This window comes from Indicator indicator, chromosome 28, assembly GCF_027791375.1.
Source record: "Indicator indicator isolate 239-I01 chromosome 28, UM_Iind_1.1, whole genome shotgun sequence".
NCBI classification, from domain to species: Eukaryota; Metazoa; Chordata; class Aves; order Piciformes; family Indicatoridae; genus Indicator; species Indicator indicator.
The window spans coordinates 407,538-515,000 of NC_072037.1; the positions used below are offsets into that span (position 1 = coordinate 407,538).

Below are 107,463 nucleotides of genomic sequence, written 5' to 3' on the forward strand. Positions count from 1 at the left end.
CTGGTGCCAAGGATGGCTGTGAGCAGGTCTGGGGACAGCTGTCCAGCAGAAGGAAGGCAGAGAAGGGACACAAGCCCTGGCCACAGAGGGTAGGGAGCAGCATTTAAACCACGGCACTGGCAAAGCAAACCTTGGCCAGGAATAAACCTGGATGAGAACCATGAGCCAGCTCCTGTGCCCCAGGGCAGGCTGGTGGGCAGCTGAGCTGGCTGCAAGGGCTGCTCAGTCTGTCCTTGTGGTGCTCTTCTACCTGTGTTCTGACAAGGGGGTGGAGGAAGCCACAGGCTGGGTATGGAGAGATGCGGTCCGTTTGGCAAGGGCTGTGCCATGCAGGGCTGGGGTGCCCAGCTCAGCAGCAGTGCTGAGCAGCTTGATGCTCTTGCAGGGCTGAGTTTTGTGACAGCCACTAACAGAGCAACACAAGCAAGAGCTTTAGCCAGCAGAGATGGGCACCTGTGCCAAGGAGAGCTGGGCCAGCAGGAGGAAATGCTGTGCCCATGCTGCCTTTGCACAGGTCTTGGGGAGAGGATGCACAAGCAGACAAGCAGAGGTGATCTGGGAGGTCTCCCCAAAACTGGCTCCCAGTTGGGAAAGCAGAGGGATGCCAGCACAGGAGGGATGCCAGCACAGGCGGCAGGCTGTGAAGCTGCTGGGATCAGGATGTCTGCGTGCTCTCAGAGTATGGCTTCAGCCCTGTCTTGTTGCAGCAACTGGATCAAGAAGCCGCCAGGAGGGACAGGAGCTGCTAACTGCCAGGCTGGATCAGCCCCCTTGGGGCACAGCTCAGCACTCCCCAAATGCTCCCATGGTGTCCTGGGTCAGCAGCACAGCCCTGGCTGTGCCAGCTCAGCACTGCACATGCCATGCACAGCTTCCTGCAGCCTGCCCTCCCCTGCTGCTGCAGGGCTGCCAAGGAATAGAGGCTGCTCCTTGGTGTAGTGGCTGGGAGGACACAGCAGTGGGAGCAGGGGACCTCGGAGCCACCTCTCATGGCTGCTGATGGCTGCTCTGGCCTCAGGCTGGCACGGTGGGAGCCAAGACGCAGTCACATTGTGGCCGAGGGCCCCGTGGCTGCCAGCCAGGCAGCAGTGCAGTGGCAGGGCAGAGGTACTGCAGCTCTCAGCCCCCAAGGATGGGGCTCCCCGGCTGTTTGGGAACTGGGCCCAGAGGGGAGGTGACAAACCAGGGATAAATCAATGCCTCTCCCCCCTGCTGCTTCCCCTCTGCACTGCTTCACAGACAATGCTGGACAGAGCTGCAGCATGCAGCTCCAGCCTGCACTACCTGTGAGGAATTGCAGCTCCTCACTTCAGGCTCTTGCTTTTCTCTTGGATGCCTGCTAAACCTGAAACCACTCTGCTGGTACCTCCAGAGATGCTCACAGGAACTATTTATACCGATGAGAGCCTGCAGTAGCCATGGCAGGCACGTACACACAGGTTATATTTAGCTTGTTTGACAGGCTGGGCACAGGAGAGCCCAGCTCAGACCAGGTTTATTTCCTTCGCCCCTCACACACTGCTGGCACTGGATCAGACCTCGTGCTGTAGTCCTAAACCAGTTCAGCAATCCCTGAACCAGGGAGAAGTCCAAGTGTACAAAGCACCTGGACTGTTACCTTTTCCTGCTCTTCCCTTCCACACTCAGGCATCTCTGTGGCCTTGCTGCCAGAGCCAAACCATGGCACACAGCCTCCTGGGGTGCTGGGGTAAGCAAAGAGAGCTCCTGCAGCTGCTTTTCCCTTCCAGAGGAGCCTTGTGGCCACAGTGACTCAGCTCTGCTTGGGTTTTTCTCAGCTCCTTGTGCTGGCAAGGGTCAGGAGCTGCAGGGAGTGCAAGGGCTCCTGTGGTGGCCACATCTAGCCCAGGTGAAAGCCAACCCAATGCCAACATCAGTGCCTCAGATTCATGGAATGGGTTGTAAGGGACCTTATAGATCACCCAGTTCCAACCCCCTGCCATGGGCAGGGACACCTCCCACCAGCCCAGATTGCTCAAGGCCTCATCCAGCCTGGCCTTCAACACCTCCAGGCAGGAGACAGCCACAGCCTCCCTGGGCAACCTGTGCCAGTGTCTCCCCAGCCTCACTCTCAAGATCTTCTTCCTCATCTCCACTCTCAATCTCCCCTCTCCCAGCTCAAAGCCATTGTCCCTCATCCTGGCACTCCCAGCCCTTGTCACAAGTCCCTCCCCAGCTCTCCTGGAGTCCCTTCAGGTACTGCAAGGCTGCTCTGAGGTCTCCCTGGAGACCCTCTTCTCCAAGCTGAACAGCCCCAACTTTCCCAGCCTGTCCCCATAGGGGAGGTTCTGCAGCCCTCTGATCATCTTGGTGGCCTCCTCTGGACCCTCTCCAGCAGCTCCAGGTCCTTCTTGTGCTGGGGGCCCCAGAGCTGGAGGCAGTGCTGCAGGTGGGGTCTGAGCAGAGCAGAGCAGAGCAGAGCAGAGCAGAGCAGAGCAGAGGAGCAGAATCCCTTCCCTGTGCTGCTGCTGCTCTCCCTGCTCTGGATGCAGCTCAGCACACAGTGAGATGCCCTTCTGCCAGCCACTCCTGGCAGGACACCTGAGAGTTCTGGCAGTCCCTTGTGTGATGAAGAAGACAACCCAGAGGCAGTTGTACAACAGCTTTATAGTCAGAATGGATTGTACCAGGGTTTGTTTTTTTTTTTTCGATGCAAAAATGGAACATAACCCAAAACCTCCACAGAGCAGAAGTAGGCAAAGAGGGAGACACAGGCAAAGGGTGAAGGGCTGGCCTGCAGTGCCTGCCCAATGGCAGCTATGCCATGGGGCAGGCACTGCAGGCCAGCCCTTCACAGGGCACCAACCCAGGGGGCATCACTTCAAAGCAAAAAACTGGGCTGGGAGGAGGCCTCTGCCTCAGCAGAGTGGTCGTCCCTCTCCCTGCAGAGAGGTTGTAAGGATGCCTGAGCCATGCCAACACTTTCCCTGCAGACGCTGCTGAAGCTCTGGGAATCTCCAATTCCACGTGAGAGTCAGGTCCCTGAGAGGTACCAAAGGGAAGGGAGGGTTCTGCTAGATGCAAATCCAAAGGTGGGAACTGCAGAGCAGCACTGATTTTCTCTCTCTCTCTCTCTCTGTGTCTCTCTTTTTCAGGTCAGCTTTGCACTTTGCATTGTTTTCCCCCAACTGCATAGCAGCTTACCTGTAGTGTCTGGGACACTGGGGCTGTGGCAATCCACTGGGGCTTCATGGATTCCAGCAGCAGCACCACTGAGTGCCAGCTAAGCTGCTGTGCAGAAAGGACTCCAAAGTCTCACACACACACACACACACACACACACACACACACACACACACAGAGACTCTGGCCCCCTGTGGCTGCTGCTAGAGAGAGCTGCAGCACCACAGCATGATTCTGCTCAACTCCAAGCCCATCAGCTGCTGGCTGCAGCCCTGGCCAATGCCACCTTTCTCGGTACAAAAATAGGAAGGATAAAAAGTTGAAGACTTGAGACAGGCGAGCACGATGCGGGCATGCGGCGTAGGCTGCTGCACTCCCCTGCGCCAGACAGGGACTGCAGGAGTGGGACAGCACAGGGGGGAGCAGGAAACAGGTCCCCTTCCCCTCCCACACTCTGCCAGCTGCCCCAAAGGACAGCTCTGGAAGGAGAAAAAACAACAGCCTGGAAGTGGGCCCAGGAACCCTGCCCTGAGCCTTCCCCTTACTCAAGCGTGTCCCAGCTGGAGCTTCTCTGTGTGCCGAGCACACCAGAACAGCACAAGCAGATGCAAAGCTTTTGTGTTGCCAGCTCTGTTCTGAGAGGATATGCAGCAAACAGCCAAAGCTTTGCACATCTGCACCTGTCCTGGTGTGACTCTAGGGAAGGATGGAGACAGCCATGACTGAAGTCCGCTGTGGCCGGCGCTGCCTACAGCTCCTCGTAGTCGCCTCCCCCTGGCTTGCCCACGCTGGCTCCCCCTCCTCCCAGGAAAGCCTCCAGTTCATCTATCTCACTGCTCTTCTCCTTGCTCCTCTTTTTCTTTTTCTTCCTCTCCTTTTCCTCTTTGTTCTCCTCCTTCTCTTTGCTCTTCTTGTGCTTGCTCTTCTTTTTCACAGACTTCTCCTCCTCCTGCAGAAGGAGAATGTTGGTGTTCGTAAGCCCCTGAGCCCCCAGGACACCAGAACCCTGCCTTGAAGCTTGGCTCTGAGGGGACCTGACCTAGGCTGGAGCATCTACCAGCAAGGCTGATTGGGAGTGAATTCCAGAAGACCCTTCTGTGAGTTTGGACAGAAGAGAGGGAGGACCATCTGCTTCATGTGCAGCAGTGGCCTGTCAGGCAGTTCGTGCCTGACACCACCGTGCTGGACAGGCAGAAATGTCACAAAGCCTCCTGCAGACTCTGCTCAGTGCCTCAGGTCTGCCAGGGGCACCTCTGTGCTTGGACAAAGCCACAGCCTCAGCCTGGCAGTACTACACTGCCCTGTTTGAGCCTCTACTTTACAAACTCAGGCACTGCCTTTTCAAAATTCAGCTGTGCTAAACCCTTGTGTTGAAGCTTAAACAGTCTGCAGAGCCCTGGAGGTACAGCCTGGCCTGCAGGATGGGAGAGTGGAAGGGGTCCACCAGGTGCAGAGGGTACAGTGCAGGACCCACCCCTCTCCTGGGCTGGCAGAGAATATGGCACAGCAGCAACTGAACAGTACCTCTTTGCTTTTCTTTTTCTTCTTCTTTTTCTCCTTAGCAGATTGTTTATCTGGAAAAAAACAAACACAACACTGTTTTTAGTTCATGTGACCCTGAGAGGTGCAGCTCTGCCCTGTCTGTGTTCCTGAGAGCATTTCTCACCCTGGATCCAAGAGCAAAGGCAAATCCTGACAGCTGTGGACAAGCTGCAGCCCTTCAGTGGCCAGCTCAGGCCCCAGCCATCCCATTCACTTCACCACAGCTCTCTGGTTTGAGGATGAGCTTTCTGCTCTGGCAGGGGGCTTGGACTGGGTGATGTCTGGAGGTCCCTTCCAGCCCCTGCCATGCTGTGATTCTTCAGGGGTGGCTGTCACCAATGATTCCCAGAGCCTATCACTGCCAACACCTTTGTCCCAGGTTACTGGGGCTCTTGGCTGCTGCCCACTGCCTCTGCAAGCAGTTCCTTGAGCAGCAGAGCATCTCTGTGGCTGTCACACAGGAGGCTCTGTGCCTGCACCACGTGTCACATGTGGTATCCAGCTGTCAGTCTGAGCTGCACTCTTGTTGCTCAGCTGATCTGTGAATACAAGGCAGCCATGGAGATGTCTAATTGCTGGTCCAGCTCCAGCTGACTGCCTCTCAAGATATGTTTTTATATTTAGCCCAGGAAGAGCAGCTAGGAGGAACCTATGTTGAATTATTAAAGCTGCTAAACTGAAGTTAAATTATTGACCTGGGCCTCTGCAGATGCACTTTGAGCTATTTCAAGCTGTGCTGTTCAGCAGCTCTAGGTGACAAGGCAAGGAAGCCATGGAGCCTGTGACACCTTGCTTACACTTTGGGAGCAGCTATTCAAAGAGATTCTCCTCTGGGGCTGCTTACAGCTTTTTCCCACCTTAGATCTTAGCTTCCTATCTTTCCTGGTGACAGCAGGGGCAGATCTATAGGAAGCTGCTCTGCAGTAATGCCAAGGCAGCAGAAACTGTGTGAGATTTGTTGCCCTGGGCGATTGAGTTGGGGGTGGGCAGGGGTGGGGGTGGCCTGAGGAACGCTGAGGTGATGAGAAGCCCAACCCACCTCTCCCAGAAACAGCAGCTCAAGGTGGCAGGGCATGGCAGAGCATTCTGCTCAGGCTGAGCAAGATTCTGGAGGGGGAGGACACTGCAGTGCCACAGCACTTCCTTGGCAGGCGAATCAGAGCAGGAAGCTTTATCCAGAAGCAGCTTGTGACAGATGTGCTCCTGCTTCCAGCTGGGACTAAAATAACAGAAGGCTTGTGCCATGGATGAGCCAAATTCCCCCTTCCCACGGGAAAAGAAAGTGAAGATTCCATGGGGAAAAGGTGCTGTGTTGAAGCACCTCAAGGCCTGAGCCAGGGCACTGCTGGGGTGCACAGGGTGGTGGTTTGGTGCCAGTTGGGTCACTGACACCCTGGAACCACACCGGGAGATGCAGACGCCTGACAAACAGAACCATCAGCAGGGGAAATGAGGTGTGACCCTTACCTTCCTCACTGCTCTCCTTGGGAGCAGGTTCCTCCAAACCCAAGCCAAAGAGGTCTGAGTCATTCTTCAGCTTGAAGGAGGGGACTGCTGCCCTCCCAGGCTGGGGAGGCTTCGCCAGCGAGGTGTCAGCATCCTCATCCGACAGCTCAGAGACATCTTCCCTCACTGGGAACTCCTCCTGCAGACAGGACAAGGCAGACAACACCCACAGAGCTTTCACCAGCAACCTCTGAGCATTTTGTAGACAAAGATGGTGGATGTCTGCAGGTGGGGGGGAGGGAAGGAGCTGAACCAAGCTGTTATTGCCTGGAAATCAAAGCCCTTGGTCCCACAAGCTCTGCTCCTTGCCTTGGTAGCTCTGGTACTGAAAGTGTGTTCTGCAACTTTACATTGTTCACAGAGTCACAGAATGGTTGGGTTGGAAGGGACCTTAATGATCATCCAGTTCCAACCCTTGCCATGGGAAGGGACACCTCCACCAGCCTAGGATGCTCAAGGCCTCATCCAGCCTGGCCTCGAACACTTCTAGGGAGGAGAAATCCACAGCCTCCCTGGGCAGCCTGTTCCAGTGTCTCCCCAGCCTCATTGTGCAGAACTTCCTCCTGATGTCCAACCCAAATCTGCCCTGCTGCAGTTTCAAACCATTGTCCCTCATCCTGGCACTCCCAGCCCATGTCCAAAGTCCCTCTCCAGCTCTCCTGGAGCCCCTTCAGGTACTGGAAGGCTGCTCTAAGGTCTCCCTGAAGCCTTTTCTTCTCCAGGCTGAACAGCCCCAACTCTCCCAGCCTGTCCCCACAGGGGAGGTTCTGCAGCCCTCTGATCATCCTGGTGGCCTCCTCTGGATCCTCTCCAGCAGCTCTAGGTCCCTCTTATTAGTGCTGTCAAAGTCACACTGCTGATGTAAAGGGATTAAACAAGACCTTCATGCCTGACTTAACAGCATCAACCTCTAGGTGCCCTGGAGAGGCAGCTCTGGTTTGGCTGAAAATTCACCTGCAGACCTGACAGACAAAACCCTTCTGCTGGGCAGCTCTGTGGGGTCTCATGCAGCAGAGGCAGCAGGGCTGGGGAAGGGGTTTGTATCTGCACAGTCACTCCCTCCATCGAGCCACCAGGGAGTGTGCTCCCAGGGCAAATTTGCTCCTTCAGTGTGGGCTAAAACCCAGGATCTGCAGACTGAATATCACCCAACCCCCTCTGTCACTGCATGATGAGATTGGAAATGAAGTTTAACCATCCTCTGACACCTGCCAGCTCCTCAGAGCTCACTAAGCTCTGTTTATGTCCTCCACACTGACCAGACCCCACCCTGCTGCTGCCCTAGGCAATGCCCCTGCTCCCTGCTCATGGGGAGTCCCTGCTGCTTTGCCTGACCAGTAAATCCTGAGGGTAAAAAACAGGCCCAAGCTGTGCAGTCCCTGCACTGCTGCAATGCTCTCAGTGTCCTCACAAACCCTGCTCCTGACCACCACAAGCTAACAGAAGTAAACTTGCTCCAAATACTTCTGCTTTCATATCAAAGTGCCAAGGGAAGCAGGTGCTGAGAATGCCACAGGAATGGAAAATTACTTAATAAATAGTGTGACAAATAGGCAAGGTGAAGGGAAGTGGGACACCCCCTGCTCTGCAGGCCGCTGGAGTGCTGCAAACACATAAAGCATTCCCAGACACCAGCTGGCCCAGGCACCAGGAGCAGCCCTGAGGAGCAAGTGTCCATCCCAAGCAGGGCCAGCAGCTTCTGGAGACTGCTCTGCTGGCTGTGAGCACAGGTCACTGACACCAGGCATGTCTGGAGCCACAGCAGCACAGTCCTGCCAGCCCAGAGGAGCTGCTGGTGCTTCCTCCATCCCCACTGTGGGGACAGGCTGGGAGAGTTGGGGCTCTTCAGCCTGGAGAAGAGAAGGCTCCAGGGAGACCTCAGAGCAACCTTCCAGTACCTGGAGGGGCTCCAGGAGAGCTTAAGAGGGACTCGTGACAAGGGCTGGGAGTGCCAGGATGAGGGACAATGGCTTTGAGCTGGGAGAGGAGAGATTGAGAGTGGAGATGAGGAAGAAATTGTTGAGAGTGAGGCTGGGGAGACACTGACACAGGTTGCCCAGGGAGGCTGTGGCTGTCCCCTCCCTGGAGGTGTTCAAGGCCAGGCTGGATGAGACCTTGAGCAAGCTGGGCTGGGAGGAGGTGTCCCTGCCCATGGCAGGGGGTTGGAACTGGGTGATTTTCAAGGTCCCTTCCTACCCAACCCATTCTCTGGTTGTATGACTAAGCAACTGGGGCAGAGGGGACTCTAGCTGCACTGTGTCCCAGCAGAGCCCTGCAGGCAGCAGTATGAGGGACGTGACAGCCAACCTGGGCACGCTGGAAAGTCCTTCCCAGGCAGTCTCCTGCTTCGCTAGGAAGCTTTGCCAAGCACACTCTGTGATGGGCTGGGCTGTCTGCAGGGAGCTGACTCTCTCTGCCATGCACACAGTTGTGCACCTTGAACCTGGGGTGCAAATCCCTCCCCTGTGTGTTTAATCCCTTCCACTGCTGGGCCACACTCTGGGCTCACTGAGAATCAACAACCACACCGAAAGCCATAGGCACAACCCTTGCTGCTGTGTGGCTTCCACACTCAGAGCATTTCTGGGTTTGTGTTTGGATCTCTTCAGGTTGCTTAGCAGCTGAGTTGCTGTGCTGCTGCTAGGTGGGGAGCAGAGGAGCTCTGCCCAGGGAGCTGCTCAGCTCTGCAGGCCCAGCCGGGCGGCGCAGGGCATTTACCACTTTCTTCTTGGGGCTGTCAGAGTCCTCACTCTCGAAGTCAGGGTCATCCATCACAAATGAGAGCATCTGAGTAGCTATTGGTCCCTCCTGGTCGCTGTCAGACTCCTCAGGCTTCTCCTCTTTGATCCTTTTCTGCTTCAGAGGGTATCCTTTGCTTTGGGAAGTGCTCCCTGGGGCCGGGGCTGCTGCTGGGGCAGCAGCAGAAGCAGCAGCTGACAGGTTGCTGTTGGCCTTGCTACTGCTGTTTCTTTCAGACCCAGAACGTGGAGGTAAACTGTCAGGAGGCTTCAGGTCAGTTGCTTTGGTCAAAATTGCTTCACTCTGTGGTTTCAGAGAACTTCTGGAAGACCTGAGAAGAAAGAAACATGTCAGAGGCTGTCTGCCCCTGTCCTGGGAAGCAGAGCACAATGAACAGCTGACCCTGACCCAAGGGCTGCAGTATGCATCTCAGCAGGGCAGAGTTCACCCCAGGGGGTGTGTGGTCAAGCACACAGCACTGAAGAGGGCTGGAGACAATCCTTGTGTCCCTGTGGGTGCTGGCCAGCAGCCCCTGCACGACTGTCACCCACAGGATGTGGGCTGTGGAGAACATGATCCACAGGCTCTGCTGGAGACCTCCACTCCTCCAACACAGGACACCTCTGTCCTCCTCACACCACCTCAGGGGCTCAGTGCAAGGCTCTTGTTCAAGCTTGAGGACAAGGCTTGGCCATTCCCAAGCAGGAACCTACCAAGGACCACAGAAGCACAGTGCTGAGGGAAACAGCCCAGGTGTGGTGCAGGAAACACTGCCCAGGCAGAGCCACCTCAAAATACAGCCCCAGCCTGGGAGAGCCATCAGGATTTGCCAGGAGCCATGCAGAAACCACAGAATGGTTTGGGATGGAAGGGATCTGTAAATGTCATCGAGTCCAAACCATCTGCAACCAGATCAGGTAGCTCAGAACCCCAGACAACCTGACCTGGGATGGTTTCAGCCATGGGGCAGCTCTCACCTCTCTGCGCAGCCTGGGCCAGGCTCTCACCACACTCAGTGCCAAACATTTCTCCTTCTCTCCAGTCTGAATCTCCCTCTTTCAGTTCAAACCATCACCCCTTGTCCTGTCACCACAGGCTCTGCTCAAAAGTCTGTCCCCAACTTTCTGCTCAGCCCTTGAAGCTCTGCAAGGCCACCAGAAGGTCTCCCTGGAGCCTTCTCTTCTCCAGGCTGCACAACCCCAACTCTCTCAGACTGGCCTCAAGCAGAGAGCTTCCAGCCCTGCCAGCATTGCTGTGGCCTCCTCTGGCCCTGCTCCACCAGGTCCCTGTCTGTGCTGAGGACCCCAGAGCTGCCCCAGCACTGCAGGGGCGTCTCAGCAGAGCACTGCAGAGGGGAGGACTGAGAAGAGACTCAAGTTTGCCAGCACAATCCCCGTGCTCTGGGGTACCTTTTTTTGTCCTGCTCCATCTCAGTGGCTTTGTCAGCTATGAGTGTGACCTTAGAGTCCTTCAACTCTTCTTCCTCCTCCTCCTCCTCACTGGAAAGGGTGATGTTCTTGCTGGGCACTCTTTCTGCTGCCAGCATGGACATGCTGGGGATTTTGTCATCCAGATCCAGGTCATCTTGGAAACCTGCCACCATGGGGTTCCCCCCAGGTGCTTCTCCATCACTGCAGAACAGAGAAAAGGATCAGACAGAGCCCCCCAGGATCTGCCAGGGTGGGGGGGCAGAGTGAGGCAGAAAGGAGAGAGACAGCCTGTCCCTTGCACAGATTGTGCCACACAAAGGAGAAGAAAACTGGTGCCCAAAGCAGCCTTTGGGCTGCTTTGGGCACCAGTTTTCTTCTCCTTTGTGTGATTTGTGAGGTCTGTGGAGCACTGGCAGCTTCCCCTTGACTCCCCAGCAGTGAAGGCAGCATCCCTGTGGCACACAGACCTCCCCAAGTGGATCACAGCTCTCCTTGTCTGCATCCATAACCTCCTCACACACATCCCCGAGTGACAGCTTCAGAGCGAAGCAGTGGAGTGGACAGGGAGGATGAGTGCTGTGGGACCAGCAAGGGCTGACAGGGCAAAAGCAGGATCAGGCTGTGGGTGCTGGGCTTCCACTGGAAGGAATTCAGAGCACACAGCACTACTGCCCAACCCCCGAGGTGCTGCCAAGCCTGTGTGGAGCCAAGGTATTTGCAGGGCAGGTGTCCACTAGGAGTGCCTGTGCCCACTGAGGGTTGTGCCCCAGCTGCTGAGCAAAGAGCACTCCAGGGTGTCCTCAGCAAGCCCCCCATGGCTGCTGGGGGGGAAGAAATCCTGAGCAGGCTGGCACAGCCTCAACCCTGGGCAGACCACATCCCACCAGCAGAGCCAGTCCTGCAGGCAGCCAGCAGAACCCTCTGGCCACAGCAGCTTCTAGGGCTAGAGGAAGGGAACCCCAAACTCTGCTAAAGCAGGAGAGCTGAGGGCAGCCTGCATGGCTCTGTCCTGGGATGAGGTCTTCCACTGTGAACCATGCAGTGGCCTCACTTGCTCTGGTGCAGCTGGGTCCCACCACAGGCACAAGAGATGCCATGAAAGCAAAGAGCCAGTTCCAAACCCTGCAGATGTGAGGAGAAGGAAATCTGAGCAGTGTTGAAGGTCACAGAGACTTCAGTCAGTTCAGTATCTGCTGGAGGGACAAGGCAGCAAGACAGAAGCAATGCAGGAGGTGACAACTTCCTCCTCCAAGGGACAGAGCAGCCAGCAAGGGAAGCTGCTCTGCTCACCCCAGACCCACAAAATGAGGGCTGGCTGGGGAGCTGAGGGTCAAAGGCAGCCTTGGTGGAGTTCAGGACCCTGAGAGCAGGGAGGGGGTAAAAGGCAAAGTGGGCTCCAGCAGAGCAGACTTTGGCCTCCTCCCTTTGCCTGCAAGGTGACACCAAGTGGGAGCAGTGACTGATGCACCAGAGGTCATGCTGGACCCAGAGGGTCCTCCATAGGCTGGCAGGGGCTGAGTGGGGCTGATGGGAACCTCCTGAAGCTCAGCAAGAGGAACAGCTCCATGCAGCAGGACATGCTGGGGGACACCCAGCTGAAAGCAGCTTGGCAGAAGAGGGCCTGGGGGTCCTGGTGGACACCAAGTGGAACAGAAGTCAGCAAGGTGCCCCTGCTGCAAAGGCCAATGGTGCCCTGGGCTGCATCAGGCAAAGTACTGGCAGCAGGGTGAGGGAAGTTCTCCTGCCCCTCTGTCAGCACTGCTGTGTGCTCTCCAGCACAAGACATGGACACGCTGGAGAGAGTCCATGAAGGGCCACAAATATGCCTGTGACCAGAACAGAGGAGGCTTGAAGGGCCCTGTCCTGAAGGAGAGCACAAGGTGGAGCCAGGCTCTTTTCAGTGCTACCCAACAGTAGGATGAGAAGCAAGGGGACCAAGCTGGAACACAGGAGGCTCCCTATGACCATGAGGACACAGTGAGGGTGACCAAACACTGGCAGAAGTTATGGATTCTCCATCCATGGAGGAAAATAAAGCCATCTGGACATGGTCCTGAGCAACTGTCTCTGGGTGGCCCTGGCTGAGCAGGGTGGTTGGACCCTCAAGAACTGCCTTCCAACCTCAGCCATTCAGTGCCCCTGTGATGCCACCTTCCCAGCTTCACACCTGGATGGGCACCGTGCACAGGACCTTCTCCCCCAGGCTCCCTGCAGGAGTCCTGCTCCTCTGCCTTGCCCACCAGAAGTCACTTCACAAATTCTCCACACAGGGCCCACTCCTGTGCCACAGCTCCCAGGTGGCAGAGCCTGGCATACCCAGAGGGAACACTGGCAGGTTGCCTAAGCTTGGCACTCAGACAGCTGCTTAGGGACCATCAGGAGAGCCAAGGGCATCTCTAGGATGTTCTCAGGCTCTGTTCCTCACGCAGATGCAAGAGGAGAACAGCTCCCAGTGTCTCCTTCTCCACACACAACAAATTCTCCACGAGGTCCAAGTGGTTTCCCAGCAGAACTGTTGTGTTCTTTAGGTCAGAGCACAATTTCTGCAGCAGCAGATTTGATTACAACTGCAACAACCTCCTGACTGCAGCAGCAGCTGATTGCTAGGGGTGGTGCTTACAGAGCTCTGATGTTGCTCCTGGGGACAGTGGAGCTGTAAGTGACATCCTGGAGGCAATCAGCTGTTGCAGGTGGTGCTCCACATCTCCACCTCTGGAGCTCAGCACATCTGGTTTGTTGTGCTGGGCAGGAAAACTGACACTGAGAAAAGTGCTCGAACTACCTGAAACACCAGAGCAGAGCAGCCAGCAAATCTCTGCTGGCTCAGGTAGCTCAAGCAGTGCTCTCAGGGAAACAAGCAGCACTGAATATGCTGCAAGGCCTTCCCCTAGGAGAAGAGGAGCTGCCCTGACTGCAGCTGGTTAGCAGCAGCATCAGAGGGCAGAGCTGTGAAGAAGGCTCTGCTCTGTGCAAGCCAAAGGTGCCTCTTTTTCTGCCCCCCACAGCTCACACACCCTGGAAGGCTGGGGACAGAGTGCAGAGGGCCTCACAGCAGCCAAGAACATGGCAACTGTGCAGCCAAGGAGCAGAGCTGAGGTGTTTGGCTTTCTGCATGGCTGAGCAGCCTCCAGTGCCTGACCTTCGAGAGAACAAAGCCCTTGGGACTGATCCAGCCTCCTGACAGCCAGAACTGCAGCCAGCAAGCTCCAAGGGCATGCCAGGAAGCTCAGCCCTGACATGTCCTTGTTAGACACAGCAAAGTCCTCCAGCAGAGCCACATCTGCAAGCAGGACACTTTGCAGGGCAGGGTCCTTCTAGCAACCAGGGCTTTGTCTCTCTCCCCCCACTCCCCATCCATGTGCTCCACCAGCACAAGGGCTGATGACTCAGGCTGACCTGCACCAGGCAGGCACTGAGCCTCACACAGCATTGATTTCAAGTTGTTGTGCTTGAACTAGAGAAGGCTGAATCATGACAAGGATGTCATAAGACACAGAACCCTCCACATTCAGAGATGAGCTGCAGCAGGCTTTGATTATCCTCCTGCTTCATCCAGAGCCAATGGCAAGAGGCAGCAGGCAAGGAGTGTTCCAGGCAGAGGGTGCAGGCCTGTGAGCATGCTTAGGGCAGCTGCAGGCTGCTCTCAGTCTGAGCAGCTCAGGACACACAATCACTTTGCCCCTTTTTTTTTGGTTAAAACCTATCAAAGCTAGGAGAGGAAAAAGGAAATCCAGCCTACAGCATAAGCACATTGGAGGAGACACAGAGTCGTTTGGGTTGGAAAGGACCTTTAAAGATCATTGAGTCCAAACCTCTGCAGTCAGCAGGGACAGATGCAACTAGGGCAGGCTGTTCACAGCCCCAGACAACCTCACCTGGGATGGTTCCAGCCATGGGGCAGCTCCCACCTCTCTGGGCAGCCTGGCCAGGCTCTTACCACCCTCAGTGTCTTCCACCTCATCTGCATCTCCTTCTTTCAGTTAAACCATCCCCCCTTGCCCATTCACAACAGGCCCTGCTCAAAAAACCCTCCCCAGCTTTCTGATCAGCCCTTGAAGCCCTGGAGCCTTCTCTTCTCCAGGCTGAACAACCCCAACTCTCTCAGCCTGGCCTCACAGCAGAGGGCTCTGCCAGCATTGTTGTGGCTTCCTCTGGCCCTGTTCCAACACTGTCTGTGCTGAGGACACCAGAGCTGCCCCAGAGCACAGCAGAGGGGCAGAATCCCCTCCCTGCCCCTGCTGCCCACACTCCTGGACAGGCTGGGGCTGGCTGGCAGTGCTTGGTGCTGGCTCCTGTCCAGCTCTGCACCCCCAGCACCCCCAAATCCTTCTCCCCAGGGCTGCTCTCCAGCCCTTCATCCCCAGCCTGGATTGGTGCTGGGGATTGCCCTGACCCAGGTGCAGGACCTTGACCTGGGCCTTGTTGACCCTCAGGAGGTTCTACAGGCACACTTCTCAAGTTTGTCCTCTGGATGGATCAAGTCTCATAGGTGTGGCAACCACAGGACTCAACTTGGTGTCATCTGCAAAGCTGCTGGAAGTGCACTGGACCCCACTGGCTGTGTCACATTGATGAGGATACTAAGCAGCACTGGTTCCACTGTGGACCCCTGAGGGACACCACATGTCACTGACCTCATCCAGACACTGAGCCATTGACCACTACCCTCTGGATGTGACCCCCCAGCCAACTCTTCACCTACCAAAGAGTCCATCCCCAGATCCCTATTTCTCCAATTTGGAGAGAAAACGCTGGGAAGGAACATTAGAAATGGGCAGTGAGCAGGAAAGGCATCCCCACAGGCTTGGCTGGAATTCTGCAGGTGAGCAAGCAGTGACAATCCCAGGGGAGCACAACCCTCTCCATCCTTCCTTCCAGAATCCCACTGAGCCATGGAGTGCCCCAAAGTGCCAGGCCACAAAGGAGCCTGTCTGTGCTCTGGGCCTCTGCAGCAGGGAAATGCTGCTCAGCAGAACATGACAGCCCTGCAACCTGCACTGTGCTCCTGAGGGAAAACACCTCCAATGGCTCAGCACCTTTGGCCAGCAGGCAAATCCCTTCCTGAGCCAGGGCTACCCAGGGGGCTCACACCAAGCATGAGAGCAAGAGAGCAAAGGCAGGAAGGTGGCCAGGAGCTCGCAGTGCTGCTCCTCCTTCCCAGGGAGCTGTGTGGCACTCAGGAGAGTGACTGCTGCCACCACGGCCAGGAAGGCTCAGGGCAGCCAACTGCTCCTCATTCACCTTCTGAGCAGCTGCAGCAGGGGAGCCCTCAGGCTGCACCCCCAGGTGCAGCCCCCCCCAGCCTCCCCTCCTCACCTCTCGCTGTCGCCGTGGTGCTTGGCCTGCAGCCTGCCCCTGTCCTTCTGGGGGGTTGGCTCTTCCAGAAAGCTGTGGTCCAGGCTGTCCTCAGGGACAAAGTCCTCCACGCTTGCATGCACTTTTGCAGGGGCTGCAGGGTGGGGAGGAGCAGCAGTAGCATCTGGTTGGGAAGCACAGGGGTCACCAGGAGCACCAGAGGCATTGGCTTTTTACACAGCTCTGCTGCCCAGGGCCTCCCCAACACACACACCAGCCAGCAAGAGCAGGGCAAGAGGAAGGTTGTGAACAGGATCCTCAGACTAGTGCAGGATCTTGCATGGAGGCACTGACAGCCCAGACATGGCTGCTGTGGTGTAAGATGCAGCATGCAGAGCACAGCACAGGCAGGATCACAGCTGTGCTGTGTGCTCCTCTGGGGTGTTCCTGCATTCTTCTGCCTTGTCCTGTTCAGCTCACTCCTCCTCTTGATTTTCCAACTGTCAGAGGCAGAGCTGCTCACACTGTGCTTTTTGGCTTCCTGTGTAACCAAAAGCTCAGCAGCTACTGCAGCTGGAGGCAGCTTAGCTGTAGAGAAGGCTTCACCTATCTTCAAGGTTTTGGGATGCAAACTCACAGTGCTGAAAGCCCCCAGTGAGTCACCTTTCCAGAATGTGCAATGCTCAACCTCCTTCCTTCTGCCTGGCCTGCACTGCACAGCCAGGCTCTTCCCCTTTGGCTGAACAAGATTTGTATGGTCTTGTTCCTAGATGTTGCTCTACCAGTGCAGCTTCCATCCCTTCTCCACACAAGGGACACTATGACTAAGGCCATGGAATAGTGGTGGTGTAAGAAAAAAAACACAGCCAAAAGGATGACTGCTGCAAGATTTCAAGGGGAAGCTCAAATAGCAACTCCCATAAATCATGGAATCACAGAATGGCTCAGGTTGGAAGGGAGTTCAGAGCTCATCTACTCCAACCTCTTGCCATGGGCAGGGACACCTCCCACCAGCCCAGCTTGCTCAAGGCCTCATCCAGCCTGGCCTTCAACACCTCCAAGCAGGAGGCAGCCACAGCCTCCCTGGGCAACCTGTTCCAGAGTCTCACCTCCCTCCTACTGAAGAACTTCTCCCTCAGCTCCAGTCTAACTCTGCTCTGCCTCAGCTTCAAACCATTCCCCCTTGGTCTGTCTCTAGACAGCCTGAGGAAAAGTCTCTCTGCAGCCTTCCTGCAGGATCCCTTCAGGTTCTGGCAGGCTGCTCTAAGGTCCCCCTGGAGTCTTCTCTTCTCCAGGCTGAACACCCCCAGCTCCCTCAGCCTGTGCTCACAGCAGAGCTGCTCCAGCCCTTGGATCATCTTTGTGGCCTCCTCTGGACTCACTCTACAGCTCTGTGTCCTTCTGCTGGGGACACCAGAACTGGAGGCAGGATTGAGGACTTCTGCTGGAGTCTCAGCAGAGACCTCTCCTGCCCTGCTGCCCACACTCCTCTGGCTGCAGCCCAGCACACAGCTGCCTGATGGGCTGCATGAGGGCACTGCTGGCTCAGCAACCAGCACTCCCAGGGCTTTTTGACAGAGCTGCACTCAGCCTGGATTTGTGCCTGGGGTTGGCCTGACCCATAGCAGTTTTAGGCCTGTGACCTGCAGTCCTGGGATCCCAGGGGTGCTTTTTAGGAGGGCTGCAAAAGGCAAGCAGGAAAAGCTAACCTGTCAGGGTCACCAGGTTTATGTAGCCTGCCAGAGCTGCACCTCTCCTGGAGCACACTGAGGGACTAGGGAACTGGAGAGCAGCTCACAAATCACTGTCAAAAAGTAAAACAAAAAAGGGATGTCCCCTCCCTGGAGGTATTCAAGGCCAGGTTGGAGAAGGCCTTGAGCAACCAGTTGAGAGGTGTCCCTGCCCATGGCTGAGAGGTTGGAGCAGATGATCTCTGAGGGCCCTTCCAGCCTGAGCCATTCTGTGATTCTCAAGCTAAGTGACAGATTTAAAACAAAGAAGAGAAAACCAAAGCCACTCCCAAAGCCTGTGACACTGGCTGGTACTGACCACCTGTCCTGTTCTACACCTCAAGGTGACAAAGGCTTACTGCTGACAAGGGACTGCTAACTCCTGCCCCTCTTGTTGGTTGTTTCTGGGTAGGAAGAGCCATAAACAAACTGCCAAGGGTGTGCTGTGATGCACAATGTTGTGTGCAGATCTGAAGCTGCAAAGCCTGTTCCCAGCACCTCCTCCTTTCTTTCTGTGGGTGTCTGGAGCGTGCTGTGAGATGGGGGGGATTGACAGTTTGAGAGGGAAGGTATTTCCAAAGGCTGATTCCAACCACCTCATGCTAATGATTCTCAGCCAGTGCCAGCTCTGCAGCTCCAGTTAGCTTCACAAAGTGAATGTGACAGGCAAATGAAGGCCCAGAGTAAGTAAAGGAACAGGCAAGAGAGCCCTTGCTGCCTCTGCCCTGCCACTTGGCCTGGCAGAGCCCTGGACTGAAGGCTGCTCTGCAGCACTGAGGAAGCAGTTGGGGGGGCTGCAGCCCTCAGACCACCTTGGAGGGAGCCTTTTTCCCTGGAGGGGAATCCACTGCAGAGCCTGGACTTAGGAGATCATTTCTGGCTGAATAACCTTTAAAACCAGCACTCTGCTGTTCTCTGTAATGCAGAGAAGCCCCTTTGAGGCACCAGACCTTTGTGAAGACAGAGCTTCAGCTTCTCTAGCAAATGTCTTGCTAGCCAAGAGCCATATGTGCTCCTGGGAGGAAGCTGACGCTGGTTTTATTAGTGTCCACTGCATATTCAGTACCCTAAGCCACCACCCTACAGCCACCACCCAGCTGGCTGGACACAGTCCCCACCCAAACTCAGCATGGAGACAAACCAAAATGCTCAACAGGAGACAGAGAGTGACAGGGCAGCTCTGCTTCAGATCCCTGTTTGCTCAGCCTCCCATAAGGGGAAAATGAAACCAGAAAGGCCCATGGGGGACAGCCTGCACTCCAGCACCTACCTGGCTGGGGAGGAGAAGGGTCTGAAGCAGGAGAGGTCCCAAAGAGCCGTGCAATGATGCTGCGCTTCGGCGGTGCGGCCGGCGGGGCCGGGGGGGCTGCAGCTGGCAGGGGTGTGTGTGGCTGCTGGGCTTCAGGGGCAGGCACTGGTGAAAAGGATGGGGGGGGTTCAGGAGAGATGGTGGAGGGAGGCTGGGGTGGCTGTGGGGTGCCAGGGCTGGAGCTGCCTGTGGAGGTGGAGCTGGGAGGTACCACAGGTGACTGGGAGCCAGAGGAGGGGCTCTGCCCGTTGGCTGCGAGCGGCGACGCGTGGCCTCGGCTCCTGGCTTCCATCATCTCAAGGAAGCTGCAGGGAGAAGAAATTGCAAAGGTAAGGAATGGAGGAAAGAAGCTCAGCAGTGCCCTGAGCATGAGGCTGGGCTGCTCTGGCTCCGTGCTGAGCTGCTGTGGCAGGGGGGCTGCTGCCGGTGACGCTGTGGCTCCCTGGGCCACCACAAACCTGGCTCAGCACCACCAGCTACACTCAGCCCTTCTGCAGGGAGCTGGGGAGAACCCCAACCTGCTTCCTGCTGTAGCATGAAGCCTGCTTTGCAGGGCTGCTGGGATCTCCCTGGATAGACAGACTGTAATGAGGTGCCAGGGCTGCAAAAACAACCTTCAGGCAATTCTTGGACAGATGTCCCTAGGGGATAATTCTAGATTCAGAGCATCCAAGAAAACTCCAATGCCATAAAAACCTCCCACAAGGAGCCAAGAGTGGATGTGGGAGGAGAATCCTTGAATGCCAAAGGAAAGGACCTATGCAGAGGGCTCCAAGAGGACTGACCGCAATTCTCCTGGCAGTGTGCAGACACGCAGACAGCCTCTCTCCCCGCACACACTCCTCAGTGTGGGAGCAGCAGAAACTCTGCACCAAGTTGTGATCCTGGCTGGATTCCTGACTGAAGGAATGGTGAGATGCTATGTGCTTTACAAAAAGGAAACCAGGCCTAGTCATGCTGCAGCCTCCTGTTGCAGCACCTCTGCTTGGCAACCTTCTCACCAGCTGGATGCAAAGAAACCCAGCCAGAAAGCCAGGCTCCTCCTGAGACATGGCCTCAAAATGGGATTGGCTCCATGCTGCACATCTGAGACAGAAAGAGAGCACCCAGAGAGCACCAAAGAGGGCACCCAGAGTGAAGAAGCAGCACACAAAATCCAGCACAGCCACGGTCTGACCTTCACTTCACTAAGCCTAAGGGACTCTGCACAGTGGCTGTGGGTTCAAGTGCTTCTGCAGGACAGACAGACTGACTGGGCTGTGCTCCAGGCAAGGTGAGGTCAGACAGACTCCTCTCCCATACAGAGCATGACCTTGTCCTTCGAGGAGCAGAGCCAGGCAGACACCTTATCATAGAACGGGCTGGGTTGGAAGGGACCTCCAGAGCTCATCCAGTCCAACCCCCTGCAGGCAGCAGGGACATCCTCCACTAGATCAGGCTGCCCTGAGCCCTGTCCAGCCTCACCTTGAATATCTCCAGGGATGGAGCCTCAACCACCTCCTTGGGCATCTGTTGCAGTGTTCCAGCAGCCTCCTGGTGCAGAACTTGTTCCTCACATCCAATCTCAATCTGCTCTGTTCTCATTTCAAACCATTGCTCCTCATCCTGGCATTCCCAGCCCTTGTCCAAAGTCCCTCCCCAGCTCTCCTGGAGCCCCTTCAGGTACTGGAAGGCTGCAATAAGGTCTCCCTGGAGCCTTCTTTTCTGCAGGCTGAACACCCCCAGCTCCCTCAGCCTGTCCTCACAACAGAGCTGCTCCAGCCCCCTGATCATTTTTGTAGGAACTAGCAGTCTTGAGGTATTGTAGGAACTAGCCCCTTGAGGTATTTCCTGTGTAAGGAGCAACCTGAGACACTGTTATGGAACTCCTACACTTTGTGAGCAGCAGTGTCTGGAGCCCTCAAGAACAACATCCCCAGGAATCACTGGAAAAACAGAACTGCTTCCTAAGGAGCTGACTTAGGGCAGAGATGCAGGAAGGGCACTGGACAGCAGGACTGGCTAGGGTGAAGCCCTGGAGAGCTATTTCAGCACTGTAGCGAAGCAGCACAGGGAGCAGGGAGATGCTCAGGAGGTTTCAAGTTGGGAGGCAGCATGAAGAGAGAGCAGGACTGGGATAAGATAGAGGAAGAGCTGGATCTAGCTGGATGGTCCTGAATAACAGACATGGAAAGGAATTCAGCAGCACAAAGCAAGCAGTCACCTGCTCAAGGGCTGGGAAATGAGTGCTGCTGCTCCCAAGCTCTCACATGACAGTGGCTAGCAATGGTTTGCCTCACTCCAAGCAGCCTGGACTAAAGGCTGCAATCCCAGCACTGCCTGAGGGGAGCAGAGAAGGAGCCTGGCTGTCACATGGATGTCCATTACCTATGCCCCAGCACCAACGTCAAGCCACCTAAATCAGTGCCACTGCTGCTTCCACTGGGATTTGGGGCAAGGCTTATGTGCTTACTCCAGCCAGCAGACTGGCTTCAGCAACCAGCTCCAGGCAGAGCTGAGATCAGAGCATTCACAGAGCATCCATCCCAGCATCCTCCCTGCCAAGGGGCTGGGAGCTGGGGTGAGCTGTGACACAACAAATGCCACTGCAAGCAATGGACCATTTGTCATGCACCAAAGAGAAAACATAAAGAAGCTTAACTCTTGCACTGAGCTCCATGGAGACTGCCTCAGGTTTGTCTGGAAGGTGCACACAGCATCCCCCACACCACCAGAGCACAACGAGGCCTTCTCAGTGCATGTCCCACTGTGCTGCAGGGCTCCTCTCTTGAGGAAGGGTCAGCACACATAGCATCCCTCAAAGCAGACTGCACAGGATGGCTGCTGGGGGGCAGAGACAAGCCAAGAGCACCTGCACTCAGCCCCTGGCCACCAAAAATGCTCTGAATCCACAAAGCCACCCTGAGCCCTGCCCGTGCAGGAGCCTCTCTGCAGAGCCAGCCAGGAGCAGGGAGCTGAGTTCCATCGTCCCTTCCAGCTTGCAGTCAGGGCTCCCAGACAGGCAAAGCAGGATGGCTCAACAGCAATGCTTTGTGGTGCTCAGCTCCCTCCTCCGAAGTCCTACTCCTACCTCCCAACTGTGAGGAGAGATTAATGCTGCTGCTCTGCACCCCCTGTGCTGTTTATAGCAACAGCAGTGCTGGGAGCCTGCAGCAGCCAGGACATTGCTGGCTGAGCTGAGCTCTGCCTGGGTCAGCACCAAACCACCACTGCTGCACAGAGTCACAACCACACAGCTGCTGAGGCTCTGACACCACACTGGGTCACACCATCAAGGCAACTGGGTGGACTCAAGTAGGGCAAGAAGATTGTACACTGAAGGCTATGGAAAAAGGGAGCTGTGCGAAGCACACCCAGGGCATGAAGGTGGTCATTATAGGATACAGCACAACACAGGAGGGACAGGGACCTGCTGGGGAGGGTCCAGAGGAGGCCACAAAGATGACCAGAGGGCTGGAGAACCTCTGCTGTGGGGACAGGCTGGGAGAGTTGGGGCTGTTCAGCCTGGAGAAGAGAAGGCTCCAGGGAAACCTTAGAGCTGCATTTCAGTATCTGAAGAGGGCCTGCAGGCAGGCTGGGGAGGGACTGTTCAGAAGGGGCTGTGGGGATAGGATGAGGGACAATGGTTTGTCTGGACAATGGAGACTGGAGCAGGGCAGATTTGGGTTGGACATCAGGAGGAAGTTCTGCACTGTGAGGATGGGGAGACACTGGAACAGGTTGCCCAGGGAGGTGGTTGAGGCCCTGTCCCTGGAGACATTCAAGATCAGACTGGATGTGTCCCTGGGCAGCCTGCTCTAGCTGAAGGTGTCCCTGCTACCTGCAGGGGGTTGGGCAAGATGAGCTTTGAGGCTCCCTTCCAACCAGATGCAATCTGTGTACTTCCAGCTGGACCCAGCAGAGCCCAGGACACTCTTTACACCCTCAGGGTGTTTGAAGCTCTCCTGTGCTTTGTAATACCAAAGCTACCCCTTTTGGAAACAACCTGCTTTGTGGTGGGCAAGCAGCCAGCTCCAGAGGGAAGGAGGCCTGTGACTACCACCTGTTCCTCCTGCAGAAACACACAGATCCCAAGAGCTGGAAGAGAAAAATGCTCCCTGACTGAAGCACAAAGGGAGTCATCCTTCCCCCCAGCACAGCTTGTCTGCAGCCACAGACAGGCTTCTGCCTGTCCTCCCGTGCCTTGCTCACCTACATTCTGTGAAGGGCAGAGGAAGAAGAGGCAGCAGAGCTATTTTTAGTGGAAGGATACAATGGTTATGTGGGGACAGCACTGCACAGGCTCTCAGCCCAGCAGGGCACCAAACAGAGCTGTGGCACATGTGCTCCAGGTCACCTTCCCCAGCCCCCACCAGCCACGTGGGCACAGCTCTGTGCTGTGTGCTGGGACCCCAGGGGATCTGGGATGGGCTGCTGCTGGTTTGGTTGGGTTGCACACACAGCTCTGCTGCGCTCCCCTGCTCCCATCCTTCCTGTGAAAGGCGTGGGTGGGAAGGCAGCACAGGAAAAGCTGCCAGCAAGCTTGAAGTGCTTTCCAGGGCGGAGGTGTCAAAGCAGCCTCCACACGCTGCAAATACTACAGCATGGAGGCTGCTTCCCTGCTCTACTCACACTCCTCAGAGGCACAGGCAGGGCTCTGTTGGGAGCACACCAAACCCAGCCTGACACCTGCTCTGCCTCATATTCCCTGCAGTCTACCCACTGAGTTCATAGAGTCACAGAACGGTTGGGTTGGAAAGAAGCTCCAACATCATCCAGTTCCAACCCCCTGCCATGGGCAGGGACACCTCCCATCAGCACAGCTTGCTCAAGGCCTCATCCAGCCTGGCCTTCAACACCTCCAGGGAGGGGACAGCCACAGCCTCCTTGGCCAACCTGTGCCAGGGTCTCCCAGCCTCACTCTCAAGAATCTCTTCCTCATCTCCACTCTCAATCTCCCCTCTCCCAAATCAAAGCCATTGTCCCTGGTCCTGGCACTCCCAGCCCTTGTCCAAAGTCCCTCCCCAGCTCTCCTGGAGCCCCTTCAGGTACTGCAAGGCTGTGCTGAGGTCTCCCTGGAGCCTTCTCTTCTCCAGGCTGAACAGCCCCAACTCTCCCAGCCTGTCCCCACAGGGGAGGTTTTCCAGCCCTCTGATCATCTTGGCCATGTTCTTTGCTCTTCTGTTTCTGTCTGTCCTTTGCAAAATGACTCTCCAGTGAAACCAGCAGCTCCAGGGCCACACCAGCAGCCGCAGCCCAGGCCCTGTTAAGCACAAGGTCAAGTGAGGCTGTGAGCTGAGCACACTTTGGCTGGGATACACAGAGTGCAGATGGGCTGCCCATCCACATGGGCTCCTTTTTGGCCCTTCAACCCTCCCATTTCAAACCCAGTAACCAGTCCCCATCCTCAAAACTGTCAGCTGGACCTGCTCACAAGAGGAGACTGCTATAGAGTCACAGAATTGTCTGGGTTGGAAGGGACCTCCAAAGCTCATTCAGTCCAACCCCCTGCACTCAGCAGTGACATCCTCTACCAGATCAGGTTGCCCAGAGCACTGTCCAGCCTCACCTTGAATATCTCCAGGGATGGAGCCTCAACCACCTCCCTGGGAACCCATTCAGTGCTCAACCATCCTCTTGGTGCAGAACTTGTCCTCACATCCAATCTCAGTCTGCTCTGCTCTAATTTCAAACCACTGCCCCTGGTCCTGTCCCTGCAGGCCTTTGGCAACAATCCCTCTGCAGCCTGCTTGGAGCCCCTCCAGGTACTGGAAGGCTGCTCTAAGGTCTCCCTGGAGCCTTCTGGATAATTTTAGAGATAAATATGCTCTGAGGGCACCAAAATTCATCAGAGCCTGAGGTCACTGCTCCTGCCAGAGCAGATGAAAAACCCACACAAGAACTTTACCTCCTGGCTCCCCACATTCATTTAGTGTGGGAGATGGCAACAGCCTGGAAGCTTTTTGGCTCCTGGTTCTAAGGAGCTGTGATCCATTCTTCAAGCATTGCAAAGAAGGCTTGGGGTCAATTCCCTGTGAAAATGAAGAGCTGTGTGTCCTCAGTGTGACTGGGCTTAGACACACACCTTTGATTTGGGCTCATGAAAGCACTGAACCTGATTGCCTCCTATGCCCAGGTCCATGAGTGTGAAATCCACTGCCAAGCAGGGTCACAGCATCACAGAACACATCTGGTTGGAAGAGACCTCCAAGCTCATCCAGTCCAACCCTTGACCCAGCGCTGCAGGGTCAGCACTAAAACCAAGTCTGTAAGTGCCAGCTCCATACACTGCTTGAACACCCCCAGGGATGGTGACTCCAGCACTGCCCTGGGCAGCCTCTTCCAATGTCTGACAACCCTTCCAGGGCAGAAATATTTCCTCAGATCCAGCCTGAGCCTCCCCTGGTGCAGCCTGCACCTGCCTCTTGACACCAAGGAGCAGAGGCTGCCCCCTCCTCACTTCAACCTCCCTTCAGGGAGCTGTAGAGAGCAATGAGGTCTCCCCTCAGCCTCCTCTTCTCCAGCCTGAACACCCCCAGCTCCCTCAGCCCCTCCTCCAGCCCACGTACTCCAGGCCCTTCTCCAGCCTTGTTGCCCTTCTCTGGACAGGCTCCAGCCCCTCAATGTCCTTCCTGCAGTGAGGGACCCAGAGATGAACACCACACTCAAGGTGTGGCCTCCCCAGTGCTGAGCTCAGGGGGATGGTCACCTCCTGTCCTTGCTGCCCTCCCTGTTTCTGAGCTAAGCCAGGATGCCATTGGCTTTCTTGGCCACCTGGGCACTGCTGACTCATGGTCAGTGACTGCCAACCAACACCCCCAGGTCCCTCTCCAAGCTGCAGCTTTCCAACCACACATCCCCAAGTCTGTAGCTCCCCATGGGGTTGTTATGACCCAGGTGCAGGACCTGGCCCTTGGCCTTGTTGAACTTCATCCAATCAGCCTTGGCCCATGGGTCTGACCTGCCCAGACGCTGCTGTAAAGCTTCCATACCCTCTAGGAGATGGACACAGCCACCCAGCTTGCTGTCATCTGCAAACTGACTGAGTTCCATCCTGCTGCCCAGGCTCTGCAGAGCACAGCCTCTGCCCTACAACTCCTTGGATTTTGCACTGACACAGAATGGCTGCTACAGGATAACCTCTCCACAGCACATGGGACATGCTCCACCTTCTCCACTTCCTCAGCAAGATCAATGATGACAGGCATGACCCAAACCCTTCTGTCAATCTATGAATTCCCCAAAGAAACATTTCTCAGCTCTTAGTGAGGGAATGAGATCAGCATCAGCAAGTTTTCCTGGTGGTAGAACATCAACTGGGTGCAATTAAAGATGGAGAATGGAGCTAATTAAGTACAAATTCAGACCAGAGCAAAAAAGGCACTGCTGTTTGTTTAGTAAGAATTCAAGATCTCAAACAGGACTGAAATGTGTTTGTAGCATCATTCAGAGATTCACAGAATGGTTTGGGTTGGAAGGGACCTTAAAGATCATCCAGTTCCAACCCCCTGCCATGGGCAGGGACACCTCCCACCAGCACAGCTTGCTCAAGGCCTCATCCAGCCTGGCCTTGAACACCTCCAGGGAGGGGACAGCCACAGCCTCTCTGGCCAACCTGTGCCAGTGTCTCCCCAGCCTCACTCTCAACAATTTCTGCCTCATCTCCAGTCTCAATCTCCTCTCTCCCAGCTCAAAGCTATTGTGCCTCATCCTGGCACTCCCAGACCTTGTCCAAAGTCCCTCCCCAGCTCTCCTGGAGTCCCTTCAGGTACTGCAAGGCATCTGGAAGGTCTCCCTGGAGCCTTCTCTTCTCCAGGCTGAACAGCCCCAACTCTCCCAGCCTGTCCCCACAGGGGAGGTTCTCAGCCCTCAGATCATCTCTGTGGCCTCCTCTGGACCCTCTCCAGCAGCTCCAGGTCCTTCTTGTGCTGGGGGCCCCAGAGCTGGAGGCAGTGCTGCAGGTGGGGTGTGAGCAGAGCAGAGCAGAGGGGCAGAATCCCCTCCCTGTGCTGCTGCTCTCCCAGTGCCCAATGCCAGCATTGAGAATGTTCAGTCTGAGAAGCCCAGGGGAAGCAGCAGAGTGAGAGTGTGGCAGGCAGAGAGGAGATCAAGCAGAGGGAAGGAGCTAGAAGCATCCAAACATGTCTCAGACAGCAGAGCCCAGCCAGCGGCTGCCAAGGGCTGCTTACATAAGGCACTGAGGCAGTGCTGTGTGCCACCTTGTGTCTTCTCTGGCATCCACACTGGGGAGCAAGGATGCTTTGTCCTCAAGTGCCCAGCTGCAGCAGGGAGAGTTCTTGTTCTCTTCCCACTGATCTAAACTTAGCACTGGTCATTGTGCCAGAGCAGCCACCAGATGGGCACAGGAGTAGAGCACACCAGAGGTGTCCCAGCATTGTCACCTCCCCTTGCCCCATGGCCTGATTGTGTGACAGGAGAGCAGGAAGCGCCTCGGAGGAGCTGCTGCAGCCCCGGTGTCTGCAGACACCTCCCTGGCTGTGCAACTCGTGCAGGCAGGCAGCAGGACTCCAAGGGCTGCCTAAACTGAAGCAGCCAACACAAGCCCTGCACATCTGCCAAGGGGCAGCAATGCACAGTGCAGCTGCTGCAGATGACAACACCTGCAGGAGGATGGCACCAAGCTGTGTGGTGCTGTTGGCACTCTGAAGGGAAGGGATCCATCCAGAGGGTCCTGGACAGGCTGCAGAGCTGGGCCCAAGCCAACCTCATGGAGTTCAACAAGGACAAGGCCAAGGTCCTGCAGCTGGGGCAGGGCAATCCCAAGCACACATCCAGGCTGGGTGAGGAGTGGCTGGAGAGCAACCTGGAGGAGAAGGCCTTGGGGGTGTCAGTTGGTGACAAACTGCCCAGGAGCCAGCAATGGTCCCTGGCAGCCCAGCAGGCAGCTGTGTGCTGAGCTGCATCCAGAGCAGGGAGAGCAGCAGCACAGGGAGGGGATTCTGCCCCTCTGCTCTGCTCTGCTCACACCCCACCTGCAGCACTGCCTCCAGCTCTGGGGCCCCCAGCACAAGAAGGACCTGGAGCTGCTGGAGAGGGTCCAGAGGAGGCTGCAGAGATGATCAGAGGGCTGCAGAGCCTCCCTGTGGGGACAGGCTGGGAGAGTTGGGGCTGTTGAGCCTGGAGAAGAGAAGGCTCCAGGGAGACCTCAGAGCAGCCTTGCAGTACCTGAAGGGCTCCAGGAGAGCTGGGGAGGGACTTTGGACAAGGGCTGGGAGTGCCAGGATGAGGGACAATGGCTTTGAGCTGGGAGAGAGGAGATTGAGAGTGGAGATGAGGAAGAAATTGTTAAGAGTGAGGCTGGGGAGACACTGGAACAGGTTGCCCAGGGAGGCTGTGGCTGTCTCCTCCCTGGAGGTGTTGAAGGCCAGGCTGGATGAGGCCTTGAGCAAGCTGGGCTGGTGGGAGGTGTCCCTGCCCATGGCAGGGGGTTGGCACTGGATGACCTATAAGGTCCTTTCCAACCCAACCATTCTGTGACTCTGTGTATGTGTCAGAGGACACTGCACTGGCTGCTCACTGTGCCATGCACTGCAGCAGTTTGTTGAATATCAGAGTCCCCACAAGATGGACACCTGCCAAGCATGGCTGCAGGAATCTTCTCAAGCACTGCAGATCTACCTCAGAACTGCAAGCTCTGCCTCCCACCACTCTCACAGGACTCACTGTGTCCTGTCCTGGCTCTGTCTGGGACAGAGGTCACTTCCTCCCTGGCAGCTGGCTGTGGTTTGTGCTGGTGTAAGGACACTGGTGAGAGCAGGCTGGGCTCCAGCTGGTGCTCTGCAGCACTCAGCATAAGGATCCTCAGTCTCCTGTGCCCTGCCAGTCAAGAGGTGACAAGGAGCTGGGAGGGAACCCAGCCAGGACACTGACCGAAAGTGGCCAAAGGGACATTCCAAACCATGTCCATAGAAACTGGGACCTGCTGGCTGGAGGGACCAGCTCTGCTGGGGCACCACTGGGCACCACTTGCCTCTTCTGGGCCTTTAATTCACTCTCACAGAATGGTTTGGGTTGAAAGGGACCTCCAAAGCTCATCCAGTCCAACCCCCTGCACTCAGCAGGGACATCCTCCACTAGATCAGGCTGCCCAGAGCCCTGTCCAGCCTCACCTTGAATATCTCCAGGGATGGAGCCTCAACCATCTCCCTGGGCAACCTCTTGCAGCGTTCCAGCAGCCTCCTGGTGCAGAACTTGTTCCTCACATCCAATCTCAGTCTGCTCTGCTCTCATTTCAAACCATTGCTCCTGGTCCTGTCCCTGCAGGCCTTTTGGAGCAGTCCCTCTGCAGCCTTCTTGTAGCCCCTTCAGGTACTGGAAGGCTGCTCTGAGGTCTCCCTGGAGCCTTCTCATCTCCAGGCTGAACACCCCCAGCTCTCTCAGCCTGTCCTCATGCTCTCTTCCTCTCCATTACATTATTAGTATCATTAACACAATCATTACATTGCATTTCCATTTCAATTATAAATTGTTCTTATTTCAGCCCACGAGTTTTACTGAGGGGAGGAGTGAGCAAGTGAGTGGCTGCATGGTGCTGAGCTGCTGGCTGGGGTTAAACCTTGCCATGGCCACAGACCCTCTGTCCACCAGCCTCAGCTGTTTGCTAAGAATGAGAACTTCACCCAGACTCAAAGTTCCCTGCCCTGTGTGCTCTTTAAATAGGGACTCAAGCCTGAAGAGCTCCTGCAGGGATGAAAATGAACGTGGGAAGAGCACAATTTGCAGCTCTGGGGCTGAAGTAACTCCCCTGCAGCTCCTCTCTTCCAGAGGTGCCACTGCACCAACCAGACTTTGTTTCTACCTGGGGTGCAGAGAAACACATCAAAAATCTCCAGACCAGCAGCTGCTTTCTGGTCAGTGTGATCAAAGGGCTGACAGGAGCCTGGTGCTTTGCTTTTAGGCTAAGGAAGAGCAGAGGGCTCTCTAAAGCCCTGTCTGTAGGAGGTGTTCCCTGGTGAAAGCAAAGCCCACAGCTCCCAGCACACAGCCACACAGCTGCAGTGGCTGCAGGCAGGGCAGAGGGTGGCCAAAGTGTCAAGTTTGTTTGCTAAGCCACAGCCCTGGAGAAGTTTGGCTTTTAATGTCTTAGCAACTCTGCTGGCAGGTACCACGGCAAAGGCACTTCCAGTGCCATGTGAAGCCAGTGCCACCCAGCAGAGCCTTCAGCCACCTGCACTGCCAGCCCACCCCAGCAGCTGCACAGTGCAGGAGCCCTACCATGCGGTGGGCATCTCCAGGGGCATGCACCTGTTCCTGTTCTGTGCCCACAGCCTGGTTTGGAACACAGCAGGAACTGCCACATGGGCCAAATGGGCATCTGGCCCATGTGGACTCTGGAGGTCCCTTCCAACCCCTGCCATGCTGTGACTCTGGGGTTTTTGCTGAGGTGATGATGCCAGCCCCCACTGACTGCCCCAAAAGCTCCTCTGATCATGGTGAAGGCAGGACCAGGCCTCTGGACTTGTTAGTGCACAGTGCCTAGAGCAAGGTGACCTGCATGGCCCCAGAGGGCTCCCTGCTGGCAGCAGCACAGCAGCACTACCACATGTGGCATGCTGCATGCTGCTCTGCCCGCACTGCATGGCAGCATCCAGGCTAATTGCCACTGCTGCAACTGGAACAGGCTGCCCAGGGAGGCTGTGGCTGTTCCCTCCCTGGAGGTGTTCAAGGCCAGGCTGGATGAGGCCTTGAGCAACCTGGGCTGGTGGGAGGAGTCCCTGCCCATGGCAGGGGGTTGGGACTGGATGAGCTTTGAGGTCTCTTCCAATCTGAACCACTGCATGAATCTGTGACTGGACCTCAAGTTCCAGTGTTAAACAGATGCTTCTCAGAGTCAGCCCAGCTGAGCTGAGCCCAGAAGGAACATGGCAGCAGACAGGTTCTGCTGGCCTTGTGTGCTGAGGGTCCAGAAAATGCTGAAGCTGGTGGCAAGGTAAGAGGTGACTGAGCAGCAGGAGCTTCTGGTGTAAGCTTGGAGCAGCTCTGTGAGCTCTGGGTTCTCTGAAGCACCTTCTCACTACTGATGCAGCAAAAACACTGGAAACAATCTGAGAGCACAGCCCTCACAGCCCAGCCTGGAGAAGGGACATGAAGGGAAGGAGGTGAACACTCTGGGAACACTCTGCTGTGCCCTACTTGGGATTTTTCAGTGCTCCCAGAGGAGAACACACTGAGCAAGGTTATAGAACTCGAGCCCTGGCCTGAAAACTGCTTGGCAAAGTGCATGAATATTTCATAACCATCAATTCCAGCTTCCAAACAAAGCTGCCTGTAAAGAACCTTCCCCCAGTTCCCTCTAGGGCTGACTTTTGTCATGCACAGCTCTGCAAGGATCAAGAAGGACCTGGCAGAGGGAATTCACAGACCTGTTTGTCACTAACAGCCAGAGCTGAAGAGATTGCTCTCCCCTGTGCTACAGCTGCCTGGCTTTGCAGGGCTGCCTCTGGCAAGGGCTCATTGCAGGCAGCAAGCAAGCAGACAGCTCTGAGCAAACACAGGGCAGCAGGAACAGCCTCTGTGACAAACCAGAAATGCACTGAGGGGGCTAGGAGCAATCCAAGGCAACAGAAGACAATGCTGCTGCTGCCTATCCTAAGGCAGCAACACAGATGGATGCAGTAGCCAGAGGAGGAACCAGCAACAGGGAGCTGGGAAGTGTCCTCTTTCAGCACCAGAGGCGGCAACCTGCTTATCTACAACCCCTCCAGCCTGGGCTGCTTCCACCTGTGCTGCCCAGCTCCACCTCCACTGCCCTCCCATAGATCAAATGCCCACAGGCACAGGGATCTCCTAGTGCTCTACTGCAGGTGGTGCCACCTGAAAGTGGCATTTTACAAGACACAAAGAAACCCAAACTGCTGCTCTCTGGACCCCTTTGGTGGCCAGGTGCTGCAGCTGGGGCTGCCAAGCATTCAGGTGAGACCTAGACTGCAACAAAACAGGCAGAAAAGATGGCTCAGGGACATACAGTTCGTAGTTCTGATCTTCTGTCTCCTGCTGCACTGACAGCTCCTCCAAAGTGGCATCAATGTCCAGCTGGTTGGTCTCCAGCTGCCGGAGTAAGGTCTCCCGCTGAAGGAAGGAAGCAAAACAAGGCAGGTCTGAGCAGGAAGGGGCATGGTAAGAGATCTTTGTGTGCTCCCAGGGTGCAGATCCTGTGTCACCACTGCCAGAGCAATGCATTAAACAGCAGCTCTGGTCCCTCTCGTGGCCTTCACTTGGAAGGAAGAAGCACAGAGGGAAGCTGAAGCAGCAGCAGAGGTGAACCAGGATGAAGTCTGTAAGAAAGGAATTTGTCCTGCAGGCTGAGCTCAGCCAGCAATGTCTACAGACACCTGTGGGGAGGCAGTGACAGGACAGGGGGCAATGGACCTCAACCCAATCAGGGGAAATTCCACTTCAACATGAGAAAAAAATTCCTTGGTGTGAGAGTGCTGGAGGCCTGGAGCAGGCTGCCCAGAGAGGTTGTGGAGTCTCCTTCTCTGGAGACTTTCAAAACCCTCCTGGATGTAGAATCACATGGTAGAATGGTGTGGGTTGGAAGGGACCTCCAAAGCTCATCCAGTCCAACCCCCTGCACTCAGCAGGGACATCCTCCACCAGATCAGGTTGCCCAGAGCCCTGTCCAGCCTCACCTTGAATATCTCCAGGGCTGGAGCCTCAACCACCTCCTTGGGCAACCTGTCCCAGTGTTCCACCACTCTTATATTAAAGAATTTGTTCCTCACATCCATCTAAATCTGCTCCTCTCTAGTTTGAAGCCACTGCCCCTGGTCCTGTCCTTGCAGGCCTTTGGGAACAATCTCTCTACAGCCTTCTTGTAGCCCCTTCAGGTACTGGAAGGCTGCTCTGAGGTCTCACTGGAGCCTTCTCTTCTCCAGGCTGAACACTCCCAGCTCCCTCGGCCTGTCCTCATAGAAGAGCTGCTCTAACCCCCTGATCATTTTCATGGCCTCTGCACCTTCTCCATCAGCTCCATAGCTTTCCTGTGTTGAGGACTCTAGAGCTGGACACAGCCCTGCAGGAGAGGTCTCCCCAGAGCAGAGCAGAGGGGCAGGATCCTCTCTCTCCAGCTCTGCCCACACTGCTTTGGATGCAGCTCAGGCTGTCCTTGGCCTTCTGTGCTGCCAGTGCCCATTGCTGGCTGCTGTACAACTTCTCCCCCGCCAGCACCCACAAGTCCTTTTCCTCAGGGCTGCTTTCTATCACCTCCTCCCCCAGCCTGGATTGACAGTGGGGATTGTCCTGACCCAGGTGCAGAACCCTGCACTTGCCCTTGTTGAACCTCATGAGGTTCACCTGGGCCCAGCTCTGCAGCTTGTCCAGGTCCCTCTGGATGCCATCTTGTCTCTCTGGTGTATTTACAGCATCACTCAGCTTGGTGTCATCTGCACACTGCTGTTGGTGCCTGGATTCCACTCTCTATAGCACTGATAAACACATTAAAGAGCACAGGTCCCAGCACAGACCCTTGAGGGACACCATTGTCCCTGCTCTCTATGGGGACTTCAAGCCCTTGAACACCACCCTCTGGATATGACCATCCAGCCAATTCCTTACCCACTGAACATCCACCCAGCAAATCCGTATCTCTCCCACTTGGCCAGCAGGATGTTGTGGGGACAGTGTGAAAGGCATTGCAGCAGTCCAGATAGATGACATCCAGAGGTTGTCCCTTACCTACTGACAGAACCACTCTGGCATATAAAGCCACTGAGTTGGTCAGGCAGGACCTGCCTGTGTTCCTGTGACCTCCCCTGGGTGATGCTGTTCAGGCAGGGGGGGTGGACTGGATGATCTCTGGAGGTCCCTTCCAGGCCCTACCATTCCATGATGCTGTGATTCATAGAATCAGAGAAACAACCAGGTTGGAAGAGACCTCCAAGATCACCCAGTCCAACCTATCACCCAGCCCTAAGCAATCAACCAGACCATGGCACTAAGTGCCTCATCCAGTCTCCTCTTGAACGTCTCCAGTGACGGCGACTCCACCACCTCCCTGGGCAGCACATCCCAATGGGCAGTCACCCTCTCTGTGAAGAATTTCCTCCTAACATCCAGCCTATACCTCCCCTGTACAGCTTGAGACTGTGTCCTCTTGTTCTGCTGCTGCTTGCCTGGGAGAAGAGACCAAACCCCACCTGCCTACAACCTCCCTTCAGGCAGTTGTAGACAGCAATGAGGTCTGCCCTGAGCCTCCTCTTCTCCAGGCTGAACACCCCCAGCTCCCTCAGCCTCTCCTCACAGGGCTGTGCTCCAGACCCCTCCCCAGCTTCGTTGCCCTTCTCTGGACACCTTCCAGTACCTCAACATCTCTCTTGAATTGAGGAGCCCAGAACTGGACACAGGACTCAAGGTGTGGCCTGACCAGAGCTGAGTACAGGGCAGAATAACCTCCCTTGACCTGCTGGCCACACTATTCCTGATCCAGGCCAGGATGCCATTGGCTCTCCTGGCCACCTGGGCACACTGCTGGCTCATGTTCAGCAGCATCAACCAGCACCCCCAGGTCCCTCTCTGCCTGGCTGCTCTCAGCCACTCTGCCCCCAGCCTGTAGCACTGCTTGGGGTTGTTGTGGCCAAAGTGTAGAACCCTGCACTTAGCCTTGTTCAATCTCATCCCATTGGCCTCTGCCCACCGATCCAGCCTGGCCAGGTCCCTCTGCAGGGCCCTTCTACCCTCCAACAGATGAACTCCTGGTCCTAACTTGGTGTCATCTGCAAACTTACTGATGATGGACTCAATTCCTTCATCTACATCAGCAATAAAGATATTGAATAGGATGGGGCCCAGCACTGAACCCTGGGGGACACCACTAGTGACTGGTCCCCAACTGGATGTGGCACCATTCACCACCACTCTCTGGGCCCAGCCCTCCAGCCAGTTCTTGAGCCATTTCAGAGTGAATCTGTCCAAACCACGAGCTGCCAGCTTTGCCAGGAGCTTCTTGTGGCAGACAGTGTCAAAGGCTTTGCTGAAGTCCAGGCAGACTACATCCACAGCCTGCCCTGCGTTCACCAGACAGTAACCTGATCATAAAAGCAGATCAGGTTGGTTAGGCAGGACCTGCCCCTCCTGAATCCATGCTGGCTGGGCCTGATCCCCTGACCATCTTGCAGGTTCTGTGTGATTGTACTCAGGATGACCTGTTCCATAACCTTGCCTGGCACCGAGGTCAGGCTGACAGGTCTGGAATTTCCTGGTTCCTCTTTCAGGCCCTTTTTGTGGATGGGCATCACCTTGGCCAGGCTCCAGTCATCAGGGACCTCACCTGTGAGCCAGGACTGCTGATAAATGATGGAGAGTGGCTTGGCCAGCTCATCTGCCAGCTCTCTCAGCACCCTAGGATGGATCCCATCAGGTCCCATGGACTTGTGAGGATCCAAGTGGGTCAGCAGGTCCCTGACTGCTTCCTCCTGGATTACAGGGGGACTATACTGGTCCCTGACTCCATCTGCCAGTTCAGAAGGCCAGTTGTCCTGCAGACAGCCTGTCCCACTATTGAAGACTGAGGCAAAGAAGGTGTTAAGTACCTCTGCCTTATCCTCATCTTTTGTTACTATATTCCCTTCCACATCCAATAAGGAGTGGAGGTTGTCCTTGCCTCTTCTTTTGCCATTAATATATTTGTAGAAATATTTTTTTATTCTCCTTTACGGCCATGGCCAGTCTAAGTTCTAAATGGGCTTTTGCCTCTCTAGTTTTTTTCCTACAAGACTTAGCAATGTCCTTAAACTCATCCTGGGATACCTCCCCTTTTTTCCAAAGGTGATACACCCTCTTTTTTCCCCTTAATTCCTTTAGAAGCTCCTTGCTCATCCAGTCTGGTTGTCTCCCTCATCGGCTCCTCTTCCAGCACATGGGCACAGCCTGTTCCTGTGCCCTCAGGAGTTCTTCCTTGAAGTCAGTCCAGCCGTCCTGGACCCCTTGGTTTTTAAGGGCTGTTTCCCAAGGAACTTTCCGAGTTAGTTCCTTGAACAAGCCAAAGTCTGCCCTTCGGCAGTCCATGGTGGAGGTTTTGGTGCTGCCCCTCCTGGTTTCACCATATATTGAAAACTCAATTATTTCGTGGTCACTGCACCCCAGGCAGCCTCCCACCACCACATCTCCCTCCAGCCCTGATTCTATGGTCAGTCAGTAATGTGTGACCCTCAGACACAGCAGCACACCCTACAGAGAGCTGGGCAGCCTACTCCTGCTTTCTGTTCTTCCCCTCTGCTAAAGAAGCACCTCCCATGAGACGGACCCAGCTGGTGCCAAACCTCCTCAATGTTTTCTTCTTCCTCTCAGGGCTGGTGATCTCCACGCTGCAGAGGGTTTTGCTGTCACTGCACCCACCTGAGCTACCTCCTGTAAGAGGCATTTCTGCAGGTTAGCATCAATCACCACAGGATTTTTAATCCCATGTTTGACAGCAGCCAGGCTCAGTGCAGAAAGATTCCCTTGGAATCCCAGAGTGCCAGCTTGGAAAGCACCCCAAGGATCATCTGGTGCCAACCTTCCTTTGTCACAGCAAAGCTGAAATGAGCTGGCTCAGCACCCTGGCAAGATGAGTCCTAAACTGCCCAGTGCAGGGGACTCTACTGCTTCCCTTGGGAGATGATTCCAATCTCTGAACTGTTCTCATGGGAAACATTTTCTTCTGGAATCCAATGGGAATCTCCCCAGCAGAAACTTGTCCCCATCAGCCCTTGTCTGCTCCATGGCACTCCTTGGGAAAAAGGAGTCTCCATCCTCCTGGTGGCCACCCTTTATGTACTGGTCCATGGTGAGAAGGTCTCCCCTAAGTCTTCTCCAGGCTGAACCAACCCAGCTGTCAGCCTTCCCTTGGAGTCAACAGCAAAGAAGGAAAGCTACTGCAGAATGCACAGGGCAGAATCCCTGTGGGATATAGTCATCTGGACACAGCAGTGGGATTCACTCCCCATGTGCATATTCTAATGATAAAAGAGACTTGCAGACAACTTTTGAGCTGTCAGGAAAGTGCCCAGATCTGCAGAGCAAGGAACTCATCTTTACAGAACAGAGACAGCAAAACAGCTCAGGCCAGGGAAGGCAGGGCACAGCCTGGGCCCTCTGCAGGGCAGGCTGATTTCTGTCAGCTTCTAGCGTGACTTAAACCAGCAAGCAAGGCTCAAGGGGTTTGCATTTTGCACTGAGAGAGCAGGTGATTGATGGTGGTTGATACCAGCTTAAAGGAGGGGACAGGCTTCACAGTGAAGAGCTTCTATGAGAATTTCAGTGTCTGCAGGGGACCTGCAGGCAGGCTGGGGAGGGACTGTTCAGAAGGGGCTGTGGGGATAGGATGAGGGACAATGGCTTGAAACTGGAGCAGGGCAGAGTTAGGTTGGACATCAGGAGGAAGTTCTACACAGTCAGGGTGGGGAGAGACTGGAACAGGTTGCCCAGGGAGGTGATTGAGGCCCTGTCCCTGGAGGCATTCAAGGTGAGACTGGATGTGTCCCCCTGTGTAGCCTGCTCTAGCTGGAGACGCCCCTGCTGCCTGCAGAGGGTTGGACAAGATGAGCTTTGAGGCTCCTTTCTAACTTGATGCAATCTCTGACTCTGTGAATTTCAGCTAAATTATTGGTTCCCAGACATTTTGATTCTTCATTTTTACCTTTGTCTCTGTGTTAAGAGCTTGGACTGATCCATGTTTCCTTTGCTAGGCAATTCACACTCAGCATATTCCTCAGGTCCATGCAGATGGAAATGTGACTTGTGTACAAAGAACTCATGAAAGAAGGACTGGTGTATACAAAGAAGTCATTAATTAACTCAAGCCCTCTTGGTTGTGCTGCACAGAGAAGAAAGTTTCAGCACAACACTGAATATATTCACTGAACAGAACCGATCAGGATTTTAATCATATGAAGATCACATCATCATTGTGGTTGGAACAGACCTTTAAGATCATGGAGTCCAACCAACAACACAGCAACAAAACATCCACACCACCACATCCACACCCCCAGCACAAGAAGGACCTGGAGATGCTGGAGAGGGTCCAGAGGAGGCCACCAAGATGATCAGAGGGCTGCAGAACCTCCCCTGTGGAGACAGGCTGGGAGAGTTGGGGCTGTTCAGCCTGGAGAAGAGAAAGCTCCAGGCAGACCTCAGAGCAGCCTTGCAGTACCTGAAGGAGCTCCAGGAGAGTTGGGGAGGGACTTTGGACAAGGTCTGGGAGTGCCAGGATGAGGGACAATGGCTTTGAGCTGGGAGAGGGAAGATTGAGACTGGAGATAAGGCAGAAATTGTTGAGAGTGAGGCTGGGGAGACACTGGCATAGGTTGGCCAGGGAGGCTGTGGCTGTCCCCTCCCTGGAGGTGTTGAAGGCCAGGCTGGATGAGGCCTTGAGCAAGCTGGGCTGGTGGGAGGTGTCCCTGCCCATGGCAGGGGGTTGGGACTGGATGATGTTGGAGGTTCCTTCCAACCCAAACCTTTCTGTGATCTATGAATCCCCCACACCGTGTCCCCAAGTGCTGTGTCTGTTTCTCTAACTCCTCCAGGGAAGGGCTCTCCACTACCTCTCTGGGAAGCCTGCTCTAATGCTTGACTACTCCAACATCAGTGCACTCAGAAGGGACATCCTCAGCCAGATCAGGTGGTTAAGAGCCCTGTCCAACCTGGCCTTGATGAACCCAAACCTTGTGCAAATCATCCCAGCTCCTGGCCAGCTGCTGGGAATGATTATCTTCAAATCTCTGCTTTCCAGTGAGGGTGCCACAATCTTAACCTGTCTTCATAGGTTATTGAACTCCTCTGCATCTCCAGCTAAGAGAACAGCTTTGTTGTGTGCCAGACTCACAGAAGGTGAGGGTTGGAAGGGACCTCCAGAGATCATCCAGTCCAAGCCCCCTGCCAGAGCAGGGTCACCCAGGGCAGCTCACACAGGAACACAGCCAGGCAGGTTCTGAATGTCTCCAGAGAAGGAGACTCCACAAACCCTCTGGGCAGCCTGCTCCAGGGCTCCAGCACCCTCACCATTTCCTGGCTTTGATGAGGAGCGGAGAGATCCAAGGAGAGATTTTAGAACTCTAATTGCAGCTTTGAGAATTCAAGGTTCAAGAAATTCAAGACTTTAGAAGTATCAGAGCTCATCCTTTGATGTTATTCATGCAGCAAAGACAGGGAAGAGAGCAAGTTTGCTGCTGCTTTGTCTCCTGTTTGCTAAGGAGAGTGAAATAACTGCTGAGCAAATGAGCTGGTGAAGAGAGGCAGGAGCAGCCCTGCTCTGCACTGCTCACCTCAGGCACTTGGGCTTTGCCTTTCCCCACAGCTGGGGCACTCTGGGCCAGAGTTTTATTGTTTCAGTTTTCACAGATGACAGCAGATTAAGAACTTGGATGGAACTGAGAGAGAGATGCATTTCCTTGTGTAAGAGTCCATCAGCAATGCTGCATTTACAAACACCTCCAGAAGCAAAGCTGCTTCCCCATACTGCTCTTCAAATATTAGCAGAGCAGATCATATTTAGTGAGGACCCAGAGGAAGGGAACCAATCCTGTGCTGCAGGCCAGTGCCTGGGCTGCATTTCAAGGGCTTCCTGGGCAAAAGCCCCCTTCAGCTGCCTGCAGAATTGTCTCCTTGCAGCACAGCCCCCCCCAGGCCAGCTGATCTGATCACATTGCACAGTGTGGAGGACACCAGAGCTAAACCACATCCTCAGGTCTGGCAGCCTTCCCCTGGCAAAGAGCTGATCAATAATGGAGGAGCCTGGGCTGCTCTCCACTAGGGTATGGATTTCAGCCACTGCTCTTTTCATGAAAGATGCATGGAGGGAAGCTGAACACAAACCTGCAACTTAAACCCCATGCCCTGAACACCAACCCTGCTGAAGGAGAGCCTGGATCACACACAGCTGAACAACTCCTTCCCTTGAGAGCTGCAGGAGGCTGAGCTGAAGAATGCAGAGAATGCTCAGAGGTGACTGCTTCTATCACCTGTGCTTTCCATACCTGCTGGGAGCTTGCTCTGCTCTACAGAGTCACAGATTGCATGGGGTGGGAAGGGACCCTCAGAGCTCCTCTTGCCCAACCCCCCTGCAGACAGCAAGGTCACCTTCAGCGAGATCAATCACCCTGAACCGTGAGAGCTGAGAGCTGCACCCTTCTGTGCCCATCCAGCCTTTGCTTGGCCGGACTCAGTCCACCCAAGGATTAAGGAAATAAGACCTGGACCTCTGTGCTGGGGATTCAAGCAGGGCAGTAACCAGGGCAAAGATCTCCAGCAAATGGTTGACCTTGACCTGTTCAGCTCATGACCAAATCTCCTCTCATCAGAGTCTCACCTGAACAGAGCTGCACATGCAGCTTCTTTGGCTTGGGCACTACACCACTGGATGCAATTTTCTTCCCAGTGTTACCCTTGAGCCTCTCTTCAGAGGTGTTTGTGCAGGCAGCAGAGGAGCCCCCTCACAAGCAGACTTGTTCAAGTCCCAGGCACCTCTGCACTGACATCATTTAATTAACAGCTCTTAGGAAACCCAAACCCCACTCAGGGTCCTTTAACAACAAAAGAACCCTCAGAGAGCAAATTCCCAACACAGGGACAGGACAAATGGCTTCTGTCCCACCCAGCCAGCACAGCAAGGGACCTCTGCCTTACCTGCAGCTGTAGGAAGGGGATGTTGAAGAACTTGTGCAGGTACTTGAGGCCAAAGCTGTTCTTCATGGAAGACTCAGCATAGCGGAAGTAGGAGGAGCCGGGAGGCCTGTGCCAGACAGGGAGAGAGAACGGAGCTGGATCCAGGGCAGGGACTGGCACCAAACTGGGGGCCAACTGACACAGCCCCAAGGAGGCAAACTTCCTAAGGTGACAGTCCCTGTCCGAAGTGTCTGTGCCCTTGTGGGCAAGGAGGCCAAGGGTATCCTGGGGTTGATTAGAAGGGAAGTGGTGAGTAGGTCAGAGAGGTTCTGCTCTCCTTCTACCCTGCCCTAATGAGGCCACATCTGGAATACTGTGCCCAGGTCTGTCCAGTCCCTCAGTTCAAGAAGGACCTGAGAGAACTGCTTGAGAGATTGCAGCACAGAGCCACAAAGCTGCTGCAGGCAGTGGAACATCTTCATGTGAGCACAGGCTGAGGGTGCACACCCCCAGCAGAGGCACTTGCTGAGCTGCATACCATGAACCATCCTCACTTGCAAGCTGACTCCTCAGCCCTCAGTGGGGGCCTGAAGGTCCTTCAGACAGAACCCCCCCTGTGCTCCTGCTGAAGGGTGGCAGAGTGTGGCTGTCACTGTGCCATAGGGCTGCCAGTCCAAAAAATGCTGTGCCAGGACACTGGGCCACTAAAGCAGGGGGCTCAGAGCTGTGCCAGCTCTTCACTGCTCAGTGAAGGTTTTGGTTTAGAACCACAGTTGTCAGGTCCTAAACAACAGCAGTGGGCACGAGACTCAGTTAAGTCCCAGAGATGAACTTGTACAGAAATTATTAAAATATGGCTTCAAGCCTTAAAGCCTGTGCCCTGTCATGGAATGATAGAATGGTTTGGGTTGGAAAGGACCTCCAGAGCTCATCCAGTCCAACCCCCTGCACTCAGCAGGGACATCCTCCACTAGATCAGGTTGCCCAGAGCCCTCACCTTGAGTATCTCCAGGGATGGAGCCTCAACCACCTCCCAGGGCACCTGTTCAGTGCTCAACCACCCTCCCGGTGCAGAACTTGTTCCTCACATCCAATCTCAATCTGCTCTGCTCTCATTTCAAACCATTGCCCCTGGTCCTGCCCCTGCAGGCCTTTGGGAGCAGTCCCTCTGCAGGCTTCTTGTAACCCCTTCAAGTACTTGAAGGCTGCTCTAAGGTCTCCCTGGAGCCTTCTCTTCTGCAGGCTGAACACCCCCAGCTCCCTCAGCCTGTCCTCGTAGCAGAGGTGCTCCAAGCCCCTGATCATCTCTGTGGCCACCTCTGGGTATCAGCATCAGTTAGATGTTGTTTCAAATGCTGCTATGGGGGCCCCCAGAGCTGGACACAGCCCTGCAGGTGAGGTCTCCCCAGAGCAGAACAGAGGGGCAGGATCCTCTCTCTCCAGCTCTGCCCACACTGCTTTGGATGCAGCTCAGGCTGTCCTTGGCCTTCTGTGCTGCCAGTGCCCACTGCTGGCTCCTGTACAGCATCTCCCCCACCAGCACCCACAAATCCTTTTCCTCAGGGCTGCTTTCTATCACCTCCTCCCCCAGCCTGGATTGACAGTGAGGATTGTTCTGACCCAGGTGCAGGACTCTGCACTTGCTGTTGTTGAACCTCACGAGGTTCACCTGGGCCCAGCTCTGCAGCTTGTCCAGGTCCCTCTGGATGCCATCTTGTCCCTTTCTGTGTGCCTGACACAGGCACAAACAAGGAAGTAACTGGGAAAATAGAAAAGTGGCTTAAAAACATAAAACTACACTAAAAGGTTCAATCTCTTGAATCCTGAGCAACAAGCAGTGCTTTCTGCTGAACAACAGAGCCACAAGGCATCTGCAGAGTGGGAATTCTTGCCTGGCTGATGGGGGTGGTGAAGGGACCTGGACATCTCTCCTATGAAGAAAGGCTGAGAGCCCTGGGGCTGTTGGGTCTGGAGAGGAGAAGGCTGAGAGGAGATCTGATCAATGTCTACAAATACCCAAGGGGTGGGTGTCAGGATGAAGGGGCCAGGCTCTGTTTGGTGATGCCCAGGGATAAGAAAAGGACCGACAGGTACAAGCTGAATCCCAGGAGGTGCCACCACAACATGAGGAGAAACTTCTTTGATGTGAGGGTGCTGGAGGCCTGAAGCAAGCTGCCCAGAGAGGTTGCGGAGTCTCCTTCTCTGGAGACATTCAGAACCCACCTGGCTGTGTTCCTGTGTGACCTGCCCTGGGTGACTCTGCTCTGGCAGGGGGCTTGGACTGGATGATCTCTGGAGGTCCCTTCCAGCCCTGGATGTTCTGTGACTCTAAGACTTGGCCATGCTCAGTGCCTGCCATGCAGGGGTGCCCTTGCAGGAAGGCAGCTGCCCCAGCTGGCTCACTTGGGGCAGGATTCTTTGGAGCAGAGAACAGCTGTGCTGCAGGAAGAGGGCTGCTCCACAAGAGAAATGCTACTCAGAAAGAAGACTTCTTAGGCAGCCTTCTGAAGGCCATGCTGGCAGCGCTCCCTGGCCCCAGGCACACAGCTGCCCAGGCCAGACTCCAGGCCAATGCCAAGAGCCCCTCCTGTGAGCTGCTGGTGAGACACCTGGTGCTGGCAGAGCCCGGGAGCCAGGCAGGGGGGCTGCGGGTGGATGGGATGGGAGCATGGCCTGAGGGCAGGGAGCAGAGGGGTGGTGCCCCGGGGCCCTCACCGGTGCAGGCTGTCGATGAGGTCGCGCACGTCGCCGGGCAGGATGACTCTGTGCTCCCCCATGTCCCGGTAGTTCCCCAGCACACACACCGGGACGTGGGTCGGCACCTTGGGCAGTTCCCTCAGGATGTAGTTGAATGTCCTTCAGCAGAGGAGAGACACAGGCAGGTGAGTGGGAGACATCATTCTGTGAGCAGCTCCATGCACAAATCAGAGCGGGGAAAGCATCAAAAAACCCCCCATTTTGGTCCAAAATCCTCCTGGAAGCTGCTTTGGCCTCTCAGAGAAAGGTCTGACAGAGCCATGGAATGGTTTGGGTTGGAAGGAACCTCAAAGCTCATCCAGTTCCAACCCCCTGCCATGGGCAGGGACACCTCCCACCAGCACAGCTTGCTCAAGGCCTCATCCAGCCTGGCCTTCAACACCTCCAGGGAGGGGACAGCCACAGCCTCCCTGGCCAACCTATGCCAGTGTCTCCTCAGCCTCACTCTCAACAATTTCTTCCTCATCTCCACTCTCAATCTCCCCTCTCCCAGCTCAAAGCCATTGTCCCTCATCCTGGCACTCACAGCCCTTGTCCAAAGTCCCTCCCCAGCTCTCCTGGAGCTCCTTCAGGTACTGCAAGGCTGCTCTGAGGTCTCCCTGGAGCTTTCTCTTCTCCAGGCTGATCAGCCCCAACTCTCCCAGCCTGTCGCCACAGGGGAGGTTCTCCAGCCCTCTGATCATCTTGGTGGCCTCCTCTGGATCCTCTCCAGCAGCTCCAGGTCCTTCTTGTGCTCAGGGCACCAGAACTGTAGGTGGGTTTGTATCCCTCCCTACTCAAAGCCAAGCAGACAAGTTCAACAATCCACTGCCACCAGCACCTCCCATCTCCTGCAGCTTTGAGCTGCAGGATGCAGCAAGATGAGCTTTGAGGCTCCCTTCCAACCCCGTGCAATGTGTGAATGTGTCCTCCAGAGCTGTGTGGGACAGCAGAAGATGCCCTTCCTGCGGCTGCCCTTGGGCTTACCGCCCCACACCCAGCAGCAGCTCCATCTGAACACAGGAGCAATTTCCACCCCCTTCACCCTGGCTTCTGGATGTTTCTCACCTCCTCAGCAGATGTGCCAAGAGAGCAGTTCATCATTTCTGTGCATCCATGCAGCCCAGGGCCTCGAAATCACCCTCACTGATACCAGACTCTGGGAATGTCTCCCTGGCACTGCCCTGTGCTGCAGAGCAGGGCTGGTAACATGCTCTGTACTTGGCACCTGTAGTGGCACTGCTGCAGGGCCTCAGGAGCTACAGTGCCCAAGGAGCTGCAGCCCACCAGAAGCTGCAGGGCTCCAGGAGCTGCAGTGCACCAGCACACAGGGAGCTGCCTGTTGCAAAGCAGCCCAGGAGTGTATTCAAAGCCACAGCAGAAGATAGAGCCAGACAAAGTAGCTTCAAGTCTTGATCAGCTCCAGAGCCCATCTGGAACAGCCCCAGAAGCCCTCAGTTTCCAGCCCAGAGGTGAGGAGCAGGTGGTGCCTTACCACTGCTTGGTGATGTCAAACATCATCACTACGCCGTTGCAGTTTTTATAGACATCCAGGAACTCTGCATCCAGAGCCATTTCTGACTCTGCCTGAGGAAACAAAGGCAAAAGCAGCAGTCAATAATCTGATTCAATTTCAGGCTTGTCCAGAACACAACTGACACACCCTCAAGGAGGCAAACTTCCTAAGGTGACAGTCCCTGTCCGAAGTGTCTGTGCCCTTGTGGGCAAGGAGGCCAAGGGTATCCTGGGGTGGATTAGAAGGGAAGTGGTGAGTAGGTCAGAGAGGTTCTGCTCTCCTTCTACCCTGCCCTGATGAGGCCACATCTGCAATATTGTGTCCAGTTCTGTCCAGTCCCTCAGCTCAAGAAGGACCTCAGGATCCTGGCCTGAGAGAGTCCAGCACAGAGCCCCAGAGCTGCTGCAGGCAGTGGAACATCTCCCTGTGAGCACAGGCTGAGGGAGCTCTGGGGCTTGGAGCTTGGAGCAGAGGAGCCTGAGGGCTGCCCTCATTGCTGGGGATAAAGATGTGCAGGGCTGGAGCCAGGCTCTGCTCAGGGATGTCCAAGGACAGTACAAGGGGCAATGGGGGCAAGCTGGAGCAGAGGAGGTGCCATGGGAACAGAAGGGGAAACTCTGTCCCTGTGAGGGTGCTGAGCCCTGGAGCAGGCTGCCCAAAGAGGTTGCGGAGTCTCCTTCTCTGGAGACATTCAGAACCCACCTGGATGTGTTCCTGTGTGATCTGCCCTGGGTGACTCTGCTCTGGCAAGGAGGCTTGGACTGGATGATCTCTGGAGGTCCCTTCCAGCCCCTAACTTTCTGTGATTCTGTGGACTTCACATAACCATCACCTAAGCAAGACACTTGGTGCTTTGCAGCTTCTATTGCCCACCTGATGCCAGTCTCTGATAATATCATGTCTCACAGCAAGGGACAAAACCCAGCCCTGCCTCTTTCCCCTGTGTGGCAAGACAATTCCATTTGAGCTCTGGGACAGAGGAGAGAGGACACAGCTCCCATTCCCCCTCTTTGCCAGCCCAAGCTGTACTTCTAATGCTTCTGCTGTATCAAGCCCAGGTGCAGCTTCTGCAAAGCTTCTCCTTCCAGGGCTCAGATCATTTATTAGTCCCTGATTTGCTTTCCATCACCTGGGTTGCAAAGTGCAGACTGGCCTCCAAGACTCCTGCTGCCCTTCAGTGCACATGGACCAATTCCCACCCACTTCCCAGGAGCCCAGGGCTGTGAGGGCAGCAGCAGCTGTGGTACCTGTGCTCACTGAGACTTTTTTTGGAAGGAAACCACAGTGTCAGGTTCTCCCCATCTGCCCACACAGATGGAGCAGGATGGGCAGCCTGCCTCAGAGGTGCCCTTCACTGGCCTGACTCAGCCCAGGAGCAAGTGCTCAGCTCTCTGCCCTCCCTCAGTCTTAACAAAGCAACCATGGAGCAGGTACCAGGACAGTGTCTGAGCTCTGAGCCCCAGGGGTACTCCCATGAGCAAGAAAGCTCTTCAAGAGCTGCAGCAGAGATCATAGGATCAGGGGCCTTGGAGAGGAATTTTCCTGTCCAGTTTTTCCAAGAGATGGCAGGGAAGTGAAGCAGCCCAAAGGGGGCTGGGGGACAGGGGCCTGTGGTCTGCCTATGCTCTGCCACAGTGTTCTGCACCAGCAGATCCAATACTTGGTGCAAGGGCCTGGAGGAAGCCTCTCTGTTTACTTTGAGGCACTACTTTGAGTAGCACTTCCATTAGCAGTTCCTCCTCTCCATTTCAAAGGGTATTGAAAGGCAATCACTGGCCCAGTTTTAAGGAGCAGCCAGAGGAAGGCACCAAGTGACTTCAAGTCTCACAAGGTATCCATTACAGAAGGACTTCCTGTGCCTGCCCAGCTGCAGACAGGTACAAAGCTCCTAAGTAAGCACCTGGGGCACCGTCAGCCCCAAAAGACAGAATGGAAAGCAGCAGGAAAGTTGTGTTGAAGGCAGGAACAGGAATAAAATGCACAAAGGAGTGAAGAGCATCAGGGATCACTCTTCCCTCCCCTCCCACCAGGCTGGCCCTGAGCTAAACAAATATAGAACTGCATGTCTATGGACCAAAGGTGCACTAGAGGCCTCCTGCTGAGAGGCTGCCATCTGTGACTCACCTCCTGAGGGTCATTCTCCAGCTTCAAACCATCTCCTCGTTTTTTGCATTTTCCTTAAAGAGAATTGTAAAAAAAAAAAACAACAAATTATGTTGGGCAGAGGACTTCAGGATGGGTCTGGACAGGAGCACAGCACTGTGAACACAACCTGGAAGCAGATCCAACCTCTACTGTAAGCATGGGGGGTGAGGAGAGGTGGGACAGGCATGGCCTGCTGAGCAGCCCCAGGAGCCCTGTTGAGGAACAGCAGCTAGCCTGGGTCAGAGAGACACAGGAGGAAGGTCTGGGCCCATGCCCTTCACAGCCTAAAGTCATGCCTGAAGGACACAGGGACTGGTGCCCCCCTGAGCACAAAGGGAAGCTGGTTTGCTGCCTTTTGTGTTTCATTAGAGTTGAAGCAAGAAGGTCATGGGGCTGCTGTGACTGCAGCCTCCCTGAGCAATGTGAGCACCTGAAGCAAGGAACTGTGACCCCAGAGCCCTCTGGGTGCTTTGGGCTGACTTGTGGCCAAGTCAAAAGAAATCAAAAAGGGGTGGCAGCAGACTGAGGATTTACAGACAAAAGAGAACTTACACAAGGAAAAATGGAAGCAAAATCAAAGCAACTGTGGCAAAGGGAGCTGTAGAGAAGCAGGTGAGACACAGCCTGCAGGTGCATGAAAGACCACAGCCAGAGGATCAGCTCTGGTGCCTCCAGCAGGAAGGAAACCGTGCAGAGACACCATCCAAAGCCACATGGGCCAGAGACAAACAAAGAAAAGTGAGCTAGAGGAGAGGTGAAGCTGATTGAACTCACAGGGAAGTGCAGGAGGCAATAGGTTAAGACACCTGGAGAAGGCCCTAGAGAGTCACTTCAGAGATGTGTCCTGCAGTCCCGCTGGGTCTGTGCAGCTTCCTCCCCAACCCATCTGCTGCCTCTGAGGCACATGGAACACAGCCCTTGTGCCTGGAGAGCAGATGCCAGGAGACATCTTCTCCGACAGCTTCAATCAGCACTTCAGTAAGGTCACAACAAAGTACTGCTAGCATTTAACTCAGCACCCCCACAAAAAAGAGTGGAGGGGTATAAACCTTAGGCTCCCGCAAAATTTTGCATTCCACCAGTTGGGCTGAAATCAACGTCTGCAAACCTGCAGATGGAGGAGAAGACAGCAGGTACCTGTCCCCACAGCTAGCAGAGTGGCAAGTGTGCAAGGTCCTGCAGCTGGGGCAGGGCAATCTCAAGCACAGATCCAGGCTGGGTGGAAGTGGCTGCAGAGCAGCCTGGAGTCGAGAAAGCCTTGGGGGTGACAAACTGCCCAGGAGCCAGCAATGGTCCCTGGCAGCCCAGCAGGCAGCTGTGTGCTGAGCTGCATCCAGAGCAGGGAGAGCAGCAGCACAGGGAGGGGATTCTGCCCCTCTGCTCTGCTCTGCTCACACCCCACCTGCAGCACTGCCTCCAGCTCTCGGCCCCCTGCACAAGAAGGACCTGGAGCTGCTGGAGAGGGTTCAGAGGAGGCCACCAACATGATTAGAGGCTGGAGAACCTCCCCTGTGGCGACAGGCTGGGAGCGTTCAGCCTGGAGAAGAGAAGGCTCCAGGCAGACCTCAAAGCAGCCTTCCAGTACCTGAAGGGGCTCCAGGAGAGTTGGGGAGGGACTTTGGACAAGGGCTGTAAGTGCCAGGATGAGGGACAATGGCTTTGAGCTGGAAGAGGGGAGATTGAGACTGGAGATGAGGAAGAAATTCTTTCCAGTGAGGCTGGGGAGACACTGGAACAGGTTGCCCAGGGAGGCTGTGGCTGTCCCCTGCCTGGAGGTGTTGAAGGCCAGGCTGGATGAGGCCTTGAGCAAGCTGTGCTGGTGGGAGGTGTCCCTGCCCATGGCAGGGGGTTGGAACTGGATGATCTTGAAGGTCCCTTCCAACCCAACCCATTCTGTGATTCTATGAACCAGGTACTGTGATTTCCTGGTGTAGACACCCAGGACATCTTTCACCTTCTGCCCCAGAAGCTTAGTGTGGAACATTCTGTGCAAAAAATCCTCACCCCCCAGGCCTGTTTGGAGCCTGTCTGTTCACAGCAGCTTTACCAAACACTAAGCACTGCACAGGGACTCACCCTGCAGGAGCTCTCTTTGAGGCACTGAACACCTCCCAGCTGCTACTGACAGCAGTTAAGATCTCTGCTTCTGACTGAACCTGGCCTGTGTTTTCCTAGCCTAAATAACAGTGAAAGAACTAAATTACCAAGGCAGAGTCTTGGAATTCCTTCTTCCTAGAGATTCCTCATGTCAATGCCAGCAGAACCTGTTGGCAGCTTGGGTGCACCTGCAAAAAACCCTCCATTGACTCTTTAGAAGACTCTGCCACACTGGGATCAAAATAGCTGCTGCCAACTGTTCCACTGCTGATTCCCAGGGAGCAATTGCTGTCAAATTCATGGTCCTGCCAGGTGCTGTTGTGGAACAAAGTGTCTGGTTCCTTCTGCAGACAGGTGAAGCAGTGAAAAGTCACAAAGCACTCAGGCACTCAGCAGCTTAAATGCTGTGGGGTAAGGCAGCAGATTCCCCCCTACCCCCCTGCAGTCAGCATGGCTGCTGGGCTGCCTCTGTGCAGAATGTCTGCTCCCCTTGTGCCACCTTACTGCTGACATCTGAAAGGGGCAAACCCTGAATCCTGATCCTGCCCCATCCCTGCAATGTGCTTCCCAGGGGGATCCAAGTTTAGACTCTGACTCCTGCCAGGTATGGGAGGCCGGGACACAAAGGCCTTTTCCCACTTCCAGGCTTTTCAGGTCAGTGGCATTCCTGTGGCTTCCCTGAACATCAAAACTGCAATTTCTGGAGTTCCGGCTAAATTCTTCCTAGCAGGACCTGAATTTTCAGGGATTAAACCAGAGGGCAAACAGCCACAAATACTCTTCACAGTTCCTCCTGTGCCAAGCAATTGACGTTCTTTCTAAGCTGTACACATCTACAACCAGTGCTCTGAGCCTGACCATGGCCTCACAGGCCTGTCCCTGCTTTGGGCTTGATGCATGTCTCAAGAAGGAGGAGGAAAGTCCTCACATGCTGCTCATCACAGCTCCAAAGGAGGTCATCTCCCAAGGAGCGGCAGTTGAAGGTGCATGTTTGGACACAGTCACGCACAGCTCTACTTTTGGAACCAAAACTGCAGGAAGAGCCAGATCAGATGCTTCTTATGAGGAAAGGCTGAGGGAGCTGAGAGCAGCCCTGCAGAGAAGGACTTGGGGGTGCTGGTGGGGGAGAAGCTGGACAGAAGCCAGCAATGGGCACTGGCAGAACAGAAGGCCAAAGGGAGCCTGGGCTGTATCCAAAGCAGTGTGGCCAGAGATGGAGAGAGGGAATCCTGCCCCTCTGCTCTGCTCTGGGGAGACCTACACTGCAGTGCTGCGTGCAGCTCTGGAGCCCTCAGCACAGGAAGGGCTGCTGGAGCAGATCCAGAGGAGGTCACAAAGATGATCAGGGAGCAGGAGCACCTCTGCTATGGGGACAGGCTGAGAGAGTTGGGGTTGTTCCTGTACTCAGCTCTGGTCAGGCCACACCTTGAGTCCTGTGTCCAGGTCTGGGCTCCTCAATTCAAGAGAGATGTTGAGGTACTGGAAGGTGTCCAGAGAAGGGCAACGAAGCTGGGGAGGGGTCTGGAACACAAACCCTGTGAGGAGAGGCTGAGGGAGCTGGGGGTGTTCAGCCTGGAGAAGAGGAGGCTCAGGGCAGACCTCATTGCTCTCTACAACTACCTGAAGGGAGGTTGTAGGCAGGTGGGGGTTGGTCTCTTCTCCCAGGCAAGCAGCAGCAGAACAAGAGGACACAGTCTCAAGCTGTGCAGGGGAGGTATAGGCTGGATGTTAGGAGGAAATTCTTCACAGAGAGGGTGACTGCCCATTGGGATGTGCTGCCCAGGGAGGTGGTGGAGTCGCCGTCACTGGAGACGTTCAAGAGGAGACTGGATGAGGCACTTAGTGCCATGGTCTGGTTGATTGCTTAGGGCTGGGTGATAGGTTGGACTGGGTGATCTTGGAGGTCTCTTCCAACCTGGTTGATTCTATGATTCAGCCTGGAGAAGAGAAGGCTCCAGGGAGACCTTAGAGCACCCTGAAATTGCTACAAGGCGGCTACAGAGGGATTGTTCCCAAAGGCCTGCAGGGACAGGACCAGGGACAATGGCAGAGCAGATTTAGAGTGGATGTGAGGAACAAGTTCTGCACCAGGAGGCTGCTCGAACACTGCAAGAGACTGCCAGGGAGGTGGTTGAGGCTCCATCCCCGGAGATATTCAAGGTGAGGCAGGACAAGGCTCTGAGCAACCTGGAGAATGTCCCTGCTTGGACTGGATGAGCTTTGGAGGTCCCTTCCAATCCAAACCATTCCATTATTCTATGGATGGGTTCCTCTGTGACCTACTCTAGGTGATCCTGCTCTGGCAGGGGGGTTGGACTCGATCTTCTGAGGTCTCTTCCATTGTGTGTGTGATAAAGACATCAGTGAAGAGATGCAATCCATGCTGTCAAGGGCATAGTGAAGGTTGTGATGTATGAATAGGGTCCTGTGTTTAAGGTTGCACAGAGGTGTAATTTAGGAGCCTCAGTCATGTTGCAGTTTCTGAGCTTCTCTCCCCAGAGCAATGGCTGCTCCTTGTCCACAGGCACAACAGCAAGAAACCAGATCACCTTGCAGCAGTACCCTGAGCTCTACAGCTCTTACTGCACAGCAGGAGGCTGGGCTTGTGGCCAGCACCTGAGAGCCTCTGCAGCTCCACATCCCATGGGTTTGTTGCAGGATAGCAAGGATTCAGCACTGTCCCCAGTGCAAGGGAGAGGCTTCTGGTCTCCATTCTAATACAGATGTCTACAGTATCTGTATGCCCTGGCTTCTCTAACTGGTGACATCTGAAGGTAGCAGAAATAGGAACTCTGAGCTTTCCTCCTTCTTGCAGCACAGGTCTGGGAGGGTGAGGGCCTGATGTAGTTTGAGGCTGGCACCTTAGCCTAGTGTCTTAAGTTATAAACAAGGACAGGAACTTTCTGGACATCTTTGGGTAAAAGGTAAATCAGATACAGAAGAATAAAATAGATATATCTCTATCATTCCATTTGCTAGCTGACCAGGGTTGTCCGTTTGTTTGCTGGACAAACTTTTCTGGCTCCTTTTCAGTTCTCTCTGTGGCTTTGCATGGCTTGCTCCCTTCTCTCTCTCCTGACCTTCCGCTGGCTCATACTGTCTGTGAGGTACTGGGAAGGGGGGTGAAGGAGGCTGCAAGCAGCCCTCTGGGCTGTCCAGGGTGGGTGTAGTTCTGTACAAGGAGATCCTTCCATTTTTTTCTGAATTGTACATATATGTAAATATATTTTGTACACACTAATTGCATTTTATACTTCTAGGTTTTAGCTTACCTTTTGTAAATACAACTTCCATTTTGCTTCTGAGTTTGGCTTTTTCTGGGTTAGCTGAGGGCAATCTCAGCCCACTACAGGGCTGAGGGAGCAGGGAGGAGAAGGAGGGCTAAGGGAGAGGGAAGGAAATCTCCAGGATGAGGAAAGTGTTTATGCTATTCAGTCAAAAAAAAAACCAAACCCACAATTTGTATGGGAAAAGATGCTGGAGGCAGCCAAGACCAGAGCTGCTCTTGCATTCAGGATCTGCTGCAGCTTTATGGCCTGCAGTAGTTACACAACTTGCTGCAAAGCCAGGAAGATGAGTCAGACCTGAGAGTTCTGCTGAGAGAGATCTTTGCTATGTTCTCTCAGCTCCAAGGGCAGCAAAGGAGTTGGCATTTACTACACACAGCTCAGTACAGCCCACAGCTGGGAGCCAGCTGAGCTGGTTGGGACTTTAACAAAGGAGCCCTGCTCCCTGTGCAGGCCCAAAGAGCAGACAGCAGGCTGCAGGGACCTGCTCCAGGGAGCATGCACTTGAGAACCAGAAATCCCAAAGTGTGAAGGGCAAGAGGAGCAAGAGAGCAGAGCAGGACCATTCCCACTGCTTCAGTGCACACAGTGACCTCACGGGCTGGAAGCTCTCACAGCACAGCTCCAAATGAAAACCTGTCTGAACAAAGGACACCAAGGCACCAGCCAGGCAGGGCCAAGAATCTGCCTCCTACACACTCTGAAAGGACAACCAGAGCACACTGCTGAGCTACAGAGGCAGGCAGGCACACTGCTGGTCGTGCCAGGAGGAAGCTCAGAGTAAAGCCACCAGAGACAAGGAGGCACACTGCTGGTAGTGCCAGGAGAAAGCTCAGAGTAAAGCCACATTTAAGTTCAGTGCAATACACCTCAAGTTTTTCAGGCATAACTTAATCAAGTGTCCCCAGGCCCTCCTGTGCACATCCAGAGGGAGACATGAAGAACAGCAACACTGCAGAGCAGAAGCTGAAGCTGCTTTACAAGACTAGAGTTGAAAACTGCACTTTCTGGCTGCACCTTTTGGCCAGTCTGGCTGCATCCCCAGATGCAGGCTTCCAAGAACACTTTCAAATATCTTCATTTCTGTCAAGGGCTCTGAATTTTCTCTAGTAAGGAACAATTCAAGACCAGGTTGGATCAGGCTTTGAGCAACCTAGCTGAGTGGGAGGTGTCCCTGCCCATGGCAGGGGGGTTGGAACTGGATGACCTTGAAGGTCCTTCCAACCCAACCCATTCCATGAATCTATGAATTCTTCCAAAATGGGGGAATACTGAAAACAAAATTAAGCCTGGAAAATAACCTCTGTGGGACTGCATGTTCTGAGCATGCATTTTTGGCAGTTTCAAAGCCAGCCTGATAAATGCAGCATTCTGCACACCTCTGACTGGGCAGTTAGCCAGGATCTGGTAGGTAAGGAAGAGGAGGGTCAGGCCTTAGCAGCATTGGAAATGTCACTACTCCAAGTCTAGAGGCTACATTAGTGTTGCTCTCACCAAAAGCATCACGCAGGAGGAACTTTTGTCCTAAACATACAGAAGGAAGAACAAAAATGTCATGAGATAAGATGAAGGATATGAGCAAGCTCTTAGTGGTTAATCTGCACCTTTCCCAGCAGCTGTCCCTACCAGGCACCCACAGCACTAGGGCAGCAGGGAAGGTTTGGTTACATAACAACACAGAGCTGTGGTCCATGACGAGGGAGCTTAAAGAGTTTGATTTCAAAAGGATCTGAAGTAGAAAGAGGAGAGTCTCTTGAGACTAACACCATCAGCGATGCAAGCAGGATGAGAGGAGGCCTCTTATCAACATCTGCACACAGCAAATCCCTTCCACTTCGCCCGGTCACAGCTCCGAGCTGAGCAGCTGACTGCTGGAAGAAGCTGTTCCCAGACATCCATGTGAGCAAACAGATGTTCTGCTCAGCTCCCAGCCCTCACCACGCTGTCCCAGGGCCTGACAGACAGGCTGCCAATGGGACTGAGTGCAGCAGCAGCTCCGGACTGAGTCAGGGTTTGCCCTCACTGGGAGTTTTGGGCTTAGGAAGAAGAGCTGCTGAAGTGCCCAGGATTGATCCTTCAGGTGACTGGCTGAAGTTTAAGCCAAAGGCTCCACTGCACAGCTGAACTCCCGCTGCTACCTTTCATTACCTTTTTTACTACTTCAAATACAATTTAGCTACCATCAAAAGTGCATTTCTCTCTTTCCCACTCCCTGCTGTACTCATCACCTTCAGTGCCATGCACTAAGGTGCAGGGGCAGGGCAGCAGTGCTGCACTTGGCTCAGCCCAGGCTGCAGCAAAGGCAGCAGCAGCCAAACCATAAACCCCATGGAACTTCAGCTTCAGGCACTTTGGTCACCAGATGTGAGGGGCAGAAACACAGAAACCAGGAGCACAACCCCCAGAGCAAGAGATGCTCACCTGCAGAGCTGCTTTCCTGACTATGCTCACAGCGGTGAGACTGGAACAGGCTGCCCAGGGATGTGGTGCAGGCCCTGTCCCTGCAGACCCCCTGTGGCTCTGGGCAGCCTGTTCTAGCTGGAGGTGTCCCTGCTGCCTGCAGGGGGGTTGGACAAGATGAGCTTTGAGGCTCCCTTCCAGCCCAATGCAGTCTGTGACTCTGTATGAGACACCTCATAAAGCAGCATTTGGGGCTAAACAGCAGCCTGAACCCCAACCCCTTCCAGCACCAGACTGTACTGCCTCCAGATGTGCACTGCATCCAGCCTGTCTTCACATCTGTTTGGGGAGGCTTTTGCTTTTTTAAAGCACCAAACTTTCTACTCTGACAGAAATGGAGAGCTAATACAAGCTGTGTTTAGACATCAGCATGCTGCCCTGGCTGAGCACTCAGTAGAGATTCTGCAGTAAATATATTGCACTTTCTGTCCTCAGCAAATGCAAGTCATTGGCTCCCCTTTCATCCTTCCCTCCTGCATCCATTACTCACTGCAGAGAGCATTCTCTCTGTTTAACAATACAGAAACAGCTCAGGAGGAGCTTCTATGAACACCAAAGAGCTTGGGAGCTGTCTAAACAGGCATCAAACTATAAAGGAGAGGAAATGAAGTTTAGAGTTCAGCCCTTCTGCATACAGCAGTAGCAGGCACTTCAGTTGTCACAGAGCACATCAAATAACTGCTGCTGAATGTTGGATTCCACCTGAAATTCAGATTCCAAACAGTGGCTCTACCACAGAAGACTTCTTGCAGTTGATGAACAAAAGCAGACATTGCTCCAAAGCACAACTTCTGAACTTCAGGTAAGTTTTCAACTACAACTGAGAAAGGACAATCCCCATCAGCAAGGAAATGAAAAATCTTACCTTTGTCAACAACATCCCAGACTTCAACTTTAACGATGTCATCAGTGGCTAAAAGCATGAGAAGAACACAAAGGGTTAGAGAAGCCTCTCAGTGGAATGGCCAACACCAAATGCTCACCAGAGAGACAAAGCAGCAAGGGAATGCCAAAAGAAATCCTGAGTGGGGTAAAAGAAAACTCAACCATAAGAACCACCCAAACATAACAACCCCAGCAGAAGGACACAGAGCTGTGGACTGAGTCCAGAGGAGGCCACAAAGATGATCCAAGGGCTGGAGCAGCTCTGCTGTGAGCACAGGCTGAGGGAGCTGGGGGTGTGCAGCCTGGAGAGGAGAAGGCTCCAGGGGGACCTTAGAGCTGCCTGCCAGGACCTGAAGGGATCCTGCAGGAAGGCTGCAGAGAGACTTTTCCTGAGGGTGTCTGAAACAGGCCAAGGGGGAATGGTTTGAAGCTGAGGCAGAGCAGGGTTAGAGTGGAGCTGAGGGAGAAGTTCTTCAGTATGAGGGTGATGAGACTCTGGAACAGGCTGCCCAGGGAGGTTGTGGATGCCTTCTCCTTGCAGGTGCTGAAGGCCAGGCTGGATGAGGCCTTGAGCAAGCTGGGCTGGTGGGAGGTGTCCCTGCCCATGGCAGGGGGTTGGAACTGGATGGCCTTTAAGGTCCCTTCCAGCCCAACCCATTCTATGGATCTATAAAATCAAGGTGTTACTGGCACCACTGCCTCTCAATGAGCTGGAGCATCACTCAGTCACAAGCAGCAAGATGTTTGAGTTGCTAACATTTGAAGCAGGACAAGTTCTCATTACAGAGACACCACTGCTGGTCCTGTGGCCAGCAGCTTCACCTTCAGGCAGCAGGTGGAAGGGGCAGCTCTGGAGAGGTGTCTCCATTGACTCCAAACAAGCAGGCCAAGCTTCAAGAACTTGTTCCAAGAAAGCTGCTGTGTGCAAATGCTCTGAGCAGCTCTGAGCATGAAGCAGAGGAACAGAAGAAGAACATCTCCCAACCTCCCAGGATGGCAGGAGAATGGCTAAGTGCTGTCAAACCAGGGAAGGTTTCCTCCACAGGATTCACTGTTGGCTTAACTTCAATGTCTGTAAAGACAGATCATGAATCCAGGAAAACTTCAATCCTCTGCTTCTGGATGAAGATCCTCTTTACGTTTAACATGAAGCAAGCCCAGCCTGTTTTCCCTCACAGCAGCTTCTGCTTCTCTTCTGCTTTGGCAGCAGGGCACAGGATGAGCAGGAGACCTCCCTGGCTCAGCCCAACCAGAGCATCACAGGCTCAGGTGGGACTGAAAACATTGCAGCCTGCAGCCCTGAAGCCTCTGCCCAGGTGATTGAACTCCCCAAACTAATCCTGACCCTGAGTATTTGCAGAGACCCTCAAGCCAGGCACATGTCCCAGCCCCCAGCCCATGCAGGGCATGCTGTGACCCTGCAGGTGCTGGGACAGGTCACCAGTGGAGGTCTGCCCCAAATTCATACCCTGCAGCTGGGGCTGGCAGTGCCACTGCTGTCCCAGAAGGCCAAGGGGACAGACAGACCAGCACAGTCATCCTGGCACCTTCCATCAGCCCAGACTTTCCACAAAAGGACAGCAGATTTCCTTTCTCAGACAGCAAAGTGCAGGGGCACAGGAGGAGCCCAGAGGGCTGCTGCTCTGTCCAGCAGCACCACAGCAAGCAGCACATGAGCACATTAAGAGGGAAGCTTGAACCCAGCTTCATCACCCTTGGGGTGATGTGCAGTGCTGTCCTAGGAGGTTATCCAGTACCTAGCACTGGGACTTTGTTCCCAGGCTCCAGAGATCTTCACCTCCTCAGCACAGCACCAAACACCCTCAGGTAAGATCTGTTCTGCTGAGTAATTCCTGCAGCACTATGCTCAGCTGAGCACACCCAGACAGCTGAGGCCTGAGCTGTGTGACCCACACAGACCTGCTCTACACCCTGACCTGAGGGGAGGCATGGGACTTCACAAGGAACCTCACTGCAGGAGATCCAAGATCTCATGTGGGTTTCTCCTGTTACCACCAGAGCTCCTGCTAGCTGGCAGCCTGGGGGCTTTGCCTGTTCAATACCAGCTCCTGATTATCCTCAACACACAGAGGATCCACAGCTTCCCTGGGCAACCTGTGCCACCATCTCAAGAAATTCTTCCTCATCTCCACTCTCAACCTCCCCTCTCCCAGCTCAAAGCCATTCTCCCTCATCCTGGCACTCCCAGCCCTTGTCCAAAGTCCCTCCCCAGCTCTCCTGGAGCCCCTTCAGGTACTGGAAGGCTGCTCTGAGGTCTGCCTGGAGCCTTCTCTTCTCCAGGCTGAACAGCCCCAACTCTCCCAGCCTGTCCCCACAGGGGAGGTTCTCCAGCCCTCTGATTATCTTGGTGGCCCCTTGGACCCTCTCCAACAGCTGCATGACCTTCTTCTGCTGGGGACAGCAGAACTGGCTACAGATGAGGTTCACTTCATCTGCTTGGGATCCCAAATCCCCTTGAGCAGAGCAGCTCTGCCATTCCTCACAGCATTACAAGGATCTGAACAAAAGTGTTTGCTAGTTTCTCTTTCAGACTCCCTTTCTGAGACTTTTTTCTTCTTTTCTGAGCAAAGAATAAAAATCGGTGAGCAGCATAATGTAAAAGAGTGATCATGAGGGTCAGGAATCCTTCCTTGGACACAAAACTGACCAATACCCTTTACAGGCACAGAAAAGAAATTGTGTCATTGCTGAGCAAGAAGCAGCAACTCGACTTCCTCTCCCTTCAAATTCCTCCAGTACAACATTTCGAAGGTGTGACAGGGTGGCAGGATCCACATCTAAATCTGATAGCAAGCAGTGGAAGAATTCTTCCCTGTGTGACAGCCACGTCACAAACAGCTGTAAATATTTGCTGCCAACCACCCCAGAATGTTTACTGAAGGCAGCACCAGAGGCTGAGCACAGGAAAAATCAAACTTTATTTTTCCTCTAGAGATTAACTCAGTCAGCAGGGTGGTAACCAGACCTGAGCCAGCACCTCAGAGTGCCCTCAGCACCCATCTCAGCAGCACCACAGAATCACAGCATGGCAGGGGCTGGAAGGGACCTCCAGACATCACCCAGTCCAAGCCTCCTTGCCAGAGCAGAGTCACTCAGGGCAGGTCACACAGGAACACATCCAGGTGGGTTCTGAATGTCTCCAGAGGAGACTCCACAGCCTCTCTGGGCAGCCTGCTCCAGGGCTCAGCACCCTCACAGGGACAAAGCTTTCCCTTCTGTTCCCACAGCACCTCCTCTGCTCCAGCTTGCCCCCATTGCCCCTTGTGCTGTCCTTGGACATCCCTGAGCAGAGCCTGACTCCAGCCCTGCACATCTTTATCCCCAGCAATGAGGGCAGCCCTCAGGCTCCTCTGTTCCAAGCCCCAAGCCCCAGAGCTCCCTCAGCCTGTGCTCACAGGGAGATGTTCCACTGCCTGCAGCAGATTTGTGGCTCTGTGCTGGACTCTCAAGGAGTTCCCTGAGGTCCTTCTTGAGCTGAGGGGCCCAGAACTGGACACGAGATTCCAGATGTGGCCTCACCAGGGCAGAGTAGAGGGGGAGGAGAACCTCTCTGATCTATTCACCACTCCCCTTCCATCCACCCCAGGATGCCCTTGGCCTTCTTGGCCACTAGAGCACATTGCTGGCCCATGGGCATCCTTCTGTCCTTCAGGACCCCCAGGTCCTTTTCCCCTGTGCTGCTCTCCAACCTCTACTGGTCCATGAGGTTGTTCTTTCCCAGATGCCAGATCCTCCCTTTGGCCTTGTTGGATTTCATTCATTTTCTCCTCTCCCAGCTCTCCAGCCTGTCCAGGCCTGGCTGGATGGCAGCACAGGCCCAGGGAGTCTCAGCAACCTCACAATGCTTTTGAAGAAGGATATAGAGAGACCAGGCATCAGTACAGACCAGGGGCTGACCTGCTGGAGAGTAGCTCCACAGAGCAGGACCTTGGAGTCCTGGGTGATAACAAGTTCTCCATGAGCCAGCAATGTGTCCTTGTGGCCAAGAAGGCCAGTGGCACCCTGGAGTGCATTCAGGAGAGTGTGGCCAGCAGGTCAAGGGAGATTCTTCTCTGCTCTGCCCTGATGCAAAGCACCTGGAGTATTGTGTCCAGTTCTGGACTTCCCCATGCAAGAGGGAGAGGGAACTACTGGAGAGAGTCCAACGGAGGCTACAAGGATGGTTAAGGGACTGGAACACCTTTCTTAGGAGGAAAGGCTGAGGGCCCTGGAGCTGTTTAGTCTGGAGAGGAAAAGGCTGGGAGGGCATCTGTGGACACACAACAGCAGTATCTGCTCACTCTCCCAGCACTGAAGCCCTGTTCCAAGGCTGACTGCTGGTGACCATGCCCCAGGGCTCTGTGATCACCATCACAAGACTTGGGCACATGGCATTATGCAGCAACACAAACTGCCTGGAGCTGTTTCCAGCTGTTGAGGAGACAGAGAGCACCCAAGGCACCCAAAGGTCAGAGTGGTGCAGATGGACAATGGCAGACAAAGGCCAACTCACTGCTGACCTTCTTTTGAAAGAAAAATCAGAGTGAGTTCATAGATTCAGGAGAATGGTTTGAGTTGGAAGCTCATCCATCACCCCCTGCCATGGACAGGGACACCTCCTACCAACCCAGGCTGCTCAAGGCCTCATCATACTCAATCAGCAGCTCACCCCACAAGGCTGGGGCATTTTTGGTCAGGACTCAGTGCACTGCTGAAGATCTTTATGCAATTGCAGTGCCTGCAGTGTCTTCTCCAGTGTGATCCAGGGCTCTTAAAACTCCTTTAGACTGGCAGAGCAGAAAAAGAAAAATCAAACTTCATAACCCATCTCTCAGACCTTCAAAGAAGCTTCTAAGATATTGCTGTGCTTCAGTAAGTCATAGAATGGTCTGGGTTGGAAGGGACATCCTCCACCAGGATGAGGTTGCCCAGAGCCCTGTCCAGCCTCACCCTGAATATCCCCAGGGATGGAGCCTCAACCACCCCCACTGGCAACCTCTTGTTCCAGCAGCGTTCCAGCAGCCTCCTGGTGCAGAACTTGTTCCTCACATCCAATCTCAATCTGCTCTGCTCTCATTTCAAACCATTGTCCCTGGTCCTGTCCCTGCAGGCCTTTGGGAGCAGTCCCTCTGCAGCCTTTCTACAGCCCCTTCAGGTACCGGCATGTTGCTATTAGGTCTTCCAGAGCCTTCCCTTCTCCAGGCTGAACACCCCCAGCTCCCTCAGCCTGTCCTCGTAGCAGTGGTGCTGCAGTCCTCTGGTCATCTCCATGGCCTCCTCTGGCTATCAGCACCAGTTAGATGTTGTTTCAAAAGCTGCTTTGCACCATGCTGCTGCCTCCTACACAGCACAGGAACACCAGAAGCAGGCCCAGCCTCAGAGAGAGATCTCCACACTCCTCCTGTTTTCATTAAGTCAAATGTATCACAAACATTTTGACTCCTGAATTGCAGCTCCCAAAGGCTTGAACTTTAGCACTTACAGTTTGAGTTAACTTTTGAGAAGCATGACTGAGAAACTGTGAATAATAAATGGAAATAACAGGAGTGATGAGAGAGGATTTTATCTCCCAAGCAGGCACAGGAGAGAGAAGCAAACAAGGCTGCATCAGAATTTCTCCCCCAAAGGCCCTGTCTTATGACTGTCACTCCCTCCTCCCCTCTTCCATCTTACTTTTGTAATTCCAGTGGATGCTGGTAACTTGGATCTCCTGAGTGGGAATATACTCCTCAATGAATTTCTTGCCCTGCAGTCGGTGCCAGAGGGTGGTTTTCCCAGTGTTCCTGTCCCCTCGGATGACAATTTTCACTGAGGGAAAGAGCAAGCAGACAAACAGAGCTGATTAAAACCAAACCAAGAGTGCTGTGAAGAGCACCTCAGCTTCTGGCAAGCATTACTCATCTGTAATTAGCTCTCCCACATCACACAGCCACGATGAGCTTTGTCAGAGAACATCAGCCCCAGTCATTACAATCAGCCTTTATTCAGCTCCATACACTTAGCTCAGCAGAGAGAGCCAACAGCAGGATCTGCACAGCTCCAGCCAGCTAAGCTCTGCTCCTTCCAGCCTCCTGCCCCCTCTGCCTCTGCATAGCCCCTGCTGCCCCTCTGCTACATCCTATTCCCTTGCCAGTCTTCCATGCCAGGCTCCTCCTTCAATGACCTCCTTGATCATTTCAATTTCTCCTTAAACCCTTCTCATTCCTTGAGAAAACAGAACCAGAGAATCATTTAGACTGGAAAAGAGCTTTAAGATTGAGCCCAATGGCTAATCCAGCACTGCCAGGGCACCACTGAACCACATCCCTCAGCACCACATCTCCAAGGTTCTTAAACCCCTCCAGGGATGGGGACTCCACCACTGCTCTGGGCAGCCTGTTCCAGGCCTTGACAACCCTTAAAGGGAAGAAATTGTTCCTCACATCCAACCTAAACCTCCCCTGGAACAACTTGAGGCTGCTTCCTCTTTTCCTGTTGCTTGTTTGTTGGGAGAAGAGCCAAACCCACACCTGACTCCAGCTTCCTTTCAGGGAGTTGTAGAGAGCCAGAAGGTCTCCCCTCAGCCTCCTACTCACTTCCCAGCCCCTGCTGCCCACTGGGAGCTGAAGGCCCAGCTCTTGACTCAGCCTGTGAGGCACATGCTGTGCTCAGTGGTGCTGCTCCCTGCATCCCACAGAGTGTGGCTCTGAACCCCAGCACCTGCAGAACTGTTCTGGGAAGGCGTTGGGAGAGCTGAGAGGCAGCTCCTGGGGGACATCACTGCAGAGTTAAGTTATTATCACCCTCAGCTATCTTGCCCTGGGCCAGCAGCCTCTGTCTCCAGGGGCAGCAGAACTGCTCTTCAGCTGCTGCAGCTCCCAGCCCTGCTGCTCTCAGGTGGGGAGGCCACCCTTGGCTGGGGCAAGGGACAAGGTAGCTTAGTCACAGGGGTCTGTCTCAAACTGCCCTCAGTACATTCACCCAAGTGCTTCTGCTGATGGTCACCCTCTGACTCAGATGACCCCCCAAAGACAAGCTACTGAACCAAACAGGGGTGGCCCTCTGGGGACAGAAAGTCCTGTAAAGAACTGTGAAACAAGCCCAGCAGCAATGGACTGTGGGTCTCCTCCAGCTGCAGCCCTGAAGCCAGCCCTTAGCTGGCTTCGGGTATGGGTGCAATGATGGACAAAGGCTGCCTCAGGAACTGCAGCCTGGGCTGAAGGCTCAACAGCTCCACTCACAGCTACCTGCTGAGGCCACTCAGCTGATCCACCACCACGTGCTGAGCTTGTAGCCACAGCAAGGTCAGGCAGTCCCTGGAGACACTCACCTGAACCTTCCCAAGGAAGTGTCCAGAGTGCCATCAACTGCACACACCCCAGCAAAGTCACTTCTGGAGCAATCCAGAAGGTCACAGAGTGCAGTGGGTGAGAAGGGAGCCTCAAAGGTCATCTTATCCAAACCCCCTGCAGGCAGCAGGGACACCTCCAGCTAAAGCAGGCTGCCCAGGGATGTATCAAGTTGGATCTTGAACGTCTCCAGGGACAAGGCCTCAACCACCTCCCTGGGCAACCTGTTCCAGTCTCTCCCCATCCTCACTGTGCAGAACTTCCTCCTGATGTCCAACCTAACCCTGCCCTGCTCCACTTCCAAACCATTGCTCCCCAACCTGTCACTCCAAGCCCTTCTGAACAGTCCCTCCCCAGCTCTCCTGTAGGTCCCCTTCAGATATTGAAATGCAGCTCTAAGGTCTCCCTGGAGCCTTCTGCAGGCTGAACAGCTCCAACTCTCTCAGCCTGTCCCCACAGCAGAGGTTCTCCAGCCCTCTGATCATCTTTATGGCCTCCTCTGGACCCTCTCCATCAGCTCCATGTCCTTCTTGTGCTGAGGGCTCCAGAGCTGGACACAGCCCTGCAGGTGAGGTCTCCCCAGAGCAGAGGGGCAGGATCCTCTCTCTCCAGCTCTGCCCACACTGCTTTGGATGCAGCCCAGGCTGCCCTTGGCCTTCTGTGCTGCCAGTGCCCATTGCTGGCTCCTGTCCAGCTTCTCCCCCCCAGCACCCCCAAGTCCTTCTCTGCAGGGCTGCTCTCAGTCTCATCACTCCCAGCCTGGATTGGTATCAAGGATTGCCCCAACCTAGGTGCACATATCTGATTCAGAGTTTCCCCTGGTGTTATCTTGTTCTTTATTAAAACAGCATCTGGGGTTCTCCAAACTTTCTGTTCTTCAAGCAGCAACCAGGAGGCTGCTGGAAAACAGCAGCTGCCTGGCAGGAATGGCTGTGCTTGCATTCAGAACAGGAGCTGCTATCCCCCAGAAAAAAAGCCCACCCAGAGACATCTGATGTGGGGGGATCAGCTGTGGGCTGTGCATCAGCATTTGGGCAAGGGAATGCCAGGCTGCCTTCTGTTGTAACTCAGGAAGCAGTGCAGGCAGGGCAGAGAAACCTTTCTGAGCTAAACTTCCATGAACACCACACAGGCTGTGCAGTTCTGTCTGGGGGAAATTGGTGCTGTGCTTGCAGAGTGCCTTTGCTGTTTGTTCTTGCACACAGTTACTTGCTAAAGATAATAAAGGCAAAAATAAAACATCTTTATAGGCTGACTTCACTTCCAGACCCCACCCAGAGCATCTCTGCAGAGACAATAAACCATTCCCTGCACTGCCTCTCCCCCTGTGTGTGATGCTGTTTCCTGCTTGCGGATGGTGAAGCATCAGTGGAGACTGCTCTGATTTTCCTGAATTAATTCACAGATCACAGAGTGGTTGGGGTGGAAGGGACCTTCAGTTCCAACCCCCTGCCATGGGCAGGGACACCTCCCACCAGCACAGCTTGCTCAAGGCCTCATCCAGCCTGGCCTTCAACACCTCCAGGCAGGGGACAGCCACAGCCTCCCTGGGCAACCTGTGCCAGTGTCTCCCCAGCCTCACTCTCAAGATTTTCTTCCTCATCTCCACTCTCAATCTCCCCTCTCCCAGCTCAAAGCCATTGTCCCTCATCCTGGCACTCCCAGCCCTTGTCCAAAGTCCCTCCCCAGCTCTCCTGCAGCCCCTTCAGGTACTGCAAGGCTGCTCTGAGGTCTGCCTGGAGCCTTCTCTTCTGCAGGCTGAACAGCCCCAGCTCTCCCAGCCTGTCCCCACAGGGGAGGTTCTGCAGCCCTCTGATCATCTTGGTGGCCTCCTCTGGACCCTCTCCAGCAGCTCCAGGTCCTTCTTGTGCTGGGGGTCCCAGAATTGGAGGCAGTGCTGCAGGTGGGGTCTGAGCACAGCAGAGCAGAATCCCCTCCCTGTACTGCTGCAATCCATGGCAAAGGCAGGAAGAGATTCAAGCTGTCCTCTTTGAAACCCAGACCTTTCTAAATGCTCTCACTGCCTACCTTACAGAGGACTTCAACATCCACATTCCCCCATGATGTGCAGCATGAGAAACCAAATCACTGGGTTTGAAGGGGCAAGCAGACCCTCCCTCAGCCCCAGGCTGCTCTCAAGGTGCACCTTCAGGACCAGACCCAGAGACTGGACTGTGAGGTCTCCCTAGAAGGGGCAATCTTACCTCCCTTGGCACTCGCCTAGTGCCAAGAGCATTATTTATACAGCTCCACATTGAGCTAGACCAGGAACTGAACTGGCTGAAAACTAACCCCAAATGTATTCCTTTTCAGTTTTCTCCTGCAGCTCAGGTGCTCAGCTGCATGTGCAACAGGAGCAGCCCACGGGGGGCATGGCTGCAGTGGCAAGGAGATCACCCCCACCCCTGGAAGCTCCCTTTGGATCACACAGGCTGCTCAGTTTGCACAGGTCCAAAGGCTCTTTTCATCTTCAGCAGTCTGTGTCAGGATCTCTTTCCTCCTACACAGGGCATCAGTTTTCACTGACTTTTCTCTTGAGGAAAGAAAAGGTCTTTAAAAACCAGATCAGGAAGCGGGCAGGGGATGTGAATCGTTTTTAGCCAACTAAAACCTGTGTCTGGGACCTTGGCTGGGGCAGCTCTGCTCAGCAGCAGGAGTCTGCAAGGCAGAAGGAGCTGAGTCAGCTCCAGGGCACAGCCAAGCCAGTCTCTCCCAGCCCCAGGCTGTGCCTGATGGGGACAGAGGAGCAGTAATGCTGGGTAAGGTCAGAACTGTTACCTAAAGCACAGCAACAATCACTGCCTTGTTTTAACTTCAGCCAGTAACTACTGCAAACAGCCACAGGTTTGGAACAAAGACATGAGAATGATTTGGGGGAAGAAGTGGAGGGATGGGGAACAGATCAAGATGTGAGGAAAACGCTGAACAAATCTCTTTGTTCATACTGCTGCAGGAAAAATCCAGAAGGATTTCCACTCTTCAAATGGGGAAATGGAAGCAGAGCAGTGAAGATACAGAGAGCAGGGCTCAGCAGCTCAGAACCAGGAATCAGGAATTCCCAACTCTGCCCAGGGCACTGCAGCCAGCTGAGAATCTCTGACCCTGCAGCAAAGATCCCCAAAGTCCTCTGCTGATAACCCCACAGGGAGGGTCATAACCTTGCCCCCCCTTGAGGGTCTGGGGACTGTGACCCTCAGGCTGCAGTTCAAAGGTTTGAAGCTCGTCCTGCTGCCACCAGCAGCACAACTGCTCTGCAGACACCAGGCCAGGCAGCAGTCACAGCAGGTCTGCCACACACTGCCCAACCCCTGTGCCAGCCCCAGGAGAGTGACTCACAGAATGGTTTGGGTTGGAAGGGACCTCCAAAGCTCATCCAGTCCAACCCCCTGCACTCAGCAGGGACATCCTCCACTAGATCAGGTTGCCCAGAGCCCTGTCCAGCCTCACCTTGAATATCTCCAGGGATGGAGCCTCAACCACCTCCCTGGGCAACCTCTTGCAGTGTTCCAGCAGCCTTCTGGTGCAGAACTTGTTCCTCACATCCAATCTCAGTCTGCTCTGCTCTCATTTCAAACCATTGCTCCTGGTCCTGTCCCTGCAGGCCTTTGGGAACAGTCCCTCTGCAGCCTGCTTGGAGCCCCTTCAGGTACTGGAAGGCTGCTCTAAGGTCTCCCTGAAACCTTCTCTTCTCCAGGCTGAGCAGCCCCAACTCTCCCAGCCTGTCCTCATAGGAGGTTCTCCAGCCCTCTGATCATCTTTGTAGCCTCCTCTGGACCCTCTCCAGCAGGTCCATGTCCTTTCTGTGCTGAGGACTCCAGACTTGGAGACAGCACTGCAGGTGAGGTCTCTCCAGAGCAGAGGGGCAGAATCCCCTCTGTCCATCTGCTGTTCACACTGTTTTTGCTGTAGGCCAGCAGGTGGGAAGCAGCAGGAAGAGGGAAAGCCTTTGTTTTGGGAGTGGTGCTGAATGAAAATACTCCAGTCAGAGCTGGAGAACTCCTCCAAACCAGCACGGAAGCATTGAAGACCATCATGGCTACCAAAAGGAAACAAGGCATTAATTACATTTTGTCTTTTAAAGCACATTTGAGGCAGAAAAGTAACAAGAAGAGGGACTGGGGCAGATGCTTTGAGCTACTGAGCCTGCAGCTCACCAGAAGCCTGTGCTCCAGGAACACTGCAGTGAGGCTTGGGTGGTCCATACTGGATGCAGCATGAAGAATGAAGCCCAGAGCAGAAGGTGGATCATGTTCTGAGGAACAGGACAGGTGGAGCTGAGCATGCAGCACTTCCATGCCTTTTTTTTTTTCCTGTCACTGATCATTCAGACTAGACAGAAGAAAGACATTTTTTATGCTGAGGGCAGTGATACACTGTCCCAGGTTGCCTGGAGAGGTGGGAGCTGCCCCATCCCTGGAACCATCCCAGGTCAGGTTGTCTGGGGCTCTGAACAACCTGCTCTGGTTGGGGATGTCCCTGATGACCACAGGGGGGATGAGCATTAAAGGTCTTCTTCAACCCAAAGCAGCCTGAGATTCTGTGAGCATCAATGGCTAACTGCCAGGGAACCCTGCTGCCAGTGCAACCCACCCAGGACTCTTCATCTCACTCTTGCTGGGCCACCAGCGCTCTACAGAAACCTGACATCTGAGTAGCCTGCTGCTGGCAATTCCTCTGCTGTTTGTTTGAACAGGCACTGCTGCCAAGGCAAGGAGATCCACCTGGCTTGGCCTCCACCTGCCTGTGCTCCCCTCCCAGGGCCAGCACAGCTCTCTGGCTGGTGATCAACAGAGCTGCTCCAGCTTCTGCTAGAGGTGCTCCTATCCAGAGCCACCAAGACACACCAGTGTCACCCCAAACTGCTTACAAGAAGTACTTGACAGCCACACAGGCTGGCACAGCACAGCCTGTTCTGAGCCCTGTGGCAAGGCACCAAGAGCCAGGGGGCAAGGCCCTGGCTATTCACTGCCCACCTCAGCAGCAAGCAACCCAAGGCATTCCCAGATCACTGAATGTATTTCTGGGAAGGAATCAGGCTCCAGTTCATGATCAGCAAAAGCTGTCATCACAGCACCCTTTGGTTTAGCACCTCCAGGGGAACAGAGGTGCTTTGAAGATGTGACAAGAGTGGCTACAAAGCACATTTGCCTTCCTCTGTTGCCCATTGGGTGCCTGATAAGGGAGGAGCAGTGGTGATGCAGCTCTGCCCTTCTTGAGCGGTGGCCCTGGCAATGGCTTTCCTTCACAGCCCACCTTCAGCCCTCTCAGCATGCTGGAACTACCCTGTCTGCCCAGTACCAGGGCTGCAGGGGGTACTTCAAAGCCCTCCTGCAAGCCTGCCTGTATCTCCTATGAATATTATATAACAGCAGTGCTGGGAAGAGTTACTATGGAGATTGGAAAGCTTCCCTTAAGGGAAGGACAGAGAGCTGCAGCTTCATTCTAGATATGAAAGCAGTAACTAGAACACAAACCCTGATAAGGCAGAGCACAAACCAAAAAGCCCTCCTGAGGCTTTCAACAGCCAGACAAAAAGCAGCCAAGCTACAGCTGGCAGCTCAGATGCTTCCTTTCTGTCCTGGCTGCACCGATGGTATCAGGTCCACAGCCACGCAGGTTGCCTGACAATGCAGTCAGTCAACACACAACAAAGAGCTGTCCCTGCTGGCTGCAGTGCCAGCAGGATGCAGCTGATCCCCACTGCCCACCACCTGAAAAGCCAACTCCTGTCTCTTACATAACTCACAAGCTGGTGTTGGCTACCTGATCACAACCTGTCCCAGTGGAGCACATGGCCGTGTTCTGCTCTGCAGGAAGCCTCTGTACACATCACTGCTCTGTAATCAGCAGCTACCCAAGACCCTGTTGAGGGATGCAAGGCACAACAGCTTCCTCCTCACCCCTGGTCTTTCACTGCAAACCAGGTGCCTTGACAGTGTCACCATGCTCCTGCTCACAGCCAAGCCTGCTTGCTGAGGCAGGAGTACTCCACACTAAGCAGGATTGGCATATCTAACAGATGTGCCAGGGATAAAGGCACCACATGCTCTGCCTGGTAAAGCAGAGCTTCCAAACACCTCAGCCCAAAAACAGTCAGTGGTGGTAACACTAAGCCCCAACAGCCCCAAGGTGCTCAGGGCTCCCTTCATGCTCAGTGCCAGGTTAAGGTCCAAGGTGATCTCTGCTGCTCCTCCGCCTGTGACTCTACAGACCTCACTCAGTGCCATCTTTACCAGCCAGCCTCCTTCCCACCTGCCAATATCTCAGCCTTCTGCAGTCTGCCTTCACTGCCTGCCCAGATCCACACAGAGGAGCTGGTACTCACTGGGACAATCTCTATTTTCAGCAAGGATGACAAAACTGCTGTCCCCATATCACAAGGTGGGACTTTGGGACCTCCTCTACACACCTGCACTGCCCTCATGAAACTCGAGATTAGAAATAACGTTCGCTAAGCCCCAACAGGGTAAAAATGGAACCCTGAAACCCAACAGGGCAGAAATTGCAACCCTGGGTGTCAACATGGAAAGGAAAAGAATTCTAGAAACACTCCCTGAGAAAAGAGCCAACGTTTCTGCTGCAAAAAGGAGAGGGACAATGAAATGAGGCAGCAAGGGCCGGCAGGAGCCTGCAAGCACCCACCTTTGGTTAGCACCTGGCAGGGCAGAGCTTTCCAACAGACCCTCATCAGAGAGCTTAGTTACAGCCACCGTGACCCTGGGCTGCGGGAAGGTCACCACACACTCAGCACTCTCTGGACGCTTTAACAGACAAAAATTGCTTCACAAGGAGCTCTCTCGCGTGTGGAAGGCAGGCAGTGGCTCCGGCCCGCGGCTGGCTGGGGACACCGCTGCCACCGCAGCTGCCACCACAGATTCCAAAGCGCCACACAGACAGATCAAAGTTGCCATCCCCTCCACCCCTCCTGCTCCAGCGTTTCATTGCAAACTTGGCTTCGGGCGATCCCTGCCCAAAGCCCCACCACGCACAGCACAAACACACGCGGTCCGCACCACGCCGGGGTTTCCGGGCAGGCTCCGGGGCAGCGGCTGGGCCCGCCCGGCGTGGCCGTGCCCCCCAGCGCCCCGAGGCCTGGCTCACACTCACTGTTGTACTGGACTCCCTTGGCAAACCTCCTCTGCAGAGCCTGGTTCATGGACTGCAGCCCCGCAGGGATGTTCTTGTCTCTGACCGGAGTCTGGTCCGAGCCCACTAGCTTCTTCAGGGCTGAGAACATCTTTCTGGTCCCACACCTGCTCCACCACCTCCGGGAAAAGTGCCGCGGCTCCGGGGTTCAGCTGCAGGGCGGCCCCGCGGGGAGCATAGGGGAGTTCACGGCTCGGAGGGACGCGGGTGAATCAGGGCCGGGACAGGGCTAGGCGGGCCATGAGGGGCCTCCTGGGCTGGACAGGACGGAGGTGCGAAGGCTCGTCTCGCTCTGACCTGCCGCGGCGGGGAGGAGGCTCACTCGGGGCCCCGCCGTGTGCCGGGGAGATGGGAGCTAACCGGGCATGGCCCGGGGCTGGGCCGGCGCGGAGGGAACGTGCGGCTGGGCAGGCGCAGGGCCAAAGGGACGGCTGGGCTGGTGCGGCAGCTCAGCCCCGCCGGGCACCGCCACTCAGGGTCGGGCGCGGGGAGCAGAGGCGACACAGAGCTCGCGCCGACGCCGCCATTTTGCCTCTTCCGCCTCGCCGCCGGAGGAAGGTGCGCGCGCGGCACCGGTACGGCGGCTGGCAGGGGCCAGTACGGCTCGGAGCGCGGCGGCGGGGGACCCGCAGGTGTCCACGGATGACCCTGGGGAAACCCTGCGAAACCCTGCGACCCGCCTCCCCCCGATGGGTCGACTTTACCCGGATCTTTGCAAGAGCTCCGCGGGCCCCTCCTGGGACTCCCACGGGCCCCCGAGACTCCGCTAGCATCCTCCGGGGAATTTCATAGCCCTCGACCCGTGACCCCCATAAACCGTGGTCCCCCCTCCTGAGCCCCATGGAGCTGCCCCATGACCCCCATAAACCCTGTACCCCCTTCCTGAGACCCATGGAGCTGCCCCGTGACCCCCATAAACCCTGTACCCGCCCTACTGAGCACCATGGAGCTGCCCCATGACCCCCATAAACCCTGGACCCCCTTCCTGAGACCCATGGAGCTGCCACGTGACCTTCATAAACCCTGTAACCCCCTCTTGGGGCCACCCCCCCAGCGAAACACTTCTAATTCCCTCCGGAGCCCCTTATATCCCCATGTGACCCCCTGTAATCCCTCCCTCCTGTTACAGCTTCAATTTCCCTCTGTGACTCTTACAACCCCTTAATTCTCTCCTGCGACCCCTCAGGGTCCCCTCTGACACTCCATAATTCCATGCTTTGCATCCTATGTAACCCCCCACTCCGTGCTGGTTGTTCCTCACCATGACCCCAATGCCAGTCCATGCCTGAGCCTCCCCAGTCCCACTGTGACTGTGATGCAGCAGTAATTGTTCATCTTTAGGGAGAAGCAGGCACCTTTTCCCCTGCTTCTGACCCCCTTCCCAGCTGTCCATCACCATCCCCTGGGAAATGGGGAGGTGAACCTCACCCAGCAGGATATCCTGACCCCTCAGTGCCACCCCAGCACTCTGTGAGAAGGCAGTGGACTGAGGAAGGGGTAGAGACTCAGTAGGGAGCATCCAAGGGAAACACCACACCACAAGTCCAGCGAGGACCCCACAGCATCCCCTGCACCTTCTGGACCCCCCACCCCACTTGCTCAAGAATGGATGCTGGGCTCATTGGTCCCATTACAGAGATTTACTGCTGGAGGCATCTCCTGTGCTGCCAGCTGCCAGCAGCCTTCTGCAGGGGCCCTGGTGCTGTGTGCTGGCAGCTCGTCCTCTGCCCGAGTCAGTTTGGCAGGTGCAGAAACTCCTCGTCCTCTACAAGTGGAGAGACAGACAGGCTCACAGACCCCCTCCCTGCCCCACAGACAGACACTGCTGGCTGCTGCTTCCCAGTTTGCCAGGGAAATTGCTCTAGACCCTCTGTGCACCCCTGTGCTGTTCTGGGATGTCACTTCATGTCCCACCACCCACCATGGTGGCACTGATGCAGTTTACCTTGGTGACAGGGACAATAAAAGAGGAGCTCTGCCCTAAGACATGTTACTCTGGCCCCATTTCCCATCTGTAGGTGCATGGTAAGCCCCCAACTCCTGCTCTGCTGGGAGCAGGCTCACCCAGGGCTGGCTATGTTGAAAGATCCCTGAGCTCACCCCTCTGCCACGCTGATGGAAGCCTGCTTGTCCATCCCCCCGAGGGCTCAGCGCTGCCTATTCCGTCTCCCAGGGAGGTTCAACATGGAAACCCCTTTGCTGGGGGACTGGCAGGCTTATCCCAGGATAGACACATCCCAGATTCAGAACAGCCCTGTGCCCACCTCAGGCAGCATGCCCAGCCCAGAGCAGGACAGGAGATGGTGCGGGTAGCCCTGGCTCCCCTGGCACAGTGCAGTGCGAACAGGGTGCAGGCAGGGTGCGGGCAGGTACCTGCCAGCGGAGGGGCCCCGCAGTACTCCTTGCACTCTTTCTCCGAGTAGAACTGGTTCCCGTTGCCTTTGCAGCCTCCATAGCTGAAGGTGATGCACTTGCCCTGGGCCGCGTCGAAAGCCCAGCGAGTCACCGGCTTCTGGCACGGCCCCGGGGCGATGGGCAGCCTGCAAGCAGCTGCAGGAACAGAGGCTGCACTGAAGGCAGGAGGCTCAGGGCCCCCACACACCTCCCACACGGAGTCAAAGCCACTCTCCAGTCCCCGCTGGTACCCAGCGGCGGTGCCGTCGCCCCGGCCCGGGGCCGCTCACCCTCGGTGCGGCAGGCCTGCAGGCATTCCTTCTCCGAGGGGAAGTTGTTGCCGTTGCCCAGGCAGCCGCCATACAGGAAGGTCTCGCACGCCATGGAGGAGGAGTTGTAGAAGAAGCGGGAGAGCATCCCGCTGCACGGCCCCGCGTCCCGGCCCAGCCGGCAGGAGTCTGCGGGCAGCCCACACGGGGGGTGCGGGGGGCTGCGAGGGGCTGCGGGGGGCTGTGAGGGGCTGCGGGGGACAGTGAAGGGCTGCGGGAGGCTGTGAGGGGCAGTGAGGGGCTGCTGGGGGGCTGCAAGAGGCTGTAGGGGGCTGCGAGGGGCTGTGAGAGGCTGTGAGGAACTCGGGGTTGGGGAGGGCTATGAGGGGCTGCGGGGGTCTATGGAGGGCTGCGAGGATCTCTGGGGGTGCTGTTAGGGGCAGTAAAGGGCTGCGGGGGGCTGTGAGATGCAGTAGAGGGCTGCGGGGGCTGTGAAGGGCTGCGAGGGACTGGGGGGCGCTTGGGGGGGGGGGGGGGGGGGAGGCTGTGACCGCGGGTCAGGGGCAGCCCCTCCGCCAGGCCCTACCTTCCTTATTGCCGGTGTATGGGGGCAGGGGTCCGGCCGCAGAGCCCTCCTCGGGGGGCAGGATGCCTCTCCGTGCCCTCTGCATGGGGAAGGGAGCACAGAGTGGCCGTCAGGACCTGCTCGTGGGACCTGCTGCCCCCCAGGTCACCCCTGCCCGCCGTGGCTGTGTCACTGCCTGCTCTGCTGCGTCCTGCAGCCCGGGCAGGCTCCAGCTCTCCAGCCGTCTGCAGCTATTGATCTGGGGTCAAGAGGCTGCGATGCCTCCACACACCACAATCCTCCCAGCCCTGCGCTCACCCTGGATGGAGCCATTGACACCCAGAGTGCCCCATCCATGCCCTCTGATGGGAATGTCTCTGCTCTCCCTGACACTGTTACCTGCTCCCATCTGGGTTGTTTCTCCTATGGGAAAGTCCCATCCCCTCTGGAAAACCTAAACTCAGCCCTGTAAGGATGGGAGGTGCTGAAGGACCATGGAGTGCTGAGCTGCCTCCTCCTCCTGCGGAAGGAGGGCTGTGGTCTGGCTGGAACAGCCACAGGCTGGCAAGGAGACACCAGGCTTTCACCCACAGAAAAAAAAATCTGAGTAGAGAAGAGCCATTGCCTCTGTTTGCAAATGACCTCTGGTGTCCACCTGACTCCCAGGACATCTGTCTGACTCCCAGGGCCCTCACCCTACTTGCAGGACCCCCACCCTGCAGGCAAAGTCTGTCAGCAGGTATGAAAGGACATTCCCCAGGGTGGTCAGTGGAGCTGCTGCCCAAACAATGTGTCTAGCTCATGAAGTTTGGCCACTGGACACCAGGTCTCCAGTGAGTTTGGTCTGGGGAGGATGTACCTAGCCCTGATCTGTCTCAGGAGGTCCTAGCTGGGCCACTCACCTGGGGGGCAGCTGCAGTCTCCTGAGGAATGCATTCACCTGGCCCAGATGACAGGAGAGAAGGTCAGCAGCACATCCTGCTAAATTCATCTCACCATGGTCCTGCCCCATGCACATGCAGGAGCCTGGGGAAGGGAATGCCCTCCCACGTTCACCCCAGTGTTCTTCTCCTCGTGCTTCTTTCCACCTCCCACTCAGGAGCATCACCTAAAATCCCCACACTCACCTGCATCATGCTAGCACCCTCAGGACCCCAGGCTGAGCAAGGAACAGCTCAGCCATGGGGAGCAGTCTTGAGTGTCCCTGGGTGTCCTGTGCCAGCACAGTGCTGGGGGTGCATTGACCATGGCAACCTGACTGACATGTGACCCCATCCTACCAAAGCCCTGTCCTGACCATCTCCCCAGCCTCAGACGGCAAGAAGGAGCAGCCCCAGGGCCCTGGCAGGCCAGGGGGACATGCAGTGGAGCAGGCTCATGCTTCCTGGTGGGTTACCTCTGTTGGTCAGGATGAAAATGGAGTCTGCAGGGATGCCCATCTCCAGAGCCAGCTGCTGGAAAGCCTCAATGAGGTCCTCCCTCAGCTCCGGACTCCTCCCTAGGCAGGGGAATAGGCTGTGAGTGGGGCTGGCATGGGGAGGGATCTACATCCAGCCCCTCAGCCACCCAGCAACCCACAGAGCTCAGGCAGCTGCAAGGCAGGCCCAATACCACCCTCCTGGTCCTCCTCAACCTCTCCTCCGTTATTCTTGACCAAGGATTGGACAAAGCAGTTTCCATGTTTTTCAGCACAGCATGTCCTACCACTTCAGGGCAGGCATTGCCCCCTTCATCCCAAACAGCAGGCAGCTTTGGACATTCATTGTGTGCTGTGGCTCCAAGGGGAGCCCTGAGACTCAGTCTCTGCAGTGCCAAAGATTAGGTGCTCCAAGGCACCACTTCCAAAGCCGTGGTCAGGTCCCTCAAGGCCAAGGGACCTGCAGGACCTGTGGGTAGTGTTTCTGAGCTGCACTGGCCCACCCTGGAGCCTGCTTGCCCACAAGGGCCACAGCCAGACATACCATAGAGCTTCAGGCTGGTGCTTGGGCCAAAGCTGCTTTTCTTCTTCATCAGGATGACAGCATACTGGTCATAGTCAGTGCGGAGCACGTAGCACTGGATGGACACATCCCACTCTGGGGGAGACACAGCACGTCATTCCTGCCCCTCGGTGAGACATGGGGCCGCATGAGGCAGCCAGAGCTGGGAGCTGAAACCAGGAAGCTAATCCATGAGAAGAGCTGAACTCTAGGAAGCAGAACTCTGCCTCCCTTTAGGCTCAGCAAGCCTCTTCTTGGTCAAGGGCATTGGAAACCGTGTTGTGGATAGCTGAGATACCACCAATGCTCCTGAAACGCAGCTGGTGGGAGGCTGCCCCAGCTTGAGACCTTGGGGACAGCAGGGATCTGCTGGAACACCTGGTAGCACCTTGCCTGCTCAGGGACAGTGCTGAAAGCAGCCCCTTCCTGCCAGCTTCATCCAGACTTTGGCAGGAAGTGATGCCAACTGTGGAGTGGCTTCTAAGCCCTGCTTTCCTGAACCCCTTCCCCAGCTACCAGCTGTACCCAGTGCTGGTTCCCATTGCCCAGGCAAGCTACAGTTCCAGGGCTGAGCAGGTCAGCCCAACTCACTGGGGTTGTAGTAGGTGTATTTGCCAGGGGTGCTGGTTTTCTGGTACTCTCCTGAGGTCTGCTTGCAGTCCCCTTGCCTGGAGGAAGAAGCAAAATAATCATCTGCTCTGAGTGATCACTGTTCTTGGTCACTGCACAGAACCCATACCTGCGTCACTGAGGCCATGGCACAGGACCCGTGAAATCCCCTACTCAACATTGGGTTTTGGAGCCCAGTCCAGCCCCTCCTCAGGACTCTGATACCAGCTAGAGCAAACAACCCCCCACAGAATCATGGAATGGCTTAGGCTGGAAGGGACCTCAGGGATCATCTACTCCAACCCCCTGCCATGACCAGGGACACTAAAGCAGGTTGCCCAAGGCCTGATCCAACCTGGCCTTGAACACCTCCAGGAAGGGAACATCCACAGCTTCCCTGGGCAACCTGTTCCAGAGCCTCACCACCTTTGTACTGCAGAACTTCTTCCTCAGCTCCAGTCCAACCCTGCTGTCCCTCAGCTACAAACCATTCCCCCTTGTCCTGTCTCAGACACCCTCATGAAAAGCCCCTCTGCAGCCTTCCTGCACTGGAAGGCTGCTCTAAGGTTTCTGTGAAGCCTTCTCTTTTCCAAGCTGAACACCCCCAGCTCCCTCAGCCTGTCTTCATAGCAGAGGTGCTCCAGCATCCTGTCCCAGACCCTGGGCGATGAAGCACCCCTGGGCAAGGTGACTTTGGAGGAGGGTTGAGCACTCCTGGCAGTGCCCCATACCGCAGCCTGGTGCTGGTGGTGCTGATCTGGTCATCAGTGGGGCCAGGACCCAGCACCAGTGTGCCCATGCTGAACTTCTCCTTGTAGTTCTTCATCCAGGTGCAGGTTGTGCCGATGGCGATGTCATACCACTTCCCATACATCTGTGGGCAGAAGCAAAGGACATCTCCACCATGAGCCCCCTCCACCGAGCTGGCACGTCTGCTTTTCTGGAGAGCTGAAATATCCATGGCACAGAAAGCAGCTGGGGCTGATGGTGCAAGGTGCCAAGGCCAGAGCTGCTGCAGGATTTGGAAAGTGGATCAGCATTGAACAGGATTACAGGATTTTCTTGGGTCCCCTGACCACCAGGCAGGGCTGGAGGCATCAGGCTGGCATCCTGCTATGTGTGTCCTGAGGGGGCCGAGACACAGGCACACGTCGGGCAGGCACCAGGGTTGGCTGTGAAAGATCTGCCAAGCAGGCTGCACCCCACATGAGTTCCGCACATGGGGGCTGCCTGCAAGCCCTGCCCTCACCTCTTAGGGCAGGCAGATCCGCAGACATCTCACAGGATCCATTTGCCCTGGCTGCTTGGGCTCCTGACTGGGTGTTTGCAAGGGTGAGGCCATCCCAAAATCTGGTGCTGGCAGACTGGCATCCCCTGACCATAACCCAGGGATGGCCACGCTGCCAACACCTCTCCCGCTCAGCCTGGGCTGGACATAGGTAATGTCTCCCTGCCTTCTCCCCACCCCTTCTGCCCCCAGAATGAAGGGACTACAAGCCGCTGTTACCCGCTCAGCCTCAAAGCTCTCCTGCACTTGGATATCCTCATCCTGGTTCCCGATGGGGGTCCCGCTGGCCACGGCAAAAAGGAGGAGGGAAAGGAGACCCCAGAACACCATGGCTGGTGGCTTCTGAGTGCTGCTGAGCCCCAGTGAGGTCCTGGACTCTGCGCTGACCGCACTGCGCAGCCTCACGACCTTCGACTGTGGCCAGCAGGCAACCAGCCTGGCTGGGGCCACCTGCTGGGGGGGGGCTGGGGCAGCTGTGGGCCTTGCACAGCCCTGGCTGTGTGGCTTCTGGGCTCATTGCTGCCCTTGGTGGAGATGGGGATTTGCAGGGAGCTGACTCAGGGTGCAGGAGGGGAGGTGAACATCCTCCTGCTGTGCCAGGCTGAGCTCTCACCCTCTCCCGTTCCTCCACCACTGTTTGGCACGGAACCAGGACCTGCCTGTCTGCTTTATTCTTTGGAATTCACACTCCAGCTCTGGCACCCTGTGAAGAGGTGCTGCCAGCCCTGTCAGAGCAACGTGACCCTTCAGAGAGGAGAGGAAAGGACCGAGGAGTCCCTGGTGCTTACCGCAGGCTGCCTAATCCTGAGCAGTGTCCATAGGGAGCAGAGCCCATGCTGCCTGCTCCCCTTCTGGACCCCTTCCCCAGGGGTCCCGAACCGGTGGCCAATGCCCAGGAACTGGCTAGGTGTCATTCACTCCACAGCCGAGGGCCCCCGCGGGCGTGGGCACACACCCCCCCTCCCTCCCCACTGTTTGCCTTTGCAGGATGAGTGACCCAAACCAAATAGCTCAGGGGGTGGCAAACAGGGCAAAGGGCAGCGGTTCCTCTGTGGCCCGGCTCGGGCAGGGCAGTGCCAGGGGCCGGACTTTCACCCCCTGCACCGCGGGCACCGGCCGTCCCTTTGCGTGGGGCAGAGGGACGCGGGGCTGGCACGGCCGGGCAGGGTCCTGAGCCAGGCGTCGCGCCGTGTGCCCGGCAGCAATGAGGGCGCTCTGGACGTATGGCACAGACCCCCACAAAGTACCAACCGCGGCAGCCTGCCCTGCGCTCCTCCTCCTGGGAGCCCAGCAGCAGCCCTGGGTCCAAGCCCCCGACCTAGGGGTCCGGGAAGCCAGGACTGGCCCGGGGACCTCCCCCGCTCTCGGCCGCGCCAACGCCAGATGGCAGCCGGCGGCAAGGAATGGCGCAGCCCGACACGGCCAGGCACGGCCCGCTGCTGTGACCGGCCCCGCTCCGATCATCGGCCCCGCTCCGATCATCGGCCCCGCTCCCATCACCGCCCCGCTCCCGTCACGGCGCCGCTCCCGGGCCCCGCTGCTCTCCAGGCCCTCCTCGCTGCAGCCCTCGGCGGGCGTGGGGACTCCGCTCTGTCCCTCGCAGACGCTGTTCCTTCGGCGGCAGGGCCGGGACAGGTCCCTGGGCAGTGTGCACAGCGGGCATCGGCAGCAAGGATCGGCAGTGATGGGCAGTGAGGACAGGCAGTGATGAGCAGTGGGCACTGAAAACAATGGGCAGTGGACAGTGGGGACTGGCAGTGATGGGCAGTGGGCACTGTCACAATGGGCAGCGGGGACTGGCAGTGACGGGCAGTGGGCACTGGCACAAATGGCCGTGGGGGCTGGCAGTGACGGGCAGTGGGCACTGGCACAATGGGCAGAGGGGACTGGCAGCTGCAGGTGCTCATGGAGGGACGTTCCTGTGGATCGCTCTGGCAGGTGGGGTGGCTGCAGCAGCCCCAGGGGAGCTGCCAGCTTACAGGAAGCTCAGAAAGTGCTTCAGTTCCAAACCAGTTGGGTGGAAACCAAATGCAGGGAGAATCCACCAGAAAATTCCTGCAGACCAAACTCCCCTGGCCCCATTGGCACCAAGAGGCCCCAGCTCCCAACAGCCCCTGCAGGTCCAGGCAGACAGCAGGGCTGGCACAGTGGGACTGGCATGGTGGGGTTGGCATAGTGGGGCTGGGATAGTGGGACTGGTGTGGCGGGGCTGGCATGGTGGGACTGGTGTGGTGGGGCTGGCATGGTGGGGCTGTCACTCATGGCAGAACCTGAGGGAATACCAGGCATGGTATTCCCAAGGACTCACACCCTGACATGGTGGCCGGTGGCACATCAGGCAGGGCCCTGCCGAGGTGGGAGGCAGCAGGACTTGCTGCCCACAGCAGATGCAACAGATGCTGTTTCTCTGCACAGGCTGCCTGCTCTCTGCTCCTCACCATCTGTGCCAAGGGGCAGAGCAGACCTTCCTGCCTTGTCCTTTCGGTGTCCCTGTTGATCACAAGCTCGTCCAGTCCTTTCCTGAGCCTGTCTGTGCTGCCTGGCTCCTTTTCTCTTGTGGCAGCAAGCACCAGGTGTTCAAACTCTGCAATGTGAAGCTTTCTATGTCCTCTGTTCTGAACCCCTTACCTGCTGGCACCCCTTGGTCCAGGGACTGCTGGAGTACTGCAGTTTCACATTCATCTTGCCCAATGCCTTCACAACTTTGCCAGCCTCAATCATATGCTCCCTTGGTCTTCCCCTTTGCAGACAGGGGACTCTCAGCCCTTCCAGGCCTCACTCATACAACAGGAGCTTTATCTCCTCAGTTATTATGGTCTGGAGAAAGTCAGCTGCTCTCCTTCTCCTCCTTCTCCTTCTTGAGCTGTGAAAAGCAGAGCTCAAGCACCCAGCACGGGAGATGGAGGCTCACCAAGGTTTTCTGGTTTCTGCAGAACACTTCCAATCTTGTTCCCAACACCCTTCTTGATCACACAACATCCTGAATACTTTTTTAGATGCTGCTGCCTGTTAGCAGTTCTCTCAAATCCCCAGCTCAGAGATGACTCCCAGTTCTCCTCCAGTTTAACTACATGTCCTGAGCTCCATGTCATAGATTCAGAGATTTATAGAATGATTCAGGATTGAAGGGACCTTAAAGCTCATCCAGTTCCAACCCCCTGCCATGAGCAGGGACACCTCCCACCAGCCCAGGTTGCTCAAGGCCTCATCCAGCCTGGCCTGGATGAAGATATCAAATATAAAACTGGTCTCAGGGCTGGTCTCTGAGGAGCCCCATTGCTGACTGTTCTCCATCCTGAAGAGCCCTACATGTTCCTTCTGATCCTTCAGCCACCTTTCAGTCCATGGAAGAGCCTTGCTTTGCTCCCACGGCGATTTTCTTTCTTGAGTAACCTTTGCTATGGTGTCTCAGCAGAAGCTTTCTGACAGTCCAGACAGGTGTTCAGATGTTCTCTGGATCCTCTGTATCTGAGACAGGGCCCCTGCCAGCCTCTGCCCAGCTCTGTGTTCAGCCCCATGGCAGCAGTAGCTGCAGTAGCCCTGCCCAGCTCTGCCCAGCTCTGTGTTCAGCCCCATGGCAGCAGTAGCTGCAGTAGCTCTGCCCAGCTCTGCCCAGCTCTGTGTTCAGCCCCATGGCAGCAGTAGCTGCAGTAGCCCTGCCCAGCTCTGCCCAGCTCTGTGTTCAGCCCCATGGCAGCAGTAGCTGCAGTAGCTCTGCCCAGCTCTGCCCAGCTCTGTGTTCAGCCCCATGGCAGCAGTAGCTGCAGTAGCTCTGCCCAGCTCTGCCCAGCTCTGTGTTCAGCCCCATGGCAGCAGTAGCTGCAGTAGCCCTGCCCAGCTCTGCCCAGCTCTGTGTTCAGCCCCATGGCAGCAGTAGCTGCAGTAGCTCTGCCCAGCTCTGCCCAGCTCTGTGTTCAGCCCCATGGCAGCAGTAGCTGCAGTAGCTCTGCCCAGCTCTGCCCAGCTCTGTGTTCAGCCCCATGGCAGCAGTAGCTGCAGTAGCTCTGCCCAGCTCTGCCCAGCTCTGTGTTCAGCCCCATGGCAGCAGTAGCTGCAGTAGCTCTGCCCAGCTCTGCCCAGCTCTGCGTTCAGCCCCATGCCCTGCAGTTCCACTCTTCTGTACAGGCTTTGTCATCTCATTGCTGCTACAGCAACAAGAATCTCAGGTTTTGAGCTCCCAGCACCCACTCCCATAGCTGAAAGTTTCCTTGCCCAGCAGTCTGCTGCTGTTGGAAGGAGAGATGCACCCTGCAGCCAGCACCTCTGTGCCTTCACATGGGAGTTCTTCCCAGGCAGAAGCAAGCAGCCTCTGTCCTGGGACATGCTGCTGGCCACCTAGTCCCATCAGTCTGGGGCTTCCTCTAAACTAAATTCAAGTTGGTTTTTCTCCTCTAAGCATCCTGCTGCAGCACTTGTGCCAGGCCTGGGGGTCTCCCCACCACTGCTGGCCAGCAGGGCAGAGCCTCTTCATCAGGCCTCATAAGGATCTTAGGATTGTTTTGGTTGGAAGAGACCTTTAGGCTCATGAAGCTCAACTGTAGCTCAGCACTGCCAGATCACCACTGAGCCATGACCCTCCAGGAATGGGGACTCCACCACAACCCTGGGCAGCCTGGGCCAGTGTTTGAGAACTCTTTCAGTGAAGAATATTTTCCACAAGTCCAACCTAAACCTCCCCTGAAATAACTTGAGGCCATTTCCTCTTGTCCTATCACTTGTGCCTTGGGAGAAGAGACCAACAACAAGTTGGCTTCAGGGAAGCTGCAGAGAGCAATGAGATCTCCTCTCAGCCTCCTCTTCTCTAGGCTGAACACCCTCAGCTCCCTCAGCTGCTCCTCCCCAGCCCTGTTCTCCAGACCCTTCCCCAGCTTGGTTGCTCTTCTCTGGACCTGCTCCAGCATCTCAATGTCCTTCTTGGAGTGAGGGCCCCAAAACTGAACCTTGTGTTCACGGTGTGGCCTCACTGGTGCTCAGTACAGGAGGATGATCCCTGCCATAGTCCTGCTGGCCACACCACTGCTGCTCCAGGCCAGCCCGCTGGTGCCCTTCTTGGCCACCTGGGCACACTGCTGGCTCTTCTTCATCTGCTGTCACCCAGCACCCTCGGGGCCTTTTGCACTGGGCAATTTCCAGGCACTCTGCCCCCAGCCTGGAGTGTTCATGGGGTTGTTGTGACCCAAGTGCAGGATTCAGCACTTGGCTTTGTTGAACCTCATCCCATTGGCCTCAGCATCATCCTGAGGGTCCCATTAGGCTCTGGAAATCCCCTCAGCCCTAATTGGCTTTCTTCCTCCCATGGTGGAGGTGTGTGTTCTTCCACCAGTGGTGCCATCTTTTTTAGGGTGCTCTGCTTACCCATTTTTAGCTTTCCAGCCTCCCATTCCGAGCAGCACTGCCATCATTTGTGGACTTGTCTGACCTCTCCTGGCCAAGCTTTCTGTTCCTGAGACATTGCTGTTTGCCTCCAGATAACTCTTTCTTCACACCAGGAAGGGCTTCTCATGCCCTACTTAACATCCTTCAGGTTGTGTTTAGGATCTTGGGGTTGGGATATTTGTTGATAGTAAGACCCAGTTCTACACACTTCCCTCTCTCAAACTTATTATGGGATACAGCTCCCCATCCCTCTGCACTGTTAGACCTGGTGGTAGTGTGATTTCAGCATGGGGCAGCTCCCCCAGTACCTCTTCAGTTCACTTCCAAGCACTCCAGATCCAGCCTAGAGCAGCATATTTGCTTGGGAGTTGTAGATCTCCTCACTCCAAAAGGCTTCATTTACTGCACCCACAAAATGGTATCTCCACATCTCATCTTGACAAAGTGCTTTGTACATGGGGGCAGAACCACAGAATCACAGCATGGCAGGGGCTGGAAGGGACCTCCAGACATCACCCAGTCCAAGGCCCCTGCCAGAGCAGGGTCACCCAGGGCAGGGCACACAGGAACACATCCAGGCAGGTTCTGAATGTCTCCAGAGGAGACTCCACAACCTCTCTGGGAAGCCTGCTCCAGGCCTCCAGCACCCTCACAGGGACAAAGTTATCCCTTCTGTTCCCATGGCACCTCCTCTGCTCCAGCTCACCCCCAGTGCCCCTTGTGCTGTCCTTGGACATCCCTGAGCAGAGCCTGGCTCCAGCCCTGCACATCTTTATCCCCAGCAATGAGGGCAGCCCTCAGGCTCCTCTGCTCCAAGCTCCAAGCCCCAGAGCTCCCTCAGCCTGTGCTTACAGGGAGATGTTCCACTGCCTGCAGCAGCCCTCTGAGCTTGCAGGCTCTCCAGTCTCAACATTTCCAGGATCTCTCCTTGTGTGCCTCCTGAGCTGGACAGTTGTATTCCTGGAGCCATTTCTCTACTGCTCTCAGCAGTGGTGTGAAAGCATTTCCAGGTCTGCCCTTGCTCCTGGGCCAGCCATCTGGTAATGGCAGGGCTCAGACCCCATCACTTCTGCGTTGTGTCCTCCAAATGCTCTGAACATACAGGGCTGGGTGCTTTTTGACACCAGCTGTGGTTCTAGCTCTGTCTGGGCCTGTCCAGGCAGTGGCATTTCATCAGAGCTGGCTGAGGTTTGCTGCACCTATGGCTTTGAAATCACAGCTGCCAGGAAGAGAGCTGAGCCTGCAGGCTCAAGGGCTGGGGTTCAGGGGGTGGTGTGTCCCAGAGCCTCTCTCCAGCAACAGCACAGGTGTTTGTGCTCTGCAGCAGATTTCCTGCCTCTCCTCCTCCTTCTTCACCTCCTCCTCCACACTGCCCACTGGGTGCTCCTTAATTTGGGGGCTTTGCTCCTGCTCTGAGGTGTTTGAATTCTCTCATCCCAGCTGTGGCAGAGGAGTCTCTGGGCCACATATTGAGGATGAAGACCTCTGGTCAGGAGAGCTGTTGCAGGCTTAGGCCGTGCTCAGCAGGCATCTGCCTTGCTTCAGAGGCTGACTGCTATCCAGGCACTGCCTGTGTCTCCTTGCACTGCAGCCCAGTGTCAGCCAAGAGGGTGGGCAGGGATGGAGGTACAGGATGAATGAGGTGAGGACTTGTAAGGGGTCATGGAAACCTCAGAGGATTCTGCCTTGCATCCTGTGGATCAGAGTGCAAGCAGGACCACCAGCATGGACAGCACATCCCTGATGCTCTTCAGAAAGAAATGTTGAGTGTTCAACAAAGGGCAGAGCAGCCTGGGTGCATCAAAAGCAGTGTGGCCAGAAGTCAAGAGAGGGGATTCTGACTCTCTGCTCTGCTCTGGTGAGACCTCACTGGAGTTCTGTGTTCAGCTCTGGGCCCCCCAGCACAAGAAGAACATGGAGCTGCTGGAGAGGGTCCAGAGGAGGCCACAAAGATGGTCAGAGGGAAGGAGAACCTCTGCTCTGAGGACAGGCTGAGAGGACTGGAGTTGTTCAGCCTGGAGAAGAGAAGGCTCTGGGGAGACTTTAGAGTGGCCTTACAGTACCTGAAGAGGACCTACAAGAAAGCTGAGGAGGGCCTGTTTAGAAGAGCAGCAGCACAGGGGGCAATGGTTTAAAACTGGAGAAGGGTGGATTTAGATTGGACATTGGGAAGAAGCTTTTTACTGTGAAGGTGCTGGAACACTGGAACAGGTTGCCCAGACATGTGGTAGAGGCTCCATCCCTGGAGACATTCAAGGTCAGGCTTGAAGGGGCTCCAAGCAACCTAATCTCGCTGGGGGTGTCCCTGCTGCCTGCAGGGGGTTGGACTGGATGAGCTCTGGAGGTCCCTTCCAAGCCTCTGCATCGACTCTGTGATTCTATGGAAGTGGGGCAAAGGCTGGGCTGGGGAGGAAAGTTCAACCCCAGTATGGGGGCTGCAGAAGGCACAGACCTCAAGGAAGGCCTTGGGAAGGATGAGCAGAGATGTCCCTGATGGGTGTCCTGCTCCCTGTGTCCCCTGGCACCCATCAGAGCTGGATGGCAGCTGTGGACCTGCTGGTGCAGACCTGTGGAGCTGCTGAGGGGTGGGAGATGATCCATGGTGGCCTCTGTCTCAGGGCTGGTCATCAGCTCCATCTGGGTACAGGGCACAGCAAGAGAGGTGGATGGCAGAGCAAGAGACCTGCTGAGACAGATGGTTCCCATGAGGCTGCCCACGTGCCCTCCCGGGTATCCCTGGGGCCAGCTGCACCGGAGGGACAGAAGCTCCACTTTGGATGTGGTCACCCCCTGCCTAGGGTGGCACTTGGAGCAGGGTCTCAAGGTGGAGGTGGCATGGCTGTCTGTCTGCCTGGGAGCTGTGCTGGCATCCTTGGCTCAGGGTGGCAGTGTGCCACTGGGTGCCGTGTGTGTGTGTGGGTCTCAAGCTGCCAGCGGCATCAGCCCAGGCACCTCCATGCCCAGGGCTGTGGGGACAGCTCTGCCTCTCCACAGCTGCCTGTCCACACAGCTTCTTCCTCACCTGGCCCTGGGGACCCTTCCCACGCATGCCCGAGGGTCGGTGCCACCGTGTCCAGGCCAAGTCCCGGCTGCCCAGCCCTACAGATGGCTCTGCCGCGCCGGGTCGCAGCCCCCAGCCTCACGGGCGGCTGCTTTTTGTGTCCCTTCTCGGCGATCCTGGGCCCTGCCCCTTCCCTCCTGCCCCTCCGCCACCCCCCGGCGCAGCCCCCACCGGATCCAGCCACACACACAAGTGAACTTTTCTGCGTTTTCCAGCAATTAAAAAGAATAAAGCAACAGTTGTCTCCAGGCAGGGCATGGATCCTGGTGACCCTGATTTTCTGTGTGGCTGGGCAGGGTGAATGGGGCTATTGAGACCCCGATGACTGGCATCTCCACTCCAGGATTGTCTCCCCTTCCAAGTCCCCCTCCCCGAGCTCTCCTCCTCCCTACCCTCCTCCTCGCTTTTAATTTCCTTCCTGCAGAGAGCTGCTCATCCCCTTCCCATTGGCCAAAGGCCTGAAAGGGAATGGAGGAGACAAGGGAAGGATTAAAGACGCTCTGCTTAGGAGCAGGCAGCCTGAATACAAGATGCACCGGCTGGGAAAGAATGGGGGCTTAGTGGGGCACCAGATCAGACCCGCCTCCGCCGCATTCAGCCCGACCTGCATTCCTGCATCGCTAAGCAGGGACCGTTCTCCCTGACTGGCCCATCGGAGGGACTCCCCGGAACCCTGTCCCACCTGCTGCTGCAGGTAGACCTGCCCAGGACGGTCCCACCATGCTCCAGCCAGCTTGGGGCACTGTGTCTGCAGCTGGGACCATGAGGATGAGGAGGCAGCTGGGGCATCTCTTGCAGCAGCCCAGAAGCAATGAGGACTTTCCAGGAAGTTCCCAGCCCTCTTCCCAGCAGATCTAGGGTCTTATCCTGCAATGCTGGGTACTAGAGCAGGCACTGCTGCTTGGGGCTCAGAGGAGGGCTGGAGATTCTGCATGCATGCCTGGAGAAGGACTGGGACACTTCCAGCTGCAGCTTTGGTGTCAGAGATGGTGGTGGACCACTGCTTGTCAACCTTGTCCTCTCACAGAAACCTCCCAAATCCCTGGTGCTCATTGCCCTTCTCAGGACCTCCTGTAGCCATGCAGTTTGGGGTGCAGATGGAGCACAGTGGCTGCACTCCCCCCTCCCACTGAACTCACTAGCCCCATGCCACCCATGTGTGTGAAGGGCTTGTCTCTGGCCTTTGGGCTGCTCCAAAGACTGGTCTGAGGCAGAGTGGATTTGACTTCTAGGGTTGGCCCTTGGGAAGGGCTGGAGCAGGATGGTGGAGCACAGGCTTGGGGTTACACTGGGAATGAGGGTCCCCAAAGGGCCACCTACCACTGGGCAAACCCATGCAGAGACATGCAGGGTGTCACCCAGCAGGACTGTGGTGTTGGCAACATCCTGACCTTTCCATGCTTCTTGCACCTTCCACACCAGGTCAGCCCTCCCTGTCTTGTCCCAGGTGAGAGCAGGCAGAAGGGAGTCAGCTGGCCAGACTGGTGCAGAGCAGTTCCTGCTGTCTCTGCCCAAGGACACCTCCCCTGCCGAGACAAGACCAGTCCAGAGCTGGAGCAGCACAACCCCCTCCATGTCATCAGTGTGCGGGCTCAGGCACTAGTGCCTGCACCCTGAGCCCCCCATGGCAGGGATGGAGATGATCTCTTTCTGTGGGAACTGAGAATCTGAGCTGAGCCTCCTGGCTGCAGCTGGGCTCCTTCACAGGATTGCTGCAGGTTTTCTTGGAAACATCTCTGGGGCCCTGCTGACATTCACCCAAAAGCTCTGTTTCCTCCTGCATGATCTTGGTGGAGCCCAGCAAGGCCCTGAAGTGATCAAGGCATTTCTAGGCTGAGAAGCTGGGGATCAAGGATGGAGTGGATCAGCAAAGTCCTACAGCCCTGAAGCATCAGCTGTGAAGGAACTCAGTGATCCCACACCACTCCCAAGCATCCTGGGGAGCCCAGGTTCCCATGCAGGGACACAGCTCAGGGCACTGAACACAGCTTTGGGGCTTTGCACTGCAGGGACGGGGTCTGAGCTCCATGTCCCACATCCCATGTAGTGGTTAATGTAATTTCAGGTTTCCTGAGGGTTGCCACACCACTCTCCATCTTCTGATAGAGGTGTCATGATGGCCTCTGCACCCCAAAGCTGTGCAGCACCTGCAGAGGTCAGGATGGAGCCCTGGTGGCCACATGAGCATGGCTGCAGGAGACCAGGGTGGGAAGTGGCTGAGCACATGGAGGTGGCCTGGCAGAACAGCCTCAGTCACCTCCCAGACTCTTGGTCACATTGATACAGAGCAGGATTCAGGCACCAAAAGATAGCCACCATGTGCCAGCTGAGATGCCCCAGGGTGCCTAGGACATCTGTGCAAGGCTAGGAGATGGGATGGCCTCCAGACCCTGGGGCAAAGGTCAGAGAGGACACTACAGGACACCTCAAGCAGCAGATGGAGCTTAGGTATAAGTGTTGCTGTTCCTCCTCTGCTTCCACAGCCCCCAAAGGAGCCCAGACACCCCCTGGATGGACACCCAGGGTCAGAGCTGAATCCACTCCACTGACCTGACCCTGCACAGGCAGGGCCCCAGTTACTGCTGCCTCCTGAGCTCTGCTTGTGGCCATCAGAGTCCCAAAGGTCCAGCTGGTATCACTCAGACATCTTTGATGCTCACATGCTAAAGTCCACGAATTTTCCAGTTCTGTGACTCTAGAAGGAACTTGGTACCAGAGAAGAGCAGGAAATCCTTCCTGGGAATGCACCTCCATTTCCATCCCAGAATGCAGAAGGAAATGCCCATCTATTGATCCTCCAGAGATGAGTTACATCCCTTCAGGCATCCCACCACCAGCCTCCACACTTGCCATGGAGCCCACATGCATGTCCACCTTCATCACTGCATCCTCTCACTCAAGGAACAGGTCTGAGGACTTCGTTCCTGAAAGCTGCTCTGACTCCAGGACAAAATGGGCAAGAAATCATCAGCTTTGGCATTGGGACCTCCACTACCAGCATGAGGCACCTGCCCTGGTGAGTAAGCACCAGCTGTGCTGAGGCAGAGGTGGGCACATCACAGTGGCCCTTGGCTGTGCCTGCACCTGCAGGAGACCTCTCCCTTCTCAGTCCTCACCAAGACAAGTTGCTCTGTCCTTTGAGTTTGTCTGTGGGACATCTTTGCCACCCTAAGACTCGAGTGTCCCTGTTGCTCCATCACTACCATACTCCCCCCAGCACAGTCCGTGGGCAGCAGGCATTGGGGTGTCCCCAGCTTGCTGCACCTCCAGACTCTCCATCCCTAATGGTTCCCATCCAGCCCCCAGCAGCTGCCTGCAGACACCAGCAGCTCCATCCCAATGGAGGAATCCAAAGGTCCCAGGTGGGGAAGAAACCTGGAACACAGGTGAAAGGCACCTCCTTGCCTTTCACTGTTGTGGTGGCCGGGGCGGGGGGGCTTTCTTCCCCCCTTCCACCATGCAGAGGGGCCAGAGTCTGGCGTTTCCCAGCCCGGGGTGGGGATGGGGAACCCTTCCCTGCACCCGACCACGCTGGAGAGGGACCGCGAAGCTTTCTCTTTAATGCAATGCTATGAATACTCGGGGGCTTTCTGCTCACTGTTTAATGGATTTGAATGTGAAAAGGTGGTGGAATTGGGAAGAGGGGAAGAGAGGGGGGAGGCCAGGCCTCTTTGTTCGGGGATGCTGCTCCAGCCTTGGATTTATTTAGCATTTGGAGGGCTCTGGGGTCTTTCTCTCCTCCCCAGCCTGCAAAGGCTCGCTCCCTTTTCTGCCTCATGCTTATTAGCATAGCAGCTGCTCGGGAGAAGGGCAGGCAGGAGAAAAGGACAGAGGCGGCCGGGAAATGAATAGGAGGGAAGAAAAATAGCTTAAAAGGACACAGGCTTTGAATGAGGGGGAGTCATGAGTGGAAAAGGGGACAGGGGGCAGCTCAGAGTTGTCACCGTAGCTGTGAATGTGAGCAGGGTAAATGTGAGGACCTGCTGGGGATGCTTGTCCTGGCTGGGCACTGTGCCGGGGGATGGGGGCCTGATCCTGGCACTGCAGAGTGAGGCCAGGACTGCCCCACACTGCTCTGCTCACATGGACACGCAGAGCAGCGAGTGCTGAGCCAGCACCCTCCTGCACCCACAGCTCTGCTGCCTCGGGCCACCCTGCACCCTTCTGTCTGCAGGGATTTGGGGTCCTCCAGCTATGGCCTCCAAACTGAAGCATCCAGGGGAAGATCCCAGCAAGTGCAGCAGCAGCTGGCAGCTTCTGAACGTGTTTGGCTGCTGCAGGACCTGACTCTGCTCTGTGGAGCAGGCTGGGCTCGGGATGGAGCAGCAGGGGAAGCCCTTGGGGCATGCAGCAAGCATGAAGCAGTGCCTCCGGCCACTCCCATGCAGAGCCCTCCACACACCGAAGTTTGAGTAGAAAATGCAGTGGTAAAAGGTGTCTAAGGAGTTGCCACACTGCTCCTGCCCTGGCTTGCAGAGGGATGGTCACACTGCATCATCCCAGCCTGAGCTTCCCAAGCAAACAGGGCTGTGAGGGCAGAGGGCTGATCACAGGCAGAGAACCTGGGAGAGGGCTGGGCACATCCAGAGTCCATCCATGCAATTGCATCTCCCATAACAACATTCCTGCTGAGGTGGGAAGTGGCTTTTCGGCTGAAGAAAACAGAGCTGGGGGTGTAGTGCACCCCCGGGGAGAGAGGTGGCCACAGAGATGCTTTCCAGGCAGAGGCTCTCCCGGGTTGTTTAATTCATGTGGAGGCAGGAGTCTGCTCGTTCAGCCCTCACCTTTCAGGGCACAAACCACCTACCAGGGTGCTGCTCAGCCTTGCATCGCCTCACCGACGTGTCACAGAAGCTTTGCTGCCAGTCCTTGCCTGACTGACATCCCCTCTGGCCACATCCCCTTCTGCCAGGGGCTCATGTGGTCAACCCTGCCTCTGCTCCATGCTGCACCAGGAGCATCTGCCTGCACCCCAGTGTCAGGCTACCTGCGTTCTCCATGCCTGTGGCAGGGCTGGAACCAAACTAGGGGTCAGCAGAGGCAGCCACACTGCCAGTGTGTCCATCCTGCCCCGGATGGACATGGAGCTTCTCGGTGCTGGGCTGGATAGGCAGTGGGGAATGGATTTGTCCATGAACAAGTGTTGCCACCCTGCACTGCCCCACCAGAAGGGCTGGAATGAGCACCTGATGCTCCCATTGGGTTTCTGTGCCCCTCTGCAATTTGCAGGCTGCCAGAGCTGCTGCCCACATCACTAGAGGAGAGGGGAAGCAGCTTCTGGGCAGCAGAGGACATTTCCAGCTCAGATGAACTAAGTGCTGCCAGAGGTGCTGCTTTCCTTGGCCTGCCCTCAGAGGACAGAACACTGTTGGGATTCAGGCTGAGCAAGGAGTTTCCAGTTAAAAATGCTGTCCCAGCCACCCCCCAGCCTGTTGTTCATCCTGGAGTACAGCTTTGCCTTTGCTCACTCTCTACCCATCCCTCTCTCCATCCCCAGCCATGTCTCTCTTCATCCATTTCTACCCAGGGCATCTCCCCATCCCTTCACTCCTCCATCCTTCCATGTCCCTAGCAATCCCTCCATCCCTCCCTTGACTCTTCCATCCAAGCAGTCTTCCAGCCCTCCAGACCCAAGCCCTGTCCACTGTCTTACCCCAAACAAGCTTCACCAGATGTTGCTCTGCTTGGCCATTCCTTTAAGATCAGGAAGAGAAAGCTGCTGCTGACACGGAGAAGCCAAAACCACATTGCACCCACAGCTCTGTGTCCTGCCTGGTGTGAGACGCAGAGGTTACCTCTCCCTGGGCACTCCTTGCTGGGCACCCCCAGAGATGAGTGGTGGCAGTGAGATATGGTAACTGAAAGGATTCTAGTAGGAGAAGAAAGAACAGAGCAGTGCCATGCCCTGGGACAGTAGCTGCCATCAAGAAGAACCAGCAGTTGCCTGTGGTACCTGTGCTGACTCATGCCAGGCCTGGGAGTACTCCTAGGGTGCCAAAGCCCCCTGGGCATGGAGGTCTGCAGTGACATGGACGCTGAAACCCCAAACCCTTGGGGGGCTGTGAAGGTTGTGCACACACCAGGAGCAGCCCCAATGCCCCTGTGCTGCAGGAACAGGATGGGCAGCCCCAGCCTGGGAGGGGTCTGGGGGCCTGGGGCCTTCACACAGAGCCCCAGCACCAGGTACCAAACACCACAGCAGCAAACCAGGTCGAAACCGTGAGCCATCCTGCCCTGCACGACGTGCTGTGGGCACTCAGTACAGCCCGGGCACCGCATGGCCCTCAGCACCCCCAGGAGCTCACCCTGCCGGCAGGGATGGAGCCCAGAAAGCCTGGAGAAAGAAGGCTGAAGAGGAGGCCAGTCTGGCCAGGCAGCCTGAGCCACCAGCTCCTCCCTGGCACCCAAGAGAAGTCGATTGTGATTGGTTTTTGTTTTAAGAAGGTAACTCCTGCTTGGCTCCGCAGGCTGCGGCCGCACAGCCCCCAACAAAGCAGCTATTTAAAACGTGCTGAATTTTGATGGCAGCCCAGCCCCTCTCCTCGCCCGCTCGCCGCCTTTCTTTCTCATTCATTACTGACTGTGTTAAGCTCCCTGAAATTTAAATCAAGCCCCACCTCCCCCCCCACCCCTCCCGGGACGTGTTGGCCAATTCAGCGCCGCTGCCTGGGCTTGACGGATGAAGGGCAATAGAAGAGAAGACAAAGCTGTCAAACCTCGCCGGGCTCCGCTGACTTCCCATCGCCCCTGCGGCCGGAGGGGAGCCCGATCCATCTGGTTTGGAGTCAGCAGCGCAAACAAAAGCAAAAGACAATGGCAGGAAGCACTTGAAAGTTCAAATTCTTGCTTTGGTTTCTCTTGGAACAACAGCACCTACGTAATGTGGCCGGGGGACAATGTCCCGCAGCCCGGGACATGCAAAAGTGCCAGAAGAATGTGCTTATGCCACCAAATCATCCAATATTTTGTGTCTGATCGGAGCAAAAATAGAAAAGGGAGCTAAACAAAAAGTGGAAAAAGAAAGGAAACAAACAAAAAAGCAAGCAAGCCTCTGGCGTTCCTGGATTTCTTGGCTGCAGTTTCTGTGGCAAGCAGAGTAGCAAAGCAGGGTGGCAAAGCAGGGTGGCACCGGGGTAGCTGCTGCCCAGCAGGCTCAGCTCGGGGGCTGGGGTTCAGCTGCACCCTCAGTACACCCCTGCTGCTGGGGCTGTCACACGTGGGAGCCCAGGGACACAGGATGGCTCCGCGGGTGCTGGGCTCGGTGCCAAGAAGGTGTGATTTGTATTCAGTGCCCAGCCCGAATGCCCTGCAAAGGGTCTGCCGGGGGCCCCAGCCTGCTCTGTGCGCTGCGGGGAGAGAGGAGCTGGGTGCAGAAGTGCTGCGGTACCTCGGGAAAAGCCGAGCAGAGGTTGTGGCTGGCCCAGCCCTGCCTGGTTGATGGAAGCCCTGGGGCGAGGTGACTGGTGAGAAGCTACCAGGCTGAGCTGAGCCAGGCTGAGCCCAGCTCTGTGGCAGCCCAAAGCAGGCGCTGGGGTGAGTTTTTTTTGTGGCACCCCAAGCCTGGGGAGACAGGCAGGGGTGAGCTGCAGCCACAGCTGTCACCCTGCAGCACCACAGCCTGGTGGGAGGTTTGGAGGCACTTTCTGGTAGGTTGGTGTCACACAGTGCCCAAATGGGACAAAACTGTGCCACAGCAGGAGGAGGGAGTGGTGCTGATCCCACAGAGCCCCCAGACTTGGCCAGTCAGTGGCTACTGTGAGACCCTGCTGAGAAGCCTGCAGGGCACCAGCTGTTGCTTTGGCATCAGTTTTTCCCTGCTCAAACTCAGCCAGGTCACTCTGTGCCCACCTTTTCCACACTGGGCTGCCAGCTGGGCAGGCTGAGCATCACCACGGCACCCCTGGGGCAGCAAGTTTTGTCCATCCCAGCACCATCCCACACCAGCACTGCGTGGTACAGGACTTGGCACATCAGAGCTGGAAGGTGACACAGAGTCTTTTCTCCAGGTTTCCTTTCCACTGCCACTTACAGTCCCTGATGTCCCCAGGACCTCACAGCCCAGAACCCAAACTGCAGATGGCACAAATTTCCTGGAGATTTTGGCATTTTCAGAGTTGACAAAAATATCAATATAGGGAAAAGCCTCCTCCCAAACCCCACAGTGCTGCCAGGGCAGAAGGTCTCCCTGCACCCTGCTCCCAGAGGCTGGCTGCAGGCAGGGCCCAGCCAGGGCAGGCACTGGGCTGCCTCCGCTCTTCCCACTTCCTGGAGCAGGCAGATCCTACCTGGAAAGCATCCAAAGGTGCAGGGCTCAGCCTGCTCTTGAGCACCAGCCTGCTCTGAGCCATGCAGGAGTACAGAGATGCTTTTGGGGCTAGAGACTCCATGTCAGCCCCCCACCCCAAGACCCTTTCAAGGGGCAGCTAAAGCCATCACCAGTTTGACAACAGCCTCTAGCTAGAGGTGACCTCATCCCTGCAGCCCAAGGGCTTGGTGAGGACCTCACCAAGTCACCTCAAACCCTTGCTGGGGCCGAGGTGAAATGTGAAAGCCTGGGCAGGTTTGTAGGAGCCATGGGGTGCTCAGCCTGAGCTGGGACTGCACCCCCACATTCCCCAGGTCACAGCAGCCAACCCTGGCTGCAGAGCTGCCACCTCACTCCTCTGGGGCAGGCAGCTTCTGTAGACACAGCTCAAACCCCATGTGCCTGGTCCAGCAGGAGGGTTTGGGCTGAGCTTTCACCCACCCCTAGTTTATGAGCGCTGGGATAGGGCCAGCCAGGACATCCCCAGAGCCCCAAGGGAGATTCCTGCATCCTGGCAGGGCCTGCACACAGCAGCACCTCCCCAACCATCACCCTCTGGGGATGCATTTGAGCCCAGAAGAGCTGCAGAACACCAAAAGAGGGACCTGAAGGCCTCACCAGCTGACCCCCATCACAGGCACCACCCAGTATCACCCCAAACCAGGCAGGAAAGAACAAACTAAAAAAAAGTTTTTTTTTTTTTTATAAAAAGATCAATGAAAAATTTATTCATAAAATTTGCGCTCTGGGGCTACAACGTCTCTATCATACACTCAGGAATATGCTGTACTGTACAGACTTTATCCAGTTAGAAATGATCATATAGTGACCCACATACAGCTTCAATATAAGCCTAGAAAAAAAATTCCTTAGCATTAATTAACATAATTAAAAAAGGTATTTTGCATCTAAAGAAAAAAAAATCTACAGAAAAACTCCTTCCTGGAGCAATCTGTGCATCAGCTTCAATGTCTGCTTATTCCACTGACATTATCAATATATTCTTCTTACAAAAATAATAATAATAATTAAAAGATGACTGCCAGGAGGCCACCAGTCATGCACGAAAGGGCCTCCCCCACCTGCCTCTGGTTGGGTTCAGTTTTTCTTGCACTCCCCTGTTTTGGCGTGAAGGGTCAGCAGCACGATGAGCCAACAAGGGGGGTGGGGAAACCCTCATTTCAATTGGAATCAATCTGCATCCCTTTTACTTCTCAGGATCAAGAGAAACTCGGGGGTGTGGGGGTTGCATAGAAACTTGAAACTCGAGGGACGAGGAAGGGCAGCAGCTTCTTTTTTCTTTTCTTTTTTTCAGTAAAATACAAAGGGATGTAAAAATACATCAACATCAATTTCAGAGCAAACCCCCTTCCCCGACTGACAGCTTCCCAGCACACACACACAATAATAATTAAAAAAAAAATCTCAGCATGTCTAAAGCCCCAGGAGGCTGGAAAGGAACAATACTTTTCTTGAACAACTCAACCCAGCAAAATTCACCCAGGAGATTCACAGTCTTAGCAGGTATTTTATAAAAATATAAATATGGGTTACATCAGCACGTTGTCTTTACAACACTGGACACAGCTCCCTTTAGGCTGGGTTTAGAACCAAGAGTTCTTTTTTTTTTTTTTCCGTTTTGTTTTAAACTCCATCTAGAACTTGGCTTTACAATACATTTTTTTTAATACCATGTCATAAATGTTATGACATTTCATCGTGGCAAATCCATTTAGTCAAACAACAAGGACAACAAACAAAAAGAAGATAAATGTGCAACCGTCTGGTAAAGACAATAAAACCTCTCTAGAAAAGATCTTGTTCCCACCCTGAAACTGTCACACAAGAAGTGCCAATGGAAGTGCTGGGCACCCCCCTTCCATGCTCACAGAAAGACTCTGGCCAAGCAGTTCCTCACAAATTCCAGCATTGACAGCAGATGCTTTCGACAGGGCTTTTTGTTTGTTTCTTTCCCCCCTTTCTTCCCAATTTTCTTCAAATCTGGAGCTTTTTAAGAAAAAAAAAATAATCACAAATCGTTGAAGTGGAAAAAAAAAAAAACACCACCAAACTGCAAGTGAAACCATCAGAGAAAAAGCAGAATATTCAGTGCAACAGGACATAATCATGGCAGACTCGAGTTAGTTTTAAGACTAAGAATTTAAAAAAAGGCATATTTGCCAAAACTGCATTTCTGAAACACTCACCACCAGCTCCAGACAAAATCAGGCTCACAATCTTCACCCACAAAATATATACAGACAGGATAAATAGTTAAGACACAACCCAAATCAACCAGCAGGTAACTTTTTTTCTTTCTTTTTTTTTCTTTTTTTTTTTTTTTTTTTAATCGTAATGGTTTGGATGCAGGGAAGCAAAAGAGGGCAGGGAGACGGCAGAGAGACGGCAGTGACACAGATGGTTTAGTGCAGACGAAGAGGGCTGAAAAGACCAGCGGGAGAAAAGGAGACTTCTGAAACTTTCCGCATTTTCCCAATGGATGCTCTTGTGCCATAGCAATAAAAAACCAAACACAAACCAAAAGCAGCATTTGTGATCATAGGTGCAGTCACTTCAGAATGCGACTCCGGGGGGCGGGGGCTTCCTCTTCTTCCTCCCTCTCTTTTATAAATATATATATTCGGGCACGTTATATATATATATGCTATAAAAGGTGGGTGAATCTACACACACACGCACGGATCGTTCTGCATTGAGAAGTGTTATCCAAGTTTCACCACGAGGAAAAAAAAAAATTAAAAATTAAGTTCCCAAACTATTTTCAGTAGTTTTCCGGCATCTCTCTAGGCAGCAGAGAGCGCTCACGCCCCTCTTCTGTGCAAAAGCAAATCCTCTGCCTCTAGAGTTTATTTCACTCTTTTTTTTTTTTTTTTTTTTTTTTGTAAAAAAAGAGGAAAAAAAAAAGTCAAGAATTTGCTAATCCCCCTTTACACACAAACCCAGAAGGATTCAATGTCTTCTCCTGGGATCTTTCACACGTGTTAAATGGATTCAAGGAGCGGGTCAGGATGCAGACTTTCTTCAGACACCCAACAAAAATAATTGGAAAAAAAAAAAGGCAGGAAACCCAACTCAAAATAAAACAAGGAACCATGAAGGTGAGAAAACCGCGTCTGGCATATTCCAATGGGGTAACCTCGGAAAAACACCCAGCGGTGGGCAAGCCCTGGGAGAAACTGGCAGGAGGAGGAAGGCGGCCGGGGGCTTCCCTCCCGTCCCGGGGTGTCCCGCTCTTGGCTCCAGGAGTGGGGGGACACCAGCACCATTCGGTATCGGCAGGGGATCGGAGAGGGGGTGGGAGCGTTGAAATGAAATCCTTTCTGAGCCAGAATACTTTAAATGGGCAGGAGGGGAGTGGGATTAAATATTTAGCCGGGAGGGACAGGGGAGCCTTTAAAGCATCTGCCCAGATGTCAAACTGAAACCGTGAATACTGTGAGTGCAGCCGAGGTAGATGGAGAAAAATAACATGTTACAGTAGGAAAATAACCCTTGGAAGGAAAAACAAAAACAAAACAAACAGAGCAGGCGGCCGATGCCGTGTGTCGCAGGGGGGCCCCCAAATCCTCGCCGAACGAACCCCGCGGGGGCGGGAGCAGCTTCGGCGACCCGGGGAGCGGGGTAGGGCCGGCGGTCCCGGCATCACCGGGCTCCGGCAGAGTATTTGGCCTTGGTGATCAGGTAGAGGACGATGTCCTGATGGCCCCCGAAGGCGGCGATGTGCAGCGCGCTCCAGCCGTCCCGGTTGGCCAGGCGGATATCGGCGCCGAACTTTACCAGGAGCTTGACCAGCTCCAGGTTGCCGTCGATGACGGACTGGTGCAGCGCCGTCTGCCCCTCGGGCCCGAAGGAGTTGACGTTGAACTCGCAGTTCGTCATGTTCTGCAGCAGCGACTGCAGCTCCTTGGTGTTGCCGCGCCGCACCGCCTCCTGGAAGACGCGCTGGCTGGGCGGCGGCGCCGCGCACGCCGACACCTCGCTCTGGCTCATGCCGCCCCTCACGCCCCGCCGTCCCGCATGGACGGCGACGCCTCCGCCCGCCCGGGCATGCGGTGGCGGACGGCTGCTGCCGGGCTCTGCTGCTGGTGCTGCTACCGGTAGTGCCGCTGCCGGCTGCGCCGCGGGTTCCGGGGCCCTCCGCCGCCTCCAAGCTGCTGCTGCTGCTGCTGCTGCTGCTGCTGCTGCCGACGCCGCCACTCCCACTCTGCAGCCTCACCCGGACCTCTCTGAAGCGCAGTCGGCCCCGCGACGCGCTTTTTACCCGCCCTTTTATTTGCATAACAATGGTACGGCTGTGACGTCACGACCCGGGGCGGGGACACGCAGCCGTGCGCCCATTGGAACGGGCGGGCAGGAAGCCCCGCCCCCGAGCCCCGCCCCCAACCCTCGAGCGGCGGAGGGCGGGTGCTGGGGGCCGGTTGGGACGCTCTCGGCTCGGCTCGGCCCGGCCCTGGGCTTCGATCGGCTCCGTTCCGCGCGTCTCGGTGTAGCCCGGCTCGGCAGGGCCCGGCTCCGTTCGGCCCGGCTCTGTTCGGCCCGAATCTCTTCGGCCCGACTGGGTGTAGCCCAGCCCGGCTCGTCTCCATTCGGCCCGGCTCGACGGGGCGGCCGCAGGCAGGGGGCAGTACTGCCCGCGTCTCCCCGCAACGCAATGCCGGCACCCGGCTGTCCCCGTCCCCAGTGGCCCCTCCACTCCTCCGGGAGGGACACCGCCGACCCCCTCCTCACCCCGCGCCTTAGACGGGGTCGCCAAGAGTCACGGAACACCAGAGCCACAGCCTAGGAGGACCTCAGGGACTGTCTGGTCCTACCTTTGGTCAAAGCCCGGTCCAGACAAGCTGGCCCAGCACCTAGTCCAGCCAGACCATAGCAGTGTCTGGTGTTGGGGACTACAGCACTCCCCTGGGGAGGTGATTCCAGTGGCCAGTCGTCCTTGTGAACAACTTCCATCTTTGTGTCCAGATGAAATCTCTCAAGACCAACTTGCCCCCATCACCATTCCCTTTTCCATGGGAATCCTTGTGAAAAGGGAGTCTCCGGCTTGTCTGTAGCCACCCTTCGGTCGCTGGGGTATGGTGAGAAGGTCTCCCCCGAGCCTTCTTTCCACTTCTCTCAGCCTTCCTCATATGACAGTTTCTAGTCCTTAGATCATCTTTCTGGCCCTTCTCTGTACCCTCTCCAGCCTGTCCACACCCTTCTTTCGCAGAAGGGATCAAACCTGAGCCCAGTGTCTCAGATGTAATCTGGCCACCAAGGTGTTGCAGGGTGGTTTATTGCAAACACTCTCCAGTTTGGGGGGACACCATTTTTGCTGTGGGTTTGTTGTCTTGTGAGCAAACTGTGACAAGTCATGGAGACGGATGGAGGTTTTCAGCCCTGCAGGATCTGCTTCCTCTGGATGTGTGCAGCATAAGGTTTTCGGCATCCACAGGTGGATTGATTTTGGGGAGGGAAAATGCAGCCCTTGCCTACTGCCAACGCAGTGACTCAGTTTGGTTGCACAGGGCTTTATCCCAGGTCAGATCCACTGTCCAGCCAACCACCAGACTGCTGGTGAGAGCACTGCAAGTGGGCAGGAAAACAGGCAATGACCTACTGAAAATAATTCATCAACCGAAAACAGTGCTGAAGGAGCTCTCCCAGTGCCCATTTGGCCTGTGGGGAGCAAACGGTGGAGGCTGATGGAAGGCAATGTCCCCAGGTCAGCACTCACCACCCCTGCCGGACATTTGGTCGCTGGAGTGGAGCAGGAGGTGCGGGAAGAAAGGAGGGAGTGTATCGTAAAACGAGGGCAGCTGGCCAGCAAACTGCTGTCACCCAGCCCTGCCCCAGTGTCCATTTGGGGATGGAAAGGGAGAAATCAGCCAACTGCTAAATTCAGCCCAAATCGATGAAAAGCCATCCTGGAGCCGTCTGTCTCATGGCTGGAGGACAGAGGCTGTGAGATCGGGGGACACCTTGCCCCATGGCATTTTCCCTTGGCTGTTTCCTGTGGCTGTTGGAGAAAGCAGCAGCTGGAGAAGCCTGGGACTCTGCTCCTGCCCTTGCTGAGGCCTTCTGCTTTGTTGGAGGAGCCTGGGCTGGGCTGTAAGGAGCTGGCAAAGCTGCTTCTGTTTGTCCTTCCATAAGGGTCTAGTTTTCTAAGTCCAGTTCTGCAGCCAGTTTTTCTTATCTTCGTCTCCATTCCTATCCCATTCCCATCTCCACACCCATGCCCATGTTTATACCCATCTCCCCATCTCCATCTTTTTCCTGTCTCCACCTGCATCCTATGCCTACACCCACCTCTATCCCCATCCAGTCCTCATCCATTCTATTGCCATTTCCATTTCCATCCACATCCCCATCTCCTTCTCCATGCCCATTCCATCCCAATCCCTATCTCATCTCCATCTCCGTCTCCATCTCCACCCCACCCCCATTCTTCCCCTGCTGGTCTCCATGTCCCCCCCCTTGGTTTCCCTGGGCTCAAGCTCTCCCAGTCTCAGCTCTCACGCTGGTGTATGGCAGCATGTGGTTCTCCTGGAAAAGGGAGGATTGGGATGTGAGCACAGCAGGGGGCTTGTGGTCAGCACAGCACCGTGATGCAGTTTATCCCAGAACATCCCTGTGCCACTGAGGAGTGAAGCTGCAATGCTGTCTTCATGAAGGTGGGCTGAGGGCTCAAGGTCTGTGCAGGAGCCAGCCCCTCCCTGTCTCATGCCCCTGAGGACCCTGTCCTGGATAGGAGTTGGTGGCTCTGCCCTCCATCACCCCAGAGTGGTGGCAGAGTGGGACATTGGCAGTCTCTGCCCTCCTCTCCCTTTGCAGGGGTGATCGATGGGATGTCCATGACTCACAGTGACTCATGGGGAGTTACAGCTGTGCCCATGGGCCCGGTGCAGCCTGGCAGTGCAAACAGCCACACCACAGCTTGTGGGGAGCAGGGAGCCGCAGCAGCCCCGCGCCCTGCCCAGCACCCATCCCGGCAAACCCTCCATGGTGAAGCCAGGGAAGGGAAAGCAGTGGTGGTGTGGTGGTTGTGATGTGCTCAGGGTTGGGGTTCCACTCCTGCTAACTCTCCCTGTCCTTTCCGCTCCCAAACATCACAGCACAGAGGACTCTCTGCCTTTATGGGCCGGATCCTGTGAGGTGTTGAGGCCTCTTTGGGAGCCGTGGGAGAGTGGGAATTGCTCACACCTCCCGGTCTGGGGCTTGGCCAGAGTACATCCTTGCAGCAAATCTGCATTTGCCAGTGACACTGGTGAGAAAAGTAAAGAGCCTGGGCAGGGACCCAGCCATGCAAATGTTCAGGGCTGGAAGGTGGGGGCAGGATTCAGCCTGGGAATGGTGCCAGAGGGGGAGGGAAAATAGCAGAAAAGTTGAAAAAAGGAAAGGAAAGGAAAGGAAAGGAAAGGAAAGGAAAGGAAAGGAAAGGAAAGGAAAGGAAAGGAAAGGAAAGGAAAGGAAAGGAAAGAAACAAGGGAAAGACGGAACGGCCAGGACGGTCCCCACTAAGTCCCCTTCCCGTCCCTGTGCCCTGCCCCCGTCCCTTCCCGCCCTGCCCCCTTCCCTCCCTCCCCCTCCACCCCTTCCCCTATCCCTCTCCCCCTGCCCCGCCCCCGCCCTCCCCCCCCTGCCCCCCCCCCTCGTCCCCTCCCCCCCCTCCCCTCCCCTCCCCTCCCCTACCCCGCCCCTCCCCGCCCCTTCCCCTCCCCCCTCCCCTCCCCGCCCCTCCCCTCCCCGCCCCTCCCCTCCCCTCCCCCTCCCCTCCTCCCCCACTCCGCCCTCCCCTCCCCTCCCCTCCCCCCTCCCCTTCCCCTCCCCTCCCCGTCCCCTTCCCCTCCCCGCCCCCCCTCCCCTCCCCCCCCCTCCCCGTCCCCTCCCCTTCCCCGCCCCTCCCCTCCCCTCCCCTCCCCCCCCCCTCCCCTCCCCCTCCCCTCCCCTCCCCTCCCCTCTCCCCTCCCCTCCCCCCTCCCCTCCCCTCCCCTCCCCGCCCCTCCCCCCCCGCCCCGCCCCTCCCCTCCCCTCCCCGCCCCTCCCCTCCCCCCGCCCCGCCCCGCCCCCCTCCCCGCCCCCCCCTCCCCCCGCCCCGCCCCTCCGCCCCTCCCCTCCCCTCCCCCCCCTCCCCCCCCCTCCCCTCCCCTCCCCCCTCCCCGCCCCTCCCCTCCCCGTCCCCGCCCCGCCCCGCCCCTCCCCGCTCCCCCCTCCCCGCCCCTCCCCGCCCCCCCTCCCCGCCCCGCCCCTCCCCCCGCCCCGCCCCCCTCCCCGCCCCCCTCCCCTCCCGCCCTCCCCTCCCCGCCCCGCCCCTCCCCTCCCCGCCCCTCCCCTCCCCTCCCCGCCCCTCCCCTCCCCCCCCCTGCCCCTCCCCCCACCTGCCGCAAAATTGCCACCCATCCCTGCGATACCGCTCCCCTAATCGTATGCCCCCGCATGTCTAACCGGACGCGTAGCCGTCATCCCTCAACCTCCCCACACATCTCGGGCCGGCCGCTGCCTGGCCAGCGGCGGCGGAGGGGCTGGGCGGCAGGCACTGGAGGGGCTCTTTCCCCACTGCCAGCCCTGCGGAACCAGAAATCCCACCCAGGGGTTTATCTGCTCCCTTCTGAGAAGAGGGAGGCGGCAGCTGTGCTGCAGTCAGGAGGTGGGGAGCGGGACCCGGCACCACGGTGCCTCAAGCAAACGCTCGCACCGAGAGGCGTGGGGCAAATTTTCCCTCCTCAGGAGATTTGGCCACCAAATTTCTCCGTGCTCATGAGAGCCTGCGGGGCAGAGAAGGGCTAGCTGCCGCTGGCATTGCTTCAGGGGCTCAGAGCCTCCCTGGCGCTGGGCACGTTGGGCTGGGCACGTTGCATCCTTCACCAAAAAAACCCCAAACAAACAAAAAGCCAAGCGGCAGTACCCGTCCTTTGGGCCGGGCGGACAAGACAGTGAGTGTCCAGGCACCCCTGGAGGCCTCCTCGAAGGGAGCCGGAGAGCCAGGGGGACGGATCCGGGGCAGGCGGCGAGGGGGCGTGCCCCCACTTAATTCATTAAAATGTGTCGGGGAGCGTGGGAAAGCCGAGAGCTTTTCTTCCCAGCGCCGAGCGCCGCGCAGCCCGAGCGAGCGGCAGCGACCTGCCCGCTCGGCCCCTGCGAGCCGGGAGGAAGCGCCAAGGTTTCCTCCACCGCTGGCCCTGCGCTGCTTTGCCTCCCGGCTTTTTGGCAACCAAAAAGCCAGAGCCGTGGTGCAGAAACGCGGGGTTTGGCCAACCTTGCCTGCGTGGTCATGAAGATATTATGGGGATGTGGGCAGAGAGAGGAGCCCACGTGGGGTTGGGGGCTGTGGGTGCTGGGTCTCCCTCGTGGAGAGGACCTTTGGGTGGGAGAGCTCTGCCCCAATGAGTTGATTTCGGCAAGGCAGCAGTGAGGAAGTGGCTGTGGGGGGTGGGGTGCTTCTCAGGGGAAGCTGCCTGAGAGCCACCCTGTTTGTGGTGGGGCATGGCCATGGGGCCACCTTGTGCTCTCCCCATGGACACATCACACACCAAGAGCCTCCAGCAACAGCCAGAGCTCCACGGTGGGGCTGGGCCCCTGCCAGGCCTGCAGGTTGAGGGCTCCTAAGGCCAGAAGCTGGTTTCCAAGAGAAACCTCACACCCATGTGGTGAGGACACAGGTGAGGGTACCCTGTGTCCTCTGCAGGGAGCAACACACCATAAGCAAAGCTCTCATGAGCAGTTTGAGGAAGCCCTGAGGGTAAGGAGAAGTTCCAGGCAGTCCCCATCCTTGGGAGACATAGAGGCCATCACAGGAACTTGGGAGTGCTCCTTCTGTGGATGCCACCTTGGATGCTGCTCTGCGGGTTTCCTCCCTGCCAGCCTGTGACAAATAGGATTTAAAACCTGAGGGAGACTCAAGCATGTTCATAACCCTGTGTGTGGTTGTTGTCCTTGAAGGCATCACAGGTGCTTCGTCCTGGAGCTGGAGGTCTCTGCTTGCAGGGGCTGCAGGGACAAGGTGATGGGCTGTGCAGATTGGGTTGCTGCACTGCAGTTTGGTCTTTCATTGTTTCACTGCCTCATGTTATCAGGCCTTATCTTGCTGGAAATGCTGCAGCTCCTCTGATGTAGTCTACAGCCTCCTTACCTGACAGCAGGAAAAAAGTCACCAACTGGGACACCCTCAGAGCTGGAGAGCTCCTGCCCAGTGCTGCAGGCAAGGCTCCACCAGTGTTGCAGTACTGCCAGGCCATCCTGTGCATCCCCCTGGCTGATGTCCCTGTCACAGCTGGGCACACAGGTACTGACCTGCCCAGGTTCTGCTGTGGTGGCAGCCTCACATGGGCCTGGCCTGCTGTGCTGGACATTGCTTGCAGGGCTTCTGGTGCTGCAAAACTGTAGGTGGAGGGAGCAAGTGTCCACTCTGGGGATGGTGATGTAGTCAGGTGGAGAGACAGACCCTCGTTTTACATGCCCTAGGCCAACCTGGCCATCTTGGGACCATAATGAACTTATCCTGGGCCATCAAGACAAGGTTTGGTATTGAATCCCATGCCAGTGCAGGGCTCTAACATGAGGAAACTACCATCTCCTGAGACACAGAGTCCCCAGGGCCCCTTGTCTGAGTGCACTGTGTGGCCACTGCTTTGCAGTACCTGTGGGGGTGAGGGCACAGCTGCCTCACTGTTCTCATGGCCTGGGTCCCCTGGAAGACACACTACAGCTATTGGGATTGGCCTCAAGACTGCATGACTGCTCTGTGGGGACATCCCTGGGGCCAAGGCAGTTTGGAAGTGACACAGCCATCCCCTTCCCCAGGACACACAGTGAGGTACACCTGGTGAGTGGGCAGGAACTCATTTGCCTGAGAGTGGTGCCCACATGTTGGCAGGGGTGGGAAGGGTCCAGTCCCAGGGAGCAAACATCCTCCTGATGCAAATCTCATGTGGCACCCACACCTCTCTCCTCTCCTCCTCGTGGCGAGGGGCCAGCAGAAGTGACCTTGGGAGCCAGGTTTCCATGATGTGAGGCAGCAGAGGGGGCTGAGCTCGCAGCCAGGCTCAGGCTCGTCAGCCCTGGGCCCGTGCCCAGAAACTCGCCGGCTTGTTTGGAAACGGCAGCCCAGCAACTGGGAGCTTGCCCGGAGCATCCAGCTGGGAGAGCGGCTCCGTGTGAGGATGGGCAGCGCTGCAACCCTCGCCCTCCTCCCCTGCCTCGCTGCCGGCTGTGGGGACCCACCAGCCCTTGGTCAAGGCACAAAGTCACACCAGGGAAAACCGAGCCGAGTTCTCTGAGCCGGTCAAGTATGCGGCGAGGTTTCCGCTCCAGATTACAGGAGGAAGGAAGTTTGCTCGGAAGGGGATAGGGATAAGCCGTGGAGAAGGGAGGGAAGCGCATTCCTGCCTGGTGAGGAACAATGTTGATATATTCATCTGTAAACCAAAGCTGGCCTGGGCACCAAACACCTTGTCCCCATCAGGCTGCGAAGGATATGTGAGGAGTACACAAGGCGAGGAGAGGAACCAGCCCCACATCCGACGCCTGGTTCCTCAGGGCTGAGCCCTGCTGCTCAGTCAGGGCTCGTTCAGGCTGCCGTGACAAAGCAGAGGGACAGCTCTTCCCCTAGGCCGTTTTATCCCAGCTCCCCCAGCTCCACTCGCGATAGCATCTTGCAGTGCAGGGCAGGAGCTGAGGGCAGGTGAAGCAACCTGGGGATCAAAGGGCTCTTGGCATGGGCAGCCCAGCCCGGGCCCCACACCTCTGCCAGAGGAGCTGATCCAACGACTCCATAAAGCCATGGAAGGCTCTTGGTGCCCAGTTAGCCAGCAGTGGGGCACAGGCAGTGGGGTGGGCTAAGCAGGTTGCTTTAAAGGAGCCAAACAGGGCAATAAAATCGTAGGGTGATTAAAAAGCTGGGATGGTTCCCTTTGATCTGTATCCACCATTCAAAACTGGACAATTTATTACTTCCTGGATGCTGCTCCAGACTGGTCCGATGTGGGGTTTGGTGTTAACTGTGTCTATGATTGGAGGTGACCTTGCTGCACAGATCCCACCTTGCTGTCACCTCCTGCAGGCAGCAGAAGGGAGAGGAGCTGGGCTGAGTCTCAGCTGCTTTCCACATCCCCCAGACCTGGATGAGACCCTTCAGGAGCTGCTTCATGCCATGTCCACGTGTTCTGCTGGTGTCTGTCCTGGGTTGGACTCCTCCTAAAACATGTCCCAGCGTGGTGGACCTACCCCAGCACAGCTGACTGCCAGCAGCCCTGTCTGTAAGGACAAGCACCCCAAAATCAGAGATGGGAGGGAGATAAAATCCTAGAGGTGGCCAGGAGATGACCCTACAGTCCCCAGAGATCAGAGGGAAGAGACCCTGGCAGGCAGCTGTGTGGCCAGGAGCCACCTCCAGGGTGAGGGTCAGGGTCATCATGTCCCACTGTCCCCCCACAGCTCCCTTCCACAGTGAAAGCAGTGGCAGAGGACACCAAGCCACAGCTCTGGAAACCCAGAAGCATTGTCTGGGAGGCTTGGGGCTGCAGCACTGATCACCCTGCTGCTGGCTGGGGCCAGGATGACTCAGACGTTGGTGTGACTCAGAAGCTTTCCTCAAAAGAGGTCTGCAGGGGTTGGTCTCATCGCATGACAAAGCACCACCCCTTGTGGGCCCTCAGCAGGAGCATCCCTGCTTTGCTTCACCTCTGCTTCTGCCCTTGCAGAGCAAGCCCTGAAGTGGCAGGATGCTGACACATGGCTGAGTCCATGCAGAGCCCAGGGTGCTCAGGCTGCTCAGCCTCTGACACTGGCTGCCCCGTGCTCACCTGCTGGGGTGGTCCCACCAGTGGCTGCTGGCACAGCATGAGCCTCATCCTGCTGCCTGAAGGACAAGCAGTCCAGGTCAAGGTCCTACACCTGGATTGGGGCAATTCCCAGTACCAATCCAGGGTGGGGCTGAAGGGCTGGAGAGCAGCCCTGGGGAGAAGCACTTGGGGGTCCCAGGGTGTGTAAAGTACCGAGCACTGCCAGCTGGTGGCATGGTGCTGAGATTGCAAGTGGCACACTGGAAGTATCTCCATCCAGGCTGGTCTGTGTCCACACAAGGCCACCTTCCTGTCACAGCACCTGAGATGACTCAGGCCAGAGCCACTTCTACCATGGGGCAGAGTGGACATTTTTTTAAACATCTGTCCATGACACAGAGGAAGAAAACCTTTCACCAAGAGTGCCTTTTCCTAATGCCAGGGCTCTGCACTGGCATGGGATTCAACAGCAGACTTGTCTTGATGGCCCAGGATAAGTTCATTATAGCCCCAAGATGGGCAGGTTGGCCCAGGGCATGTAAAATGAGGGTCTGTGTCTCCCCTGACTGTATCATCACCCTCAGAGTGGGCACTTGGTCCCTCCACCTACCAGTTTTGCAGCACCAGAAGCCCTTCAAGCACCCCATGCACCTGCCAGTACAGCAGCTACATGTGATGGTGCCAGTTCAGCAGAACACAGCTCAGCCTCTGCTGTCACCCCCTGGCACCAACATGCTGCACCAGAAACATGACAAAAATGACTTGGGAGTAAAAAACCGGAGGAAATCCTCATTTTAGATACAGAGGAAGTTAAGACAAACACATGAACACTCAGAGGGCAGGGCTGGGAAAGGGAGAGTAAAGGAGAGGAGAGGAGAGGAGAGGAGAGGAGAGGAGAGGAGAGGAGAGGAGAGGAGAGGAGAGGAGAGGAGAGGAGAGGAGAGGAGAGGAGAGGAGAGGAGAGGAG

The 107,463-nt window shown here is 55.9% G+C and overlaps 3 protein-coding genes across 3 annotated transcripts; all 3 read right to left on the bottom strand.

The window, feature by feature from the left end:
• Positions 1 to 3,864: 3,864 nt before the first annotated feature.
• RABL6 (RAB, member RAS oncogene family like 6) lies at positions 3,865 to 69,965 on the bottom strand. The gene is made up of 15 exons (XM_054393211.1): positions 69,836 to 69,965; positions 61,074 to 61,208; positions 55,381 to 55,428; positions 46,651 to 46,703; positions 44,506 to 44,597; positions 42,990 to 43,130; positions 40,296 to 40,401; positions 31,657 to 31,760; positions 18,654 to 18,997; positions 15,675 to 15,837; positions 10,338 to 10,559; positions 8,911 to 9,259; positions 6,145 to 6,328; positions 4,666 to 4,715; positions 3,865 to 4,090 (listed from the first exon to the last, which is right to left on the bottom strand). Exons 1-15 carry the CDS (start codon positions 69,963 to 69,965, stop codon positions 3,890 to 3,892), a joined length of 2,322 nt encoding a protein of 773 aa, XP_054249186.1. The 3' UTR covers positions 3,865 to 3,889.
• Positions 69,966 to 71,607: 1,642 nt separating this feature from the next.
• On the bottom strand, positions 71,608 to 77,319 carry AMBP (alpha-1-microglobulin/bikunin precursor). The gene is made up of 10 exons (XM_054393490.1): positions 77,198 to 77,319; positions 76,422 to 76,564; positions 75,673 to 75,749; positions 75,064 to 75,177; positions 74,499 to 74,600; positions 74,005 to 74,042; positions 73,124 to 73,202; positions 72,559 to 72,726; positions 72,248 to 72,424; positions 71,608 to 71,639 (listed from the first exon to the last, which is right to left on the bottom strand). Exons 1-10 carry the CDS (start codon positions 77,306 to 77,308, stop codon positions 71,608 to 71,610), a joined length of 1,041 nt encoding a protein of 346 aa, XP_054249465.1. The 5' UTR covers positions 77,309 to 77,319.
• Positions 77,320 to 97,383: 20,064 nt separating this feature from the next.
• NRARP (NOTCH regulated ankyrin repeat protein) lies at positions 97,384 to 97,731 on the bottom strand. Its single transcript, XM_054393558.1, has one exon. It carries the CDS (start codon positions 97,729 to 97,731, stop codon positions 97,384 to 97,386), a length of 348 nt encoding a protein of 115 aa, XP_054249533.1.
• Between the last annotated feature and the right edge of the window lie 9,732 nt (positions 97,732 to 107,463).

Excerpts from the sequence above, each read along its gene's own strand:
- NRARP (XM_054393558.1), bottom strand. The coding sequence starts at position 97,731 with ATGAGCCAGAGCGAGGTGTCGGCGTGCGCGGCGCCGCCGCCCAGCCAG.
- AMBP (XM_054393490.1), bottom strand. The coding sequence starts at position 77,308 with ATGGTGTTCTGGGGTCTCCTTTCCCTCCTCCTTTTTGCCGTGGCCAGC. Across the intron at positions 74,601-75,063 it reads CACCAGCCTGAAGCTCTATG|GGAGGAGTCCGGAGCTGAGG; the intron begins GTATGTCTGGCT and ends TCCCCTGCCTAG. Across the intron at positions 74,043-74,498 it reads TTTCATCCTGACCAACAGAG|GTGAATGCATTCCTCAGGAG; the intron begins GTAACCCACCAG and ends CATCTGGGCCAG.
- RABL6 (XM_054393211.1), bottom strand. The coding sequence starts at position 69,965 with ATGTTCTCAGCCCTGAAGAAGCTAGTGGGCTCGGACCAGACTCCGGTC. Across the intron at positions 43,131-44,505 it reads TTTGACATCACCAAGCAGTG|GACATTCAACTACATCCTGA; the intron begins GTAAGGCACCAC and ends CCTCTGCTGAAG. Across the intron at positions 4,716-6,144 it reads GAGCAGTGAGGAAGGTAAGG|ATAAACAATCTGCTAAGGAG; the intron begins GTCACACCTCAT and ends GTTTTTTTCCAG.